Source organism: Mobula birostris, chromosome 2 (assembly GCF_030028105.1).
Source record: "Mobula birostris isolate sMobBir1 chromosome 2, sMobBir1.hap1, whole genome shotgun sequence".
NCBI classification, from domain to species: domain Eukaryota; kingdom Metazoa; phylum Chordata; class Chondrichthyes; order Myliobatiformes; family Myliobatidae; genus Mobula; species Mobula birostris.
The window spans coordinates 15,386,067-15,510,771 of NC_092371.1; the positions used below are offsets into that span (position 1 = coordinate 15,386,067).

Genomic DNA, 124,705 nt, shown 5'->3' on the forward strand with positions numbered 1-124,705 from the left:
TCCTGAACCGGGTGCTGTGGGTTATAATGCTCCTGCACTTCCTAGATGGTGGGGGTTTTTGATGATGAATGCTGCTTCTTGTGACAGCACTCCATGTAAATGTGCTTAATGGTGGAATGGAAAAGTACAGCTGACTGTACATTTTTCCACAGATGCTGCCTGGCCTGCTGAGTTTCTCCAGCATTTTGTGTGTGTTGCTTGGATTTCCAGCATCGGCACATTTTCTCTTCTTTGGAATGGTGGAGTGAGTTTTTTTTTTTGTTATGGACTGCAGAATCCACCAGTTTTCCATTCCTGGACATTGGAGTTTGCATACCAAACAGGATACTCTCCACTGTGTATCTAAAGAAGTTTGTAAAAGTTTTAGCTGACATACCAAATCTATGCAAACTTCCAAGAGAGTAGGGATTCTGTCAAGCCTTCTTTGTGATGAGGGTAGGGAAGGCGTTTGTTAAGGTTCCAAGTGGTAGAATGATTGAAATTAAGGAACATGGCTCCACAGTGATCTAGTAGTTTGGATTCAAAGTTGGCTTATCCATGGAAGACAGAGAGTAGTGATGGAGGAGTGTTATTCTGGCTGGAGGTCCATTCCCAGTGATGTTCCACAAGGATCAGTGCCAGGACCTCTTTCATTTGGGATATACAGTACAGTATATAAATTACTTGGATGAAAATGGAGATAGGATGATGAGTAAGTCTGTGGTTGAAACAACATTTTGCAGAGTAATGGACAGTGCAAATTGGTTGTCAAAGGATACAGTGGAATATAGACCAGTTACACATGGAGCTTAATCCAGGTAAGTATGAGGAGTTGCACTTTCAGAGGCCAGGTGTAAAGGGAAAGTACACCGTTAATGGCAGGACTATTAACAGTGTTGATGTACAGTGAGATCTTGAGGTCCAAGTCCATAGCTTCTCGAAAGTGGCTACACAAGTGGATAGGGTGGGAAAAAGGTCTACAGAGTACTGAGTATAAAAGTCATTGATTGGGGTACTGAGTATAAAAGTCAGGATGTCATGTATAAAAGTTTGGTTAAATCACACTTAGAGAACTGTTTATTTCTGGTTCTCCTCATTATAGGAAGGATGTAGAGGATTTGGAGAGAGTCCAGAAATAGTTCTCCAGGATTAGAGGACAAACTTGGGTTGTTTTCTCTGCTGCGGCAGAGGTTGAAGGTATATCTGGTAGACGTTTATAAGATTACGAGGGGCAAAGATAAGGTAGACAGCAAGAATCTTACCTTAAGAGTAGAAAGGTCTAGAGAACGTGCATTTAAAGTGAGAGGGGGAAGAGTTTCAAGGAGATGTATGGTAAAGTTTTTTACCCAGAGAGTGATGGATGTCTGGGACAGGCTGCCAGGAGTAGTGGTGGAGGGAGATAGATGATGGTGTTTAATGGATATTTAGACAGACACAAGAACAGGCAGGAAATAGAGATATGGATCTGCAGTTCAAATTAGCTTCATGGTTGGGCTGAAGGGCCTGTTCCCATGCTGCCCTGTGTCACTGTCCAGGAGTGGTAGTTTCTCCAGTAGCCACAATAGCTCCTCTTTCTTCTTCAGGGAGTAACAGGATGATCCAGAACAAAGGACATCCTAGAGTGAAGGACTGTGTCAAAGAGAGATGTTCCAGAGTGACAGAGACAGACTATGGTGGAGTGATATCACAATCAGGATCAGATTCAAAATCAGAATCAGAAGCAGGTTTATTGTCATTGACACACATCGTAAAATTTGTCGGTCTGAGCAGGACAGTGCGATACATAGAGATCATTCAGAATTACAACTAAAAATACTTTTAAAGTAAATAGTGCAAAAAAAGAGAGCAAAATAGCAAGCTTGAGGCTATTTCAAAATCTGACGTTGGGGGGAAGAAGCTGTTCCTAAATTGTTAGATGTGAGTTCCTGTATCTCCTCCCTAATGAAAAGAGGGCCTGCTCTGGATGGTGAGGGTCCTTAATGATAGATGCTGCCTTCTTAGGCATCACCTTTTGAAGTCCTCAGTGGTGGGGAGGCAGGTACCCATGATGGAGCTGGCTGAGTTTAGAACACTCTGCAGCTTTATCTGGGCAACGGAGCCTCCATATGCAGGCAGCGATGCAAACAGTCAGTATGCTCTCCACGGGACATTTGTAGAAATTTGACTGAGTCTTAGGTGATACATCAAATCTGCTGAAACTCCAAATGAGGTCTAGCCACTGGCATACCTTCTTCATAATTGCATGAGTACACTGGGCCCAGATCAGACCCTCAGAAATGCTGACACCCAGGAATTTGAAGCTATTCACCTTTCCAGGGCTGACCTCTCAATGTGTGTTCCCTCGACTTCCCCTTCCTGAAGTCCACAATCAGTTCTTTGGTCTCACTGATGTTGAGTGCAAGATAAAAAGGTTCTGACAGTCTGGAGTTTCAGAGGGTGATGAGACATGATGGGCGACAGGTCAGCAATGGGTCAAGAGTCTCAGTGGCCAGATGGGGTACGGGTAGGCCATTTCTCCCGATTAATGGGCCCATTGCTCCTCAGTCACTGTTACTGACCCTGGCTCGCTCCAGTGGAGCAATCACCTGCCCAGGCTGATGGCTGATGACAGCTGCACCCAGAATCAATCTGTACACTTTGACTCTGTGGACCTCGGGCGAGGATCGAAGGGGCTCCACTCTAATGCCTACACTCCATCTCTATCCCCTTCCAGAACAATCACTGACACTGGATTGGAGGACATCGATGTGAATGCCTTTATCCACAGTCCCCAGCTTCAGTACATGTGAGTACTGCCATCCTGGGGCAGGGAGGGGGAGGAGGGAGGATGGGAATTAGAGAGTGGAAGACAATGGGAGAGGGATAGAGAGCAATGAAGTGGGAAAGAGAGAGGGGGGAAGAGAGAGTGGGGTGGGGGAAGAGAGAGGTAGGTGGGGGGAGAGAGGAGGGGAGGGGAAGAGAGGAGGGAGGGGAGAGAGAGGTGGGGAGGGGAGAGAGAGGTGGGGAGGGGAGAGAGAGGTGGGTGAGGGGAGAGAGAGGTGGGGAGGGAGGAGGGGTGGCAATGGGGAGGGAGAGAGATAAAAATCAGTGGCAGAGGGAGTGAGTAGGGGGTAGTAGAGAAAATCAGTGTGGAGAGGATGATCCAAGATGGTGACTGGAACTAGCAGTGTGTGTGGATTTGATGTCCATTCCCGGAGAGGTGAAGAGTGTCTCCTTGCCCTCCCCACAGCTGGCTCCACCGATGCTGGGCAGCCAGTGCTAATGCCCCCTGGGGCAAACTCCAGCTCCTCGAGTTTCCAGTATTTATTTAGCTGATCCATATTTAATCCTGCTTAGTCGTTAGCTGCTAATTGAAAATCAATAAAGCTTTCAGCTGCCGTCATTAACAGTCCCGGACTGCTCACTGAGACCTACTGACCCCTCCCTCCTCCCGCACAGGCACCAACTCCTCTGACCATCCTCACAGGGAACAGACCCACTGCACTTGGGCTTGGTCTGTGTCAGAACTCTCCTCCTGCTCTGTCCCATGTCCCTCGATCCCCGCTGCTGAATCCCTATCATACAGCACCACCAGCCCCCTGCTCTCCCTTCCCTGTAGCTGCTGTTCGATCATAAGCAATTAGAGTGGAATTAGGGCCATTCAGCCGATCAGGTCTGCTCTGCATTAAATCATGGTTGGTTTATTATCCCTTTCAACTCCCTTCACCTGCATCCTCCCCGTAACCTTTGATGTCATGACTAATCAAGAATCTATCAACCTCAGCTGTAAATATACTCAATGACTTGGCCATTTGTGGCACAGAGTCACCACTCTCTGGCTACCGAAGTTTCTCCTCATCTCTGTTCCAAACCGATGTCCCACTCTTCCAAGGCTGAGCCCTCCTCAGAGAAGGTGGATCCCAAATACCTCAGCCTCTTGGACATGAGGTCACTCCAGAATAGGGCGCCAAAGTCTGAAGGGAGAGTTGGTGTGGAGGGGTGGGATGAGGGTTTTTACACAGTTCAAAGTAATTCCAATTCTTTAATTACACCCTTCCCCCCAGAAATCTGTCATCGAATGCACTCACCTCCCTGTCCTGGAAACACTTCCAGTCTCTCAACCTCACTGAGCTGTGAGTATCACTGGCATCCTGATGGATTGTATCCACCACCCCTCTCAACGTCTCTCCCCCTCGCAAGTCAATCCACCTCCTACTCCCCTCCCCTTCCCATCCCTCTCCATTTCTTTCCCCCCACCATTCCTCTCCCCTCGCCCACTCCCTCTTCCTCTCCCACTCCTCATCTCTTCCTTCTCCCCTGCCCCACTCCTATCCCCTCCATTCCATCTGTCTCCTCCCCTTCTCATCTACATCCTTCCCTCTATCCCTCTGCACCCCTCCCCATCCCAGCCCTCAACCCATTCACCTCTCACTTCCTCTCCTCCACTCCCTCATCCCTCTTCACCTATTCTCTCGACCCTCCCACTCTCCACCTTCCCTCACACACTGCCCATCCCCCACTCCCTATCCCTCCCTCCTGTCTTCCTCTCCCACTCTCCTCCTCCACTCATCCACCCTGCCTCACCCCTCCCTCCTCTCAATCCCACCCCCCCCTCCCCTACCCCTCCCATCCTACCACCCCTCCATCCCACTCCCCCTCTCAACATATCCCTCCCGCCCTCCCTTCCCACTCCCAACAACCTCTCCTCCCTCCCCACCCTCCCACACTTCCATCCACCCCTCACCCCTCCCCTCATCGACCTCCCTTTCCTCTTCTCCCCCTTTCTCCCTCTCACTCTTCCCCTCTGTTTCTTTCCTCCATTTCCTCATTCCCCTCCCCCTCCTTTTCCTTCGTCTCCCCCTCCCTCTCCCCACTCCCTCCCATTCCTCCCTCCCTGTTCCCCACTCCTTTTCCTCACCCCGCTATTTCCCTCTCCTGTCCCTTTCCCTTTACCCTCACCCTCACTCTCACTCCCTCTGCCCCCACTCTCACCCTTTCCCCTCCTCCCTCGCCTTCCCATCATTCCCTCCTTTCACCAGGTATCTCTCCCTTTCCACCACCCCCCCTCCGACTCCACTCTTCTTCCTTTCCTCCCCGCTCCACTGTCCCCCCCACTCACCCTCCCCTTCGCTCTGTTTCCTCCTTCCTCTCCCTTCCCTCCCTTTCTCCCTCCCCACTCCCCCTCCTTCTCCACATCTCCTCTCCCTCCCCCATCCCCCTCCGATTCATCCCTCCATTCCCTGCAACCTTCCTCACTCCCTTCCCCTCCTCTCCCTTTTCAACCTCTCCCTCTCACTCCTTTTCCTCCCTCCCTCTCTCACGCTCCCCAACCATGCCTTTCCCATTCCCTCCCTTTCCTCCCACACCCACACTTCCCTCTCCCCCTTCCTCCCTCTCCCCCTTCCTCCCTCTCCCCCTTCCTCCCTCTCCCCCTTCCTCCCTCTCCCCCTTCCTCCCTCTCCCCCTCCCCCTTTCCCTCCCTCTCACACCCTCCTCTCTCAATCACCCCACTATCCTCCCTATCCTCCCACACTTCCCTTGCTCCCCCTCCCTCCTTTTCTCTCTCCTTCCTGCCCTTTCCTCCCTCTCCCCCTTCCTCCCTTTCACCCTCCCCCTTTCCCTCCCTCTCACACCCTCCTCTCCCAATCACTCCACTATCCTCCGTCTCCCCACTCTCCTTCCCTTGCGCCCCGCTCTCCCTCCCTTTCCATCATTCCCCTCCTTTCACCCAGTATCACTCCCCCTCCAACTCCACTCTCCTTCCCCTCCCTCTCTCCTTGTCCCCCCCACTCACCCATCCCTCTCCCCATCTCCTCTCCCTCTCCATGCCTCCTCCCTGCCTCCCTGCATCCCTCCCTTCCCCCACACCTCCCTCCTCCCCTCCCTCTCCTCCTCCCCTCCCTCTCCTCCTCCCCTCCCTCTCCTCCTCCCCTTCTCCGACTCCTCTACTTCTCCCTCACCTCCTCTTCCTCCCCCTCCCTTTCCAACCTCCTCTCCTGTTCCCCCATCCCCTCCCTCTTCCCCTTTCACTTCTTCCTCTTTCATCCCTCCACTCCCTTTACCCATCCCCCTCCTTCCTCTCCCGCTCCCCTACCCTTAATCTCTCTTTTCCCCCACTCCTTTTTCTGCTCTTCCTCGCCCACCCTTTCCCTCTCCCTTTCCTCTCCACTTCCCTTCCACCCTCACACCCCCTCCCTTTTCCCACTCCTCCATACCCCTCTCCCCTTGCCTCTCCCTTCCCCCTCCCCTTCCACCCCCTCCATTCATCCCTCACCATTACCCTTCCTCCCCCTCCCTCTCTCTTTCCTCCCCCTCCCTCTCTCTTTCCTCCCCCTCCCTCTCTCTTTCCTCCCCCTCCCTCTCTCTTTCCTCCCCCTCCCTCTCTCTTTCCTCCCCCTCCCTCTCTCTTTCCTCCCCCTCCCTCTCTCTTTCCTCCCCCTCCCTCTCTCTTTCCTCCCCCTCCCTCTCTCTTTCCTCCCCCTCCCTCTCCCCTCCTGCCCTTTTCCTTTCACTCTCTCCCCCCCTCTATTTCCCTTTCATCCCACTCTCCCTCCCTTTCCCATCATTCCCCTCCTTTCACCAGGTATCACTCCCTTTCCACCACTCCCCCTCCCCTTCATCCCTCTCCACCTCCTCCTTTCCCTCACTCCCCTCCCCTTTCCTCCCTCTCCCCTCCCCTTTCCTCCCTCTCCTCTCCACCTCCACACTCCTCTCACTCTTCTCCCTCCTCACCCACTCCTCCCTCCTGTCCCTGTACATTTCCTCCTCCCTCTCTCTCCCCTTTCCCCCTCCCCTCCCCTCCCCTCCCCTCCCCTCCTTCCTCTCCTCTCCCACTTTCCCCTCTGTTACTCCCCATCCCTTCTTCCCTCCACTCCCTGCCCCTTTCCTCCCTCCATTCCCCCTCCCCTTCACTTCCCTCCATTCCCCCTCCCCTTCACTTCCCTCCATTCCCCTCCCCTTCACTTCCCTCCATTCCCCCTCCCCTTCACTTCCCTCCATTCCCCCTCCCCTTCACTTCCCTCCATTCCCCCTCCCTCTTCCCTTTTCACCCCTCCCCCTCCTCTTCCCCTCCCTCTTCCCTTTTCACCCCTCCCCCTCCTCTTCATCTCCCCCTGCCTTTCAACCCTCCCCTCACCATCTTTACATCCGCCCCTCCCTCCCCTTTCCATCCCGCTTCCTCTCCTCCCCTTCCTCTTCCTTTCCAACCCCTCCCTTCCACCCTCTCATTTCCCTCTCCCATCCTCTCTCTTTCCTCCCTCCCCCTTCACCCGTCCTCTCCCTCTCCCTCCTTGGCCTCTCCCCTCTCCCTCTCTTTCCTCCCCATCTGCTCCCTCTCCCTTTCCTCTCCCTCTCTGCACTCCCCTCCTTTCCCTCTCTCCCCTCCCCCTGCCCTCCCCTCCCCTCCCCTCCCCTCCCCTCCCCTCCCCTCCCCTCCCTGTACCTTGCCTCCCTTTCCATCACTTCCTCTCCCACTCCTCTTCCCTCGCTTCCCCCATCCTCGCTTCCCCCACCCTCCCTTTCCCTATCACCCTCCCTTTCCCTATCACCCTCCCATTCCTTCTCCCCCACTCCCTTTCTCACTCCTTGCCCTCCCTTTCCCTCTCCCTTTCTACCCTCCCCCTCCCTTTTCTCCACTCCTTCTCCCTTCCCCTCTCCCCCTCTCTTCCTTTCCCCGTTCCCTCCTTTTCCACCCCTCCCCTCCCACTCCACGCCCCTTCCTTTCTCTCATTCTCCCTCCCTGTCTCCCACTCCCCTCCCTTTCCACTCTCTCCTACCCCTTTTCTCCCTGCCCTGCCCCTTTCCTCCCTCTCCTCCTACCCCCCTCCCCCTCCTTACTGCCCTTCCCCTCCCCATCTCCATCTCCCCCTCATCCCTCTTCCTCTCCCTACACATCCCCTGTCCTCCTCCCGCTCCCCTTCCCCTCACTGACTCCCTCTTACTCACTTACCACTCCACTGACTACCCCCGCACTCACTAATCCCCCACTGAACCCCCTCATTCACTTGCTGCCCACTGACCTCCCTCAACACTTACCACCTCCACTGACCCCACCCTTCATTCTCCTTCCCTTTCACTCCCCCGCCCACTCACTAACCCCCATTCACTCCCTCCATCCCACGCCACTCACCCCCACTCCCCTCCAACTCCCCTACCCCTACCCTCACCCTCCACTCACGGTCTCTCTTGTCTCCACAGGGCGCTGCTGAGAAACCCCCTGCGATGCTCTTGCGCGATTGGCTGGCTGCGTCTGTGGCAGGAGCGCGGGCTTGCGGCGCTGGCCAATCAGAGCCTGAGTTGCCGGGGGAACGACAGCAGTGTGAGATTGGAGTCGCTGCTGCTTGTCGACTGCGGTAAGCGGCGCCGGGACCGCCGGGCCGGGGGGTGGGATGGAAGCGGTGATGGTGACGGGCCCGCCCGGGGGAGTGTGTGGCCGGTGTAGCAGGAGGTGGAAGGGTAGATCGGGCGGCAAACCTCAGAGTGTGTGACATATGAACAGCAAGATCCCACAGACAGCTGCGGAGACACCAGGAAGACAATTTCGCTGATATTTTCCGATCCTCAGTATGCCCCCTCACTCTGTGACTGCGAGGGAAAGGGCGGAGGAGAGGGAAGGGTGGCGACGGGTGATATATGGGGAAAGCAGCGAGGGAAGAGAAGAGGAATCAAATGAAATCATGAAAATACTGAAAAATGCAATCAAATCACTAGAACGGGGTGACATAGGGTCGGAATGTGCTGAATCGTTGTGGGTAGAGCTAACGAACTGCGAGGGTAGAAAGACCCTGACAGTACAGGAACAGGCCATTCGGCCCACAGTGTTGTGTTGAACCAGCTAAAAAGCAAATCAAAAACACTTAAACCCTATAATCTCCTATCTACGCCATGGCCATATTCCTCCATCTTCCTTACATCCATGTGTCCATCCAAATGTCTCCGAAAAGCCTGTAATGTATTTCCCTCTGCCACCGTATCAGGCAACACATTCCATGCAACCATGACAACCATGAGCAAAAAACTTACCCTCACATCCCCTTTGAACCTACCCCCTCTCACCTTCAATGCATGCCTTCTGGTATTAGAAACTTCAAACCTGGGGAAACAGATACTCTATGTCCACTCTATTTGTGCCCCTCATAATCTTGGAAACCTCTATCAGATCTTCCCTCAGCCTCCGGCACTCCAGAGAAAGCTGCCCAAGATTATCCACCCTCTCTTGATATCATATTTCCTCTAAACCGGGCAGCATCCTTGTAAACCTCTTCTGCACCCTCTCCAAAGCCTCAACATCCTTCCTAGAGTGGGGCAACCAGAACTGTACTCCAGATGTGGCCGAACAAGAGTTTATATTACAAAGTTGCAACTTAACTATTTGACTTTTGAACTCAATGCCTCAACTAATAAAAGCAAGCATTCCATAATCCTATTGACCAGTGTAGCCACATTTCAAGGAGTTATGAACTTGCTCAGCAACACTGTTATGGATCTTGCCCAGTGTACTGTCTCGTTGCATTTGCCCTACCGAGGTGCAATGCCTCACGTTTATCTGGGTTATACTCCTCCTGCCATTTCTCAGCCTATATCTGCAACTGATCTATATTGCGATTTATTCTTCGTCAGTCCTCTACACTATCCACAACTCCACCACTCCGCAAATTTATTAACCCACCCATTTACATTTCATCCAGGTAACTTAAATTCATCACAAACAGCAGAGGTCCCACAACTGATCCTTGCAGAATTCCACTTATTACAGTCCTACAGCTCGAATAAGTACCTTCAACCACTACCCCATCTTCTATGCACAGGCCAGTTCTGGATCCAAAAGGCCAATTCAAGGTAGACCCCATGCACCTTAACCTTTTGGATTAGCCTCCCATGAAAGACTTTGTCAAATGCCTTTCTAAAATCCATGTAGACAGCATCCATTACCCTACCCTCATCAATCTCTTGTCAGCTTGTCAAAAACTTCAATCAAGTTGGTAAGGCACAACCTGCCATGTACAAAGCCATGCTGGTTCTCTAATTAGGTCATGGGTTTCCAAATGCTCATATATCCTATCCCTAAGAAATTTCTCCAGCAATTTCCCTTCAACTGATGTGAGACTCACCACCTATAGTTCTCAGGATTTTCCCCTGTTCCCTCCTTAAACAAAGGTACAACTTTAGCCACTCGCTAGACCTTGCCTGTGGCTAGTGAGGACATGAAGATAGTGATCAAGGGCCCAGTAATTTCGTCTCTTGATTCCTCAATAACCTGGGGTCAATCCCATCAGGCCCTGGGGACTTTTCCACCTTAATATTCATTAGGAGGCCCAACACTTCCTCCTCCTTGACCTCTAAATGCCCTGATACACTCATCAATGATCTCTTGGTCCTCCATATCGCTTTCATTAGTAATTACTGAAGCAAAGTGCTCATTAAGTACCTCACTCATGTCCTCTGCATCCAAGCAAATGTTCTCCCCTTTATCCTTGAGTGATCCCACCCCCTCCCTAGTTATCCTCTTGTTCTTGATGTATGTTAGACTGAATGCCTTGGGATTCCCCTTGATTTTATTTGCCAAGGACTTTTAATGGCCCCTCCTGTCTTTCCTAATTCCCTTCTTTAGTTCTTTTCTGGCTTCTTTATGCTCCTCACATGCTTCATTTGATACTAACTTCCAAATCTTTACATACTTTTCCTTTCTCTTCTCAACTAAATTCATCACCTCTCTCAACATCCATGCCAGATTTCCTTCTAACAGGAGCATACCTTTCCTGCACTCTTTGCAATTGATCTTTAAACACCCTCCACATGTCTGATGTGGATTTGCCAGAGAAAAGATGTTCCCCATTAATGCTTCTTAGCTCCTGGCTAATGCCCTCGTAATTTGCCCTACTCCAATATAAAACTCTCCAACAAGGGCCATACGTAACTTTATCTACAGCTATCCTGAAAGTTCAGAAATTGTGGTCACTGTTTCCTAACTGTTCATCCACTGAAAGGTTGGTCACCTGACCAGACTTATTAACCATCACTACATCCAGTACAACCCTTCCTCTCATTGGACATCTACATATTGATTCCTGGATATACTTAACAAATTCTGCCTCATCTAAACCCTTTACTCTAAGTAGATCCCAGTTTATATTAGGGAAGTTGAAATCAGCCAAGACAACAACCCTATTATTTTTACACATTTCCTTAATCTGATAACATATCTGTTCCTCAATGTCCCGGTGGCAATCAGAGGGTCTGTAGTACAATCAGTGTGATTACACCCTTCCTGTTCCTGAGTTCCACCCAAATGGACTCGGTGTCTGACCCCTCCATTGTGTCTCCCCTGAGAGCAGCTGTGATATTGTCCCTGATCAGTAGTGCAACTCCCATCCCAGCCCTTTCTTTAATTTCTTTCACTAAAATTTTGAAAACTTGGTACATTAATCATATATTCATGACCCTCTCTCAAGAAAGTTTCAATCATGGCTACAACACCGTATTTCCATCTACTGCTCTAAGTTCATCACTCTTACCTATAATACTCCTAGCATTAAAATATACACACTTGAAACTGTCCAACCGATCATACCTGTTGTTTTTGATTTTGCCTTTCAAAAATTTCCCTGACATCTACTTTCTGGTCCAATCCTACCCTTACTGACCTGGGATTCCGGTTCCCAGCCCCCTGCAAAACTAGCTTAAAATCTCCTGAGTAGCACCAGCAAACTTACTGGCCAGGATACTGGTTCCCCTCCACCTCAGGTCCTGTCCCCTGCAGCATTCATTCATCCATACTATCATCCCATTCCGACCTACACTAGCCTGTGGCACAGGGAGTAATCCAGACTTTACAACCTCTGAGGTCCCTCTCTTCAGCTTCTTTCCTAACTATCCACTCACTACATAGGACCTCTCCCCCACCCCCCACCCCCATTTCTGGTTATGCCATTGGTGCCATAAGTTATATACAGACCCCTAAACAGTAGCAAGAATGTGGTCTACAAATTGCAACAGGAGACAGAAAATGCATACCAAAAGAGCAATAGTCCAATAGTCATGGGGGGATTTCAATATGCAGGTAGATTGGGAAAATCAAATTGGTGCTGGATCCCAAGAGGGGGAATTTTAGAATGTCTACAAAGTGGTTTTTTAGAGTAGCTCATGGTTCAGCCCACTAGGGAGATCAGCTATCCTGGACTGGGTGTTGTGCAATGCATCTGAATTGATTAGAGAGCTTAAGGTGATCACTGAGGGGTCAGTGATCATAATATGATAGAATTCACCCTGCAATTTGAGAAGGAGAAGCTAAAGTCAGATATATCAGTATTACAGTGAAGTCAAGGGAATTACAGAGGCATGAGAGAGGAGCTGCCCAAAACTGATTGGAAAAGTACACTAGCAGGGATGATGACAGAGCAGCAATGGCTGGAATTTCTGGGAGCAATTCAGGAGGCACAGGATATATACATCCTAAAGAGGAAGAAGTAGTCTAAAGGCAAGGTGACACAACTGTGGCTAACAAGAGAAGTCAAAACCAACATGAAAACCAAATAATAGAGCAAAGGAGCTGTAGTGTATCAAGCTTCAAATTCCTTGGTGTCCACATTTCCATTGATCTCACCTGGTCCCTGAACTCCTCCATCCTGATCAAAAAGGCGCAACAGCGCCTTTATTTCCTGCGGAGCATCAAGAAAACTCACCTCTGTCCCAGGATACTGACGGACTTTTACTGCTGTACCATTGTACTCACCAACTGCATCTCAGTGTGGTATGGCAATTGTCCCGTATCGGACCGCAAAGCACTCCAGCAGGTGGTGAAAACTGCCCAGCGGATTATCGGCACCCAATTGCACACCATTCAGAACATCTACTATAAATGCTGCCTGGGCAGGGTGAAAAGCATTATCAAGGATGTGTCTCACCCTAACCATGGACCTTTTACTCTTCTCCCATCCGGTAGGCACTACAGGAGCCTCCATTCCCGCACCAGCAGGCACAGGAAGAGCTTCTTCCCTGAGGCTGTGACCCTGCTGAACCTCACATCACAGTGCTAAGCAGTATTGCACCCATATTGTACTGTCTCACTACTTTTATATTTGTGTGCTGTAGCACTTACTTTTTATTTGCAGTTATTTTGTAAATAATACTATTCTTTTGCACTTCCAGTCAGATGCTAATTGCATTTCATTGGCTTTGTATCTGTACTCGGCACAATGACAATAAAGTTGAATCTAATCTAAAAATTAGTAGGAAATTAGAGGATTGGGAAGCTTTTAAAAACTAAGAGTCATCAAGAAGGAAAAGATGGAATATTAAGGTAAGCTAGCCAGTGATTTTAAAGAGGACACCAAATGTTTCTTCAGATACATAAATTGTAAAAGAGAGGCAAGAGTGGATATCGAACCACTGGAAAACTATGCTGAAGAGGTAGTAATGGGGGACAAGGAAATGATGGATGGACTGAATAAGTATTTTGCATCGGTCTTCACCATGAAAGACACAAGCAATATTCCAGAATTTTGAGAGTATCAGGGGGCAGAAGTGAGTGAAATTACCATTACTAGGGAGAAGATGCTCAGGAAACTGAAAGGTCCGAAGGAAGATACGTCACCTGGACCAGATGGCGTACACCTCTTTTCAAAAAGGTGGCTGAAGAGATTGTGGAAGCATTAGTAACGATCTTTCAAGAATCAATTGATCCTGCCATGGTTCTGGAGAAATGGAAAATTGCAAATGTCCCTTCACTTTTCAAGAAGCAAGGAAACCATAGGCCAGTGACCTCAGTGGTTGGGAAGATGATGGAGTTGATTGTTAAGGATGTGGTTTCAGGGTACTTGGAGACCCTTGTTAAAATAGGCCATAGTCAGCATGGTTTCCTTTCCTTCTGTTGGAATTATTTGAAGAAGTAACAAGCAGGATAGACAAAGGAGAATCAGTGGATGTTGTGCACAGGGATTTTCAGAAGACCTTCGACAAGGCGCCACACAGGAGGAAGTAGAGGGGCTGCAGAAGGACTTAGACAGATGGCCTATTCTCCTAATCTGTCTAAGTCCTTCTGTAGCCCCTCTACTTCATCAAGACTACCTGCCCCTCCACTTGTCTTTATATCATCATCAAACCTTGCCACAAAGTCATCAATTCCATCAGCCGAGTCGTTGACCTATAACAAAAAAAAGTGGTCCCAACACAGATGCCCGTTGAACACCACCAGTCAGTGGCACCCAAACAGAAAAGGTTCCCTTTATTCCCACTATTTACCTTCTGTCAATCAGAAAAATGCTTTCTCTATGCTAGTAACTTCCCGTAATACCATAGGCTCTTAACTTGTTGAGCAGCCTCATGTGGCACCTTCTCAAAGGCCTTCTGAAAATCCCAATAGAAGATGGAATTCAGTGGCAGATGGAATACAGTGTAAGGAAGTGTATGGTCATGCACTTTGTTAGAAGAAACAAAAGGGTAGACTATTTTCTAAAATGGACAGAAAATTCTGAGCCGCAAGAGGACTTGGGAGTGTTTGTGCAGGATTCCCTAAAGGTTAATTTGCAGGTTGAGTCCACGCTGGAGGAAGGCAAATGTCATGTTCACATTCATTTCAAGAGGACTAGAATTTAAAAGCAAGGATGTAATGTTGAGGCTTTATAAAGCTCTGTTTCAAAGGAAGGTCATGAAAATGATTCTGGAATTGAAAATGCAAACACAAGGAAATCTGCAGACGCTGGAATTTCAAGCAACACACATAAAAATTGCTGGTGAACGCAGCAGGCCAGGCAGCATCTCTAGGAAGAGGTACAGTTGACATTTCGGGTCAGGACGAAGGGTCTTGGCCCGAAACATCGACTGTATCTCTTCCTAGAGTTGCTGCCTGGCCTGCTGCATTCACCAGCAACTTTTATGTGTGTTGCTGGAATTGAAGAGCTTGTTATATCAAAAGCATTTGGGCTCTGGGCTTCTACCCACGGGAAATCAGAAGAATGAGGGCTGGGGGATGACCTCATTGAAACCTATGGAATGTTGAAAGGCAATGACAGAGTGGATGTGGAGAGAATGTTTCCTATGATAGAGGAGTTTAAGACCAGAGAACACAGCCTTAGCATAGAGGGCAGTCCTTTTATAATAGAGATGAGGAGGGATTTCTTTAGCCAGAGATTGGTGAATCTGTGGAATTTGTTACCACAGCTGGCTGTGGAGGTCATCATTAGGTATATTTAAAGCAAAGTTTGATAATTCTTGATTAGAAGGCAGGAGAAAGGGGCTAAGAGAGAAAATGGAGCAGCCAAATTCTGCTCCTATATCATGGTCTATGGGAAAAAATGGGAGGAAGGTGAGAGAGGAGAAGTAATGGAGGGGAATGGGAGGGGATAGGGAAAGGTAGGGGAGTGGAAGGGGGAAAGTAGAGAGGTGGGAAAGGGAAGGGGAGGAGATGGGGTGTAAAGATGGAGGGGTGTGGAGGGGAGGAGGAGAGGGAATGGGGAGGTGAAGAGATGGGAGAAGTGAAGGTAGAGGGGAGGAGAACGGTGAGAGAGAGGGGAGAAGGGAAGGGGAGGGGTGGAGATGAGGGAGAGGGAAGGAGAAAGGGGGAGGAGGAGGTGGGGAAAGTGAAGTTGAAGGGGGAGAGGAGGGTAGGAGAGGAGAAAGGCTAGCGAGAGGGGTGACGGGAGGGGAAGAAAAGGAGGAGGGAGATGGATGGTGAAGGGGAGGAGAGGGACGGTGAAGGGGAGGGAGAGGGGAGGAGGAGGGGAGAGTGGGGAGAAGGGGAAGTGAAAATGGAGGGGAGGAGAGTAGAAGGGTGAGAGAGGGAGAGAGGGATAGAGAAGAGAGGGAAGGAGAAAGGCAAGCGAGAGGGAAGGTGAAGGGGAGGGAGAGGGGAGAAGAAGGGGAGAGAGAGAGAAGGGGGAGGAGAATGGGGAGGAAGAGGGGTGAAGGAGGGAGATAAGTGGAGAAGTGGAGGGAGAGGGATAAAGGGGAAGAGAGTGAGGGATGGGAAGAGAAGGGAGACAGAAGAAAATTTGAGGAGAACGGAGGGGGTGGGGAGGAGAAGGAGGAGAGAGGGAAGAAGGGGAGGGAGGAGGAGGCGAAATGGAGGGAGGGGAGGAGAAGGGGAAGTAAAAGAGTGTGGAAGGGGAAGGGAGGAGGAGCGGGGTGGGGCATGGGGACAAGAGTGGAGGGGACAACAGTTTGGATCCAGGAGGAATTGTTACGGCAGACATGATGAATGTAATTGCGGGGTGACTGCGGTGTGTATGGTGATAGTACTGTTTGGCTGAGTGGTCTTCTCCCTCCCCCACTGACCTCTGGCACCATCCTGGTGGTGACCTTTCCCCTGCAGATGTGGCGGAGGCTGTAATCAACGCAGAGAACCTGACAGTGAGGGAAGGAGAGAACCTCACCCTCCTGTGTCGTGCCTCGGGTCTGCCCCCTCCCTCTGTCCACTGGCTACTGGAGAGGGTCAGGTCCCGCTACTCCCTGCAGGTGAGAACAATGAGGTTCAGATTTTGAGGACTGGGTGTTGTGGTGGGGTCATTGTTGTGGAGGCGTTTTGCATTAGCTGTTAGGGGGCAGAATTTTGACTTGGCACACATTCTGGAGGTTGGGTTAGGGCCAGTTTTGGGGTGTATCATTGGTTGGTTGAGATATTGGGTATGGTTGTTTGGATGTTGGGAAGGGGGACTGATATCAGTTGTTGACATACTGGATTGGGGTGTTGACGTGTTGGGTTGGTTTGCAAATGAGCTGGGGTGTTCCATAGGGATGTCGGGGTGTTGGGTTAGGGTGTTAATGTGTTAGGTTGAGGTGTTGGGTTGTGATTTTAGGTTGTAGCGGTGGAATTGGGGTGTTGAGTTGCCGTGTTACATTGGGCTTTTGGGGTGTTAAACAGGGCTGTTGGGTTGGGGAATTGGTGTGTTGTGATAGGATCATTGGTGGTGTCAGAGTGAAGATTGGGGCACCCAGGCTCTGTGGTGGGGGGACTGGTGTGCGGGAGTGTTGATGGGGAACAGACATCTGGGCGTGGCGGGGCAGTTGCTGTGGCAGGAACAGGCTCCATCCCCTTCCGGGGTCCTGACTGAACAAGGTACCCCTGCTCTGACCCCAGGTGGATGCTGCTCGGCCGCAGGAAGCAGCGCTTATCCTGATCAACGTCGACCCCGAGGAGAATGGCAACACCCTCAGCTGCTGGGCAGAGAACATGGTGGGGGCCACAGAGGTCTCCCTCACTCTCTCAGTGTTGTGTAAGGGAACACTCCTCCCCCATTCTCTCTGCCCCCAATCCCCAACACTGCCCACCCCCTCCATTCCCCCATCCCTTCCCCATGCCTCCCCCAACTCTGCCCCAATCCCTCCTGTCTCTCCAATCTCCCCATTCTGCCCTACTCCAGTTCCTCCCTCCATTCCCCCATTTCCCCTCATCTGTCTCCTGCCTTGTTCTCTATCACCCTTTCTCTCTTATCCTGAGGGCGATGAAGGTCACCTCCAACTGTCCTGACCTTTGACCCCGATGGAGTACAGAGACCTTTGAGCCCCTCGGAATGCGTTGAAATCTGATAGCCCTCAAGCTTTTCTGACCCCTTACCCCTCAGACTGCACCGACCTTTGAACCTTGCACCACATTGACCTATAACCCCTGAGAACATGCTGTTCTCTGCTATCCCTTGGTTTCTGTCAATCTGTCAGCCCCCTCAAATGGTGCTATCTATCTATCCCTTGGGCAGCACTGACCCCTGACCCCTCGTGTGCTTGTACCCCACTGATTCCCCCTTGGACCTCACAGTCATATGACCACCACCCCCCCTTGGATGGTGCTGACCCATCAGACCATGCTGCCCTCTGACCTTTCCTTGGAGCACACTAACGCCTGACTCTCTGGTAAGGTGCTGACTTCCAGCCCTGGGACTGTGTTAACCTCTGACAGCCCTGAGACAGCGCTGGTCTCTGACCCCTGAAGCTGTGCTGACCTCTGACCCTGCCCCCACAGATAAGCCGGAGATCCTGAGCCTGTCAGACGCCGTCAACCACCACAACTGGTGCTTCCCGTTTGTGATGCGCGGCAACCCCCGGCCCCGCACCCGATGGTTCCACGGCCCCTTCGAGCTGCCCAACAGCCTCATCAGCTGGACCACCATCTACGAGGAGGCCCCCAACGAGGTGCACGGCTGCCTGGAGCTGGCCAGTCCCACCCACTGCAACAATGGCAACTACACGCTGATCATCGAGAACCCCCTGGGCAGCGCCCACGCTTCCGCCCAGGGACACTTCATGGACGGGCCGCTCGACATCTGCCTCAGCGAGCCCACCACCCCCGGTGAGGAGCAGGGAGGGGGGAGGGAATTGGGGAGGGGGGAGGTTGGAAGTGGCAGCAAGCCCCAGGGAAGCATGGAGTGGTGGGAAGGGGGAAAGGAGGAAAAGATGAGGGGAGGAGGGAAAGGTGAGAGGAGGGAAGGGGAAGGCAAGAAAGGAGAAGGGGTTGGACAGGGAGTGGGAGGGAGGGGCAGGGAAAGGGAGAGGGGAGGAGAAGATGAAGGAGAGGAGTGTAGCAGGGGGGAGTGAGAGAATGAGGTAGGGTAGATGAGAGGGAGGGGGTAGGAGGACAGATGAGGGTGGCTATGTCAGAGAAGTAGGGAGGTTGGGGAGGGAGAGAGGAGAGAGAACGGGTTGGGAGGGTGAAGGAGTGTAGTGAGCAAGGGAGGGGTGAGTGCTTGTCACACCCTGGACATTGGGGCTTGACTGGGGGCAGGTCAAGTGGCTTTGCCCCATTCGCTGACATTATTGCCCCAGTCCGAAGCTGTAACATGATGTCTGTATCTTTTACCCTGTACAGCAGCAAGGGAGACCACCACCTCAAGGAACGTGACGGCCCGGGAGGAGGAGCCTACCCTCGGAGTGAGTATTCTTGTTCGGGGTCTGGGTTCTCTGGGAGCACCTCAATGTCATTAAACAGTCGGGTTTCCCTGGTTCGCACCAGTTCTAAGTCAGCCATGCGGCCTCGATCATTGCTTACCCTTCCCCCCAAACACGTGGCCTCACTGCAGAGAGGGGAGGGGAGCCTGCAGTTGGTGGTGCTCTGTTGGTCTGTCTGAGTGGAAGGGGCGCTGGGCTGGAGAAGGGTTGGGTGAGTTACTGGAGTGCTTTGTGTAGACGGTGCACACTGCGGCCGCTGTTTGTCGGTGGTGGAGGGAGGGGGTGTTCAGCAGGAATGGGTGGACTACTAATCAGATGGGAGTTATTGGAACTGCACTCCTCCAGGCTAGTGGGATGTGTTCTGTCACATTCCTGACCATCAGGTTTCAAAGTCATCTACGTCACTGACAATAAACCCAATTAGCTTCATTTTCACTGATGTATATGATGTGAAATTTGTTGTTTTGCAGCAACAGTACAGTCAGAGACATAAAATCATGATAAATTACAAAATAAGTAAACAGAACATATGTCAGGTTTATTTTCACTGACATGATATTTATTGTGTTGTGGCAGCAGTACACTGTTGTATAAAATTGCTATACATTACAATAAGAATATATAAAATATACATTTGCAAAAAGAAAGCAGAGCAGTGAGGTGATGTTCATGGGTTCATGGGCCTTTCAGAAATCTGATGCGGAGGGGGAGAAGATGTTCCTGAAACGGTTGAGTGTGTGCGTCCAGACTCCTGTACCTTCTCCCTGATGGTAGCAATGAGAAGAGAGTATGTCCGAAATGGTGAGGGTTATTCATGATGGATGCCACCTTCTTGAGGCCTTTTGAAGATGCCTTCTATAGCGGAGAGGCCAGTGCCCGTGATGGAGCTGGCTGAGTTTGCAACTATCTGCAGCTTTTTCCAGACCTGTGTAGTGACCCCCGCCAACCATACAGTGATACAACCAGCCAGAATGCTCTCCACTGTACATCCATAGAAATGAGCTCAGAATATATTAAAAATGGATAAGTAGTACACAAAGAGAACTAAATGGTGAGGTAACACACATCAAAGTTGCTGGTGAACGCAGCAGGCCAAGCAGCATCTGTAGGAAGAGGTGCAGTCGACATTTCAGGCCGAGACCCTTCATCAGGACTAAAATGGTGAGGTAGTGTTCATGGATTCATGGACCACCCTGACGTCGTAGGAGACCGAGAAGTGATCTTACAGAGGTGTAGAACATTATGGGGAGCATAGGCAGAGTGAATGGTCACAGCTTTTTCCCCAGGTTGGTGAATAAAAAAAACTAAAGGGCATTAGGGTGAGAGGGGAAACAGGAACCGGAGGGGCAATGTATTCACCCAAAGGGAGGTGAATATGTAGAGCAAGCTGCCAGAGGAAGTGGTTGAGGCAAGCACAATAACAACATTTAAAATGGTGTTCAATTCCTGCTGCCTTCTATAAGGAGTTTGTACATTCTCCCCATCACTATGTGGGTTTCCTCTGGACGTTCCAGTTTCCTCCCACATTCCAAAGACTTATGGGTTAGTTTGGCAATTTGTGAGCATGCTGTGTTGGTGCTTCCCTACCTCAGATAATCAGCTCAATCAGTTTTATTGCTGGTTTGATAAGGACAACCAACATCTATCTCTTCTCACTTCCTCTGATCCTGATATGCTGAGCCCCTACCCGGCCTCCTGCCCCTATCTTCTTTATGATCAGTCCTCCCCTCTCCCTTTCACAGCCACTCCAATATCGCCCATTCTAGTCTGGTGATCAAAAAAGTTACCAGAGGTAGGGATGTGACCTCAGGAAAGCCATTTCATGGGCAAAGTGACAATTCTGGACCAAACTTGAATTAATGAAGGATGCTCGACAGTTGTGGCGGGGTTTAATACTATCATCTCTTATAAGGTTATATCAAACGACATAGGTGACAGCAAGGCTTCGCCTCTCAGATTAGCTCAATGTCTTCCATGCTCACCTTGTCTTTTAAATCATGGAGAAACCATCACTAACTCTCCCAACCATTGAACACATCTACATGAAATGCTTCCATAGGAAAGCATCATCCATCATCAAGGACTCCCACAACCTAGGGCATGCTCATCACTGCTGCCATCAGGAAGAAGGTACAGGAGCCTCAGGACTCACACCACCAGGTTCAGGAACAGCTACTGCCCCTCAACCATCAGGCTCTTGAACCAAAGGAGGTAACTTCACTCAACTTCACTTGCCCCTACATTGAAATGTTGCCACAACCAATGGACTCACTTACAAGGAATCTTTATCTTATGTTCTCGATATTTATTGCTTATTCATTCATTATTATCATTTCTTCTTCTGTATTTGCTCAGTTTGTTGTCTTCTACCCTCTGGTTGAATACACTAGTTAGGCTGTCTTTCATTGATTCTGTTATGGTTGTTATTCTATAGATTTATTGAGTAGACCTACAAGAAAATGAATGCCAGGGTTGTATATGGTGACATATATGTATTTTGATAATAAATTTACTTTCAACTTTGAACCCAGTCCCTGCATCCCACCCTATACTTTCTGTGAAGCCAGATGACCTCCACAAACCATTTGGAAAACAGAACATTAAGAAAGCTGCAGACTCTGATGCTGTCTCACCTGATATGCTGAAGCACCGTGTGGATCAGCTAGCCAGTCTTCACTGAGATATTTAACACCTCTCCACAATTATGCAGGGTTCCAGACTGCTTTAAAGTTGCTACAATCATTCCAGTTCCCAAGAAAGACAAGATCAATATACGTAATGATTATAGGTCGGTTGGTCTGACTTCAGTAGTTATAAAATCTTTGAACGTCTGATATTAGCCTACCCTAAGTCCATTACTGATCCTCTTCTTGACCTGCTGTAGTTTGCTTATGGAGCAAATTGTTCAGTTAAGGATACAGTTAACTTGAGCCTTTATTACATTCTTAAATATTTGGACTTCCCCAAAGGGCGACAGAGTAGTGGGAGACAGAGTCGGTAGGTTTTGGCTCAACGGCACTTAGGCAATAAGGAGTCGAGGCCAGGTAGGTTATCTGTTTAAAATAAAGACAGAAAGTATGTGTGTGAAGCAGTTTTCTGTGCTCAGTGTCAGATGTGGGAGGTCCTGGAGACTCACGGCCTCCCAGGCAACCACATCTGCACCAGGTGTTGAGCTGCAGCTCCTTAGAGACTGTGTTAGGGAACTGGAGCTGCAGCTGGATGACCTTCGTCTGGTCAGGGAGAGGGAGGAGTGAGAGAGAGGAGCTATAAGCACGTAGTCACCCCTGGACCACAGGAGGCAGAGAAGTGGGTAACAGTCAGGAGAGAGAAGGGCAGGAAGCAGGTGCTAGAGAGTACCCCAGTGGCTGTCCCCCTTAACAATAAGTATTCCTGCTTAAGTACTGTTGGGGGGGGGACGGCCTGCCTCGGGGAAGCAACAGAGGCCGTGCCTCTGGCACAGAGTCTGGCCCTGTGGCTCAGAAGGGCAGGGAAAGGAAGAGGATGGCAGCAGTGATAGAGGGCTCGATGGTTAGGGGGTCAGACAGGCGATTCTGTGGATGCAGGAAAAAAAAACGCAGATTGTAGTTTGCCTCCCAGGTGCCAGGGTCCAAGATGTTTCTGATTGCGTCACAGCCAGAGGTCGTGGTACATAGTGGCATCTCGGGATTACTGCCTATTCCATGTAGCAGTGAGTATAGGAACAGAATGAGGTGGAGGATAAATGCATGGCTGAAGGATTGGAGTGAGGGCAGGGATTCACATTTCTGGATCATTGGGACATCTTCAGGGGCTGGTGTGACCTACACAAAAAGGACAGGTTGCATTTGAATCTGAGGGGGACCAATATCCTGGCGGGAAGGTTTGCTAAGGCTACTGGGGAGAGTTTAAACTAGAATTGCTGGGGGGTGGGAACTGAAATGAAGTGACAGAGGAAAGGGAGGTTGGCTCACAAATAGAGAAAGCTTGGAGACGGTGTCAGAGGGAGGATAGGCAGGTGATAGAGAAGGGACGCGCTCAGACCGATAGTTTGAGATGTGTCTATTTTAATGCAAGAAGTATTATGAATAAAGTGGATGAGCTTAGAGTGTGGATCAACATTTGGAGCTATGATGTTGTGGCCATACAGAGACTTGGATGGCTCATGGGCAGGAATGGCTACTTCAAGTGCCAGGCTTTAGATGTTTCAGAAAGGATAGGGAGGGAGGCAAAAGGGGTGGGGCGTGGCACTGTTGATCAGAGATAGTGTCACAGCTGTAGGGAGGAAGTCATGGAGGGGTTGTCTACGGAGTCTCTGTGGGTGGAAGTTAGGAATAGGAAGGGGTCTATAACTCTACTGGGTGTTTTTTATCGACCACCCAATAGTAACAAGAACATTGATTAGCAGATAGGAAGACAGATTCTGGAAAGGAGTAATAATAACAGGGTTGTTGTGATGGGAGATTTTAATTTCCCAAATATTAATTGGCATCTCCCTAGAGTGAGGTGTTTAGATGGGGTAGAGTTTGTTAGGTGTGTTCAGGAAGGTTTCTTGACACAATGTGTAGATAAACGTACAAGAGGAGAGGATCTGGTATTGGGAAATGAACCTGGTCAGGTGTCAGGTCTCTCAGTGGGAGAGCATTTTGGAGATGGTGGTCACAATTCTATCTCCTTTACCATAGCATTGGGGAGGGATAGGAACAGACAACTTAGGGAAACATTTAATTGGAGTAAGGGGAAATATGAGGCTATCAGGCAGAAACTTGGAAGCATAAATTGGAAACAGATGCTCTCAGGGAAACGTACAGAAGAAATGTGGCAAATGTTCAGGGGATATTTGCATGGGATTCTGAGTAGGCAGGTTCCAATGTGACATGGAAAGGATGGTAGGGTACAAGATCTGTGGTGTACAAAGCCTGTTGTAAATGTAGTCAAGAAGAAAAGAAGAGCTTACAAAAGGTTCAAAAAAAAACTAGGTAATGATAGGAATTTAGAAGATTATAAGTCTAGCAGGAAGGAGCTTAAGAATGAAATTAGGAGAGCCAGAAAGGGCCATGAGAAGGCCTTGGCGGACAGGATTCAGGGAAACCCCAAGGCATTCTACAAGTATGTGAAGAGCAAGAGGATAAGACATTAGAGAATGTGACCAGTCAAGTGTGACAGTGCAAAAGTGTGTATGGAACCGGAAGAAATAGCAGAGGTACTTAATGAATACTTTGCTTCAGTATTCACTATGGAAAAGGGTCTTGGCGATTGTAGGGATGACTTGCAGTGGACTGAAAAGCTTGAGCATGTCAATATCAAGGAAGGGGAGGTGCTGGAGCTTTTGGAAAGCATCAAGTTGGATAAGTCAATGGGACCAGACGGGATGTACCCCAGGCTAATGTGTGAAATGAGGGAGGAGATTGCTGAGCCTCTGACAGTGATCGCTGCATCATCAATGAGGATGGGAGAGGTTCCGGAGGATTGGAGGGTTGTAGATGTTGTTCCTTTATTCAAGAAAGGGAGCAGAGATAGCCCAGGAAATTATAGGCCAGTGAGTCTTCCTTCAGTGGTTGGTAAGTTGATGGAGAAGATACTGAGAGGCAGGATTTATGATCATTTGGAGAGGCATAATATGATCAGGAATAGTCAGCATGTCTTTGTCAAAGGCAAGTCGTGCCTTAAAAGCCTGATTGAATTTTTTGAGGATGTGACTAAGCACGTTGATGAAGGTAGAGCCGTAGGTGTAGTGTATATGGATTTTAGCAAGGCAGTTGATAAGGTCCCCCATGCAAGGTTTATTGAGAAAGGAAGGAGGCATGGGATCCAAGGGGACATTGCTTTGTGAATCCAGAACTAGCTTGCCCACAGAAGGCAAAGAGTGGTTGCAGACGGGTCATATTCTGCATGGAGGCCGGTGACCAGTGGTGTGCCTCAGGGATCTGTTCTGGGACCCCCTTACTCTTTGTGATTTTTATAAATAACCTGGATGAGGAAGTGAAGGGATGGGTTAGTAAATTTGCTGATGACACAATGGTTGGGGGTGTTGTGGATAGTGTGGAGGGCTGTCAGAGGTTACAATGGGACATTGATAGGATGCAAAACTGGGCTGAGAAGTGGCAGATGGAGTTCAATCCAGATAAGTGTGAAGTGGTTCATTTTGGTAGGTCAAATATGATGGCAGAATATAGCATTAATTGTAAGACTCTTGGCAGTGTGGAGGATCAGAGGGATCTTGCGGTCCAAGTCCATAGGACACTCAAAGCTGCTATGCAGGTTGACTCTGTCAGGGGATTATGACTGTGGGATTGAGTTTGAGAGCCAAGAGGTAATGTTGCAGCTATATAGGACCCTGGTCAGACCCCACTTGGAGTATTTTGCTCAGTTCTGGTCGCCTCAGTACAGGAAGGACGTGGAAACCATAGAAAGTATGCAGAGGAGATTTTCAAGAATGTTGCCTGGAATTGGGAACATGCCTTATGAGAATAGGTTGAGTGAACTCGGCCTTTTCTCCTTGGAGTGATGGAGGATGAGAGGTGACCTGATAGAGGTGTACAAGATAATGAGAGGCATTGATTTTGTGGATAGTCAGAGGCTTTTCCCCAGGGCTGAAATGGCTAGCACGATAGGGCATAGTTTTAAGGTGTTTGGAAGCAGGTACAGAGATGTCAGGGGTAAGTTTTTTATGCAGAGAGTGTTGAGTGCATGGAATGGGCTGCCGATGGTGGTGGTGGAGGCGGAAACGATAGGGTCTTTTAAGAGACTCCTGGATGGCTACATGGAGCTTAGAAAAACAGAGGGCTATGGGTAAAGCCTAGGTAGTTCTAAAGTAGGGAAATGTTCGGCCCAGCTTTATGGGCCGAAGGGCCTGTATTGCACTGTATGTTTTCTATGTTTTTACCTATGTGAGGATCTTATTTGTGGATTTTATCTCTGTCTTCAACACGATTGTTCTGTAGTTGCTCCACAGCAAGCTTACCCAGCTAGCTTTACCCTATAGTCAGGGGATTATGAACTTCCTGTTGGAAGGAAGCAGTTTGTAAGGCTGGGCTCCTACTTGCCCAGTCCAATGTCTATAAGCACAAGATCTCCCCAGGTTCTTTCACTTTTTTGTTCTCACTTTATACAAATGACTGTACCTCCACAGACAAATCTATTAAAGTCCTTAAGTAGATGACACAACTAGTTGGTCTCATCTCTAAACACAAAATAATCTGCAGATGCTGGGGTCAAAGCAACACTCACAACACGCTGGAGGAATTTAGCAGGTCGGGCAGCATCTGACGAAGGGTTCCTGCCCGAAATGTCGACTGATCTTTTCCACGGATGCTGCCCAACTTGCTGATTTCCTCCAGCGTGTTGTGAGTGGTCTCACCTCTAATAATGATGTGACCTGCTATCAGAGAGAGGTAGGCTGCTTTGCAGCATGGTGTGCTTGCGACAACTTGGAGCTTAATGCTATCAAGACTATAGAAATGAGGGGTCACTTCTGCTGAAATTCCCTACCTGCCCGTCCCCTTGGAAATTAATGGTCAGGCTGTGTCTGTGGTCATGCCATTCAAATTCCTGGGGACTACTCTTGCCAATACATGGAAATGGGACAAGCACGTTACGCTCATCATTAGGAAAGCCCAGCTAAGATTATTCTTCCTACTGCACATGAGGAAACTTTGTATCTCAGGGCGCATGCTGATGAGTTTTCACTCAGCGATCATTGAGAGTGTTGTGACCACCCCGCTATCACCAGTAAGGTTCCCTGCCGCCTCTTCCCTCTCCAAGACCAGGTTTCAGTGAGTGGTCCACTCAGCACAGAGACTCATTGGCTGTCAGCTACCAACGTTAAAAAAAACCTGTTCATCGCCAGAGCGAAGAAAAGAGCTAAAAAAAAACATGGCTGCTGACTCCAACCAGCCTAGCAGTCACCTAAAAAAAATTGCCATCAGGGAGACGCTGCGAGTCCACCACCACCAGGACTACACGGCATCACCGAAGCTTCTTTCCTGTAGCTATCCAGCTTCTCAACAAAACTCACTTGAGTCTAATTCCCAAAATGTCTCTGCACATCATCCATTAAACAGTCTTTTCCTGTTCTCCTTGTTCTGTTGATAATTATTTATTCTGTTCATATGTTCACATGTTCAAGTTTGATGATTGACCTCTGCACTAATTGTTGATTTCTTACACCCTTTTGCTCTATTGTCTTATAAATTGTTGCTGCTATTGTGTTGTCTGTTGTGATAATGTTCTGTGTTTTATGATGTTTGGCACCGAACCACAATCAATTCTGGCATGTTTCGCATACTGGCAATAAAATGATTGTGTTTCTGATTCTGATGTGATAAAACCAATTTTTAACCTTTGAGGTTCTTAGACAAATTCATGGGTGTGAAAGGTTTAGCCAAACACTGGCAAGTGGGAACATTCAGATGGGCACCGTGGTTGGCATTGGACAGCCTGTTTCCATGCCGTGTGACCTCCTAACGTTAGGAGAGGATTCAGCCCGTTGTCCCACCTCTTGCCCCTGCCAGCCTCAGGGAGTGAGGGAGAGGGGTGGATTGGGTGGAAGAGTCCTCACCCTCTGTATCTATATGTCCTACCCACAGGTGTGGATGCCAGTGGGACTGGCTGTCCTGGCCTCGCTCTTCCTGATGCTGGTGCTGACCGCGATTCACCGAGTCCGCGCCGACAGCAAGCTGCATCACAACCGTAAGCACACAGCCGGAGACCCCACCCTGCGGGGGGAGGGAGGGGAACAAGCAAGGAGAGAATGCAGATGAAAAGGGAAGGGTGCATATGGAGAGGGAGGGAGTGGGAGGGAAGGGGTGGAGGGAAGGAGGGATGGTAGGAGGGTAGCGAATGGAAGAGCGGGGGGGAGGCTGAGAGCAGATGTGAGAGGGAAGGGAGAGGAGGAGGGAGGCAATGGAGGAGGAGGGGAGGGGTGCAAGAGGAGTGGATGCAGAAGGAACTAGGAGAGGTAGAGTGGTGTGGGAAAGGGAGTGACGGGGAAGTAGGAGGTGAGGGAGATGTAGGGGAAGGATGAGCTGAGAAAGGTGACAGAAAGTGAGGATGGATGAAGGGAGATATGGTGGGGATTAGAATAGTGGAGTTAGGGGAGAGAACATTTGAGGGAGGAAGGAGAATGGGGGAGGCAAGGGGGGTGTGTGAGTGAGAAAGATGGAGGGTGGGAGTGGAGGAGGTGGGTGTTCCCCAGGGAAGGGTCAGTAGACGGGCTCAGACCCTCCCTCACTCCCTTCCATTGTCCCTTCTCAGGGGAGGCAAAGATGCTGGGAGCAGAGGAGGAGGCCGGGGTTTCGCTGCACTTCCTGAACTTGGGCATCAGTGCCAGCCCACTGCCCCACGACCAACAGGAGGCAAAGGGCCATACCATCCAGAACCCACAGTACTTCTGGGAGTCCCGCTCCTTCCTGAAGGATCACGACCCTGGTGAGGGAGCGCCACGCTGCCGGGGGGACAAAGAGGGATCTCCGCACTGTGGGTGCAGCGAATGAGGGAGTGCTGCACTGCAGGAGAGGTAGTGAGGGAGCTCCATGTCATGGGAGGGATAGTGAGGGTGCTCTGCGTTGTAGGAGGGGTGGTGAGAAAGGATCAGCCGCTGTGGGATGGGTGGTCAGAAGGGATTGGTGCACTGTGAGGAGGGAGCGCCACGTTGCGGGATGGGTGGCGAGGAGAATGCTGAATGAAAGGATGGGCGCGAGGAGGGGGTGCTGCGCCATAGGAGGGGTGGAGCGCCATGCTGCGGGAGCCACAGCGAGGAGCGGTAAGTGTTCGGGCAGGATTTCTCGTTACATTCTCTGGGTATGTTGGCCTGACACCAGATGGGACGCCTCTCCTGTTCCAGCCGTGCACCACATCATCCGGAGGGACATCAGTCTGAAGTGGGAGCTTGGGGAAGGAGCCTTCGGCAAGGTGTTTCTGGCAGAGTGGGAGAAACACAGGGACGGGGAGGAACCGATGCTGGTGGCGGTCAAGGTAAGGATCAGCTCATTCAGAGGAGAGGTTGGGAGAGGGCAGGAAGGGTGGGTGAGAGGGAGGGAGTGAACATGGAAAGAGGGTGAGAGAAAGGGGCAGGGGTTTGGAAAATGAGAGGGAGGGACAGAGGGAGCATTTGAGGGTGGGAAGGGAAGATGTATGAGAGGAAAGGAGAGTGAGAGAGGATCGTGTATGAGGAAGAGTGAAGCAGTGAGAGTGAGTGAATGAGGCAGGGAGATAGATGGTGAGAGGGGACAGTGAGGGAGAGACAGAGGAATGGAGTAAGTTGTTCTCAGGGAAGGAAAGGTGAAGCAAATACAGATGTGTAGAGAATGGACAAGTTGTAGATTGTGAAGAAAACGGGTCAGGGAGAAGTGTGTATCTGTGTGTGTGTGACTTTGTGCATATCTGTACGTTTGAGTGTGTGTGTTTTTGTCTCTGTATTGAATGTCACTATCTCTGTCTGTGCCCTCCTGTCTATCTGACTCTCTCACCACCTCTCTCGCTGTCTCTCTTATTCTCCCTCAGCATCTCTCTCGCTCTTTTTCACTATCTCTCTGTCTCTATCCCTGTGTGTGTGTGTGTGTGTGTGTGTGTGTGTGTCTTTCTCTCTGTGTCTCTCCATCTCTCTATCTCCCTCACTGTTTCTCTGTCTATCTGTGTGTGTCTCTCCTTCTCTCCTTTTGTGTGTGTGTGTTTCTCTCTGTTTCACCCTGTGTGTGTGTCTCTCTCTGTCACTTTCTCTTGCCATCTCTCTGCATCTCTCTTTCACTGTCTCAGTCTCCCTCTCTTTTGCCGTATCTCTCTTGCGCCATCAATCTCCCTCCCTCTCTCACAACATTTCTCTGTCTCTGTCTCTCTCGCCTCTGTGCGTCTCTCTCTAGTGGTTAATGTGACACTATTACGGCTCAGGGCGTTGGAGTTCAGAGTTCAGTTCCAGCGTCCTCTGGAAGCAAGTTTGTGAAGTTCCTTCCCGTGTGCGTGTGGGCTTCCTCCAGGTGCTCCTGTTTCCTCCCACAGTCCAGAGATGGACTGGTTAGTAGGTTAATTGGTCGTTGTAGGTTGTTCTTTGATTAGGCTCATTGGACTGGAGGGGCCTGTTCTGCATTGTATCTCTAAATAAAAAAAGAGCGAGGGGTGTTGATAGTGTGGATGGTGGAAAATGCTTCCCCACAGAGTGAACTGCCAGCACGAGTTTAGATTGAACAGTTGGAGGTCAGAGGGGTCCAAGGGATTGTCCTCTCCCGGGGAGGGGGGTGGAGTGGGGGTTATCTGGAATACCCAGCCCAAGGCAGTGGTAGAGGTGGAGACTCACATCATTGAGGAGTTATTGGTATTTATTTATTAATGTCACCCGTACAGTGTCTCAGTCTTCCCCTATTTTGCCGTCTCTCTCTCTCTCCCTTTCTCTCTCTCCCTGTTACCTTCTCGCCATCCCTCTCACCATGTCTCACCCTGACACTCTCACTGTGTCCCGCCCTCTCTCTTGCTGTGTCTCACCCTCCCTCTCAGCATGTCTCACCTCTCTCTCTCTCCCTGTCACTTTCTCGCTATCCCTCTCGCCATGTCTCACCCTCCTTCTCTCACCATGTCTCGCTCTCTCTCGCTGTGTCTCGCCCTCTCTCTCTCGCCATGTCTCATCCTCTCTCTCAGTGTCTCACCCTCCCTCTCTCACCGTGTCTCACCCTCTCTCTCTCGCTGTGTCTCACCCTCCCTCTCACCATGTCTCACCTTCTCTCTCTCACCGTGTCTTGCCCTCTCACTGTCGTCGTGTCTCACTCTCTCTCTCACCAGGTCTCACCCTCTCTCTCGCTGTGTCTTGGCCCATCTCTCTATCACCATGTCTCACCTGCTCTCTCTCTCTCTCTTTCTCTCTCTCTCTCTCTCTCTCTCTCTCTCTCTCTCTCTCTCTCCCTCACCACGCCTCACCCTCTCTCTCACTGTCTCTCTCTCTCTCACCAAGTCTCGTCCTCTCTCTCTCACCCTCTCTCTCTCTCTCTCTCTCACTGTGTCTCACTCTCTCTCTCCCTCACCATGTCTTGTCCCCTCTCTCACCATGTCTTGCACTCTCTCTCTCACTGTGTCTTGCCCTCACTCTCACTGTTTGCCTGCGTGTGCCGTGTCACGGTGTTTGGTGAACGGAGTGTTGGGCTGCCCTGTACCATATCCCAGTGCCCGGGATGACGGACTGCCCTGTGCCTGCAGGCTCTGAAGGAGGCGACGGAGAGCGCACGGACAGACTTCCAGCGAGAGGCCGAGCTACTGACCTTCCTGCAGCACCAGCACATCGTCACCTTCCACGGGGTGTGCACGCAGGGCGAGCCCCTCCTCATGGTCTTTGAGTACATGAAGCACGGAGATCTCAACCGCTTCCTGCGGTAAGTACACCCATCTCCGGACAGGGGATGGTGGCTGGGGCACTGGGCACCTGGGCACTATCCCCTCATTCCACCCCCCCACACCTCAGGGTCAGGGGTAGACTGAGATGGTAGAGAACTGAGATGGATAGATACAGACAGGCAAAAGATAGGCAGACATTCAGGGACAGACTGGCAGATACATGTGAGACAGACAGGTCAGACAGACGTACCGACAGAGACAGGCTGACAAATCGAGAGAGACTGATGGCCCACCCCCGATTACCTTGGGGAGGTGCTGGGGGATGAGGAGGGGCATGATTAGCTGCCTCCTTGATCCGCCACAGTCCATGTGGCTGAGGTCTGTTCCAGGATTCGGAGTCGTGCGAAGGCTTGGTGATACTCACAAAGCAAAGGTGCCCTGGAGAGGAACCTGTGGACAGGGGCGTTCCCTGATCTTGCTTAGATAGGAGAAGGTGCAGGTTGGCGAGGAGCTCTCAGAGTAGTCCAGCTGAGCAACCACAGTGCATTCTGTAGACGGTGTACTCTGTGGCCACTGTTGTGGAGGGAGGGGATGCTCAGTGGTGGTGGGTGGGCTGCTCTGTCCTGGACGGTGTGAGAGTTTTTGCAGCCGTACTTTCCCCAGGAAAGTGGGGAGTGTCCCATCACACCCTCCCCCCGCCCCCCCCCAGCCCTGCTTTGCCGATAGGGCCAAGGACCTTGGGGTGGCAGCATGAGTCACCCACCACAGGATCCCCAGATGGGAGGTCGAGAAGGGGGACGGGTCGGAAGGGAGAGGGGCTTTGGGAGGGGACAGGACACATACAAGTGTGAGAGATCAGGAGAGCAGAGGTGTTTAAAGAGGGGCACCATGATAACGTAGTGGTTCGTGCGACGCTATTACAGCTCGGGGTATCGGAGTTCAGCTTTCAGTTCCAGCGTCCTCTGGAAGCAAGTTTGTGAAGTTCCTTCCCATGTGCGTGTGGGTTTCCTCCAGGTGCTCCTGTTTCCTCCCACAGTCCAGAGATGGACCAGTTAGTAGGTTAATTGGTCATTGTAGGTTGTTCTTTGATTAGGCTTGGGTTGCTGGGCAGCACGGCTTGTTGGACTGGAGGGTCCTGTTCTGCATTGTATCTCTAAATAAAGAAAGAGTGAGGGGTGTTGATAGTGTGGATGGTGGAAAATGCTTCCCCACAGAGCGAACTGCCAGCATGAGTTTAGATTGAACAGTTGGAGGTCAGAGGGGTCCAGGGGGTTGTCCTCTCCTGGGGAGGGGGGCGGAGTGGGGATTATCTGGAATACACTGCCCAAGGCGGTGGTAGAGGTGGAGACTCACATCATTTAAGAGTTAATGGTATTAATTTATTATTGTCACCTGTACAGTGTCTTGCATGCTGTTCATACAGGTCAAATCATTACACAGTGCATTGAGGCAGCACAAGGAAAACAATTACAATGCAGAATCGAGTGTACCGAAAAAGTGCAATGCAGGTAAACCATAAAGTGCAAGATCATAACAGGTAAATTGTGTGGCCAAGAGGTCCAATCAATAGTCTTACAACAGTGGGATGGAAGCTGTCCTTAATCCTGTGGTACGTGCTTTCAGGCTTTTGTCCATTGAGAGGGCTGAAGAAAGAACATACAGAGTGGGTGGGGTCTTTGAGTAGACTGGCTACTTTACTGACACAGTGAGGTGTAGACAGAGTCGATGGAGGGGAGGCTGGTTCTGATGTGCTGAGCTGTGTCCACAACTCTTTGGGATGTCCGAGGCAGAGAAGAGTACAGACTGAGTTGTAGTCGATGGGATCAGTAGAAGTGGGTAGTGATGACAGACATGGACTCTAAAGAACAAAGGGCCTGTTTCTGTGACCCTCTGGGACCATAAACACTGGGATAAATCCCGAAATACAGAACATGGGAAGAGTGTTTCAATTGGGACAGCACGTCTGGGTAACTCAGCTGACTAACAGCCTGTCCCCTCGAGCCTGTGGTTAGGGTGAGACGGTGAGACAGAGTGGACTGGACAGGACAGTTCCCTCCTGTCCAGCCGTCAGGGATATCAACTGGGAGAGGATTCAGATTGGGGAGCAAGTCTCCACAGCAATAAACACGAAGTTCGAGGGGCCCCCCCAGGGACGGCAGCTGCAGAAACTCTAGGCCTAATGCCAGGCTCCGCATGAGACAAGACGTCCAACTGGCAGGCTTCCATGATACAGCGCCCACAGCAACAAACAAACAAACATGCACAAAACAGCAACCACATAAGGAAACATCAAACACAACAGCAACAGGTTCCAATGTTAACAATGAAAGCTTTGTTACTTAAATCTTCACTTTCCCTGTTGTATGAGGAACATCCACCCGTGCTGGAGAGTCACAGCTGGCAGCGTGCTGTCCCCAGGCAGAGGGCAGAGGGTAGAGGGGATATTCTGGAGGGAGGGGTGTGGGGGCCAGATGCGGTTGCAGAGACAGGGAGGGGTTTAGTTGCTAGATGGGTTTACGGTGTTTACAGAGATAGAGAGAGGATGGGTAGATTGGGGAGCAATTATGGGCATAAAGAAGGGGTTATGAAGGGGCAGCATTATGGGGAGGAGCTCACATAGAGCTGATGAGCTTCTCTGGGAGGGGGTGGAGGATGGAAAGGGGTTGCTAGGTTTGGATGTGCAGTTGCAATGGTGAAGGATTATGAGGATGGAGAAAGGGTATCATAGTTGGGATAAGGAAGGGGGCTACATTTTGTTTAATTTATTTAGAGATACAGTGCGGAACAGGCCAACAACCTGTGCTGCCCAGCAACCCACCGATTTAACACTAGCCTAATCGCGGGACAATTTACAACAACCAATTAACCAACTAACCGGTACGCCTTTGGAGTGTGGGAGAAAACCGAACCCGGAGGAAACCCACGTGGCCTTGGGGAGAAGGTACAGACGATGCCGGAATTGAACTCTGAACTGTGAAGCCCCAGGCTGCAGTAGCCACAGTGCTACCATGGCCCTCATGATGGTGGACTGGTTATGGGAGGAGTTTGACTGCAAACTCTGGGGAATATGGGCAGTAAGGGACGGGTTGGGCCCCAACCTCACCTGCCTCTCCTACCCTGTGTAGATGCCAGGGTCCCGACGCCCCGATGCTGGTGGGTGGCAGCGAGCAGACACTGGGACCGTTGAAAATGCCCCAGCTCCTGCACATCGCCCAGCAAATCGCTGCGGGCATGGTCTACCTCGCCTCGCTACACTTTGTCCACCGCGACCTCGCCACCCGCAACTGCCTAGTCGGGGAGGGCATGGTGGTGAAGATTGGGGATTTCGGCATGTCCCGGGATATCTACAGCACGGACTACTACAGGGTGAGTGTTCCCGGAACGTCCGCTCAATTCCCACAGGAACAGCTCCCTTTGACAGAGACACACAAGCCTGAAACCAGAACCCCATTCCTCTCTCCACCGCTGCTGTCTGACCAGCTGAGTATTCCAACACTTCCTCCTTTATATTTCAGATTTGTGATTCTATTTCTGGCATCTGCTGTTGTTTTTTTACACAGGTCTCCCTACACCGTCCCACCACACACCCCTGGGGTCATATACAGAATGAAGCCCCCTCCACGCGGTCCCATCACACACTCCTGGGGTCAGACACAGAATGCAGCCCCCTCCACACCGTCCCATCACACACCCCTGGGGTCAGACACAGAGTGAAGCCCCCTCCACACGCTCCCATCACACACTCCTTGGGGTCAGTCACAGAGTGAAACTCCCTCCACACCGTCCCACCACACGCTCGCAGAAGGTGTCTGAAATGTCCCATCCTGAGGACTCAGCTCCTCAGCACTGATCTAGGTCCTGAACTGGTGACTGATGGATGGGGTGTGGTGGTGTACAAGCTCCCTGTGGTCAGTAGAACTGAGAAACCCTCCCATCCTAGCCCCGGCTGTTCGTGGGATCCTCCTTTACACCGGAGTGGGCAATGAGGGGAGTGGGAGAGTGAGGAGGGAGTTGTGGGAGGTGTGCTGGGTGAGTTAGGAGTGAGGCTGTGTGGGAAGTGGGAGGAGGCCTGCTCTCTGACCCTTGACTCTCTCATGCCCAGGTCGGAGGTCGCACCATGCTGCCTATCCGCTGGATGCCCCCTGAGAGCATCATGTACCGCAAGTTCACGGCGGAGAGCGACATCTGGAGCTTCGGTGTGGTGCTGTGGGAGATCTTCACCTACGGCAAGCAGCCCTGGTACCAGCTGTCCAACACTGAGGTGGGTCCACGCCATGGCCCGCTGGGGCCAGCAGGAGGGGCAGGAATACAGGATACAGAAAATCTGTTACAGGACACAAGGTGATGGGAGCAGGTGGCAGATGGAGTTCAAAAGTGTGATGTGATTCGCTTTAGAAAGACAAATTTGAAGGCAGAATACAGGGTGATTGGCTGGATTCCTGGCAGTGTGGGGAACAGAGGGATCTTGGGGTTCACATCTGTAGATCACTCAAAGTCACCGTGCAAGTTGAAAGGATGGTTGGGAACCTGTATGTGTGTTGGCCTTCATTAATCATGGGATTGAGTTCAAAAGGTAACGTTGCTGCTGTACAAAACCCTCGTTAGACCACATTTGGAGAATTGTGTTCAGTTCTGGTCGCCTCATTATAGGAAGGATGTGGAAGCTTTCGGGAGGTTGCAGAGGAGATTTGCCAGGCTGCTGCCTGGACTGGAGGGCATAGCTTATGAGGAAAGTTTGAGCGAGCTAGGACTTTTCTCCTTGATGTGTAGGAAAGTGAGAGGTGACTTGACAAAGATGTGCAAGATGTTGGGAATAGATCGAGTGGACACTCAGAGACTTTTTCCCAGGGCAGGAATGGCTAATATGAGGGGGCATCATTTTAAGGTATTTGGAGGAAAGTACAAGAGACACGTCAGAGGTAGATTGTTTGCACAGAGTGGTGAGTGTGGAACGACCTGCCAGGGATGGTAGAACAGGCAAATACATTAGGGGCATTGAAGAGACTCTTAGGCACATTAATAAAGGAAAAATGGATGGCCATGAGGGAGGGAGGGAGGGTTAGATTGATCTTGGAGTAGGTTAAAAGGTCGGCACTGTGCTGAACTGAAGGGCCTCTGCTGTTCTATGTTTTACGTTCAGACCATCAAACACAGGACACAGACCAGCACAGGAACACAATGTTGTGCCAAATAGATTTGTAATCAAATGCCCAACTAAACTAACCCTTTCTGCCTACACAATGCCCATATTCTTCCATTCTCTGCCTATCAGTGTGATTGAGAGCTTCCTGATGTTTCTGTCGTATCCACCTCCATGTCCCACATACCCACCATTCTGTGTGAAAAACATCTCCTTTGAACTTAAATGCATGCCCTCTGCTCTTAGACATATCAATTCCGGGAATACTCTACCTATGTCTCTCATAACCTTATAAACCTCCGACAGGTCTTTCTTCAGCCAGAGAACACATTAATCCAATCGCTCATTAATCCAGGCAACATCCTGGTGAAACTCTTCTGCATCCTGTCCAAAGCCTCGATGTCCTTCCTAGAATGGGGCAACCAGAAGTGAACACAGTACTCCAGTTGCAGCCCAGCTAGAGTTTAGTAAAGGTTTAACATCATTTCCTGACTTCTGAACTCAGTGCCATACGCCCTCTTTACCACCCTGTCACCCTGTGTAGCCACTTTCAGAGAGCTATGGACTTGGACCCCAATATCCCTTGGCTTAACAATTTGTCTTCTCCTCTCCCTGCTTCCACCCCTCTCACTTCACTCCTACCTCTCCTCTCACTTCACTCCTACCTCCCCTCCCTCTCACTTCCCCCTCACTCCTCTCACATTCCCTCTCCTTCTCCTCAAACTCCCACCTCTTCCTACCCCGCCTCATCTCCCCCTTTCCCCTCCCCTTCACCCTCCTTCCCCCTTCCCTTCTTCACCCCCTCCTCCCTCTCCCCTCGTCCCACACCTCCTGCCATCCCCTCTCCCTCCTGCCTCCCTGCCCCTCACCCTTGTCCCTCCTCTCCCCTCCCATCCTGCCCCCTTCCATCCCCGTCCTCCATCCCCTCACCTTCTCCTCTTCTTCACCTCCCCTTCTGCTCTCTGCCTCCAACCCTCTTCCACCTCATCTTCCCCTCCCCCTCCCCCCTCCCCCTCACCTTCCCCTTCACCTTCGCCTTCCCTTCCCCTCTCCCTCCTGCCTCCCTCTCCCTCCTCCCCCTCCCCTCATCCCCCTCCTTCCCCTCCCCTCTCTCCCTCATCTCCCTCTCCCTCCTACCTCATCCCCCTCTCCCCTTCCTCATCTGCCTCTCCCTCCACTCTCTCCCTCTCCCCTCCCTCATCTCCCTCTCCCTCCTCCCTCCCTCCCTCCCTTCCACTGCGTTGCTGCCCACTGTTCCTGCAGGCGGGGGTAGTTGCTGAGGCAGCAGGCAGCCAATCAGAGTGTAACCTGACCCGGTTTGGTGATGGGGAACGACTCCATTAACCGTTCCTCTCTGCTGTGCTCAGCACAGTTTCAGCTCCCTGCCTTTAATCGGATTTGCAATCTGTGGATTTAATGTGGCCAGGGGTTTGATCCACTCTCTGCTGATGCAGGATCTTTGGATTCTCGGCACCGTCCCGGACAGTGCACACCCCTTCCCTCCCCCAGAGGTACACAGAGGCTGCGGTGTGCTCTCTACAAACTCGCCTGGGTTACTCTAACAACCCCTCCCCAACCCGACACCACCCCCAAAGGGGGTCACCAGAGCACCACCACCCACGGGTACTCCCACAATCCCGGAGTCCAAATCCTGGAACTGCGCCCCCCCCCCCCCGCCCCACTCTCCTGATTACAGAGCCATCCATCTTGTTTTCGCTGTGTAGAGCCGGGTCTCCCCTCACACACCTTGGAGGTAAGGGCCCTTCCCTGTCCCTTTACAGTGTGGGATGGGGTTTCTGCACCTTCCACCCCACACCTCTCACTGAGTGACCACCCAATCCCCATCCTCCCCTCACTCTGCTACCCTTTTACTTTCAACCCCTGCCCCCTGGAGTAGGGTGCGAAGGGATGGAGAAAGAGGCAGAGCACAGAGGGGGAGGCGGGGTAAAGAGAGTGGAGCAGGAGAGAGAGGAGGTGGCAAAGAGGAGTGTGAGAGTGATGTGGAGAAAAAGAGAATGGGAGGGGTGGGAGAAAGAAGTTCAGAGAGAAAGGGAAGATGGGGTGGGGGGGAGCTGCGTAAGGGGAAGAACTCTCTCCACATCCCTCATAGCTGTTCCTATCTCAGCTACTTCTCTCACTGCCAGCTGATGAGAGACTGCAGCCATCGCCGGGAAATGGGGCTCGAGAACTGAGCGGGTCAGGCAGCATCTGTGCAGGTTGATATTCCAGGCGGTGGCCCTGAACCAGGATCCGATCTGCAATGTCCCTCAGCCGCCACAGACCCACTGCCTGACCGGCCAAGTCCTTAGCACCAATGGTTTACTTTGTGCCTCAGGGAATCCTATCTGCCATCACAGATTCCCCAGAACCTGCCGGGGAATTTATTTTTATTTAGAGGTGCAGCACAGTAACAGGCCCTTACACACGTGTGACCAGTTATCCTAAAAGCCCGTCGATATGTCTTTGGAGCGTGGAGGAAACTGGAGCACCTGGAGGAAACTGACACGGTCACAGAGAGAACGTACAAACTCCTTACAGTCAGTGGCGGAATTGAACGCGGGTTACTGGTGCTGTAATAACATTACGCAAGCTGCTAGGCTGCTGAGCTGCTAGAGGAAGCTCCTCTGCATAAACATGAGATTCTGCAGATGCTGGAAATCCAGAGCAGCCCACACAGAATGCTGGAGGAACCCAGTAGGCCAGGCAGTGTCTGCGGAGAGGAGAAAACTGCCTCGGGGTGAAATTGTTGCAGCTGGAAGAAGCCCTCACGGTCACGGAGAAACTACTCACATACAGTGGCGAGAATTGAACCAGGGTGACTGGGGCTGGAAAATGCTGTGCTGCTGTGAGTGTATGATAACAGTATGCCATCTGTGAGAGGTTTGGAGGGTGGGGAGAGGAGGGTCGGGGAGAGTTGTTGTTGAGGCCTCCGTGGATCAGGATCGACCATGGATGTTGCCTCCTATCTTTTACGCAAGCCAGGGCAGTGCGATATGGAGAGCAAACTGTTGCCCCTACAGCAGGCTCCCCCTCTCCACGCAGCTGATGAATCCAAAGGAACAGCAGAGACCAGTGCAGTGTGGCACCAGAAGTTTTCAGTCAGCATTGAACTCAACATAGGACTGTCAAAGGGATTCCAGCTCCGGATATTTCCCCGGGGTTAGCTACTAAACCTTACCCATGAGTGGGTATAGCCACAAGGCAGTGGAGGTTTGAAATCAGAGTTTAATCTTCTCCTAGATGAGCTGCCAACCACGGCTGACTGAAGTGACTGGTTTTAAGGCGCCAGTGACCTACCCCTGTCAGTAGAAAAGATTCCAGTGGACTTAGTAGCTAAACCACACATGAAGCCCAGGAGACAGACTTGAGGCCATTTGAGACACATGCTATTGGGAACATTTAATAAGTAGTGGGATCCTATCCCCACCACACACCCCTCCCAGCCATGACAACCCTTAGGAACCTGGGGAGAGTGGAACCCTTTTAGTTGCCAGCATTAATCCCCAATCCCACCAATGCTAGCAGGCCATTGATGGGATGTTGGGATGTCGGGACGTTAGGGCGGGGAGGGATGGGCTGAGGAGAGCGGATTCCCAGTTTAACCCTCAGCGTTGTACTCCACAGGCCATCGAGTGCATCACGCAGGGTCGGGTGCTGGAGTGCCCACGTGGCTGCCCCCGGGAGGTGTATGCCATCATGCGGGGCTGCTGGACCAGAGACCCACAGCAGAGGCTGTCCATCAAGGAGATCCACGACCGTCTGCAGCAGCTGGTCAGATCGCCGCCGCTTTACCTCGACGTATTGCAGTGAGGTCCACGGTTGTGTGGACGCTCTGCGCGACTGAGGGGAGGAGGGGTCTGTCTCCCCTCACAAGAGGACTCTGTTGTTGCAGACTGCATGCGGATCTGGACTGTAGATAAGGACGGTTAATATATGCACCCTGAATATCTCCCCATGAATATCATTGACTCCATAATATCCAAGCCTGTGTCTTCAAGTGGTGCCTGGTACACAGCTGACACTGACTGTAGGTGGGCAGTGGGACCACCCAGAGGCCCTGTGACTGAGCCGAGTGTTATTTCTTGTTTCTGTTGCATGCACTGAGTGTATTAAAGGTTCTCCCTGCTGCCTGGAGAATTGTGCCTTCCTGTCTCCCAACATCACTCTTCACTGTTGTTATCAAATACATGAGTGGATCTGGTTTGGCAACACATGAGGCATGCAAAACGTCAGCCCCGCTGGTGATCTGAATTACCAGTCAACTGGCCAGCTAAAGTTTCACCCCATTGGCCATCTGAATTACCAATCAATTGGCCAGCTAAAGCTTCACCCCATTGGCCATCTGAATTACCAATCAACTGGCCAGCTAAAGCTTCACCCATTGGCTGTCTGAATTACCAATCAGCTGGCCAGCTAAAGCTTCACCCCATTGGCCATCTGAATCGCCAATCAACTGGCCATCTAAAGCTTCAATCAACTGGTCTTCTGAACTACCAGTAATTGGCCACCTAAGCTTCACCCCATTGGTCATCTGAACTACCAATCAATCAGCAGGAACTTCACCTCATTGGTCAAATGAACTACCAACTGATTGCCTTCAGCTCATTTGGCCATATTTCTAACCCCAATCCATGACTATCTACAGTTCCAGCTCGTTGGCTGTTTGAGTCACCAGCCCATTGTCCATCTCCTGTGCCAACATACTGGCTAATCCGTTGCCTTTCTGAAATGGCAGCCTAGCAGAGCCACCAGTCCCTTGGGTGGGTGGGCATCTGTCAACCAATGTCCCAAGTATCGGGGTAACCACACTGGGGTTCATGGTCAGCTGGTGTGGGGAGTCTCCAGACCAGCATTGCCTTTGGGCATCACAGTGTGCTGGCGGGACTTGGAGGGCCTTGCAGCCCCATAGGAAGTGTTGTCCCGGGGCGATCCACATTCCCAGAGAGGGACTGAGGCAGGTTTACGGATGGTGAGGCAGTGAAGTGGTTCACACAGCCTCCCACGCCTCCCGATCAATTCCTCGCACTCTGAGGCTCGCATTAGCTCCCCCGATAAGTGGAGCCGAGGGGCTCCTCTGGGGCTGTTGTAATGGACAGGCAGGTGCAGTCATTAGCATACATTACAGCCTCTTCCCCAGGGCCCAGCCAGCTTTCATTCCGACTCCTGCTCACTGCCCAGACGTAAAAGCTTTGCCGGGTTCGGGAAATGTTGGCGGAAAGTTTGCCTGAGCCTGGACCTCTGCCAGTCTCAGCCGGACTGTTAGCAGAGCCTTCCAGTGAAAGGGTTGGCAGAGGAGGGTATACGCTGCCACTGTCACTGTCTCCAGGTTTCAGGACCCGGGGGTTCTGAACTCCAGTGCCAATAAGATTACAGATTTGTTTTATTATTCCTATTCTTATTTTATTTAGTTATCTGGTTACAGGCCCTTCTGGCCCAACAAACCTGCGCAGCCTAATTATACCCAAGTAACCTACTAACCCGTACATCTTTGAATGTGGGAGGAAACCAGAGCACCCGGAGGAAACCCACGCTGTCATAGGGAGAACGTACAAACTCCTTACAGACGTCAGCAGAATTGAACCCCGATTGGTGATGCTGTAAAGCATTACAGTAACTGCTATGCTATTGTGTAACGAAGGTTGGTGGCGTTGGTGCTGCTGGAAGTGGCTTTGTAGGGAATGATCAGTCTCTGAGCCCCACCCCCTGGGAACGATGGTGGAGGAGGGGTAGGGGGATGTTTTGTTTGGAGCAGGGAGGACATCACCCAGCACCTCACCACCGTCTTCCACAAGACCATAAGACGTCGAGGCAGAATTAGGCCATTTGGCCCATCGTTCCATCGTGACTGATTTATTTTCCCTCTCAACCCTTCTCTTCTGCTTGGTCTCTACAGTTATCTGAGGCAATGAATTCCACAGATTCACCATCCTCTGGCTAAAGAAATCCCTCCTCATCTGGGTTTTAAAGGGACACCCTTCTATTCTGAGGCTGTGCTCTCTGGTCCTAGACTCTCCCACTATTGGAAACATCTTCTCCACATCCACTCTATCCAGGCCTTTCACTATTTGGTAGGTTTTAATGAGGTTCCTCCCCCACTAATTCTTCTATACTTCAGCGAGTACTGTCCCAGAGCATCAAATGCTCTTCATATATTATTTAATTTCTGGGATGATTCTTGTGAACCTCTTCTGGACCCTCTTAAATGTCGGAATATCCTTTCTTACATAAGGGGCCCAAGACTGCTCATAGTCTGAGCGCTGGAGAGCCTGAGGGGTACTGACAAAGTGTGGGGGGTGGGGGAAACGAGCATTTCCTCACATTCCTCACAATCCTCACATACAGCAGGGAGGAGGGTAGGGATGCAGCAGGAGTGGGGAGCCCAGGTGTGGGCAGAGGGAGGGGGAGAAGATGTGAGGGTGAATAAGGAGGCAGCTGTCCAAGATAGAGAGCCAAGCTCACAGGAAGATCAATAACATAGAAAGCTGGGAGCAGTGTTCGTTGTTTACACTGTTTGTAAGTGGGTATCAGAGTAGAACATCAGTCAAAGCTAAACATTCCCTTGCCAATTCAAATAACCCCTGGCCATTAGCATGTTGTCTGGATAGTGAAATACACAGTGCTCTACTTGTCTCTCTCTCTCTCATAATGTCTCTCCCTATATCTCACTGAATCTCTCTCTCTCTCTCTCTCGCTCTCGCCCTTTCTCTCTCCACCTCTCTTCTCTAATGTTTCTCTGTCAGTCCTGATTACTCAATCTTTATCTCCCTCTCTCTCCATCATTCCTCTCTTTCTCTCTCCCCTGCAGTTTTTCTTTCACTGTTCTCCTCTTTATCCCTCCCTCTTTCTCACTATTTCTGTATCTCTATATCCAACCTTGTTTCTCTCTGTATCTCTACATCTCTACCTCTCTGTAGCTCTCTCTCTCGCTATCTGTGGCCATCTCTCTCATTTTATCTCTCTCCCTCCTTCCAGCATTCAACCTCTCCATCTGCTGTCCATCCCCACTACACACACACAAACACATACACACACACACACACACACACACACACCACACACACACACACAAACATACACACACACACACACACACACACACACACCACACATACACAAGATAATCCACAGATGCTAGGGTCAAAGCAACACAACACACACACACACACACACACACACACACACACACCACACACACACACACAAACATACACACACACACACACACACCACACATACACAAGATAATCCACAGATGCTAGGGTCAAAGCAACACAACACACACACACACACACACACACAATCAATCACACAGAGCTACTTTCTTTCCCATTCTTCCTGAACTCTATTCTCTTTCTTTTTGAATGAACTCAGTGACTGAGCCTTGGCATTGCTGGGTGGAGAGAATGGCTGTGTGTGTGGTGGTGGGGGGAGGGGATGAATGGATGACTGTTCGTGTGACAGAGGTACAGCAATACAGCATAGAAACAGACCTTTCAGCCCCACAGGTCCTTGCTGACTCCAGCATCCTTCCTTCTAGTCCCAGTTACCCACGTTCGATCCATCACCCTCCAAATGCCTCCGTCCATAGCTGTTCAAGTGCCTCTTCAACGTTGCAGTTGTACTCACCTCGACCACCTCCTCTGGCAGCTCGTTCCAGATCCTCACTACCCTTTGTGCAAAGAAGTTGCCTCTCAGATCACTTTTAAATCTCTTCCCTCTTAGCTTGTATCTATGCCTCCTCATTTGGGATTCCTGACCCTGGAGAAAACCTGACCACCCACCTTATCCATTCCCCTCACGATTTCATAAATGTCTACAAGGTTACCCCTCGTTTACTTGTGCCCCAGGGAGCAACTCAGGTCCTCTAGTCCAGGCAGCACCCTTGTAAATCTCTCCCGCACTTACTCAGACTTCACACAGTCTTTCCAGTAACAGGACTGTGCAATACTCACAAACCGTACAGTACTTCAAAGCTGTACAATACTCCCAAACTGTACAATACCTGTATTTCAAAACTGTACAGTACTCCAAAGCAGCACAATACTCCAGGTGCAGTCCAACTGCAAGAGTGTGAGAGAGGGTATTATATATGTAATGTGATTGTGTATGAGAAAGTGTGGGTGTGTAACTGTGTGTGAGAGAGTGAGACTGTGTGACAGTGAGAGTGTGTGAAAGTAAGAGAGAGTGAGAGGGTGTAACGGTATGACTGTAAGAGAGTGTGACAGTGGGTGTGAGAATGTGTGATAGTGTGAGAGTGGGTGTGTGACAGTGTGAGAGAATGAGAGTGCATGACAGTGGAGAGTATGTGACAGTGTGAGGGGTGAGTGTGTGAATGACGTTTTTATCATTAATTGAGCTTTCATTTAACTATTTAATACCAGTTACCCAACCTCCAGTATCATCCTGCTTTCTCTGCCCTGTCTCTCTCCCTCTCCATCACTCTCTCTATCTCTCTCCATCTCTCCCTTTCTCTGCCACACACACTCTCTACTCACGCTCTGCCTCTCTCTCTCTCTCTCTGCCTATCTCTCCCCCCCTCTGTCTCTCCCTCTCTCTGACCCCCCTTCCATCTCTCTCTCTCTTTCTCCCTCTGTCTCACTTTGCTTATCTTTCTCTCTCTCTTTCACTCTGTTTACCTCTCTCTGATTATCTCTCTGTGTTTATTTCTTTCTCTCTCTATCTATCTCTCCCCAATTCTCTGCCTATCTCTCAGTCTTTCCCTCTCTGTCTGCCTATCCCTCTGTCTACCTCTCTGTCTATCTCTCTGCCTATCACTCTCTCTGTGTCAGTCTTTCCCTATCTCCTTCTCTCTCTGCCTGTTTCTTTCTTTCTGCCTCTCTCTCCCAGTTTCTGCCTCTCCCTCTCACTCTCCCACAACCCTCCCTCCCCTCCCTCTGTCTCTCTCTCTCTCTGCCATCTCCCCTTCTCTCTCCCCCTGCCTTTTTCTCTCTGACTAACTGTTTTTCTTGCTCTCTTCCTAACTTTTCCTCTCTCTGCCTTTTCCTCTCTGTTCCCTCTCTCCCTCTTCTCCCTGTCTCTCTCTGCCTGTCTCTCTCTTTGCTTCTCTCTCTATCTCTGTCTATCACTTTCTATCTCTCTGTCCCCCTCTTTCTATCCCTCTCTACCTATTTCTCCCTTTCCCTTTCTCTGCCTTTCTCTCTCTGCCTATTTCTCTGTTCCCCCTCTCTGTCTGTCTCCCTCTCTCTTTGCTTTTCTCTTTCTTTGCCTATCTCTCTCTCTCTCTGCCTATCCACATCTCTCTTTCTACCTATCTCTCCCTGTGTCTACCTCTCCTTCTCTTTATCTCCCTTTACCCTCTCTCTCTCTGTCCATCTCTTCCCCTCCGCCTATCTCTGTCGTCCATCTCTCTCTCTCTTCATTCTCTCCCTTTGCCTATCTCTCTCTCTTTCTCTGTCTATATCTCTCTCTCTTTATCTCTGCTCATCTCTCTCTCTGCCTCTTCCTCTTTTCTGGTTCCTCTCTCTCCCTTGGCCTCTTTCTCTCTGTCTTGGTCTCTCTCTCTCTTTCTGCTATCTCTCTCTGGTCTATCCCTCTCTGCTTCTCTCTCTCTCTCTCTCTGTCTCTGCCTATCTCTCCCCTCTCCCTTTCTCTCTTTCTTGCTCCCCCTCCCTCCCTCTCTGCCTACCTCCCTCCGATCACACAAACCAACGAAAGGAGGATTTGTAAGCCACGAATCTGTGTGGAACAGGTGGTCACGGTGACACACAACGTTGTTGGTGGGGGAGGGGGTGGGGTGGGGGTCGGGTGTATCCACAACCTCAGCACCCCTGTGTTGTCATTAGAGCGAACACTGGGCACAGACAAGGCCCACATTGACTGCCCAAGGGTGGGGTGAGCTGCCTCCTTTGGACTGCTATGGACTGTGAGGACAGTGTGGTTGGGGTGAGTGAGATTTCTGGGATTTGGACCCAGCGATGGTGAAGGAGCAGGTGAAACAACTGCAGGGCAGGAGAACATGGTGAACAGAGGAAATTCAGCAGATGCTTTAAAATCTTCCACAACAAACACAAAATGCAGGAGGTACACAGCATGTTACCTATTTTAATTTCAATCTCCCTTCCCATTTCAACATAGAAATATGGAAAACCTACAGCACAATACAGGCCCTTCAGCCCACAAAGTTATGCCGAACATGTCCCTACCTTAGAAATTACTAGGCTTACCTGCAGCCTTCTAGTTTTCTAAGCTCCATGTACCTATCCAAAAGTCTCTTAAAAGACCCTATCATATCCACCTCCACCACCGTTGCCGGCAGCCCATTCCACGCACTCACCACTCTCTTCATAAAAAACTTACCCCTGACATCGCCTCTGTACCTACTCCCCAGCTCCTTAAAGCTGTGCCCTCTTATGGCAACCATTTCAGACCTGGGAAAAAGCCTCTGACTATCCACACGATCAATGCCTCTCATTATCTTATACACCTCTATCAGGTCACCTCTCATCCTCTGTCGCTCCACGGAGAGAAGGCCAAATTCACTCAACCTATTCTCATAAGGCATGCTCCCCAAACTAGGCAACATCCTTGTAAATCTCCTCTGCACCCTTTCTATGGTTTCCACATCCTTCCAGTAGTGAGGCGACCAGAACTGAGCACAGTACTCCAAGTGGGGTCTGACCAGGGTCCTATATAGCTGCAACATTACCTCTCGGCTCCTAAACTCAATCCCATGGTTGATGAAGGCCAATACACCATATGCCTGCTTAACCACAGAGTCAACCTGCGCAGCTGCTTTGGGTGTCTATGGACTCAGACCCCAAGATCCCTCTGATCCTCCACACTGCCAAGATTCTTACCATTAATAGAATATTCTGCCATCATATTTGACCTACCAAAATGAATCGCTTTGCACTTAAACACGAGGAAATCTGCAGATGCTGGAAATTCAAGCAACACACACAAAATGCTGGTGGAATGCAGCAGACCAGGCAGCATCTATAGGAAGAGGTACAGTTGACGTTTTGGGCCAAGACCCTTTGCCAGGACTCCCGGCCTGTTGTGTTCCACCAGCATTTTGTGTGTATCACTTCACACTTATCTGGGTTGAACTCCATCTGCCACTTCTCAGCCCAGTTTTGCATCCTATCAATGTCCCACTGTAACCTCTGACAGCCCTCCACACTATCCACAACACCTCCAACCTTTGTGTCATCAGCAAACTTACTAACCCATCCCTCCACTTCCTCATCCAGGTCATTTATAAAAATCACGAAGAGTAAAGGTCCCAGAACAGATCCCTGAGGCACTCCACTCGTGACCAACCTCCATGCAGAATATGACCGTCTACAACCACTCTTTGCCTTCTGTGGGCAAACCAGTTCCGGATCCACAAAGCAATGTCCCCTTGGATCCCATGCCTCCTTACTTTCTCAATAAGCCTTGCATGGGGTACCTTATCAAATGCCTTGCTGAAATCCATATACACTACATCTACTGCTCTTCCTTCATCATTGTGTTTAGTCACATAGCCCATAGCCTCCTCTGCGGCAACGATGAGGCCACTCTCAGGTTGGAGGAGCAATACCTCATTTTCTGTGTGGGTAGCCTCCAACCTGATGACATGAACATCGAATTCTCTAACTTCTGGTAATTTCTCCCCCCTCCTCCTTCTGTCTTTTTTTCATTCCCCGTTCTGGCTCCCCTTCTCGACTCCTCATCTACACATCCTCCTCTTTTTCCCATGGCCCATTCTCCTCTCCTATCAGTTTCCTTCTCCTCCAGTCCTTTACCTCTTATCCCCTCCCAGCTTCTCACTTCAACCCCATCGGTAATGGTCTTACCTATTACATGCCAGCTTGTCCTCCACCCCTCCCTCACCCTCTTATTCGGGCCTCTGCCCTTTCCTTTCCAAGTCTGATGGAGGGTCTCAGCCCAAAGCACAACTGTTCATTCCTCCCCACAGATTCTGCCTGGCCTGTTGAGTTCCTAGACACAAGAGGTTCCGCAGGTGCTGGAAATCCAGAGCAACACATAAAAAATGCCGGAGGAACTTCATCAGGACTGGAAAGGTAGAGGTCTGAAGCCAGGAAGTGAGCTTGGAGGGGGAAACGACAGATGGTTTTTGTCCCCTGGACCTCCTATCCTGGTCACGGATGGGAGAAGAGCCTGCTTTGAGAGGAGCACAGTACAACTACGGTTCGCTAGTGGTGGAGGGAGAGGGTGTTTAGGAGGAATGATTGGGGCGCCGAGCGAGCAGCTGCCCGGTATCGGACCATGTGCAGTTTCTTGAGACGGTGGAGCCGCACTTCCGAAGGTGAGAGTCCTGTAGGTGTTAGAAAGGCCCTGCCTTTTGGAGAAGGTTGCTTCTGCAACCCCGCGTCACTTACCGGCCATGGTCTGGGTCAAGCGCTTTGAGGACACAAGGTACTTCACCCGGGCGGTCGTGAACGCTGTGCGATCGTAGGTGAATGAGATGTGTCCCATTGTCCCGACTCTCCTCACCCATTGACCTCTCACCCATTCCGTCCCACCGTTCCTCACACAGCCCATTTCATCCGACATCCCCTCTCCACTGCGGTCAGGATGCTGCCTGGGCCCCGAGTGGTAATGGGACCACGGACAACCAGGACGTGCCCCGAAAGCGGCTGCTTGACTCGTCGCATAATTCGGGTTACAGCAGTCGGGCAGCGTCAGGGTAGGGGTTGCGGTCGGGCTGAGATACCCAGGGAGGGGGCACCCTGATATTCTCTACCCAGCCCATTGTCACAGGGCCGCAGGCTGGGCGGTGAGCTCGGCGCTGGGTGACAGGTCCCATCCCCGCTCCATCTCCCCCTCTGCAGAATTCCTTGGGCTCCTGTTTAATGATTTGAAAGGGCTGCTCCTAGAGTTCTAGCCGCACTTCAGCCTCAGGCTCCTGATGCGTGGGCACCAAGTGCAGAAGCAAGGTGTTTGGAGGCGGGTTGGAGGGTGGGGGTCAGTAGGTAGAGCTCTTGGTTCAGCTCGGTGGGTGGAAGAGTACCCAGGAGGCCCGCTGTGAAGCCTCGTGTGCACCCCTTGTCCGATTCTGACCGTAAGTCACACTAGATCTCACACGTGCCACACAGACCTGACACACACGACATATGCGCCACACACGTCCCTCACACAAATTACACATTGCTGTCACACTCAGGCCTCGGGGACACACACACACACACACACACACACACCTGGCAGCGCAACAGATGTTTGTCAGCACTGGAAACGTGGTCTACATCGCCACCCAGTGGTCACTGTTGCAATAACTAAATATTAAGTACTGTACCTTCCACGGTGAGTCCATCACCACCGTCTCTCCCGCATCCGTGACCTTTCCTCAGTACTGATCGTCCCAGTGTGATGCTCTGTCACTGCCACCTCTCCAAAGTGTGAATATTATAAGTACCGCCCTTCCATTGCGCGCCGCTCCCTGAGTGCCGTTCCTTTCGCAATGTGACGCTCCCTCAGTACTGCACTTCCCACAGTGTACGCTCCCTCAGTACCGACTCCCTACAGTGTGGTCCTCCCTCAATACTGCTCCTTCGGAGTGCGACGTTCTCTCAGTATTGTCCTGCCCACAGTGTGACTCTCCCTCAGTACCGCTGCCTTCCACAGTGCAACGCTCCCTCACTAAGGTCCTTCCCATACGGTGAAGTTCCCTCGGTACTGGCTCTTCCACAATGTGACACTCACCCAGTACTGTCCCTCCAACAGTGCGATCTCTCTCCCTCCCTCAGTATCGCTCCCCCCCCCCCACCCCCACAGTATGATGCTTCCTCAATACCGCCGCTCCCACAGTACCGGGGGCACACCCTCAGTCTGGAGCGGGTGTGTCCCCTGGATTAGGTCCGAACATGCAACGACATCAGGCTGGCTGGAGGAGGAGGTTTATTGGTTGTGTGTGGAGCTTCCAACGAGCGGACAGGGGTAACGGAGGCTGCGGAGAGTCCAGAGGCTGCGGGTATGGGCTGTTCCCGAGCCTGGGCTACAGTGTGCTGGCAGTCTCCGCGCCGGCCGCCTTCCCGTTCAGGTGGCAGTAGCCTGGGTGGGTCCCCCGGCTGCGCTCGGCGATGGCGGGAGACTGAGTGAGTGGCGTGCGGGGCCCCGAGGAGCAGGGCGAGGAGCTGGCTCCTGACAGGAAGCGAGGTGTCCCGCAGCCGCCCGAGTCCCGCAACTGTGCCGAGCCTCTGTGGAAGAACGAGACCTCCCGGAAGTTAGGCCGCATGGCGTCTGTCATCCGCTCCAAGATCTGCAAAAAAGTCGGCCGCGACCGCGGGCTCTGCTGCCAACATAGTTGCATCAGTTCGTGCCTGAGGACGGAAAGAGGGAGTCAGTTCTACCACTGGACCATCTCATCACACACACCCGGGATCAAATAGAGAGGGGAGATCCGGACACCTAGTCCCATCACATACTCCCGGCATCTGACACAGAGCGAAACTCCCTCCACTCCGTCCCATCACGCACTCCTGGGGTCAGATAGAGTGAAGGCCATTCGGCCCGTCCTGTCTGTGCTGGTTCTGATTACAAATTAAACCAAACCGGTTTGCCTGCACACGGTCGGTATCCATCCATTCCCTGCCGGTTCTTATGCCTACTTAAAAATTTCTTAAGTACCCCTGTTGCACCTCCGTCCACCACCGCCCCTAGCAGTGTGTTCAGGCACTCACCACTCAATGTGGAAAAAAAAAACTTGCCTAGCTTTCCCTTAAATCTCCCACGCCGGAGGAGGAATAGGTTAGGGTGGAGATGTGGTGGAGAAGGAAAGGGGGTTTCAGGAAGGATATGGATTGGGGGGATTGCTGTGGGAGGGAGTGCGGAAGAGGGAAGGATGAGGCAACAGGAAGAGGGGAGAGGGTGAGTATGAGAGAGAATCAGGAAGGGGGTAAGTTATAGGGGAAGGAAGGGATAATGAGGTTGGGGGAGTCTGGAGTAATACAGTAATTGGGTAGGCGGGGATAAGTGGGAGTGAAGGGAGTAGAGACGGAGCAGAGGGAGTATTTAAGGTGCATGGGAATGAGGGTTAGAGGGGACTATGGAGGGTGTACTAGGGGTGGTAGGGTGGAGCCGGGGTACTTACAGTCTCTCGGGGCATTTAGTGGGCTTCCCCAACGTGCCCCCATTCAGTACGAAGCGTAGGACCTGCTCGTTGGACATGCCCTGGTACGGCTGTTCCGCCAGAGTGGCGATCTCCCACAGCACAACTCCGAACGACCTGTAGGAGCAGAGACGTTCACCCATCGTTCCTGGCCACCTCCTCCCATCCCACCCACCCACAGTCCTTCCCGTTGCAAATGTCCCTTCTCACTTTAAGGGGGGGCGAGGAGAGGCAAAAGAAGGGAAATTATAGCCCTGACTTCAGTGGTTGGGAAGATATTGGAGTCCATTATTGAGGATGTGGTTTCGGGATACTTCGAGGATAAAGTAGGCCAACGTCAGCATGGTTTCTTTAAGGGGGCATCTTCCCTGTCAAATCTGTTGGAATTTTTTGAGGAAATAAGAGGCAGGAGAGACAAAGAATACTCAGTGGACGTTGTTTACTTGGATTTTCAGAAGGGATTTGACAATGTTCCGGAATTGAGGCTGCTTAACAAGATAAGGGCCCATGGTATTACAGGAAAGGTACTAGCGTGGACCAGCAGGAGGCAAAGAGTCGGAATAAAGGAGGTCTATTCTGGTAGGCTGCTGGTGTTCCAGAGAGGCGGTATTGGGGCCACTTCTTTACAACTAGTATATCAACGATCTGGATGTTGGAATTGATGGCTTTATGGTCAAGTTTGCAGACGATACAGATAGTCTGCAGATAGGCAGATAGTGTTGCGGAAGCAGGGAGTCTGCAGAAAGACTTGGACAGATTGGGAGAGTGGGCAAAGAAGTGGCAGAAGGAATATAGTGCAGGGAAATGTATGGTCAAACTCCTTGGTAGAAGTAGTAAAGGTGCAGTCTATTTTCTAAACAGATTTTTTTTTTGAAAATTCAAAGATATGAGGTGCAAAGTGATATCGGAGTCCCTAAAGGTTAATTTGCAGTCTGAGTCGGTGGTAAGGAAGGCAAATGAGATGTTAACATTCATTTCGAGAGGACTCAAATATAAGAGAAAAGATTCGATGCTGAGACTTTATAAAGCATTGGTCAGTCCGCACTTGGGAGAATTGTGAGCAGTTTTCGGCCCCTCATCTAAGCCTTGGGGAGGAGGTTCACAAGAATAATACTGGGAATTAAAGGGTTAACGAACGAGGAGCGTTTGATGACTCTGGGCCTGTACTCGCCGGAGTTTAGAAGAACGAGGGGTGATCTCATTGAAACCTATCGAATATCGAAAGGCCTCGACAGGGTGAATATGGGGAGGATGTTTCCAGTAGTGGCCGAGTCTAGGACCACAGCGCACAGCCTCAGAATAGAGGGGCGTCGGTGAAATGGCGGCGCGCTCGGGCACAACAGCTTCTCTATGGCTGACCGAAGGTGTTATTGCCTTAAAACGTATTTGTTACGATCGTTTGGCCCTGTTGGACATTCGTAATGTGCAAATGCTTCAAGTCCGATTCGCAGTTTTATTGGCGAACATCTGGGCAGCAGCGTGGCCTGGCTCGTAGAGATGGCTGGGCCTCAGATCGTGGGGTCGCCTGTCTGCAGCCGCTCAGGAAAGAGGCGATCAAGTTTGGGCGCTGAAGACGATTGCTGGACGCGGTGTAGTGCAGCGTCCGTGCTAGAGCCGGTGCTGCTCTCCACTGCACTGTGTGTGTGTGTGTGAGAGAGAGAGAGAGAGAGAGACACAGACAGACAGACAGAGACAGAGACAGAGAGAGACTGTATTCTGCATGTGATATGTGTGCCTTGTGCTGTAAATGACTGCGCCTAGCTCCGGATTAACGCTGTTTCGTCTGGCTGTATTCATGGGTATTCCTGTATGGTTAAATTCCATTAGAACTTGAACTTCAACAAACTTGAACGTCCATTTAGAACAAAGATGAGGAGGAATTTCTTTAGACAAAGGGGTGGTGAATCTGTGGAATTGATAGCCACAGATAGCCGTGGAGGCCACGTTATTGGGTGTATTTAACACGTGTGTTGATAGATTCTTGGTTAGTCAGAGCATCAGAGATTACGGGAGAAAGACAGGAGAATGGGGTTGAGAGGGACTACATCAGCTACAATGGCATGGCAGAGCAGACGCAATGGGCCGAGTAGCCTAATAGTGCTCCTATGTCTTGTTCCTAAACCCAGCCTCACGTCACATCCCCGCTTCCAGCTATTCTGACCCTCCCAACGCTCGATCCCTCTACCCTGACCCTCCGCCCGTGCCGATATGTGAATGGGAAGGGGTGGGATCCCTTTGGGAGTGCAGTCGCTGGGAGTGAATGGGAATAGTTGGGGTCCCGCTGGGAGCGTGAACGGAAAGAGTGAATGGAAACGGTTGGGTGCATTGGGAGTGCGGACGGTGGGAGCGGATGGAGGGGCGTTGGGTCCAATTAGAGTTGGATGTAGGTGGGAAGGGATCGTTTCCACTGGCAGTGTGACGGTGAGAGTGAATAGAAAGAGATTGGGTTCATTCGGAACGCGGATGTTGGCAGTGAGTGGGAAGGGGTAACGGGAAATGGTCCGGTCCGAACTGAGGATTCCAGATTCCGGTACTACTTGTATTACCACCTCTCTACCATTCCTCCCCTGGTTCCCGCCCCGCGCCGTCACACCCACAGGGGCAGCGTCTCACCAGACGTCGGTGTGTGGGCTGAAGATCCCGTCTTTGAGGGATTCCGGGGCCATCCAGCGTACGGGGAGCAGCCCCTTACCCCCTTTCCGGTAATAATCCGTCTCGTAAATGTCCCGCGTCATCCCGAAATCTGCAAGGGAGATGCGTTAGTGAGGGAGCTGCCGGTCTCGGGCTGGAGGTGGGGTTGGATCTCACCCTTACCCAGGGCATGTGGGTCAGAAAACCTCCAGATGGGGGCGCACAACCCCCTTCACCCGGCGATGCCAAGGGATCTCAGTGTAGATAGGTCACACTCTACACCCCTTCCCCGCCTCTGTGACCACTCTCCAGCCCCTCCACCACTGGAATCCTCCAGCCCCTCCCTATCTCTGTTGACCCCCCCCCCCACACTCTCTGGGCAGGTCAAACAATAGCAGGCCGGGGATCTGGATGGCGAGATGATGCCAATTGTGATTGGTTGGAGTCAATGTATGGGCCGCCTGCAACTATTATAATGGAAGGCAGTACCCGTCCCCACCTCCGATCTTGACGGTAAGGTCCTCGGACACCATGCAGTTGCGAGCCGCCAGGTCCCGGTGCACGAACTTATTGGCGTTGAGGTAGGCCATCCCGTCGGCGATCTCACCCGCCATCTGCATCATGTCCTTCAGCGTGGGCGGCGAGAAACTCTGGTCGTTCTGTCGGGGGAAGAAGGAAGCAGCGTCAGGGTGTGGGGCGGGGTGGGGGATTCGGTCTGCTGCCTGGGCCCGACCCCCGAAACCCACATTCTCGCTTCCTCGCCTCTGGTGCGGAGGGAGGGAGTCTGGACACTTTCCGCACTCTTGGGACGTTACGGAGGGGGGCGAGAGGAGGGAGGGAGGAATGGTCGGCAGAGGTAAGGGAAGACGGAACAGTGACGGTGGGGAATGGAAACCTCACCCTCAGTAACAGGATCCTACTGCCATCCGACCACCTGGAGTTACCGCCGAGGTCTGGAGCTCTGATTGTGCGCAGTGCTGATATTCCCGAGACCGGGTTTTGTCCCGAGAGCGCATAAGAACAGTCTGCATCGGCAAGGAGTTACCGCCACCCTCCCCTCCCCGTTTCGAGTGGTGACTGAGGGAGGGACGCCCTAACTGCTTCTCCCGAGCTCCGAGGTTGCGCGGTCTCATTGCATGGAGTTGGACTGCTGGATACAGTTGTGGAACCGGCCGCTGGCCACGACTAGCAGGATGGATGCCAACTCCCAGAGCGCGGAGGGCTGGCGGGGCCGGGAGTTGGGCGCTTGGTGTCAGCTGGGACTCTGGGTGTCGGGCGGTACAGGTACCTCTGTGCTCCGCCGCAGCGAACGGAGGTGGCTCTTGAGATCCCCCCGGGTCATGAGCTCCATGATGACGAGGGTGGGCTGTCCCCTCGACACCACCCCCAGCAGACGCACCTGCGCATGAAAAGCACGGACTGAGATACCGTCATCCTTACCCTCGCCCACCCCGACTCCCCTACATCCTAACACCCCTACACTACCTCAAATCGACATCAACACCACAACTTTCCTACACCTGAACTTCACAACAACCCATGCGGCTACACATCAACACCCAGACACTGCTACACCCCAACAGTCCTAAACGCCGACACACCTAAATCCCTACACCCATTTCCCCAATACCCCTGCACCGCCACAGCACGACACCCTACACCCCAATGCACCAACAACCAACCCCACGATACCACAAGTAACCCTTAGCAACACACTAGAGGGACTGGAACTATAGATACCCACGCCTCTCCCACGCACACTCACACAGACAAGCATTCACACACTTCACTTTATACAGACGCACCCTCATATATGCACACACACACACACACACACACGTATATGCGTTCCCCCCCCCGTCCCGTCCCCCCCCCCCACACACAGACAAGCTCACACAGGGTTCGACGAGTCCCCCTATGCTCACTAGTCTGTGCTGACACTAATCCCCGCGCCCGCCTCCTCACACGGAGTCTGAGTGCTGAGGGGCGCGTGGATAGGACCCCTCCCCGCCACCCCGTGAGCCCGGCCGGCCGGACACGGACAAGCAGTGTTACCACGTGGTAGCAGTCGAAGGCCTTCATCACGGACGCCTCCTTGAGGAACTCGATGCGCTCCCGCCTGCTTGCCGACTCGTTGACCGTCTTCAGCGCCACGCGGGTCTCGGCCTGGCCCGTCGTCGCCAGCCGGGCGATCCCCTCGTACACCATGCCGAAGGATCCCTGGCCCAACTCCTTAATAATGGTAATGGTCTCCCGCGGGACTTCCCACTCGTCCGCCACGTACACTGCCAAGAGTTAAGGGAAGGGCACCCGTTACACAGGGGACAGGGTGAGGGAGACCGGAGCACACCCGGAGAACAAGTACAGGGTGAAGAGGGAGGTCAGGTTACGCCAGCGTGAGGGACAAAGAGAGAGAGGAGGCTGGGGTCAAGATACGCAGGGTGAGGGAAAGAGGGAAGAGGGAGGGCGCACAGGTTACATATGAGGGAGGGTGTGGGACAGGTTTCACCAGGGAGGAGCGAGAGAGACGTTTTGAAGTGGGAGGGGTGGGAGTGAACTTGGAGGCAGACAGCCCAGCTCTTGTGCGGGGCACCGGGGTTTCTGCTCCACACCTGCCCCTCTTGTAAATCTTTCTCCCGTCTCCCTACTCCCCTCCTCTTCCCCGACTCCCCACACCCACCCCGATCCCCACTGTACCATCTCATTCCCGCCTCTCCCCACCCCCATTCTGCTCCCCACCCTTGAGAAACGATAGCCCCTCCCGCACTATTGACGGTGAGTTGACCCCCTTTTCCCCTAGGGCTGGGGGTGAATTTCCATCCGTCCATCCAGCATCGGACGCCAGCGGAGGGGGTGCTTCCTCTCCGGCCCTCTGCCCATCCTTCCCTCCCCATCCCATCAAGAATCTCTGCCTCTCCATCCGCTCTGGAACCACCGAGCCAGTCCTGGGGATTAACCCTTCAGCCCCGAACTGCGCAGAGGGTTTGGCTGGGGTCACCGGTCACCGTACTACCCCGCCGGCCGGTTCTCGACCGAGCTGCGCTCTCACTCACTGTCGGCCGCGTTGAAATACTCAGGGTTCACTGACATATATAGGGTGCCGTTGAGGAATCCGTTAATCCTGTGGAAGGGAAGAAAAAGAGACAGGGAATGCTTTAAACCACAGGAGTGAGGAGGGTGTGATTAATACTATCCACCACGGAAAGACAGGGTAGACCTGTCCACCAAAGAGAGCTCAGTTACAGAGCACGGAGGTCCCCCCTAACTGACCGCAACCGCCCCTCCCACAGCGCAGAGATCCCTCCTCAATCCCCCATAGCGCAGAGATCCCTCCTCGCCCCCCCTACAGCGCAGAGATCCCTCCTCACTCCCCCCTCAGAAAGTGGAGTCCCTCCCTTAGCGCCCCTCCCACAGCTCAGAGATTCTTCCATACCGCAGCACAAGGCGGAGATCCATCATCACCGCCCCTCCTACAGCATAGAAATCCCTCCTCTGCCCCTCATACACCTCCTACAGCGCGGATACAGTGGTGCTAGCAACTTGGTGCACTCTGTAGAATTTTCTATGTTTCTGCACAAAAATGTGATCAGATCTTCACCTAAGTCCTACAACTAGATAAAGAGAACCCAATTAAATAACACAAAACATTATACTTGTTCATTTATTTATTGAGAAAAAAAATCCAATATTACATGTATTTGTTGGAAAAAGTCTGTGAGCCTCTGGAATAATGCCTTCTACAAAAGCTATTTGGTGTCAGGTGTCCAATCAATGAGATGAGATTGGAGGGGTGGGTTGCGGAGGGGCCCTGCCCGATAAAAAAAAAGAGTCAGGTTACTGGCAGAGCCTGCTCTTCTCGAGAAAGATTTGTTTATGTACCATGTCTCGATCAAAAAAACTTTCAAAAGACCTTAGAGGAAGAATTTTAGAGATACATGAAGCTGGTAAAAGCGACAAGACCATTTCTAAAGACCTGCGTGTTCATCAGTACACAGTAGGAGAAATTGTCTACAAATAGAGAAAACCCAGTACTGTTGCTCCTCTCCCTAGGAGTGGGCATCCTACAAAGATCACACCAAGAGCACGACGTGCAGTGCTGGAGGAGATGAAAAAGAACCCAAGGGTAACAGCAAAAGACCAGTAGAAATCTCGAGAACTTGCTAATGTCTTTGTTCATGTGTCCACTATAAGAGAAACACTGAACAAGAATGGTGCTTATGGAAGGACACCACGGAGGAAACCACTGCTCTCCAACAAAAAACATCATTGTACGTCTCAAGCTTGCAAAAGGCCCCCTGTGTGTTCTACAACGCTTCTGGGGAAATGTTCTGCGGACATACGAGACAAAAGTTGAACTTTTTGACAGAACTGCACATTGCTAAGTTTGGAGGGAAAAGGGCACTGCACACCAACACCAAAAACTCATCTCAACTGTGAAGAATTGTGGAAGGAGCTATGGTTCGGGGCTGCTTTGCTGCCTTAGAGCCTGGACAGCTTGCTGTCATTGAGGAAACAACGAATTCAAAATTGTATCAAGACATTTCACAAGAGAATGTCAGGGAAGCAGTTCGTCACCTGAAGCTTAATAAAAAAAAACACTGATCCCAAAGAGAAGCGTGAATCAACAAGAGAAATGTTTAAAAAGAAGAAAATTCGTGCTTTGGAATGGCAGAGTCAAACTCCTGACCCTAATCCTATGGAAATGTTGTGGAAGGACCTGAATTCATCCAAGCCAACGTGCAGCACTGATCAACAGTTACTGGAAACGTTTATTTGAAGTTGTTGCTGTACAAAGGGTCACACCAGTTACTGAAAGCAAAGGTTCACGTACTTTTCCCAACAATATCATGTAATATTGGATCATTGTTCTCAACAAATAAATAAATGAACAAGTATAATGTTTTTGTGTTATTTATTTAATTGTGTTCTCTTTATGTAGTTTTAGAAGTTACATGGACTTGATCACATTTTAGCTTATATTTAGTCCATAAGACCATAAGACAAAGGAGCAGAAGTCGGCCATTCCGCCCATCGGGTCTGCTCCGCCGTTTTATCATGAGCTGATCCATTCTCCCATTTAGTCCCACTCCCCTGCCTTCTCACCATTTATGCAGAAACAGAGAAAATTTCTACAGGACGAACAAACTTTCTAGCACCACTCTATCTCTCCGCACTGGCCCCCACAACACGAAGATCCCTTCTCACCGCACCTCCCACAGGACGGAAACCTCTCCCTTCTCATCGCCCCTCCAACTGCGCAGAGATACGTCCTCATCGGCCTTCCCGCATAGGGCTCCCTGCGCAGTGGCACTACCACAGCGTGACTTTCCCTCAAAGAGTCAGTTTAGGCTGAAGAGGGAGGCGGGTAGGGAAAGTGAAGGTCCCAGTAGGTGATGTAGATCACGGTTTCGGAAGGAGGTGTGCGGTGAGGGTAGGGGTCCTCCTGCTTGGGTTTAGAGGTTCCCAGCTGTGGGTGGGGCTGTGCTAGGAGGGGGCGGGTTCCCACTTTGGGTACAGTTCCCGGTTGTGGGTGGGGATGCTGGTTGTGGGTGTGGGTGTGCCGGGAGTGTGGGCTCCCTGTTGTGAGTGGGGGTGTGCTGGGAGGGTCGGATTCCTAGCTCTGTGTAAAGGTCCTGGTTGTGGATGTGAATGTGCTGAGAGGATAGGGGTCCCGGCTCTAGGTGGGGACGCAGAGTGTGTGTGGGGTTGCGGCGGGAGAGTGGAGTTCCCGTGTTTGGGAGGGCGGGGCTCCTGATTGTGCGGATCATGGCTGTGGGTGGGAATTGAATCACGGTTGTTGATGGGGGTCCTGATTGCAGGTGGAGGTGTGGGTCATGGTTGTGGATGGGAGTGTGTTAGGAAGGTGGGTGACCCCGCTGGGGCTAGAACGGTCCTGTTCACCTCTTCTTGTTGTAGATGTAAACGACGAGGGCCAGAAGGAGGACGGCGATCAGTACGGCCACAGGCATCAGGGTCAGTACCGTCAAGAAATCCTCGTACTTCTGCTCAACTGGGGAGGAGCAGAGGGTCAGACACCTTCAACTCACCCACCCTTACTTTCCCCTCCCCTTCCATTCACCCCACTATCACCCTCCCCCTCCAACTCACCCCATCCTCACTATCACGCCCCCACCTCCAACAACCTTTCCCCTCCTCCAACTCAATCCCACCCTCAACCCCCCTTCAATTCATCCCCACTCTCATCTTCCCCTACTCTCCAACTCACCCCACCTTCACCATCACCCCCTCCTACTCAATCCCACCCTCACCTTCACCCTCCCCTTCAACTCACCCCACTATCACACTCCCCCCTCCAATTCACCCCCATCCTCACCATCACCCTCCCCCTCCTACTCATTTCAAACCTCGCCATCACCCTCCCTCACTTTCTACCTGTCCTTCAACTCAACCAGCCTCACCATCATCCACCCACTCGCCCCACCACCCTCACTATCACGATCCCTCTCTCGGGCCCTCACTGACACTCTCCCTCAGTACAACACTCTTCCTCTGAGACTCCCTTTCTCACCCCCCAGTACTGTCCCCCAGTTCCTGTCCTACCGTCCCCTTGACAACACACAGTCGACCCAGCGTAACTCTCTCGCTTTCTGTCCTGCCCCCTTCTGCCAGTATTTTATTTTCTTCAGAAATACAGCACGGAAGTGCGCCGCCCAGCAGCCCACTAGCCTAATCACAGAACAACTTACAATGACCAAATTAACCTACTAACCGGTCGTCTCTGGACTATGGGAGGAAATTGAAGCACAAGGTGGAAACCTTCACGGTACCAGGAAGGACGTACAAACTCCTTACAGACGGCGCCGGAAATTAACTCCAAACTCTGACGGCCCGACCTGTAATAGTGTCAAGCTGACCGCCATGCTACCATGGCGTTTTCCCTCTATCTCACTCTCTTCCCATCCATGCATATCTCCCCTCCCTCCTCTCAGTCTCTGGTCTCTTTGTGTCTTCTTCCTGTATCACAACCCTACCCCACCATTTCACAACCCCCCCCATCTGGGATTCTCCGCCCCCAGCACTGTATCACACCTACTCTCCCCAATCAGTATCGTGTCGCCCCCTAACTGCACTTCACCCACTGTATCACGCCTCCTTTCTCCCTCCCCAACTGTATTACACCTACAACACCCCCTTCTCCCCGCCTAATCCCATCACACCCCTCTCCTTCCCCTGCACCGTATAACACCCTGTCACCCTCCCCACTATACTACACCCCTCCCCTCCCTCCCCAACAATAGCACATCTCTCTTCACCCTCCCCCACCGTATCACATCCCTCTCCTCCCTCCCACAAACCCCTCGCCCACTCCCTCCAGCGCATCACACCCACACTCCACCTTCTGGACCGTATCCTAGTACCACCGGGGGCACTCAACCCCTTGTCCCATCCTATCACAAACCCTCCCCCTGCATTATATCACTCCCTTTCCCTCTCTCACCACTGCATCACACACCCCTCCTCCCGTCCCACCGTGTCACCCCACCCTCGCTGCATCACACGTTTCCTCCCCATCGCACCACCGCCCCCTCGCCCACCCCCCACCCTATTACACTTCTCTCCCATTACCGCTACTGTCTCACACCGCTCTCCTCCCTCCCCACCCTATCACAATCCTTCTCTTCCTCCCCCATCTGTTTATACCCCTCCGTCCACCATATCTCATCCCCTCCCGCACCGCGGGACGAAGCAGCCGGTGCCCGGACCGGCGCGGTACTCACGGGGCAGGGCGGGGATGTAGAAGGTGATGGGCTCGGTCCATGAGCCGTTGCCGGCCAGCGAGGTGGTGTGCACTGTGGCCGTGTGATTCCCCGGCTGTAACCGGCTGATCCGCGCCCCTCCGTACCGCTGGTACACATGGCGGGGCACGCACTGGTGGAACTCCTGTGGAAGTGGGGGGTGGCAGACGGCAGTCAGCAACAACAGCCGGTGGGGGAGAGGGACACCAGAAGTCAGAGACGGAGTGACAGAGGTAGGGAGTTGTGTAGTGATCGGAGAGACGGAGAGGGGTGTAGGTGCTGATGGGGGTTATTAACACAGAGAAGGGTGTAAGGGGAGGGAAGATGACACAGAGACGGGGAGGGGTGTAGGTGCGGAGGGGGTTATTAACACGGAGAAGGGTGTAAGGGGAGGGAATATGACACAGAGACGGGGAAGGGTGTAGGAAGCGGAGCGGGGGGGGGCGGGTTACAGAGGCCAGGAGAGGTGTAGGTGTTGGAGGGTTTACAGGGAATAGGAGGGGTTGGGTGTGGGTACCGGAGGGTGATTATGGGGGTAGGACTGGAGCCGCGGTCCTCACCTCGTTGTCCCGGCTGTATTTGATCTCGTACTTGAGGATGAGCCCGTTGGGGTCCGATGGTTCGGGCCACCGCAGTAACACCGTGTCCGCGCTCACCAGCTCCCACGTCACGTTCCCCACGATGTCGTCGGCTTGAGCTGCGCCAGAGAGCGGCAGCAGGCGTTACGAGGGTTGGGGTAACCGTGCGCACTACCCAGCCACGGGGCAGGAAGTGAACGGGGCAGAAACCTTTAGAGGCTGGCTTGGGCATGTTGGGGAAGTTCGGATAGGGTGGTCATTGGGGTTGGGGTTGAGGTGGTAGGGAAGGGCGCTGCATGTTTTACATTGGCGGGTGGTTTGGGTGAGGTGGGGTGAATAGATGTCTTGTGGGTGGGTGCAGTGAGGTGGGCGGTTAGAGAGTACGGGTGGGTAGATGGCTTGAAATTGGTGCTCTGTGTTTCGGTGGTCATCATGTGGGTGGGTTTGTGGAGTGAGGGTGGCGTGTTGGGTGTTTCGGGTGGATAGGTGAGAGGAATTAAAGTATCTGTATTATCAAATTACTGTACATACATATCAACCTATACAACCCCGAGATTTGTTTTCTTGCGGACATACACAGTAAATCCAAGAAACACAGTAGAGTTAATGAACGACCTCACCAAACAGGACGGACAGACTACCAATATGCAAAAGACAACAAACAGTGCAAAGATAGATAGATGGATGGACTAACAATAAATATCAACAGCATGAGAAGAAGAGTCCTCGAAAGTTAGTCGACAGGTTATGAGAACAGTGCCGTGTTAGCTGTGAGTGAGGTTGGATGAAGTTATCTCCTCTGGTTCAAGGGCCTGTTAGCTGAGGAACCCTGAAGTTCTTGCACCTCCTTCCTAACGGCAGCAGCGAGAAGGGAGCGTGGCCTGGGATGGTGAGGGCCTCTGATAATGCATGCTACCTTTCTGCAAGAGTGCTCCGTGTAGATGTGCTCAATGGTGGGGAGAGCTTTACGAGAAATGGACTGGGTCGTATCCGCTACATTTTTTTCTGTTCAAGGGCATTGAGTGAGTATTTGGAATGAGGGCTGGGTATTGTCTGTTTCGGGTGTATGTGGTGTGAGTGGCGTATTGGGTGTCTCCGGTGAATGAGTGTATGCTGGGGTAAGTGGGTAAGGTGTCGGGTGTAGTGGGAGGGTGTGGAGTTGGCAGGTAAGACAGTCCTCACTCACTCTTCTGCAAGTAAATTTGGGCGGTGGTCAGTCTGAGGGATGGGTTAGTTGGGGGGCACGGTAGCTGGGTGAGGTGAGTGGGAGATCAGAATGGGGGTGGATTACTCGTAGGGCGCAGTAGTCAGTGTGCACATGGGTGTCAGCGTGGGGGCAGGTGTTCAGAGTCGGGGTAGGTTGATCAGGGTGCTGGTGGATTGTTCGTAGGGCGTGATTAGTGTGGGGAGGGCTGATCGGGGTGGAGTGCACTCACTCAACTTTGGGCATGCTGAAGGTTGGGGTGGGTGGTCATGGTGAATGGGTGTGCATTCAGGTGGGGGAGGGGTCACTCACCCTTGGGCATGGTGCGAGCGAAGGCGAAGGTGGCAGCGCTACAGCCCACCTTATGGGCGGCGTGGTTGCACACGTGGATGTTGATACGGTACTCGGTGAAGTGCCGCAGGTTCGAAATGACGATCCGCTCCCTGTTGAACACCTTGTCCTCGAAGTACGGGAAGTCGGTTCGCGATTTCCCCTCGGCCCCCGAACCGTTGCCCGCCGTTAGGTTTAAGCCGGCTTCTGACAGCGAGACATTGACTGTGGACATCGTCCCGTTCCACAAGCTCTGGGCATCTCTTCGTCGCCGCAGCGGCCTGAAGAAAGCAAAGCAAGGTAGCCGGTCACTCTCGGGTCCGCTCAGGGGGAGGTGGGTGTCCTGTGCACAGGTAGGGCAGGGGCAGGTGCAATTAATACCTTACACTACTGGCACGTATGTTCAAACAACACCCAGACAGAAATCATATGTAATTATAGTCATAGAACACAGAAACAGGCCCTTCGGTCCATCTAGCCCATGCACACCTGGTCTTCATTCTGCTACTTGACCATAGGCCTCCTTACCCCTCGCATCTATGTACCTTTCCAAACTTCTCTTAAACGTTACAATTGAACTTGTATGCCCCAATTCTGTTTGCAGCTCGTTTCACACTCTCCCTCTGAATGAAGAAGTTCCCCCTCAGGTTCCCTTTAAATGTTTCATTTCCCCCTAAACCTATGACCCCTAGTTTCGTGTCACCTAGCCTGAAGGAGGGAAGTCTTCATCCATTCACCCTATCTATACCTATCAATTTTGAAGACCACTATAGGATCTCCTCTCATGTTTCTGTGCCCCAGGGAATAAAGTCCTTTCCCTCTAATTCAAGTCCTCAAGACCCAGAAATATCCTTGCAAATTTCCTCTGTACTCTTTCAAACTTATTGATATCTCCTCTGAAGGTAGGCGACCAGAACTTCATACAATACTCAACATTTGACTTCACCAACATTTTGCACAAATTCAACATAACATTACAATTCCTGTACTAAATACATTGATTTATGAAGTCAATCTGCCAAAAGCTCTCTAAGCGTGAGACCATTTTCAATGCTTTGTATTCCCAGATCCATCTATTCTACCGCACTTCTTACTGTCCTACTGCTTATTGTAGAAGTTCTACCCTGGTTTGTCCTCTCAAAGTGCAACACCTCCCATTTGTCTGCATTAAGTTATATCTGTCATTTTTCAGTCTACTTTCCCTGTTGGTTAAGATCCCGCTGCAAGTTTTGATAGCTTTCCTCGCTGTCGATTACGCTCCTAAACTTGCTGTCGTCCACAAATTTGCTGATTCTTTCTATATTATCATATAAATTATTAATATAGGTGATAGACAGCAGCATACCCAGCACCAATACCTGCGGCACACCACTAGTCACACACCTCCAGTCAGACAGGCAACTATCAACCACCACTCTCTGGTTTCTCGTGCGAAGCCAATTCCGAGTGATAATCTTCTGGACCAACTCCCATGCGGGACTTTGTCAAAAGCCTTGCTAAAGTCCATGTAGTCAACTTCAACAACCTTCTTGGTAACTTCCTCAAAAGATTCTGTGAGATTGGCCCAGGTAGGATCCTTGATGGTAGGTGGAACCCTCCTGCCCAATATCTCATATTCCAACGAGGTGTTTGCGTCCAAACTGAAGTGACTACCCTCCCTCAGTGAATTACACATCTCTCCCCCAACACGCTGTTCTTTAGTGTGGAAATGATCCTGCTTTTATCGGCAGAAGTTATTGTAGCTCACTCGAGCCTGAAGTTCAAAGCTCGAAGTAAGTTTATTACCAACGTACACATAGGTTACCATATACAACCCCGAGAATCATTTTCCTGTGTGTGAGATACACTATTAGCTGTGAGTTGCAAGTGTAAAGTCGGTCACCCCTTTGATACTGACTGATCCAGCGTTGTTAATTGTTCCCTGCAAATCCCATGTGGGAATAAGGATGGGAAGGAGGGGATGGTTCCTCCCCACTAATGTAGCCAAAAGCTTTACAAAGACAGTCTGCAGGTTCCTGTGACTGGAGTGGGCTGCCACAGCCAATATCGGGGCGCTGGGCCGAGTGGCCTGTTCTTGTACTGTGCGTTCTGTGGCTCCAGTGTCCCACTGATTCGAGAGGAGTGCGAGATGGTAACGCAACGCCTTACAGCGCCAGCGATCGGGGTTCAATTCCCGATTAACTGCTCGTGAGGAGTTTGTACGTTCCCTCCGTGACCGCGTGGCTTTCCTCCGGATGCGAGTTAGCGTTAGTGAGTTGTGGGCGTGCTACGGGGGAACCGGGATCATGGCGACAGACTGTGTTGATCGTCACGCAAACGACACATATCATTGTATGTTTCGATGTGCAGGCGACAAGTAAAAATAACCCAATGATAAAAGGAATCTATGGGCCACAGCAGTTCCAAGCGAAGATGGAAACTTCGGCATGGGCTGGGAGCTCCAACTCCATACGGAGGGCACGAAAAATCAGTGTAGGGGGTGGCGGAAGCAGTTCACAAACTGCCGGTCCATCCTCCCCTGCCCCACCTGGAGCACAGCCTGGGTGACCCTCACCGACCACATCCTGGATCGCGAGGGATTCTCCCTTACCTGGGCTTCATGCCTTGCACTGTCTTGGGTTTTCTGTAAGATGAAGGGAGTCCAGTTAGTAACCGGTTCCTCAACACACCCGGTGACCGACAATGCCTCCCCGAGGGCGGTGGATCACCCCGCTTCCCAACCACATCCCCACCCAGTGAGTCTGATAATACAGCCTTTCCTCACCCAGTGCCGACAAAAAAAAACATTCACTCCCTCACCCCCACCCATACACCCCCTGTCATTTCTATTCAGGATTCAAGGGTCAGTTGGTAACAGTCCCTCTGTACCGTTCCATCACTTATCCCCGGGGTCAGGCACAGAGAGAATCTCCCTTCACACCATGACATCACATTCTCCCTGGGTCACACACAGGATGTCATCACCTACTCCCGGGGGTCAAACTAAAGAGTGAAGCTCCGTCTACACTGTCCCATCACATATTCCTGGGAAAAAGACATGGGGGGCGGGGGAAGACACAGAGGGAGAAGACACAGAGTGAAAGTTCCTCATCATTGTCTCATCACCTACTCCCGGTATCAGACACTGAGTGAGGTCCCCTCTACTACATTATCCCATCACACACTCCCAGGATTATCACAGAATGACGCTTCCTTCACACCGTCCCGTTACGCACTCCCAGAAGACTCCTAGTTAAGATTCAGAGGGCGGTTAGTGTAGCTACTCTCAGTTCGAACCCGACGGTGTCGTGAAAGGCCGCTTGTGAATGCGGCTGTGTATGTACGTCTGCTGGGGCTGGGCGCCTAGCAGTGGCCAGCTGGACGTGGGCCTGTTACCTGAGGACGAAGATGGAGTTATAGAGGAAGTTCTCGAACTTCTTGCGGAAGGAGGTTTCCTCGGCCTCCTGCTCCAACTGCTCCTGTGTTTTCGGACACTGGCAGCAATGTTCGCCGCTCTCTGGCCTGGAATCATTGGAGCCGTCGTGGTCGTAGTCATCGGGGGCGCTGGCCACCACGCTGGTCGGCAGCTTCATCCCTGCGGTGAACGTGGACGATCAGCGTTCAATGCCAAGGGTCACTGGAGAGGGTCAGGGATTGCCAAAGAATGGGGAGTGATGGGGAGTTTGTTGCAAGGCTGCGAAGAAGGTAAAGGAGAGGGTGCGGAGAGAGGGTTAGGATGAGGAGGAGGAGTGTGGATAGAGAGGGGAATGAGAAGGGATTGTGGTGTGGATGGAGGGAGGAGTGGTGGGTAAGGGGGTGTGTGAATAGGGGTTGGAAGAGGAAGAGAGTGGGGATGTTGGGGTGGTGATGGGGAAGAGGAGGAAAAGGCAGATGGGAGTGTACGGAGGAGGAAAATGCAGAGGGGAAGGGAGTGGAGAGGCTGGGAGAGGGGGTGAAAGGGTGGATAGTGTTCGGCCGATGCGAGGGTTATAGGTAGGAGAGGGAGGGAAGTTTGGGGATGGATGAGGGCAGGGTTGTGAGTGGGAGGTGAAGTGGACTGAAGGGAAGGGGTGTGACGGGGTAGGAAAGAGTAGGGGTGCATGGAAGTTGAATGGAAGGGAGGGGTGTTGCAGTGGGGGGATAGGAAGCGTGGGCGTGGACTGGAGGGGGAAGAATGGAGGGAGAGTGTAAGAGACAGAGGAGAGAAGGGTAAGGGTGTGAGAGGGAGAGGGAGTGGAGGAAGGGGATAAGGTGTGGGGGGAGGATGGGAAGGGTGGAGATGGAGAGAGAAGTGAGGGATGAGGATGGGCGGACGGGGAGGGGAGGGTGGGGGTTTACCCTTGTGGCAGTAGTCATTAGTGAAGAGCTCCCCGTCCTCGGGCTGTTGCTGCCACACCACCAGGTAGTAGGTAAGGTTCCCATTCCGCTGGATCGGCGGCTTCCACTTCACGATCAGCTGTGAGGATGAATTCGACATGGAGACCACGTCCTGCGGCACGGTGGGAGCTGCCAACACACGGAGAGGCATCAGCGGCGTCCACTCATGCCGCCGATGTGGCCCTTTCACCACCCCCCCCCCACACACACACACCACGCTCATCCCGTCCTGACCCACACTTCCCATCCACACCAACACCACCCGCAATCCACTCCCCTGATCATCCCCACTTCACTCCCACCCACGCTCTCCCCTTCCTCTCACATCCACCACTCTCACCCGACCTAACCGTTCCACCCCTATCCACACCCGCACCGTCCCCTCCCACACCCGCCCACACCCTCACCTGCTCTCCCACACAAACATCACCACCCTCTTCCTGCCAATCCACACACCGACCTCCTACCCAGCTATTTCTCCCCTTCTCCACCCAACCCATCCCCTCACTCACATGACTTTCACCACCAACCTCCTCCATACGTAGGTGCACCACCATCTCCTATCCAATAATCCTCCCTTCCGCACCCTCTCCCCCATTTCCCACCAAACTACCACCTCACCTACTTCCCTTCCCTCCTACACCCACTCAATCAACCTTCATCCATCCACTCCGTCCCGACCCATCCACACTGCAAATCCTATCCGACCAACCCACCTTTCCCCCATCCTTTTCCCCCCATTCCTACCCAACCCCGGCACCTACCCCTACGCCCTCTCTCCCCATTCCCATGCCCCACTGAACCACCATCATCGCCCCACCCTGCTGCCATTGGATACCTGGTGCTCTCTAAACACATTAGAAGTCTCCCGTCCCGTCTATGGGATACACCCCCACCCATTCTGGAACCTCTCGCTCCCAATTCCCCAGGCCCAGGTGTATTACCGGCCGCCTTTGTGCGGATGTAGACCAGCTGGCTCTTGGCGCCATGGCTGTGGCTGGTCTCAGAAACGGTGAGCGTGATGGCGCGGACGAAGATGGCGTACTGAGTCCAGGGCTTCAGGTTATGTAGCATCACCTCGGGATAGTGCTCCTTGTTGAGAGGGTGGTCCACGTCCACCATGGACCAACTGTTGGGCACGCAAGCGTCCTGCCCAAAGTACTCAGTCACGTTCTGGTAAGGGCTGCAACACCGAGAGAGCAGAGGGTGGGTCCGCAGCGGGGGTACAGTGGGGCCGCAGCGGAGGTACAGAGGGTGGGTCCGCAGCGGGGGTACGGTGGGGCCGCATCGTTCACGCGGAGAGGACCTTCCTTCCCCAGTGGGTCCAGATGCTCCTTCTGTCCCACCATATCTACCTATATCTACTTCCGTGGAGCCGTGGACTTGTACTTAGGGAAGGGGAACTGGGGAGAACACGCACCAGTCCATATCAAAGGGATAGCGGAGGAAAGGGTGAGCAGCTTCATGTTCCTGCGTGTCAACATCTGGGAGGATCTATCCTGGGCCCAGCATGTTGATGTAATCATGAAGAAGGCACATCCGCGGCTATACCTCATTAGGGGATTTGGTATGTCATCAAAGGCTCCGGAAAATTACTACAGCTGCTTTGTGGAGAGTATTCTGACCGCTTCTAGTACCGCCTGGTATGGAGCCTTTTCTGCACAGCATCGGAAAATGCTGCTGAGGGTTGTAGACTCAACCAGCTTTACCATGGAAACGATCCGTCTTACCATCAAGGTCATCTTCAATAGGCAGTGCCCATGAAGGCAACATCCATCATTAAGGACTCTCGCCACTCAGACATGCCCTCCTCTCATTGCTACCATCAAGGAGGTGGTGCAGAAGACCCACACTCAAAGTTTTAGCAACAGTTTCTTCCCCTCTGCAATCAGATTTCTGAATGGTTCATGAACCCAGGAACACTACCTCGCTATCCTTCTTTCACATTATTTATTTATATATATTTTTCATATAACATATATATATGTATGTATTTATTTCTTATCTGTTTATTTATTTTCATTGTAACATTAGTACACTGCTATGCCCGCGCTGCACTGCACTGCTGCCGCAAGAAGTTTCATGACTTTTGTCAATGACAATAAATCTGATTCTAATTCATTCCTAAGTCAACACTCCACGTGAGCATATACAATTCTAATAAGCACAGAGCACTAATCATAAATGAAAGCACAACCCAGAAAAATGAAGAAATTGTCACTACAGAAGAAAAAGTTAGCCAGTGGAAGATAATGAGCCTCCATGGAAGACATCCCTATGATCTGATGTCGACAAAGAAGCGTTGAACCACTGGTTCAGATTTGGAGATCTCTTCCTAGAATCAGAAGGGCTCCTTGTGGTAATACAGGAACAGGTGATTAACACAAAAATATCAAAAAATATTTATATAATAAAAGACAAAAATTCAAAACGATAAATGCAGAAAATGCAAAGAGAAACCAGAAACTAGCTAACAAATTGCAGCATCGTGCAGCAGTTTAACTCAATCTGATTCCTTAGATAGGGACAATCAAGCGGCAAACGTTCACCAAAATCTTGCTTTAAAACACAAACTCATAAAAGACGCCTTACTTACTACTAATATATACGTGGTCCAGCTTTAGCGTCAGATCCTATTACGACTATTACAGATAGGACACTCCTTAATAACCGTCCGGATATAATATTACAGGATAAACAAGCAATAGCAACTTACTTAATAGGTATAACCATTCCAAACACACATAACATACAGAAATCAATAAGCGAAAAACACCAGGAATATGCTGAACTAAAAGAGGAAATTGAACAACTATAGAACGTGAACAGTGTATAAATTTTCCTAATAGTAATACGTATCATCTCAAAGGCACTACACAAAGGCATTAAACAATTAGGCCTATACAGCAACGTTTTCATTAATCTCCAGAAAGTCACAATACTAAACACCACAAGAATAGTCTGAAAGCTCCCAGCAATTGAAAAATGAATGTGCTGGGCTACGGCCGTACCTCAGGTTTTACCAGTTTGAGTTGAGGGGAAAAATTTAAAAATATAATAATAATAATAATAACAGCAACAATAATAATTTAATAAAATTATTATTATTACTATTATAAACAACATCTCAGGGTTGTATATGCTTATATATATATAGATAGATAGATAGATATACAGATATATATATGTGTATGTGTGTGTGTGTGTGTGTGTGTGCGTGTGTATTGGTAATCCATTTACTTTGAACTTAGTACTTTTGTAATACCATTTATGTCCGGAGGGAATTCGGGATTTTCGGTCCACAGCTCTCTGGAAGTGACATCAGCTGGATAAGATGGTAAAGGCGGCGTATTAGCATTGGTCAGTGAATTAAGTATAAAAGTTGGGAAGTCACGATTCAGCTGTGTAGAACTTTAGTCAGCGCACTTGGTTTACTGCATGTAGTTCTCATCGCCCCATTACTGGATTTGGGGAAAGTGCGGAAGATGTTTACCAGGATGCTTCCTGAATTAGAAGGCATCAGCTACGAGAACAGGTAAGGCAAACTTCGATTATTTTTGCTGGGGTGTTGGAGGCTGAGGGGAGATCTGATAGAAGCTCGTACAGTTATGAGGGGTATAGATAGAGTAGATGGTCAAACCGCCAGACTCTTTACCCTAGGATGAAATGTCAAAGCTAAAGATACCTTTTCCACTTATTACCCCCAGCTTCTCGCTTCACTGCCGTCTTCACCCACCTACCTTTCACCTCACTTAGCTTCATCTTTCACTTTCTATTTTGTCCCCCTTCTCCTCCGCCACCTCTTTATTCTAACTTCTTCACTCTTCCCGATGAAGGGCTTTGGCCCGAAACATCAACTCTCCATTCCCCTCCACAGATGCTGCCTGACCTGCTGAGTTCCTCCAGCATTTTGTGACTATGACTCAAAAACTAGAGGGCATAGCTTTAAACTGAGAGAGAGAGAGAATGTTTAAAGCAGATTTATGGGGCAGTTTTACACAAAGTGGTGGGTGCTTGTAATGGATTGCCAGAGGAGATCGTGGAAACAGATAAGACAGCAGGACGCTTAGAAGAACCCGTGAGCGGGCAGGGAGTGGAGGGATACATGATGCATGCACGTAGATGGCATTAGTTTAATTGGGCATCATGGTCAGCACAGACACACGGTCCGAAGAACCTGTGGCGTGCTGTACTGCTTTCCGTTATACGATCAAGGCCTGCCCCTCCCCGTCCCCCCGCACTCACGCGTCCTTGTAATAGACGATGAAGCTGATGAGGTCCTGGAAGTTATGGGGCTGGTACCGTTCCCAGGTCAGCTGGATGCGGTCGGTGTAGGTGGTGTTGGAGATGAACTTCAGCACGTGGCTCTTACCTGCGCAAAAAGACAGCCAGCTCAGCCGGGTGGACACCACACAGCTACCCGCCCCAAGAAGTGGGCGATTTACAGAGGGAGCTTCACCCTGTGTCTGACTCCAGGAGTGTGTGGTGGGGCAGTATAGAGGAGCCTTCACTCAAGTGTCAGACGGCGGTGGAGTTGGGGGTGGTAATGGGATGGTGTACAGGAAGCTTTACCTTGTGTCTGAACCCGGGGGTGTGTGATCGGACAGTGTGGAGAGAGCTCATTCTGTGTCTGACCCCGGGCTGTGTGTGATGGGACAGTGTAGAGGAATATTCACTCTGTGTCTAAGCCCGGGGAGGGGTGATGCGATAACGTGGAGGAAGTTTCACTCTGTGTCTGACCCCGGGAATGTTTGACGGGTGGTGTGGTCATTTGAAAGCGACAGGGGAGAGTGACGAAGGAGTGGCGTGTGGGGTAAGTTGAGGAGTGGTAAGAATTGGGGGCGAAAGGTGCTACGTAGTCGGGTCGTCCCGAGGAAGGGGGAGTGAAAGGGTGGAGGTTTCCGAGACGCTCGCATTTGGCGGACTCACAGGAGACTCGGTCTCCGTTGGTGCGCGGGTTGATCTCTGCCTTGTTCTGGCGGCCCTTGGTGCCAGTCACCTCCTCCATGCGGTAGATTTCCGACAAGCAGAGCTTGGGGTTGAAGGCGAAGTAAACTCGTCCAACCGGAATGGAGAGACGGTGGTGATTCCAGTTCCACAGCTGTCGTAGGTTCTGGTTGTCCAGCACGTATAGCGTGTAGTTCCTGAGAGGGCGGGGGCACAGACACTCTCCCTAATCAACACCAATCCCTGCACCATCGATTGCATCTTATCCCACCACCACCCACTCCCCGATTATCACCCCACCGCCACCTCCTCTGCGCTGTACACCCCTACACGGCCTAACCTCCTCCCCTCGCGGTAGCACGGCCCCTTCCACAGAGTATCCACTACCTCCCACCCGTTCCCCTCCTTCCACCGACTCCCTCTCGGCCAGAATCTGTGACCTTAACAGTGGGAATAGGTCCCTAGGGTTACGCCTCTATATGCTCACCCTACATACATGCGCACACAAGGCACCTGTGTACCTCGCAGAGTATACACAGTGTTCAAACACGTACGCCCGTACGCTGCCACCTCACACTCCCTCCCTGTGATATATCACGCATGTGCACGTACACTCCCCAGCTACTCACAGACCAAACGCACACACATATATATATACCCATACTATAATCGGTTTACTAATTTATTTGCTTCTATGTTATCACGTATCGCATTGTACTGCTGCCGCTAAGTTAATGCATTTCACAACATATGCCAATGATATTAAACCTGATTTTGATTCTCATTCTAATTCGGTGTTGGGACAGCTGCTTTTCACGTTAAATTTCAATGATTTGGATGACGGAATTGATGTTTTTGTGGCAAAGTTTGAAGATACTAGGATAGGTGGAGGAGCAGGTAGGGTTGAGGAAGCAGAGAGAGTGCGGAGGTACAGTATTTAGACATACAGTATTCGGAGAATGGGCAAAGGAATGGCAGATGGAATATAGCGTGGGGCAGTGTATGGTCATGCACTTAAGTAGAAGGAGTAAAGGCGTAGCCTATTTTCTGAACGGATTTTTGAAACTTCAAAAAGCCGAGGTGCAAGGGGATTTGGGAGACCTCGGGGAGAATTCCCTAAAGGTTGATTTGCAGTTTGGGTCGGCAGTAAGGGAGGCAAGGGCAATGTTCACATTCATTTCGTGAGGACTAGAATACAAGAGCAAGGATGTAATGCTGAGCCTTTATAAGATTCATGAGCAGTTTTGGACCCCTTATATAAAAATAGATGTACTGGCATTGGAAAGAGTCCACAGGAAGTTCACGAGAATGACTCCATGAGTAAAATGGCTGGTGTTTGAGGAGTATTTGATGGCTCTGGGCCAGTACTCGCCGGAGGTTAGGAGAATGGGGGTGGGGGATTTCATTTAAACCTATGGAATATTGAAAGGCCTAGATGGAGTTGATGTAGGGAGGAGGTTTTCTACAGCGGGTGCGTCTATGAACAGATCTAATTCTGCTTCTATATCTTAAGATGAGGTCGCACTTAGAGTACTGTATAAAGTTTTGTTCACCCTGTTACAGGAAAGACCTTGTCGAGCTGGAGAGAGCGCAGAAGAGATTTTCGAGGATGCTGCTTCGATTAGAGTTATAGGGAGGGGTTCGCCACGTTAGATCGCTATTCCTTGGAGCACAGATAAATTACAGGTGACCTTATAGAAGTTTATAAAATCATGATTTGTATGGATCAGATGGATGTTCATTGTCTTTCCTCCAGAGTTAGTGAATACAAAACGAGAGGGCACGGATAAAGGACAGAGCGGAGAGATTTAAAAGAGACTTCATTATGCAGAGGTAGTGAGTATCTGGGATAAGCTTCCAGAGGAAGGGTCAGTGTGGTTACAATTGCAACATTTAAGGGGTATTTGGATAGGTATGGATAGGGTGGGTTTTGGAGGGTTATGGACTAAATATGGGCAACTGGGACTAGCAGGAAGACGCTGTGATCGGCATGGACCAGTTGGGTTAAAAGGCACGCTCTAATACTGACACATACCTTCATTACGCATGTACTCATACGTGCACTCGATACGCAGAGATTCACCACACTGCAAAGACGTCGGCTTGCTAACGCTCTCTCTCTCTCTTCCCCCACTGCCCCCACCCCGACACACACACACGCCACAGCATGACATAGCCTCTGAGGGAGTAGGAAAGGAAGAGGGGTTGACCCTTGACCTCAGTATCCTCCAACCCTCTGGACGACCTACCCATCGACCATCGAATCCCCGCGGATCAGCTTGAGGTTGGCGAAGAAGGAGAGTGAGACCAGTGCGAAGGAGTGTTTGATCTTCAGGAAGCCGGTGATGGTTTCGATGAGACCCAGGCTAGCCTCCAGCTTCACTGCAAGGTCGTCTACGGGGAGGCAACATTTAGTCAGGGGGAGGCGCAGGGTTGCGGGGGGGGGGGCGTTGTCGTTCCAGCCTCATTCCCTCAGGACTTCCGTTCCCAACCCTAGGCTCACACCGACCATATCAGTCACCGCCTCAGGAACACCCCGTGCGGACCGGAGTTATACTGCAGGACCCCGCTGTCTCCTTTCGCCACCATCCTCCACCTCACAGACAGTAGAACGCCCACCTGCTCCAGGACAGGAAGTAGGGAATCGGGACTGCGGACCCTTGGGATTCCACACTCCACTAATCGGGGGGAGTGTTAGGGGGTGGCTGTTGTTAATGACCACCGTGAGGGAGCACAATCTGCGAGGGATCTCCCCTCAACTCCTGCACTGTGAATTAGCACACCCCGAGGAGGGTGGGGGGAGTCTCCCTCCACCTCCCACACCGTGAGGGAGCACTCCCCACCCCCACCACCCCCTAGGTGAGGAATCCTCGGCACTCACTGCCTCCGCGGATGTTGATGATGAGGTTGCCCTCGACGACCGTGCACTCGGATAGCTGCTGGGCGGCAGCCAGAGAGTCGATGGTCTTGGTGCCAACGTGGCAATGCTTCGGGCAGTGTCCCAGGCACTTGCTGCAACCCAGGCTGCGGAGAGAAGGGTGCGTTAGACAGACAGAGAGAGGGGACGGGGGAGGAGAGGGGCAGAAACGAAGGTGGAGACGGAAAAGAGCAGGTGAAGAGGAGGAGGTGAGAGAAAGAGAGGAGACGGGAGGGGAGAGGGAGACAGAGAGCGGGGAAGGAGGTAGTAGGGAGGGCTAGAGAAGGAGGGACGGAAGGCGAGGAAGAGAGAAAAGGAGCGTGTGGGTGAGAGGGTATGGAGTAGAAGGGAGGCTGAGATGAGGTGGAGTAAAGAGGAGGGAGGTATAACACGAGTGAGGAAGAGAGAGCGGGAAGGAGGAGAGAGCAGTAACAGAGTGGGAGGGGATGTCGGATGAAGAGAGGTGAGAGAGAACATAGCAGATGAGGAAATGGAGGCTGTGGCAGGGAGGGGAAGGGATACAGTGAAAGTGGTGAGATTAGAGAGATACGGAGAGTGAGGGTGTCAGAGAGAGATATGTAGTGTCACTGTAGAAGGGAAAGTAGCTAGAGAGGGTGATACCCTGGATCTAGAGCGGCGACAGACATGCACAGGTGGTAGATTGCGCAGATGCCGAAAGCCTGGAGCAACACTCACAAACTTCGGCGGGTAGCAGCTATGGAGGGAAATGAACAGTCGGCGTTTCAAGCTGTGATCCATAGATCCTGCCAGACCTGCTTCGTTCCTGCAGCGTAGCTTGTGTGTCGCAGCGAAAGGCACGGCGGTCGGATCCAGGAATATTTACCGTAAACATCACTACACTGAATATATCGAACCAAGCCCTGGAATGCTCACAGAGCGAAGTTCCCTCTGTACATGAGCAGGTAGACATGAATCTTGTGGGAGCCGATGCCCTGCCTGGACCACCGCCGCGGGCTCGGCATGAGGACGGGCTCCGCGAACGAACGGGCACCGTTAGCAACTGGATGCTGCACGCCGGCCGGTTTCGGGAGTCGTTCTACCGGTCTGGGTTGCTTGCGGTAGGAAGCAGAAGGTCTCCTGGAGTTGGTGGCGGGATGTGGGCCAGCCTAACATCCGTCTATGGCTTCTGCCCCCTTCATTTCCAATTCCTGATATAAGGTCTCGGCCATTGATGCTGCCTGACCTGCTGAGATCCTCAAGTGTGTGCGTGTGTGTGTGTGTGTGTGTGTGTGTGTGTGTGTGTGTGTGTGTGTGCGACTGTGTATCTGTGTGTATATTTGTGTGCTTGTGAATTAGTGCGTGAGTATGTGTGAATACGTGTGAGAGTGAGTGCGTGTGCGCGCGCGTGTGTGCCGCTCCAGATTTCCAGCATCTTCAGGACTCCCTGTATCTCCGTTTTGCATTTGCTCGCATCCTTCCCTATTTCTCCATTGACTCTCACCCCTCGTTGCAGCCAACCCCTTCTCCACCACCGTCCTTCCCCTCCCTACCATTCCCCCTCTCCTCCTAGACTCCCGGCTCTCTCGGACCCCTCCCGACCCAGACGGGATTCAACAATTCCTACCTGCTGTTGTCGCGCGTATATCCGGAGGGGCACTCGGGCAGACATTCCCCCTGGAAGACCACGAAGGGAAGCCAGTCTTTGGAGTGCTCGGAGGTCTTGTGCAGACTGGCGCAGTACTCCTGGGTGACGCAGCGCCAGCCCGCGTGCTTGTACGTCCTGACGGGGCAGTGCGGCAGGCAGGCACCCTGGTAGTGGTAGTTTCGGCACACCAAGCACATTCGGTTGTCCCCGGGACGACGGCAGCCGCCCAAGCACTCCCTATGACAGCATTCGCCGCTTGCGGTACAGCTGCGGTCCCTGCACTTACTGGGGCACACTGTGGGAAGGAAGACAGGTTAGCCCAGACACCGGCGAGTCCAGCCTGAGAAGCCGAACATCTACCTCCAGGAATGTTTCATATAATAGAACATAGAACATAGAATCGTACATCACAGGAACAGGACATTTGACCCACAATGTGGTGGCGAAACACTTCAATTAGTAATCAAATAGCCAACTAAACTAATCTCTCCTGCCTACACATGTCGATATCCTTGCATTTTCCTCACATTCATGTGCCTATTTAAACGTTTCTTAAAAGTCCCGATCGTTTCTGCCTTCGCCGCCACCCCAGCCACCATCTCCCTTTCTACCTATGTCATAATACAGGACGAAAACAGACCATTCGGCCCAACTCGTCCCTACTGATGAAGATGAGCATCTAAGCTAGTCCCGTTCGCCCGCGTTTAGACCCATATCCCCCTGAACCTTACCAGTCCAGGTCTATATCCTACTGTTAGATACACCTAGTGGAGTAAAACGTTCGGCCTAGCTGTAGTATCACGGACGGTCACATGGCAAGGACACAGGCACTTTGGCCCCGAACATTAGTTTACACGAATCTAATTTTATTCTGCCCCACATTCCCATCGACTCCGCCCCCCACCCAGATTCTTCACGTCACCCACAGTCGAGGTTACGGGGAGAAGGCAGGATAATAAATGCCACGATCGAATAGCGGAGCGGACTCGATGGGCTGAATGACCTAATTCTGCACCTATACCTTACGGTCTTATCTACAGCGAAACATACTGAGAAACGCGTCGTTTTACGTCAACGGCCAACGCAGTTCGAGGATAATCCACGTGTGGGATCGGTCGTTGGGATCTGGGAGGGAACGGGAACAACTGGGTCAAACACGGGAGTCATACAGACAAACAGACAACGCTGGAGGTCGGGATCAAACCCGCAGCGCCATTGATCCTGTCTTTTTTTAAATGATTCACTGTCATTGGTAGTCGCCCCTATTTCCCCCTCGAAACAGCTAGGAGTTGGGAGAGCTGGTCAGTTGGGAATATTGTCCAGAGAATGAGAATCGCTCCTCTCATCTTATCGTAACTTGTACGATTGTCAACCCTCCCATCAGAGGTGTGAAAGCGCAGCAGTTACCGCCCACAGCCGTAGTTTCCCATCTTCCTATCCCAGCCACTCGCCGGCGCATCTCCTCTGCCATCTCCAACACCCCCCTCCCCCCACAAACACACACACATCCTGCAAAGCAGTCACCACCTCTATGCAGAACGTGGCACACGGCTCCAGCTACGGCCCGAAGTGCGCTGTGCCCATCTCCCCGTATCCTGAGCTCCGCTCGATCGAGGCGCATCCTACCCTCCCCATAACGCCGGAAAATCCATGACCCGTCCCCACAATAATCTGTCATTCCCGGAATCACTCTAGTGAACCTCTGGACCCTCTCAGATGCCAGCACATTATTTTCTTAGATAAGGGGCCCAAAACTGCCGCAATTCTGCAAGTGCATTCTGACCCAGGCCTTATAAAGCCTCACCATTACCTCCTTGGTTCAGTATTCTAGTCCCCTGAAAATTAATGTTAACATTGCATTTGCCTTCCTGACTACCAAATGAACCTGCGAGTTTACCTTTAGATATTCCTATACGAGGACTCCCAAGACCCTTTGCGCCTCTGATTTCTGAATTTGCTCCCCATTTAGAAAATAGATTACGCCTATAAATGTTAGGTAATGCAATAGATGTGAGGTGATGCATTTTGGAAGGACAAACCAGAAGGCTGAGCACAGGGTTAATGGTCGGTTACTTAAGAGTGTGGATGAACAGAGGGACCTTGGGGTTCAAATCCATACATCCCTCTGGTCGCTGCACAGGTTGATAGGATAGTTAAGAAGACCTATGGGATGCTAGGTTTCAGTAATAGGGAGATTGAGTTCAAGAGTAGAGAGGCCATGTTGCAACTCTATAAATCTCTGGTGAGACCACACTTAGAGTATTGTGTTCAGTTCTGGTCACCTCATTATAGGAAGGATGTGGAAACTATGGAGAGGGTGCAGAGGAGATTTACCAGGATGGATTGGAAAACAAGTCTTATGAGGCAAGGTTAGCAGAGCTGGGACTTTTCTCTTTGGAGCATAGAAGGATGAGAGGGGACTTGATAGACGTCTACAAGATTATGAGAGGCATAGATAGGGTGGATAGCCAGTACCTGTTTCCCAGGGCACGAATGGCAAACACCAGAGAGCATATGTACAAACGGAGGGAAGTTTAGGGGAGACATCGGGGTAAGTTTTTTACACAGAGGGTTGTAGGTGCCTGGAATGACTTGTCAGGGATAGTGGTAGAGGCTAAAACATTAGGTGTATTTAAGAGCCTATTGGACAGGCACGTGGATGAAAGAAAAATAGAGGGTTACGGGGTAGTGTGGATTTAGTACGTTTTTTTAAAGGAATATATGGGTCGGCACAACATCGAGAGCCGAAGGACCTGTACTGTTCTGTAGTATTCTAGTGTCAAGTATCTAGTGACTTTATTCCTCTACCAAAGTGCAAGAGTATACACTTTCCTATGCTGTATTCCGTCTGAAACTTCTATGCATCCTGATCTAAGTGTTTCGGCAACTCCCCGCTTCCTCAACATTGCCTGCCGCTCCACCTATCTTTGTATTGATCTGAGCCGTACTTTCCCTGCATTGTAATACTATTCTTCGCTGTTTTCATTTTAATGCTCAATGTACTCTAGGTAGTATATAGTCAAAAGTTTTTCATTGTACGGAATATAGAACAGTACAGTGCAGGAGCAAGCCCTCCGGAACACGATGCCAGTACCAACAATGATGCCAAATTAAACCTACCCTATATATATGCACACTGTTCATATCCACACATTCATGCCTGCCTATGTGTCTATCTAACTGCTTCTTAAACGCCTCTACATCCCTCTTTCACCATCACCCCAGGCAGCGTATTCCGAGAACCCACCACTCACCGTGTAAAACTACTTGTTCCATACAACCAGGGAAAAGACTGTGACTATCTGCCCTGTCTGTGTGTCTCGTGATTTCATATACTTCAATCAGGTTCTATCTTCGATGCTCCAGAGAAAATAATTTAAATTTTTGTCTAATCTATCCTTGTAAATCATCCACTCTAATTCAGATAACGTTCTGGTAAACTTCTGGTCCCGTAACCCAGGGGTCGATGGATCAAAACTATCTCTGCTACAACTTCACGGGCTGCTTGCAGAGACCGGGGTTCTCTCCCGTCGCTGTCTTGTGAGGAGTCTGCACGTTCACTGGTGACAGCGTGAGTTTCCTCCACGTGCTCCGGTTTCCTCCCATATTTCAAATATGGACAAGTTAGTAAGTTGTGGGCATGTTATATTGGCGTCGAAAACGTGGCGACATTTGTGGGCTGCCCCCAGCTCACCCTCGGACGATGTTGGCCGTTGTCGCAAAAGTGGCCCAGAAATTATTTTAATACATAGGACATAGAACATAGAACGGGACAGCACAGGAGCAGGCCCTTCAGTTCACAATGTTGTGTCAAACTATTTAAATTAGTAATTAAATGACCAACTAAACTAATCATTTCTGCCTACACAAAGTCAATATTCTTTCATTTCCCTCACATTCAATGCCAATCTAAACGTCTCTTAAAGATCCTAAATGTACCTGCCTCTACCGCCACCATAACCGGCATATCCAAGGCACCCACCACTCGCTGGGCCCTGTCCCTCCACCCTCTTCTTTTTCTCCTCTTGTCAAGATAGACAGGACGCCACTGTCCCGAAGCCGTTAGCGCGACATTGTTACAACTCGGGGCTTCAGAGTTCAATTCCGGCGACGTTTTGCAGAAGTAACAGGGGATCATATAGCTACGGATACAGACAGGCGATTCTGTGGACGCGAAAAGAAACACGGGTGGTATTTTGCCTCCCAGGTGCCAGAGTCTGTGATGTTTCTGAACGCGTCCACAATATCCTGAAAAGACGGGGGGTGGTGAGCAGCCAGAAGTTGTGGTACATATTGGTACCAACGACATAGGTAGAAAAGGGAGGTTGTCCTGAAAACAGAATACAGGAGGGTGAAAGCAGGACCTCAAGGGTAGTAATCCGGGATTGTTGCCTGTGACATGCGACAGTGAGGATGGGAATAGAATGAGGTGACAGATAAATGCGTGGCTGAACAATTGGAGCGGGGGAGGGCAGGGATTCATATTTCTGGATAATTGGTCCTTCTTCTGAGGCAGGTGTGACCCATACAAAATGGACGGATTGCATTTCAATCCGGGGGGGGGGGGGGCAATATTCTTGCAGGCAGGTTTGCCAGAGCTGTTAGGAGTGGTTTAAACTAATATAGCTGGGGGTGGAAACCAGTATGATAGAGCAGAGGATGAACGAGCAGGTTCACAAGTAGATGATGGTGTAATATAAATGTAAGGAACGACAAGTCAATGATTGGGTACAAATGCAAACAGAGCAAACAGTTAAATTGCACCACAGAGGCAAAATTCAAAAGGTTGAAGAATGCAGTACTGAAGGTATTGCATTTAAATGCACGTAGCATTCACAGTAAGTTGGATGAACTCGTGGCACAATTAGACATTGGTTGATATGACATTGTGGGCATCACTGAGTCGTGGCTGAAAGAAGTTCATAGTTGGGAGCTTAATATCAAATTATATATTTTGCATCGAAAGGACAGGCAGGAAGGCATAGGCGGTGGTGTGGCTCTGTTGGTAAGAGATGGAATTGGTGTGGCTCTGTTGGTAAGAGATAGAATTACATCTTTAGAAAGAGGTGGCATAGGATCAGGATCGGAATCTTTGTGGGTGGAGTTAAGAAATAGCAAGGGTAAAAAAAAACATTATAGGAATCATATATAGACCTCCAAATAGTAGCCAAGATGTGGGGTTAAGATTGAAAAAGGAGCTGGAAAGGGCATGTAATAAGGGTAATGTCACATTTGTAATGGGGGAATTTCAATATGCAAGGGGTTGGGAAAATTAGGTTGGTGTCGGATCGCAAGAGAGGGACTTTGTTGAATGTCTACGAGCTGGCATTTTAGAGCAACTTGTGCTTGAGCCTACTGGGGAAAAACTATCTTAGACTGGTTTGCGTAAAATCCAGATTTTATTCGGGAGCTTAAGGTAAAGGAACACTTAGGAGATAGTGATCATAATATGAATGAATTCATCCTGCATTTTCAGAGGGAGAAACATAACTCACACGTATCAGTATTGCAGTGGAATACTGTAAAGGGAATTACAGAGGCATGAGAGAGGACATCACTCAGGTGGATTGGAGGGGTTACTGGCGGGGATAACGGCAGAGCAGAGGGGGCTGAAGTTTCTGGGATAGTTCACAAGGGCACATAAGGTAGAAAAAAGTGGATAATTGAAATTGGATAAGAAGTTGGATGATTGGGAAGGTTTTAAAATCCAACAAAAGGCAAATGTAATGATGGCATTCATTTCGAGCGGAATATTATATAAAAACAAGGAGATAATGTTGAGGCTTTATCAGACACTAGCCAGGCCGCACTTGGAGTATTGTCAAGAGTTTTGGTTCCGATATCTCAGAAAGAATGTGTTGTCATTGAAGAGAGTCCAGAGGAGGTTCACGAGGATGATTACGGAAATGAAAGGGTTAACATTTGAGGAGCGTTTGGTAGCTTTGGGCTTGTGCTCACTTGGAATTTAGAAGAATGCAGGGGATCTGACTGAAACCTACCTAACGTTGAAAAGACTAGATAGGGTGGATGTGATGAGGATGTTTCCTGTGGTGGGGGTGTCCAGCTTCTCTGGAATGCTCTGTCACAGGCAGCTGTGGAGGATAATGCTATGGGCATAGTTAAAGCGAAAATTGATAGTTTCCTGATTAGTCAGGGCATCAACTGTTATGGCAAGAAGGCGGGTGTATTGGGTTGAGTGAAATCCAGGATCAGCAATGATAAAATGACAGACCGGACTCGATGGGCTGAATAGTCTACTTCTGCTCCTGTCGTATGATGGACTCTCTGTACGTTTTCCCTGTGGAATGCGTGGGTTTTTCCCGGGCGCTCCAGTTTCCTCCCACATTCCAAAGACGTCCTGTGGGTCGGGTTAATTGGTCAGTGTAGATTGTCCCCTGATAAGGTTAAGGTTAATCGGGGACGTGGCGATGGTGAGGCAGCATGGCTCGAAGGGCCGGAAGGGCCCTACTCCGCGCTGCATCGCTAAAATAAATAAATAAATAAATAGATAGATAGATAGATAGATAAATAAATAAATAATGATTACTATCATTTTTTCGTCGATATATACAGTGAAATGCGTCCTTGGCGTCAACGACCATCAGGGTACATGTGACAAATAAAACTAATCTTTAACTGTTTTAAACACCCCAGTGAACCTCTCTCGGACCGTGTTCAAGCCTTCCTGTAATGCATCGACCAGCTCTGCCCACATGGATGGAAACTGCCTACCTGGGTGTCCGTGGCGATAGCAAACGGACACTAATACCTTTCTGGCAGTGGGTGGACGTCCAGCAGCGGTAATCCGTCTGGCTTTTGAAGCTGGTCTGCGCGCAGGGGTTGCCGCCGTCCATGGCTCCCGGACACACATCGCCACACTCTTCCACCTGCTTGTTGCCGAAGACGAAGCTGGTCTCGCCGGAGTTGAGGATGAGCGACCAGTCGATGGTGGAGAGGTGGCAGAGTTCCTGGTTCTTCTCGATGCGCACGTCACCCCGCAGCACATTGGTCAGGCCGAACAGGCCGATCTCCCGCAGGTGCGGCATCTCGAAGATCACCATGGCGTAGTTGAAAAAGAGATTGGTGCCCTTAATAACGGCCAAGTTGGGGAAGAGCTCACGGAGGCTCTCGAGGCCGTAGACGCGGAAGATGAGCAGGTAGTCGGTGATCATGGTCAGGCGGGGGAAGGAGAAGCCCCGGAAGTCCTCGGCCTTGGTGTTGAATAGCAGGAGAATCTCGAGATCCCCCTCGATCACGGTACAGTTTTCCAGCTTCTGTAGCTGACTGACTTCGTGACGAACATCCACGCTGCCGCAGACTGCACCGGGAAGAGAGAGAAGGTGGACCGTTACCGGGGCTCGGTGGACTGAAAGAGGGACAGGGAGAGGGGCTGGGTTAGGGAGTAGAGTGTGGAGAGTGGGAGGGGACCGTTGACTGATTCAGGGGAAGGGGAAGGAAGAAGGACAAGGCGGACGGAGAGGGACCGGGAGAAGGAGTGGAATGTGTAGGATTGAAGGGGCCCTTATCCGGGCTCAGAGGAGAGAGAGCAATTGTGGGGGGGGGGGGGGGGGGGCAGAACTAGATAGTAGAAGGGTACAATTACCAGTTTCCGGAGGTTGGAGAAAAAGGGACTGGGAGATGAGGGGACAGGAGGTAAGGGGAGAAAGGAGGGTTGGAAGGAGAGAGGGGGGAGTGAAGGGGTTGAGTACCGGAGTTCCGGAGGCTGGAGAGAAGGGTGGGGAAGAGGGGATGAAGGGTGTGGAGAGGGGGAGGAGAAAATAGTGAGTTGGTGTGGGAGCGAATGAGAGATGAGGCACGAGGGATAGAGGGAAGGAGAGTGGAAAAGTGGAGGGCAGTTTGGGGAGAGGGGGAGATGTCCGTTACCCGGGCTTTGGAGATTGGGGGTGGGAGAATGCGAGAGGGTGGTCGATTAAGGGAAGCGATCAAAGGGTGAAGCGAAAAGGAGACAAAAATATCAAGAGGAGGAATAAAAAGAATGGAAGGAAAGGGATAAATGGAGGTCGCGAGGATCCTGTTACTGGAGCTTCGGACGCGGGGTAGTGGGGGAGATGGGAGGAGCAGAGGAGAGTGAGGGAAGGGGATATGAGGTGAAAAGAATGTGTGAAGAGAAGATTAGATAGGAAGGGAAAGAGAAGATAGGGGGCCGTGAATGGGGAGTGGAGATGAGGGACAGAAGAGAGAAGTGGAAAGGGGAAGGGGCAGAGGGAGAAGGAAAGGAATGGGAAACAGTGAGGACAGTTTCCTGGGATTTTGCAGTCTGCGGCGGAGGGGGTGGAGGAGAGGGAGCAGAAAGTAAGGAGAGTAAGGGGAAAGGGAGGACGGGAAGGGGAAGAGGGAGCAAGGACATCAAGTAAGGATTGCAAAGAGAGAAATGGTTAAAGATAGAGAGAAGGGGAAGTTGAAGGTGAGAGCGCAATTTCAAGAGTTGGATAGGGAAGAAAGAAGAAGGATAGAAGGAGATAATGAAGAAGAATAGAGCTGGGGAAGATAAAGGAGAGGCAGAGAAAGGGCGAATTTAGGAGAATCAGAGTAGAGAGGGAAGGAGAAGAGGATGAGAGGGAAAGAGGGGAGAAGGAGACAGAGAAGAGAAAGACTTTCCCATCACTGAACCTCTGGTCCTGATTAGGGTCACCCGCCAGTGAAGAACCTCCCCCTCGAAAGTGAGAAACCCAACAGTTATATCTCTGAACAGCAAGATTTTATCGTCAGCCACGACGTTGGCTGTGGGCTCGGTCCCAGGCTCTCTGGGGACTGGGCATCACTCACAGCCTCCCGCCAGCGGGGCCCCGAGTTAACCTAGAGTCGGGCGCTGGCACCTTGCACAGCTTTGATCACATGCAGCTCACACAGTAATGGACATAGTCATACAGCACGGAAAGAGGCTCTTCGGCCCATCTCATCCATGCAGATTCCCAACTAGGCCCATTTTCCGCGTTTGGCCCATGGCCCCTTAAACCTTTCCTATCCACGCACCTGTCAGAGTGAGTTTTCAGCGTCGTCATCACGCCCACCTCTACAATTACCCGAATACTTGTCCAAATGTGTTTTAAGAGGCCTTATCGCACTGTATCTACCTCCCCTTCCGGCAGCCTCGTTCCATATTCCCACCACTTTGGGTTAAATAGCTGTCCTCACATATTCAGTGCCCCCTGGCACAAATGAATGTGCGGCTGGCTTCTGGACCACTCTGTGCTGCTCCTGATGTGGAACCGACACACTCCTGCAACCTAGTACGGAGGGGTGGGTTGGGGGGAGGTGAGAGAGGGTGTTCGAGCTCAGGCTGAGCCCGCAAATGCTGAGTATGAGGCTTGAACTAACCGCTGGCCCGCAGGCGTTTGAACATTTAAGAATACAGTGGGTAGTGATCAATTTCAACCTAATCAATGGGGAAAAAGTGATCAATTTCACACCAGCCGATCAGAAGAATGATCGATTTCATCTCTAAGTGGGAAGTGGTGACCAGTTTAATGTCGATTTACAGTCACTTTCTCACCTAATCAATAAATCCGGTATTCATGATTAAACTCGCCGCTAATCATGACAGAATCAGTGACTAGTTCCGCCGCTAATCGACCAGCAGTTCACGATCATTTTCAGCGCTCAAAGGTTCAATGATCAATATTCCCCTAACCCATTTGGTGATGTTGGCGACAAACCAGTAAACGAGGTGACACACTGATGGAATAAGGATTACACAAAGCAGACAGGTCTCCACAGCTACACTGAGGAGCAGCAAAATACGTCAGAGCTAAGTAAACATGTTTTGAAACAGACTTTCATTGCCAAAATATTTTCCTTCTCGGTAAAGGTTTATTCAAGGAGAGTGAGTGAGCCAAATGTTTATCCTGTCCGGACTTCCCATTGTTCTGTGCCTCGTGTAAGTGTTGCGGGTGATAGGATCACAACGGGCCAACTCTCTTGAGTCACTGTGATAACTCCCACCAGCAGAGAGGCGTTTATCAAACAATCCTTGTAACCTGCTCGGTCACTGCGAGATGGTAACTAGTTTCAGCCCAATGCATCAGGAATCAAAGATCTATCCTCCATCGACAGGTAACGATCCAGACTCCTCCCCCACCAACTGATTAGAAATTGGTGATTATTTTCACCCCTAATCAATAGGACAGTAGCGATCGATTTCATCCCTAATCAATGAAGTAGTGATCAATTTCACCCCTTGTTAATGGGAACGTAGTGATCAATTTTGCCTTTAATCAATGAGGTTCTGCTTAATTTCACTCCCCTCTCATCAATGGGAAAGCAGTGATAAATATTACTCCTAATTAATGCGAACTCATCAACTTCACCATGATCAATCGGAAAGCAATGATCAATTTTACCTTCAATCAATGATCAATTTCACCTGACCGATTTCATCCCTAATTAAGTGAGAGGTGGTGATCAGTTCACTGTCAATTAGTATCAGTTTCCTATCCAATCAACAAATCCGGAATTAGTGATCAAATTTATTCCGAATCGTGTCAGAGTCAGAGATTAATTCCACCCCTAATCGGTCAGCAGTTACTTGATCAGTTTCAGCGCTACTTGATTTGAGGTCAGTGATCAATATCATCCTAGATCATTGGGAGTTAGGGATTAACTTCAATCGATCAGCAGACAGTGATCAATAACTGGGACGTACGGGTGAATTCCAGCCCTCGTCTGGGAGTTACGAGTTGGGTTAGCGCCCCTTAAGAATTATCTCTCTGTTTGAGGCGTCTCTTCTTAAACCTGCCCCAGCACTCCCGGGGGGGGGGGGGGACACGACCCGTCTTGCGTACATAGAACCCTCCGCGACCCGTACACACCCCTCCGTGTCAGGCTAAGGTCTTGGGCTGCCATAGTACACCCCACGTTACCCACTCTGGTTCCCTCACCCCACCCCGAGCGAGAAGAGGGAAAGTGCAGGGACCTACTCTCTGCCGAGCTGGGACTGGCCAAGATGGTAGTATAGATCATTATCCAGAGCGGTGTTCCGTCCACTCTTAGCACCATAGTACACGGACTGGTCCAGCGGCGCACTTAATTCACCCAGGCCTGCGAGCCCGCCCGTTTCCGACGGACGATGCGAGACCTTTCCTCTGTCTTTGGGGTTTTCCCGGCTCCTCGCTGCTGTTTCCTCAATTCCTGGGGGTAAATCCCGCGACCCTGCCCCTCAATCCCACTCCAGTTCCGGCCGACCTCGTCATTTTTCCAGGGATGGGCGGGAATCATGAAACACTTCCCCCACATACACACACCTGTCGGCACCGACAGAGAACTTGGACCCTGAGACACGCAGACCCGCCCAGGTCGGCTCCCATTGGTCAGAACTTCGAGCCACAGGTCTGGGGATAGGCTTTCCTCAACTGTCAATCATGCCAACCTTGCCTCCCGCACTCTCCCCACCCCCACCCTTGCCCCGTCATTCCTCCTCTACCCCACCCCCCATCACCCACGAGTAGCCCAGGTTGTTGGTGTAAACACTGTTCTGTTTAGTGTACATAGAGGGGCAGGACTCATGGATGGGGATTGGCGGACAAGGTAGTTCAGGTCAGGTGGGACATTTACGTTTTGTACCAAATCCAACGGGGGGGGCATGGGAGGGTTGGGGTGCGGAGTGGGGGAGAGCAGAAAGGAGAGAGAGAGAGGGAGGTGGGACGGAGAGGGAGGACGGCAGATGCAGTGACAGAGAGAGATGCAGTAAGACGGCAGGCCCAGGCAGAATGAGAGGGGGTAAGAGAAAAAGAAATGGCAGAGTGAGGTCGAACTCGGGTCGCGGTGTCCCTGAGGCAGCAGTGAAAAGACAGTGACTAGAGAGACGTGTAGGAGGAAGCCCTGGCTTTCATTGCAGACCCAGAAAGAGAGGGAAGGGGAAAACAGATGAGACCTCAGGCAACCAGCTACACTTAGGAGATCAGAAGCCTACTGACGCCCGTGTGACCTGTGAAAGGGGCTGTCACCCATTAAGATCAGAAGCGTTTAAGTCGAGCTTCTGTGGAGAGCTGTGTGGTGAAGGAGGTCCGATGAGGAGGGAGCGCCGCACTGTAGAAGAGGTAGTGAGGAGGGAGCTCTGAAATGTGGGAGGGCCGAAGAGGCGGGAATGCCGCGCTGTAAAAGGAGTACCACTGAGGGAGCGCCGCGTTGTGGGCGGGGCTGTGTTGAGGAGCACCGTGTTGTGGGAGGGGCGTTGCTGAGCGACGGTACCGGATGTGCCCTCTGTAAAAGATCCGTGGTCAGAGCAGTGAGACGAGACAGAATCCCTGGGGGCTTATTGTGACAGCCGGTAAAAACTGGCGGATCACAGATCACACCCTGCATCATAGAACCATCCACTCAAGTTAACAGGGAAACAGGCCATTCGGCCCATGTCCTCGCTGATCAGTGGGCAAATATCCCTACTAAGCAATCATCTCCCAGAATCTGATACCAAAACCTTCTATGTCAATCCTTCTATACAAAATTGCACTTTCACGAGAGATTCTGCAGATGCTGGAAATTTACCGGAAGTTAAAGACATCGATGTTCATGCCTGTTCGGCGCTGTCCACCTTCAACTCGGGTACTCCAGGTTCTCAGACGATTTGGACAGGCTTAACCCCAGGGTAGAAATACTACACGTAGGTATAAGGTGAGAGGAGGACAGATCTTAAAATAACTGAGGGATAACTTCTCAGAGATTGAGGTGCGCGCAGTATATGGAACGAGCTGACAGACGAAATGATTGTGGCGAGTACAATTACAAAAGACACTTGGACATTTACATGGATAGGAGAGATGCGGTGTTGCTCTGTGAACTGGTTTATTATTGTCACATGTACCGAGATACAGTGAAAAGCTTGTCTGGCACACTGTTCATACAAATCAGATCATTACGCGGTGCATTGAGGTAGAACATGGTAAAACAATAACAGAATGCAGAATTAGGTGTAGCAGCTACGGAAAATGCGCAGTGCAGATAAACGATAACGTGCACGATCATAACGAGGGAGTTTATAAGGCCATGAGTTCCCCTTATCGTGGAAAAGGTGTATTGAATAGCCTTATGATAGCGTGTAGAAGCTGTCCTTGATCCTCAATGATATACTATTAAACTAAAGCCTTTTGCCTACCTTTCCTTCATGTCCTTCCTGTTTAAGAGCCTCTTAAACTGCTCCATCCTATCTACCTCCACCACCATCTCAAGCAGCGCGTTCCAGATACCCACTAATCTCTGTGCAAATGAAATCACCCCGCCCCCAACATCTCCTTTAAACTCACCCCCTCTCACATTAGAGCATGCTCTCAGGTATTTGAATTTATGCACGGGGGGTGGGGGGGTGGAATAGGAACTGTCGGTCCAACCCTATCTGTGGCTTACATTTCTACAAACACAGGGTGCCGAATTCCAGGTGCTGCCAAGGAGATTTCCCATGACTACTGGCACAATATCAGCAGACTTCGCTAATTGCGCCGTGAGAGGTTGGCTGCAGCATGCAAGGTGTCCCGGGGAGTTCCAGGGTTTACGCCCAACGAGGCAGAACATAACAGGAACCAGGCTCCCCCCTCCATAGACTCTGTCTATACTTCTCGCTGTCTCAGTAAAACAAACAGCATAATCAAAGACCCCACCCACCCCGGTAACTCTCTCTTCTCCCCTCTCCCATCGCTCAGAAGATATAAAAGCCTGGAAGTATATGCCACCAGACTCGAGGACAACTTCTATACTAAAGTCAAAATAAATTAATTTATTATCAAAGTACATAAATGTCACCATATACAGCCCTGAGATTCATTTGCTTGCGGGCATTCTCATTAAATCCATAATAGAACAATAGCCATAATTGAAAGATCGCACCAACTCGAGCGTTCAAACAGTGCGCAAAAGGCAGCAAACTGTGTAAATACAAAAAGAAGGAAATAATAAATTAATAAACAAACAAACAAACAAACAAATAAGCAACAACTATTCCACTGCTATCAGATTCTTGAAGGGACCTCTTATACGCTAAAGTGGGTTATTGGCCTCACAATCTATCTCGTTATGATCTTGCACTTTATCTTTTAGTTGCGCTACACGTTTTCGGTAGCTTCTTTTTATTCTGTACTGTTGTTGTTTTACCTTATTTTAGCTCAATGCACCGTGTAATGATTTGATCTATATGAACAGTATGCAAGACAAACTTTTCATTGTATCTTGGTACAGGTGCTAATAATAAACTAGTAGCAATGCCAATACCAGAGATATTACAGTACTGTATTTCCAAGTCGGGATGTTTGGAGAGTAACCTGTAGGTGGCGGTGTTTCCTCTCTCCTGTTCTCCCCGTTGGGAGAGCTGATGCGTTCGGAAGGTCTGTCAGCCTGGATAAGTAACTTTAGAACAGGGGTTCCCAACCCGGGTCCACGGGTCCCTCGGTTAATAATAAAGTTCCATGGCAAAAGAAAGGCTGGGAACCCCTGTTTGGGACAGTTCAAACTTGCAGCCATTGTACACTGGTGATGCATTATTTTGCGCAATTCAAGTCGTCATTGCACCTGGAAGAGCACAAAATATCACGAGCTGTTACCAGGAATAGAGGGCTTGAGTTATAAGAAAAGGCTGAATACTTTCCCTGGAGCGAAGCAGGCTGAGGGGTGACCTGAAAGAGGTTTACTAAACTAGGGGACATGGGTTCAGTGTGTGAAGGAAAAATATTTGAAGAGGATCTGAATGGGTATTTTCCCACACAGACCATGGAGGCAGTGAATTACATTTACTACTGTGTGTAAAACCTTCAATTCTCGGGGGTGAGGGAGGAACACTCATTCACTCTTTCAAGATTCCCGGAAATCCTTCACTGTGTCCATGGCATGCTCCCTCGGGCACGAACATCATCCCGGAAGAGGGGCAGGCAGTTGGCTGTGGCAGAGCCCTCGACAGCCCGCCGTCTGGATCCGCGAATGACCATCTTTGCCAGGCCCAGGGGCGAGCCCACCAGTAGATCCTTCTAGCGACCGTACTGGGTGACCACATATCAGGAGCGCGGAGCTGAAGCGCAACCAAAACCCGAGGAGAAGCCTCTTCAGACACTCAAACGCTTATGTATGGAATGACCTGTCTGGGTGACAGGCAAACAAAAGCTTTTCACTGTATTTCGTACATATGACAATGATAAATCAATTAGCCTTACAATTACGACACCACCCCCTCTCCCAGTCAGGTTCAAATACTGTTATTACCCAACAGATTCATTTTCAAAGCTCATGTTCTTAATATTTATTTGCACGTTGTTGTTTGTCAGTCTTTGTTTATGTATAACTTTTTTTGTAAAAATCTACTTTATAAATATCTGCAGATTAATAAAATTTCAAGATAGTGTATGATATCATACAGTATAGGTACTTCGATTAATAAATTTACTTTGCGATTTGATCACTTGGACTTTGACATTAAAAAGACAGTTGGACGGGTAGAGAGATAGAAGTTTGGATAAATATAAGAGAGCGGATAGTGCTCCATCACACGGGCTCGCCGACCTGGTAGCTTCTCTCTCCTCGGACGCTGCCTGACCTGCTGACTGTTTGCAGTAATTTCAGTGTTTGCTTTAGATTTCTGCAGCAATTTTCCCTAAGCAAGTGGTGCTGCTGGAGCTGACAGTCGCATGGGAAGATAGCTTGGAGGAGGCCTTTGAAAGGAAGCTCTCCAAGTACGCAGGACTGGTCAGCAACTGTCAGCAGGCTGGATGGAGAGCGAGGTGTCTCCCAGTGGAGGTTGGTTGTAGGGGATTCATAGCCCGTTCTTTAGTTAGAGCCTTCAGCATTTTGGGCATCGAGAGAGAGAGGAAGAGGAGAGCCATCCGCAGTACCACCGATGTGACAGAGAGGGCCTCAAGTTGGCTGTGGCTCAAAAGAAGGGAGCCATGGAGTCATAAGTAGCTAGCCATCTGGACACAAGCTGGGGTCTGATCAGCCCCAGTTGGGTCACCTGGAGGAGGTTGTATGATGTTGAAAGACCCGAAACACCCGATGATTCCAGGAACATCACTGAAGATGTGTCCAGAAGCATCCATAGATGTATGTACACAGCCCCATGGCACCTCTGCTCCGCCTAGACATCAGACCATAAGATAGCGGTGCAGAATTGGGCCATTCGGCCCATCGAGTCTGCTCGGTTCTTCCATTATGGCTAACTTTATTATCCCTTTCATTCCATTCTCCTGCCTTCTCCCCGTAAACTTTGACGTTCTGGCTAATTAAGAACCTGTCAGCCTCCGAGTTAAATACACCCAGCAGCCTGGCCTCCACAGCCGTCCGTAGAAATGAATTCAACAGGTTCACCGCGCTCTGGCTAAAGAAATTCCTCTTCCTCTCTGTTTTAAGGGACTATGCCCTCTGGTCCAGGACTCCCCCACTAATGAAACATTTTGCTCCACGTCCACTCTATCGAGGCCTCAATATTCCTTGGGTTTCAATGACATCGGCCTGAGAGTTGGGAGGAAGGTTCTGAGGTGTTAAACAGCCCCAGCCCCTGGGTGTATGTGTCTGGTCACTTTACAAACTTGCCCATGGACACTAACGTGGTCCCGGGACCGCCCTCTACTGGACAGGCCGCAGCGCCCACCCTCAGCACAAGAATGGCGAGATATTCCCAACATTGACAGTCACAAGATCAACTCCCGGGGCAGGAACCGAGTGCAAACTAACCGGTGATGCACCGGGACAGAGGCTGAAGCCGCAGCCCCGAGAAGGGAAGATTCGGGGAGCGAATTTTGCCACATCCAGCCCAGGGCTCCGAAGACGTGGCCACCAGTAGTGGTGTGGTCAGGGCTGAGAGGCTGAAATGAATGAGAGAACAATTGTTGAGAGGTTTTGAGGCCGGGGCGGTATTACAGAGACGGGGAAGGATGTAAAGGGGTTACAGAGACAGGGAGCGGTGTGGGAACCGGAGGATGTTAAAGAGACGAGTGAAAGGTGTAGGAACTGGAGGGGGTTAAAGACAGGGAGTGATGTAGACGTGTAGAGATGGGGATAGAGGAATCGGGGTGGGTTAGCGAGACGAGGAAGATTGTAGGAGCCGGAGGAGTTACAGAGACCGGTGTATGGACTGGAGTGGGTTACAGAGACTGGGTGTAGAGACTGGAGTTGGTCAGAGAGACCCAGAGTGATGTAGGATGTGGAGAATGTTAGAGAGACGGGGAGGGGAGTCTGGGCCACAAGAGGTTTAGAGAGACGGAAAGGCATTTAGGAGCCGAAGGGCTTTAAAAATTCTGTGAGAGTTTTAGGAAGCAGGGAATTTACAGAAAGAAGGATTGGGTTGTGCGGGTCGGAGACAGTCCTGTAGGTAGGGGGATAGTAGCCACAGCGCTGTCGATGAGATGCTGGGGTAGGAGAGAAAGAGAGTACTTGCGGCGAACAGAGGCGAAGGACAGGGAATGAGTTTCGGAGCAGAGGAGCTGTCCGGGGGTGTGGTTGGGGCGGAGTTGGAGCAGGGAGGGCGGGGGGAAATGGGGGTGGGGTGCTCAACTTGGCTCTAAGTTCGCTGCCACACGGGACCGGCGTCAGTCTCCCCGAGCACGAGCTGCGAAGCGGGACGGGTGCGGCAGCAAGCGGCAGCGGCGGCAGACGCGGTGAATCTGCGGTGCTTCACATGGAGACCGTGTCGAGACAAAGAGAATTGGGTCAGGAATCGGTGCAGCTGCGGGCGCTGAACGAGCGCCTGGAGTGTTACCTGCAGAGGGTGGCGGTACTGGAGAAAGAGAATTCCACTCTGCGGGACCACATCCAGGCGCTGAAGCCCGGCCCGGATGGAGGGAGGCGCAAAGAGCTCGAGGCGGAGCTGGAGGCCTTGAGGCAGGAACTTGCCGAGGGATTGAGAGAGACCGACCGCGCGGCTCTGCAGCGGGACGCGCTGCTGGAGGAGGTACGCCTGGTGGCTGAGAGATGCTGCGGGGAGGCGCGCCTCCGCACTTCGGCCGAGAAGGAGCTTGCCGAGAGGAGAAGGTGGCTGGAAGAGGAGCAGCGGGGTCGGAAGGGACTGGAGGGGAAAGTCCGGATGTTTCAGGACGAGCTGGGGCACCTGGAGGAAGTCCAGCGTGAGGAGAGGAATGTCCTATTCCAAGAAAAGGCCAGAAATTCGCTGCGTTTCCCCACAACTCCCGTGCCAGCGCTCTCCCCTCCGGACCTCCGGCTTTGCCTGGGCGAGGTCGACCTGAAGTGGACGGAGGCGAGGGACTTGTACCGCGACGAGTTGACCCGGCTAGAGCGCGTGGTGTCAGAGGCCGGCCTGAGGCAGGAGGCGGCCCGGGAGGAGACAAGGCTGAACCGGCACCGGCTGCAGGGTCTGCGCGGGGAGCTGGAGACACTGAGGGAGAAGAGGCGGCAGCTGGAGGAGAGGCTGAGGCAGCAAAACAGAGCGAGCGAACAGGACACGCAGAGACTCCAGGTTCGGACTTCACCTGTGGCGCGAGGAGCGTGGCGGGGCAAGGGAGCGCGAAACGGCGACGGGTCAGTTAGCGGCGCTGGAGGGTTCACTCCAGTTCCCGAGACCGGAGGCGGGGTGTGGGGGGTAGGAGGGAGATTTCCCAGCGGCGAACGACACCCGAGAGGATGACGGGTCCCGCTTTAACATCACAGCGGCGGGCGCTCCCTCGGGAGTGGAGCGTCGGCTGGAGTGGTTTGCGAGTCCTGGGGGGAGGGGTGTGCCGAAGGGAGGAGGAAATAGGGGTTGTCGAGAGACAGGGAGAGGGTGTTGAGGGTGTGGTAGGTTTGGGAGACGTGGGGTGGAACGAAAGGGGAAGAGGCTGTGGAAGGAGAGGGACGGGATGGGGAAAGGAAGGGGAGGGGAAGGACGGGATGGGGAGAGGATGTGGTGGAAAGGAGGAGAGACGACTGGGAAGGGATTGGGGACCGGAGGGGAAAAAGTGGGGGGATGGATGAGTGAAAGATGAGGGAGGGACGAGAAGGGGAAATGAAGAATCGGGAGGGTGCGTAGGGGAGCTGAAGAGACGGGAGAGAGAGGAGTAGGGACGAGGAATGCAGAGGGTGGGGGCTGGTGGAATCACATCGGAATCCTGTCCCCCACTGTAGAACATTCCCCTTCGCCGCCCCCACTCTGCTGCTGAGGCCAGGCTGCCTGCCATGGATGCCATCTACCAGCACTCACACCTGTTTCACGAGTGTGGGGGGGGGGGCGGTAGTCTGCTGACATTCCTGCTGAGTCACCCTGCGAGTGGGCTGTGCCACCGTCACAAGTTCAGTTGCACGGACCCGCAAATAGCGGCGCGTGACCCAATGGGGACTTTCAGGAATTCACCTCCCCCACTCCACGTTGGCCCAGTAGCCGCTTCCCACCGGGGCAGGGACCGAGGCGTTGGCCGGCTGCGTGGAGATAGACGGGTGTTTAGAAAAGGGAGGCGCCTTGATCCAGTTTTACGGGGTGTTGGTGTGCCGCGCCTGGGGTTCTGCGCACAGCGTTGGTCTTATTTAAGAAAAAAATGTATGGTATTCCGGGACAGTCCGGAACAGATTCCTGGGATCCTGTTAGGCGCGGCTCCAGAAATTAAGAAATTAACTTCCTCGGAGTTTTGAATGAGAGGCGACCTTACAACAAGTCTAAAATTCTGTTGCTTGTCATAGAATATGAAACTGTGCAACCCACGATGTCTGCCCGATTGAACGAATCCTATCTGCCAGTACATATCCCTCCACTCCCTGCATTCCGTGGTCTGCCTCTTAAACGCAATTACCAGATCTGTTTTCACCACCCCCAGACATCCAACACTACGTGTGAAAAACAAAAAAATTTGCGCCGCACGTTTCCCCGCCTCGAAGCTAGTATTTGACATTTCTACCCTGGGGAAAAAAAATCTGAGCATTTACCTTTAGTTTCACATACTTCCTCGGTCTCTGACGTTCTAGAGAAAACAGACCAAAAATGTTCGGGGGTGGGGTTAGCTGCCATCTATGAACAGGTATAAAGAGTCGGTGCTTCGAGCTGAAGGGTTTCGGCCCGAAACGTCGACCCTCTATCTTTTCCCATAGATGCTGCCTGGCCTGTTGAGTTCGTCCAGCATTTTGTGTGTGTTACTCTGGATTCCAGCATCTGCAGAATCTCTTGTGGCCAAGACTGCTCAGCCTCTCCTTAGCGTTTAATACTCACTAATCTAGAAAGCATCCCGGGAAACCTCCTCTGCACCGTAGCCCAGACCTCCTCAAACTTCCTGCAATGGGACGACCAGATATGTAGATATGTAGAACTATTCGCCGTACTCCAAGTACAGTCCAAGACCGAGGCAGATGTCACTTTGTTTCCTCGTTGGGGTAGGCGGTGGTGATAAAATTAAGGGAAGTTATTAACACTGGGGGGACGTTAGATTTTATTGCAGAGGGCGTGGAGTCCAGTTCCCTATATCGGAGTACAATGAGGCTGGGTCGTTGGGGTGCTTCGGGAAAAATTTGATAACTTCAAAAAGCAGGCATTAAACGCCCAAACTCAACGAGGGACAGCACGAAAACAGGCCCACCTCGCCCATGGCGACCAAGATCACCTACCTAAGCTTGTCGTATAGGCTCATTAACCATCCACACGACCTTCCCTTATCTCTGACCTCATCGCCCCTTCCAGGCAACAGTCGGAGAACTGGAACGGGAAAGGGAGACCTTGGCGGTCAAGATGGAGCAGATTGTGGAGGAGCAGAGGCAACTGATGCAAATGAAACTGGCGCTGAGTCTGGAGGTGGCCACCTACAGGTAAACGCATTCTGACCCCTCACCCACCCAACCAGCCTCTCTCTCCTCGCGGGATGAGGGATATTTAACCGTTCCTCCATCAGCATCTGGACTTTACCGCACAGATGTTAGTCAGTCATGCTCTGCCATTCTCACCCGTGGTATGAGGGGTCATTCTTACCCGGGAGAGGGGCTAGAGAAATGTAGAGACTTCATTTACTCAGATCGAGTCCCACCCATCTGTAGGTTTCACCCAAAGGACGCCTCATCTCACGGCGCGACGTTTCCTCCCATCTGCCCTTTCTCTTGAAGCGCTCCCTCCATTTCTCCCAATTCCTCTGATCCCTCACTGTTGGAGCTCCCTTTCCATGTGATGGAGGGGGGAAGGGAGAAGGTTGATCCACGCGCACAGCCTCTCGCTCGGCAACAGTCCTCTGTGCTTCCATCTGGGACGGTAAAGGGTTAAGGTGTGCGGGGATTTGAAAGCCGGGGGCCGGGATGAGGATGATGTAATGCCTCAGGCTGAAGAATGGGAGTGAGATCACTGGGAGCGAATGGGAGGGTTCGGAATGGAGAGCGGAGGGAGGGGCCTCGCGGAAACCTTTTCAAAATCGAATCCTTTCACAGCGATGGGACGTGGGAATGTTTGTTGGAACGTCTCTCATCTCCCGAAAAAAAACTTTCCGAATACATTAACAGACAGATCTCTCTCTCTCTCTCTCTCTCTCTCACACACACATACACACACATACATACACACACACACACACACACACACACACACACACATACACACACATACATACACACACACACATACGCACACATTGATAGATATAGACAGTAAGACACACGCATATAGACAGGCTTAGACACACACACGGATAGACAAAGGCAAACACGTGCACAGACACCCACTGGTAGATGCGCAGACAAACACATACAAAAAGAGAAGCACTGGCAAACGAACAGACACCAGACATGTGCACCACACACTCACGGGGAGGCACACAGATATATACAGAAACCCATACATACACAGACACACACACACACACACACACACACACACACACACACACACACACAGAGTTCGGGCCAGCGCACAGCTGTGGGTCAGTCCCGGCCCCGCTGCTGACCTCTGCCCCCCCACGTGGGAGACACGCCGGTCATTAACACCACAATGGGCCGGCGCTACAAGGGATTTCTTCTGCCGCCTGCGAGCGAGCCATTCAGCGGGGATTAACCTCTAAATGACTCACTCTCATACCATCTCTCTCCTCGTTCTCCCTCACACTCAATTCATCTGGCAGCCGACACATACGGGCTGACCCTTAATCTACACACCCGCCTGTCCCTCCGAAATCTCCTCCTCTCCTCTCAGTCTCCCACTTCCTCTCGCTCTCCTCCTCCCCTACCCCACACTCGCTTTCTGTACTCTGCCTCTCTGTCTGACTCTCTCACTGCCTCCGCTCCTCTCGCTTTTTCTCTGCTGGTCCTTCCCAATCTCTGCAACCTTCTCCCTGCTTCTCCCTCCCCCCCCTCTCTCTCTCTCTCTCTCTCTCTCTCTCTCTCTCTCTTTCTCTCTTCCCCCCCCACCACCACCCGGAAACTCAGTAAACTACGGCCAGCCATGCGCCAGTTTCAGATCCTCCAACACCCATGGACGCAATGACAGCCATCCTACACCTTGCCCTCCACCCCACCAACACCTTGCTCATCCCCTCTCGCCGCTCGGACGTAAATGTGACTTCAGTTCACCAGACGATACTAAACTGCACACCCCACCCCCACCCCCAACCGCATTCAGCTCCTCTGGAGACTGCGGGGTCATCCATGCCTAGATTCCCAGTGCCGTGGGATGGGCGACCCGAGGGACACATTCCTCGACCATATATGAGCGGAAGATTCCAGAACTCAGGGTCGGGGTAACCAAGGGAGAGAAAGGTCGGGGACCCGAGTAAGGCCTGCCTTTCCTTCACAGAGCGCTGCTGGACGCAGAAGCCCAAAGGATACACGCGTCAGCCGGGGCGCGGGGTCTCCCGGCGTCAATGCGAGGTAAGGCGGCGGAGGGGAGGGGAGTGGAAGCGGGTGGGGAACATGGATCGATACCGCAGAAGTACGAGCCGTTCGGTCTCAGTGTAATCTTGGCCGGCCCCACCGTCAACAAAAGCCCCCGATCGTAACCTTTCCCCGCACAGCCCCCGGAACATTCCACCGATCTGTGCTTGTCGTTGTATTTATTCGTAACCGTTATTCAGCCTGGATTCAGGCCCTTCGGCCCAACTTGACCATACTGATCAAGCTAGCCCTTCTTGCGCTCGTTTGTCCCGTATCCCTCGAAACGTTTCCTATCGATGGGCAGTATTTTAAATTTTGTTTTTTGTACTTGTCTCCCCCACATTCTCTGGCAGCTCCTTCCATATACGGACCTCCCTCTGGGTGGTAAAACCTACCCTTCAGATACCATTTTCACTTTTCCCCTCTCACCTTAAGCCTATACCCATTTGGTTTTGACCCCCTTTCCCTTCTAAAATGTCCACATTCACTCGATCTATTCCCCTCATGATTTTCCACACCTCTCTGTTGGCACTCCTCAATCTCCTACACTCCCAGCCTACCCACACTTTCTCTATTCCTCAGAACTTCGAGTCCTGCCAACATTCCCGTAAAACTCTGCACTCTTCTCAGCTTAATCATATGTTTCCTATCACAGAGCGACCAAAACCGAACACAATAATCACACTGCGTAACTTCTTCTACAGCTGCGAGATAACGTCCAAACATGTACCCTGGCTGATGAAAGCCAAACCTTTCTTACGCCCTCTCTACCAGTGCCTCCGCTTCCGGGGAACTTACGCATTCTTATTCTCAGTTCCCTCCCCATGGTACCCCACCGTACACCGTGTCCTATAGTGTACGACAAGAAGATCAAATAATCCACCGGCCGTCCTCTTACTCGTGGGTGGAGAGGGCAAGGGGCACGTTCCTTTGGAAAAGGGTTTGTCTAATGGCGAGAGTCCTCAGCGGACATCACTCACCTCTGCTTATCATTCTCAGATGCGCAGTTGGGATTCCCCGGCGGGAAGGGCCTTTCGACCGAGAAACATTCGGCCCCGGTCAGGCTGGAAGCTGGAAACGCCTGGAGAACTGCTCACCCGGGAGCGGTGACCGTGACGTCCGGGTGGAAAGAACGAAATGCCCTCGCGGACGCAGCACCGACGCGCACGAAGCCCTCGGCGGACATAGCCGACGGAGGGGCCGTGAATGGGACAGTGGCGACCTGGCCGGGAGAATTCCCCGCGGAGAGAGATCTACTGGACGGAGAGAGCGCACAGGACGTTCCTTTGGGCAGTGGTGCGAGAGACGAAGCCGACAAATATCCCACGGATGATCGGAGCACGGAGACTCCGGACCAGGAGGACACCGAGGCAAAGTTGTTCGTCAAGCCTGCGGCGCAGCCGCCCTTAACGGACTTGCTGAACGGGGACATTGCCGAGCCCGGGGCGGACGGAGGGAGACCACACGTCCCTCCACCATTATTTACCTGCCCTGAGTCGGCAGCCGAGGACTCTGGCCATCCGAACATTGGGGCTGGCCAATTCAACGGGGAACTGAGGGACCCTGTGGAGGGGGATTCTGATTCCGATTCACTGCGCGAAGCCCCGGGCTCAGCTGCGTGCCAAAACGATGTGACTGAACGCCCCGTCGAAGTCGCATTGTCTCGGCAAGGAACATCCGAAGCGAGACCAGGGAAGGAAACACGGAGTGATTCGGGCGAGGGTCGGTGGTCCGAGGAGGCGGCCGCATTCATTGAGGCGGAGGGGATCTCGGTCGAAGATCAATGTTCTACGGCGGCGAAAGCTGCTTGGGAGGATTCGGCGAGAGAGGCAAGACCAGAGAAATTGGAGACCAGACGACTGAGTGTGGATGTGGGGCAGATAAGGGAACAAGACGATGAGGAGATGACGGCGGAGAGTCTACTGCCCGGTGGCGAGGATGCGCCGAAGACGCACGAAACTAACGACCCAGTCGACAGAGGAAGTGGCGATGGGGCGGTGGAGGAAGAAGCACTGGGAGAGAGTGAAGCCGGCTACCCCGAAGGATCCGGAGCAGAGGAAGTACAACTCAGCGAAAGCTTCCAGGAGCCGGAGGTCGAGGTGACCAGGATCGAGGAAAGTCAAACGGACAAGAAAGTCTGCGCCATCCCAGTCCGCAAGGACCTGAGTTCAGGGGAAGAACTGTCGGCTGTCATGGAAGAGGCTGTGCTGATGGAACCTCCGGCTGCCGAGGATGGGGCTTCTGAAGGATGGAGCCCGGAGATGCCTGGGGAATCTATTCGGCAGCATCCGGCCGAAGGAAGCCCCGAGGTGAAGGAAGAGAAGGTCTTCGGGAAGAAGGAGGAAGACCACCGGGAGCCGCTGACGGAGGGGATGAAGGCGGAACCCCAGTCGGAAGCAGTGGACGCGCCGCTTAGACGGGAGGAGATGGCGGAGGTGAAAGTCGATTCGGAAGGAAGATTCAGTTTTGAGACAGTCCCCACCCGTGAAGAGCCAGAGGTGGAAGAGAGGGCCCCAACATCTGTAAGTGCGGAGGAGCCGGCGGACTACCCGCAGGAAGATCGGGATGGCAAGCCTCAGAAGAACCCAGAGGAATTACTCACCGCCGTGACTCCGGTAAAGAAGGAGTTTGAAGCCGCCCCGGAACCGGGGACCGAGCGGATGGAGGCGGAACTCCGGTCTGAAGAGATGGACACGCCTCTCCGGTGGGAGGAACCAGCAGAGGAAAGAAAAGACTCGGACGAAAAGCCCAGTCCCGAGAGAGTTTGTTCCCGTGAGGAGCAAGCAGTAGAAAAGAGGATCCCTACGCTAATGGGCGCGGACGACCCGACGCAACACCCTCAGGGAGATCGGGACGATGAGCCTCGGGAAAACGCAGACGAATCACTAAGCCTTGGGCCTCGGGCGGAGGAAGAGAAGAAGGTGGAAACTGCTCCGGAACGATCGACCGAGGGGATGGAGACGGAATCTTGGCCGGAAGCAAAGGACGTGCCCCTCCGACGGGATGAAACGGCGGAGAAGAGGGTCGACTCGGAAGGAAGGGCCAGTCCCGTCAGAGTCACCACCGGTGAGGAACAAGAGATAGAAGAACAGGTCCCAACACCAGCATGTGCCGGGGAGCCGGCGGACTACCCTCAGGGAGACCAGGACGACGAGTCCCAGGAGGACCCACTGCGTCTTAGGCCTCGGGCAGAGGAAGAGGTAGTACGGGCGGAGGAAGAGGTAGTAGAACTGCGTCCAGAGGCAATAGATGCACCTCTCCAGTGGGAGGAGACGGCGGAGGCGCGGCTCGATACGGAAGGAAGGGCTAGTCCTGAGAGAGTCACTACCTATGAAGAGCCAAAGGTTGAAGTGAGTGTCCCAACACCAGTTTGTGCGGATGAGACAGCGGACCACACGGAGGGGGACCGAGACGTCAAGCCTCGGGAGAACGCAGTCGAATCACCACGCCTTGCGTCTCTGGTGGTGGAAGAGGAGGAGGCGGAACCCGCTCCGGAACTATGGACGGAGCGGTTGGAGACGGAACCTCGGCCGGAGGCAAAGGACGCACCCTTCGAGTGGGAGCAAACGGCGGAGATGAGGGTCGATTCGGAAGGAAAGGCCAGTCCCGAAAGAGTCACCGCCAGTGAAGAGGTAGAGGTTGAAGTGAGTGTCCCTACACCAGTATGTGCGGAGGAGCCAGCGGAGCACCCGCAGGGAGACAGGGACGACGAGCCCCAGGATGGCTCAGAGGAATTACTCACCCCCGAGTCTGCGGCAAATGAGGAGAGTCTAGCCGCTCCGGAACGGTGGACCGTGGGGTTGGAAGCGGAATCCATCCCTGAGGAAGTGGGTGTGCCCCTCCCAGCGCAGGAGCGAATGGAAGGAAGGGTCATTCCCGACAGAGTCAGCCTGGATGAGGAGCAAGCGGTGGAAAAGAGGGTACTAACGTCAGTATGTGCGGATGAGCCAGCGGAGGAGCGATTGGAAGTGAAGGCCACTCCAGAAAGAGTCACCCCAGATGAAGAGCAAGCGGTAGAGCAGAGGACATTAACGTCAGTATGTGCCGAGGAACCAACGAAAGCGCGATTGGAAGGAAAGGCGGTTCCCGACACAGTCACCGCCGATGAAGAGCAAACGGTAGAACAGAGGATATTAACGTCCGTAAGTGCCGAGGAACCAACGGAGGAGAGATTGGAAGGAAGGGCCGTTCCCGACACAGTCCCCCCCGATGAAGAGCAAGCGGTAGAACAGAGGACACTAACGTCAGTATGTGCCGAGGAACCAATGGAAGAGCGATTGGAAGGAAGGGCCGTTCCGGACACAGCCACCCCCGATGAAGAGCAAGCGGTAGAACAGAGGACATTAACGTCAGTATGTGCCGAGGAACCAACGGAAGAGCGTTTGGAACGAAGGGCCGTTCCCGACACGGTCACCCCCGATGAAGAGCAAGCGGTAGAACAGAGGACATTAACGTCAGTATGTGCCGAGGAACCAACGGAAGAGCGATTGGAAGGAACGGCCGTTCCCGACACAGTCACTCCCGATGAAGAGCAAGCGGTACAACAGAGGACATTAACATCAGTATGTGCCGGGGAGCCAACGGAAGAGCGAGTGAAAGGAAGGGCCGTTCCCGACACAGTCACCCCAGATGAAGAGCAAGCGGTAGAACAGAGGACATTAACGTCAGTATGTGCCGAGGAACCAACGGGAGAGCGATTCGAAGGAAGGGCCGTCCCCGACACAGTCACCCCAGATGAAGAGCAAGCGGTAGAACAGAGGACATTAACGTCAGTATGTGCCGAGGAACCAACGGAAGAGCGTTTGGAAGGAAGTGCCGTTCCCGACACAGTCACCCCCGATGAAGAGCAAGCGGTAGAACAGAGCACATTAACGTCAGTATGTGGCGAGGAACCAACGGAGGAGCTAAGAAGGGCTATTCCCGACACAGTCACCCCCGAAGAAGAGCAAGCGGTAGAACAGAGCACATTAACGTCAGTACGTGCCGAGGAACCAACGGAGGAGCGATTGGAAGGAAAGGCCGTTCCCGATACTTTCACCCCCGATGAAGACCAAGCGGTACAACAGAGGACATTGACGTCAGTATGTGCCGAGGAACCAACGGAAGAGCGATTGGAAGGAAAGGCCGTTCCCGACACAGTCACCCCCGATGAAGAGCAAGCGGTAGAACAGAGGACATTGACGTCAGTATGTGTCGAGGAACCAACGGAAGAGCGATTGGAAGGAAAGGCCGTTCCCGACACAGTCACCCCCGATGAAGAGCAAGCGGTAGAACAGAGGATATTGACGTCAGTATGTGCCGAAGAACCAACGGAGGAGCTAATGGAAAGAAGGGCTATTCCCGACACATTCACCCCCGATGAAGAGCAAGCGGTAGAACAGAGGATATTAACGTCCGTATGTGCCAAGGAACCAACGGAAGAGCGATTGGAAGGAACGGCCGTTCCCGACACAGTCACTCCCGATGAAGAGCAAGCGGTACAACAGAGGACATTAACGTCAGTATGTGCCGGGGAGCCAACGGAAGAGCGAGTGAAAGGAAGGGCCGTTCCCGACACAGTCACCCCAGATGAAGAGCAAGCGGTAGAACAGAGGACATTAATGTCAGTATGTGCCGAGGAACCAACGGGAGAGCGATTCGAAGGAAGGGCCGTCCCCGACACAGTCACCCCCGATGAAGAGCAAGCGGTAGAACAGAGGATATTAACGTCCGTATGTGCCGAGGAACCAACGGAAGAGCGATTGGAAGGAACGGCCGTTCCCGACACAGTCACTCCCGATGAAGAGCAAGCGGTACAACAGAGGACATTAACGTCAGTATGTGCCGAGGAACCAACGGAAGAGCGAGTGAAAGGAAGGGCCGTTCCCGACACAGTCACCCCAGATGAAGAGCAAGCGGTAGAACAGAGGACATTAACGTCAGTATGTGCCGAGGAACCAACGGAGGAGCGATTGGAAGGAAAGGCCGTTCCCGATACTTTCACCCCCGATGAAGACCAAGCGGTACAACAGAGGACATTGACGTCAGTATGTGTCGACGAACCAACGGAAGAGCGATTGGAAGGAAAGGCCGTTCCCGACACAGTCACCCCCGATGAAGAGCAAGCGGTAGAACAGAGGACATTGACGTCAGTATGTGCCGAAGAACCAACGGAGGAGCTAATGGAAAGAAGGGCTATTCCCGACACATTCACCCCCGAAGAAGAGCAAGCGGTAGAACAGAGCACATTAACGTCAGTATGTGGCGAGGAACCAACGGAGGAGCTAAGAAGGGCTATTCCCGACACAGTCACCCCCGAAGAAGAGCAAGCGGTAGAACAGAGCACATTAACGTCAGTATGTGCCGCGGAACCAACGGAGGAGCGATTGGAAGGAAAGGCCGTTCCCGATACTTTCACCCCCGATGAAGACCAAGCGGTACAACAGAGGACATTGACGTCAGTATGTGCCGAGGAACCAACGGAAGAGCGATTGGAAGGAAAGGCCGCTCCCGACACAGTCAGCCCCGATGAAGAGCAAGCGGTAGAACAGAGGACATTGACGTCAGTATGTGTCGAGGAACCAACGGAAGAGCGATTGGAAGGAAAGGCCGTTCCCGACACAGTCACCCCCGATGAAGAGCAAGCGGTAGAACAGAGGACATTGACGTCAGTATGTGCCGAAGAACCAACGGAGGAGCTAATGGAAAGAAGGGCTATTCCCGACACATTCACCCCCGAAGAAGAGCAAGCGGTAGAACAGAGCACATTAACGTCAGTATGTGGCGAGGAACCAACGGAGGAGCTAAGAAGGGCTATTCCCGACACAGTCACCCCCGAAGAAGAGCAAGCGGTAGAACAGAGCACATTAACGTCAGTATGTGCCGAGGAACCAACGGAGGAGCGATTGGAAGGAAAGGCCGTTCCCGATACTTTCACCCCCGATGAAGACCAAGCGGTACAACAGAGGACATTGACGTCAGTATGTGCCGAGGAACCAACGGAAGAGCGATTGGAAGGAAAGGCCGCTCCCGACACAGTCAGCCCCGATGAAGAGCAAGCGGTAGAACAGAGGACATTGACGTCAGTATGTGTCGAGGAACCAACGGAAGAGCGATTGGAAGGAAAGGCCGTTCCCGACACAGTCACCCCCGATGAAGAGCAAGCGGTAGAACAGAGGACATTGACGTCAGTATGTGCCGAAGAACCAAAGGAGGAGCTAATGGAAAGAAGGGCTATTCCCGACACAGTCACCCCCGAAGAAGAGCAGGCGGTAGAACAGAGCACATTAACGTCAGTATGTGCCGAGGAACCAACGGACAAGCGATTGGAAAGAAGGGCCGTTCCCGACACAGTCACCCCAGATGAAGAGCAAGCGGTAGAACAGAGGACATTGACGTCAGTATGTGCCGAGGAACCAACGGAGGAGCGATTGGAAGGAAAGGCCGTTCCCGACACAGTCACCCCCGATGAAGAGCAAGCGGTAGAACAGAGGACATTGACGTCAGTATGTGCCGAAGAACCAACGGAGGAGCTAATAGAAAGAAGGGCTATTCCCGACACATTCACCCCCGAAGAAGAGCAAGCGGTAGAACAGAGCACATTAACGTCAGTATGTGGCGAGGAACCAACGGAGGAGCTAATGGAAAGAAGGGCTATTCCCGACACAGTCACCCCCGAAGAAGAGCAAGCGGTAGAACAGAGCACATTGACGTCAGTATGTGCCGAGGAACCAACGGAAGAGCGATTGGAAGGAACGACCGTTCCCGACACAGTCACCTCAGATGAAGAGCAAGCGGTAGAACAGAGGACATTAACGTCAGTATGTGCCGAGGAACCAACGGAGGAGCGATTGGAAGGAAAGGCCGTTCCCGACACAGTCACCTCAGATGAAGAGCAAGCGGTAGAACAGAGGACACTGACGTCAGTATGTGCCGAGGAACCAACGGAGGAGCGATTGGAAGGAAAGGCCGTTCCCGACACAGTCACCCCCGATGAAGAGCAAGCGGTAGAACAGAGGACATTAACGTCAGTATGTGCCGAAGAACCAACGGAGGAGCTAATGGAAAGAAGGGCTATTCCCGACACAGTCACCCCCGAAGAAGAGCAAGCGGTAGAACAGAGCACATTAACGTCAGTATGTGCCGAGGAACCAACGGACGAGCGATTGGAAAGAAGGGCCGTTCCCGACACGGTCACCCCCGAAGAAAAGCAAGCGGAAGAACAGAGGACATTAACGTCAGTATGTGCCGAGGAACCAACGGAAGAGCGATTGGAAGGAAGGGCCGTTCCCGACACAGTCACCCCCGAAGAAGACCAAGCAGTAGAACGGAGGACATTAACGTCAGTATGTGCCGAGGAACCAACGGAAGAGCGATTGGAAGGAAGGGCCGTTCCCGACAGAGTCACCGCCGATGAGGAGAAAGCGGTGGAAAAGAGGGCACTAACGCCAGTATGTGCGGATGAGCCAGCGGACCACCAGCAGGAAGACTGGGAAAGCGAGCCCCAGGGGAACCCTGAGGAATCACCAGGTCTTGGGCCTCTGGCGAGGAAGGAGTTAGAGGAACCTCGACCGGAAGCAATGGACGTACACTTCCAGTGGGAGGAGAAGGCGGAGGCGTGTGTCGATTCGGAAGGAAGGGCCAGTCCCGAAAGAGTCACCGCCCATGAAGAGCTAAAAGTCGCAGTGAATGTCCCTACACCAGATTGTGTGGAGGAACCAGCAGACCACCCGCAGGGAGATCGGGACGGCGAGCCCCAGGAGAAGCCAGAGGTATCACTAGGTCTTGAGCCTCGGGGAGAGGATCAAGAGGTGGAAGCCGTCCCGGGTCCGTCGACAGAGGGGAAGGAGATACCCCGATCGGAAGTAGTGGACGCGCCCCTCCATTGGGAGGAGACGGCGGAAGTGAAGGTCGATTCGGAAGAAAGGGCCAGCTATGAGAGGCACACTACCAGTGAAGAGCCAGAGGTAGACGAGAAGATCCAAACACCAGTAGGTGGGGAGGAGACGGCGGTCTTCCCGCCGGGAGACCGAGACAGCGAGCCTCGGGAGGGCCCAAAGGAATTACTCACCCCCGAGTCTACGGCAGATGATGAGATTCTAGCCGCTCCGGTACCGTGGACCGTGGGGATGGAAGCTAAATCTCGGCCGGAGGAAGTGGGTGTGCCCCTCCCAGCGGAGGAGCGGATGGAAGGAAGGGCCATTCCCGGCAGAGACACTGCAGATGAGGAGCAAGCGGTGGAACAGACGGCACTAACGCCAACATGTGCGGTGGAGCCAGAGAACCATCCGCAGGGATACCGGGACGGCGAACCCCGGGAAAGCCCAGAGGATTTAGTCATCCCTGAGTTTCCGGCAAAGGAAGAAGAGGTGCCCGTGGCCCCTGGGCTGAATTTCAGTGAGGAAGCGGGGACCGTCCCCGGAGATGATGGAGAACGGAAGGAGTGGGCGGGCGAGTTTGAGGATGAGGCGGCACAAGTCCCGGAGCCTAGATTAATTCAGGAGTACGCAGGCCATGTACAGGAGGAAGGTGCGGAGTTGAAGACTGCGGCAGTAGGGGAAGAAGAAAGTATCGGGACAGAAGATACCGGCTTCAGTGAGGCGAACCCAGAGACCGGAGACCAGGAGACGATGATACGAGAGGATAAGACAGATCTGGAGGTGGCAGAGGGGAAATTGGAGAGGAGCTGGGCGGACCAGGCGGAGATCCCAGGAGAAGTGTCTGAGCCGGAGACAGAGGAGAGAGGCGCGGAGATCGAGGAGGAACCGGCCATCCAACTGAGAGCTTCGGTCTCTGCCGATGAAGACTCCCCACAAGTGAAGTCAGTAAGTCTTGCGGAGATGGAGCTGGCTGAAGATGAAGTTACATTCCGCGTGGAGGAGGTAGGCGCGGGGGAGGAAGTGCCTCTCTCCTCGGCTGAACTAACTGAGCCCAGAGAAGAGATGTCCGCCACCGTTTCGGCCCTCCCTGATGGGGCGGAAGAAAAGGGCATTTCAAACTCGCCAGCTGCCCCGTCCTTGGGCGAGAAGCCGACGGCCCAGGAAGACCAGGCGTTGAGAGACTCCCCGGAGGGAGCTGAAGACCTGGCGCTGTCCCCACCCAGCCTGTCAAATATTCTCCCGGAAACCCCGGGCTCGGAGGACCAGTCACTGACCGAATGGCAAGAAGATGTAGTTCAGGCATGCGCGCTCCCATCCCAAGGAACTGATGTGCAAGAGGTCTCTATCCCTTGGGAAGAACGGCCCGATGGATGCCAACTGATAGAAGGGTTCCCCAAGGAAAGCCCTAGCGCCGGTGCGGTGGTAGAATCCCGGGGGCAGGCGAGTGACGTCACCCCTGACGTGGATGCGGAGGGTTCCCCAATAGGACGTCTGACCCTGGAGGACAGTATGAGCACCGATGGCCTGGAGACTGAGGAAGCAAGGAGTGTGGAAAACGTGCACAATTTCCAAGACGCGGCAATCCCCGACTGTCCTGGAGACCCGACGATAAGGATCCAACAAGCGAAGGGGGAGAAACCGGCTACAGCCGCAGAGCAAGATGCGTCAACTGGTTTTCAAACTCCAGGCATCCTCTTGCCCGACCAAACCGAGATTCAGGTAGCTGCGAACCCAGAATTTCAACGACTGGACGGCGATAGACTTGAGGTGGCCGACCAAGAGAGGCCACAGGAAAAGAAAGAAGGGGAGGACCAACATGCCCCGAGTTTGGAGTTAGCAGCAGAGAGCGCGGGCCTAGAGAAGGATGGCGGATGTCCGCTGGAGGAGCAAGAGAAGGTAACGCTTCGTGTTGAGGCCGACGAAAGTGACAGCGGACAGAATGAACCTCAGGGGCCACGGGTCGATTTGGAGGAAAACTCGCTCAAAGTTGGAGCGCGGGCCAGGACTGGCAGCGATAGTCTAGATTCACATGAAGTCGCTGCGGGCTCGGGGGAAGGAAGGATACCCGTGAAAGGGGAGGGACAACCCACCGAACCCCAGCCATTGAAGGAAGTGTGGGAGCCTGCATCCTGCCCTGAGACTCTCAGCCACCCTGAGGACCTGGAAGAGGAGGCGTTAGCCGGTGAGGAGCCCTTGGTCAACCGAACAGGGAAAGGCAAGGACGAGGGTGACGGCGGCAGTGTTGACCTGCTCCTCATCCCACAGGAAGCGAGCCCATCCCGGGACCTGTTCCTCGCCCCGCAATCAACGAGCTCAGCGCAGGACACCTGGGTGGCGGAGGACCGTGAACCGCGGCCGGACACTCCTCTGGTTACCAAAGACCGGAACCTAAACGGGTTGCATGATTACAGCGAGGTCCCAGCCAAGAGCGACGGCAGGGCGGCGGAAATGATCGCGACCGCCTATCACTATTGGTCTTCCGAGGACGAATAATCACCACTTAACATATGGAGCCAACAGAACCCGAACAAAGTACCATCGGCGAACCCGCATCAGAGTATATACCTCGACTTGGAAGCCGCAGACTCTAGACCCAGTCTCCGCTGAGGCTATCCCGGGTGATTAATTGGAACTTTAAAACTAGGCTCCAGCTGGTAAGGGGTTAAACGGGCTGACTGTGGGAAAGCGGTCCGGCTACCAGACACATCCCGCCTGGAGACTATTAGCGTTTTTTTTTAAAAAAAAATAAACGTGAGTGTGTTTAGCTGTGGGAGAATAAATAAAGGCGAACTGAGGTTTAAGAGATTTGCGTGTGCATTTTGATGTCAGGGGCAGGGGAGGGAGGGAAAGCGAAGCACGGGCTGGGAGGGGGGTGGGGTGTTTGCGAGGTGGCGAGGCCGGTCTTTGGGAGAGAGTGCAGAGGCAATTTCACCAGGTGTTGCCTGGATCAGAGGACAGGCTGGGCTTGTTTACCCTGGACTGAAGGAGACTGAGGAGCGGCCTTTTATAAAAGAGTACTGGACATTGATGGGATGGACTGCTTTCCCCATGGTTGGGGTATCAAACACAAGAGGGACAGGTTTAAGGTGAGGGGGAAGAGTTCGAAAAGAGATCTCAGGTCTGCGTATTTTTAAGACATGGAGTAGTTGATATTTCAAACACCAGAGATTCTGCAGATGCTGGAAATGCAGAGCAACACACACACACACACACAAAAATGGAGGAACTCAGCAGGTCAGACAACATCTATGGAGAGGAATAAATAGTCAACAGTGCAGGCCGAGACCCTTCAAAATTTCAAAGTAAATTTATCATCAAATTACATATATATTACCATGTATAAGCCTGAGATTCATTTTCTTGCGGGTATTCACAGTAACTACAAAACGAAAACACAACAGAGGCAATGAAAAATAAAACAGTAAGTCATAGGAACAGAATCGGGCCATTCGGCCAATTGGGTCTGCTCCGACATTCCATTATCCCTCACCACCCATTCTCCTGCCTTCTCCCCCGTAACCTTTGACGCCTGATTTATCAAGAACCTATTAAACTCCGCTTTAAATATACCCAAATGACTTGGCCAGCACTGCCGTCTGTGACAATAAATTCCACAGATTCAGGAGCCTCTGGCTAAAGAAAAGGTTCCTCATCTCTGTTCTAAATGGATATCTCTCTATTCTGAGGCGGTGCCCTCTGGTCCTAGACTCCCCCATCATAGGAAACATCCTCTCCACATCCACTCTATCTAGGCCTTTCAATATCCAATCGGTTTCAATGAGCTCCGGTGAATACGGGCCCAGAACCATCAAACGCTCTTCATACGTTAAGCTGTCATTCCCGAAAGCATTCTCGTGAACCTCTTTTGGGCCGTCTCCAACGCCAACACATCTTTTCTTAGACAAGGCACCAAAAATGCTCACTATACACCTTGTGGTCTGACCAATGCCTTTTAAAGCCTCAGCATCACATCCTTGCTTTTGTATTCTGGTCCTTACGAAATGAATACTAATATTTAATTTGCCTACCATACCGCCGACTCAACTTGCAAGTTATTTACACTATATTCCATCTGTCATCAGTTCCGTCATCCGAATCGTTGACATATAACGTGAAAAGAAGCGGACCAAACACCAGCCCCTGCGACACTCTATTAATCACCGACAATCAACCAGTAAAGGCCCCTTTATTCCCATTCTTTGCCTCCTGCCAGTCAGCCAATCTCCTATGCATGCTAGCATCTTTCCTGCAATACCCTGGGCTCTGATCGTGTTGAGCAGGATCATGTGTGACATTTTGTCAAAGGCCTTCTGAAAATCCAAATAGATAACATATGCTGTCTATTATGCCTACTAGTTCCTTAAATAATTCCAATTATGACCCATAGTATTTTGTCATGTGCCTCCAAGTACCCGAAAACTCATCCTTAATAATAGACTGCAACATATCCCCAACCACTGAAGTCAGACTAACAGGCCTAAAATTTCCTTTCTTCTCCCTCACTCCCTTATTGAGTGACACTTGCAATTTCCAGCCCACACGGACCATTCCAGAATCTAGTGATTATTGAAAGATCATTACCAATGCCTCCACAATCTCTTCAGCTACCTCTTTCATAGTGTTGTCGGTTATGTCCGAACCTCAGGTTTTGTCAGCTTGTAAAATGTTATAAAAATAATAACAGAAGACATGACCCTCCATGGAAGACTTCACCAAAATCTGAGCAGACGAGATGTCAACAAGGGAGCGTCGAACGCCTGGCTCAGAGTTGGGGACGATTTCCCAGAAACAGAGGAGTTCCCTGTGGCAATACAAAACCAGGTGGTTAACACAAAAGAAAAAAAAATATATCAAAAGCATAGAATACAAATCAACAAATTCAAGACGATAAAAGCAGGAAATGCCAAGAGAAGCCAGAAACAATCCAACACATTACAGGATTCGGCAGCAGTTTAACTCAATCTGATTACTTGCACAGGCACTATCAAGTTGGAAATGTCATTCACTCAAGCCTTATTTTAAAATACAAACTCGTAAAAGACACCATACCTTACTATAAATACAAGCCTGATCTAGATTTAGAATCAGTTCCTACAAATTATATTACGACCTATCCATTATTACAGATAAGGCAAACCATAATACTGTCTGATATAATATTACAGGATAAACAAGCAAGAACAACTTAATAGATATAGTCATTCCAGACACACACAGCACACGGAAAACAATACGTGAAAAACACCAGAAATACGCTGAATTAAAAGAGGAAACTGAAAGACTTTGGAACATGAACAGGGTATACATTGTCCCAATAGTAATATCTACAGCTGGGATAATCCGAAAGGCACTGCACATTAGCATTAAACAATCAGGGATGCACAGTAATATCTGCCTAATCTTCAGAGAGCCACAACACTAAACGTCACTAGAAGAGCCGAAATTTCATAGCAATTGACAAATAAGCGTGCTTGGATATGGCCGTACCTCAGGTTTTACCAGCCTGAGCTGGCAAAAAATAAATAATAATACATAAGATGTAACTATCGAGAATAAAAGTTGTGGAGTTCTTCAAAGTGTGTCCATAGATTGTGAAACCAATTCAATGTTGGGGTGAGTGAAGTTAAGGTCTCTGGTTCAAGAGCCTGATGTTTGAGGAGTAATTACTGTTCCTGAACCTGGCGGTGACAGTCCTGAGGCTTTTGTACTTTCTTCCTGATGGGATCAGCGAGAAGACAGCCTGGCCTGGATGGTGGGGGTCCTTGATGATGGATGCCGCTTTCATTAGGAGTCATCAGTCATGTTGAAGATTCTTGGCTCGAAACGGTTTATTCCTCCCCATAGGTGCTGCCTGGGCTGCTGAGATACTCGAGCAATAGTGCTTGATAGCTGGAACTCGCTGCCACGGGGGGTGGTGGAATCAGATACAATCACTGCGTTTAAGAGACATTTAGACAGTTAGAATGCGGTCCGAATGCGCGAAAATGCGATTAGTATAGATGGGCAAAAAGGTCAGCATGGACGTGGTGGGCCGAAGGGCCTGCATCTGTGCTGTAGGCGAACAGTGACTGCTCTGTGCAAGGAGGGGGGGTAATGGTGGGGTGCCTCGGGAGTGGGGGTTCAGATGAACAGTAGTGAGGTGGGTCAACACCCTGTGGGAGGAGGGGTGAGAAAAGTAAAGGATACTCCCAGAATCGTCTGTATCGATGGAGGAGGAGGGGAGGCGGTAATGGGGGCGGCGGTGAGAAGGCAGACGGAAATGGTGAGGAGGTGGGAGAAAGGTGGGGGGGGGATCCGGAGGAGAGGTGGGGAGAAGATAGATAGGGGAAGAAAGGTAGAGATGGAGAAACCCGGAGGGTAGCTGGGGGAGAGGGGGCAGAGGGAAGAAGAGGGGGAGAGTGGAGAGGAGGGCGGAGTGCGCAGAGACGGTATCACAATTGAATGCTTAAAGTTTACACCGACCCCAATGACCCATTGTTGTGAACAACTGGTCAGCCGGCGTCTCCGCTGGCGCAGAACAGCCTCGCCCGGTGTCAGTGACCACCGCCTGCTGTCGATATATCACATCCTATGTCGATAACAGATCTGCATCCACGTTCGGTAGCCACTGCGTGTCCATAATCCACACCCAGTTTCGAAAATCCACACTCGCTATCGAAAATCTACAGTAAGAGTCAATAATTTACATCCAGAGTCGATTGCACACCCGCTATCGGATACACACACCCAGTCGATATCCTCCACACAGTGTGGACAACACTCACCTAGTGTCGTTATCCTATACCCAATCTGCATCCACGCCTGGAGTGGTACCTGTTTACTGCGTTCAGTGTCTCCACTCTAGAGCCAGTGTCTGCGAACACAGCACCTCCCATCTCACCTGGCCCCCAGACATTGCCAATAAACCGCATCTTCTATCCCAGTGCAATCGTCAGTGTTCGCGCCGAAAGTAGGGGCTGTAAACTCTCCAGTGTCTGATCAGTAGCCGGTTTCTATAAACCACATCTTGTCTAGTGCCCAGTGTCCATCAACCCAGCTCGGACACAGTTCGGAGCATCACAGGAGCCAATCTCCTCTCCATGGACTCTGCCTACACTTCTCGCTGCCTCGGTAAAGATGCCAGCATAATCGAAGTCTCCACACACCCCGGACGTTCTCTCTTCTTCCCTCTCCCATCAGGCAGGAGATACAAAAGCTTGAAATCACGTACCTCTAGACTCGAGGACAACTTATTTCTAACTGTTATCAGGCGCTCCAACGGGCTGCTTGTACAATAAAACAGACATTTGGCCTCACAATCTACGCCCCAGGGAATAACGATCCAGCGTGGCCAACTTCTCTCCCTAACTCAAACCATCTAGACCAGGAGACATCCTCGTAAATCTCTCCTGGACCCTCCCCGATTGACAATGTCTTCCCTGCAACAGGGTGACCAAAGCAGTAAACCATACTCCAAGTGCAGTCTCTCCAATTTTCAGTTTTATTGCAACATATTCAGTTCTAGGGAGAGAACCTGGAGCCCGGATAGATGCGTGGTTATCTCATGGAAATTTATGCAACCATGGGGAGTATTGATAAGGTGGATGGTCACAGTCTTTCCCCAGGGTCGGGTAGTCCAAAACGAGAGGGCACTGGTAAAAAATAAGAGTGGAGAGATACGAGAAACCTTTACACAGAGGGCGGTGAGTACATGGAATGAACTGCCAGAGGAAGTGGTCGAGGCGGATACAGTGGCAACATTTCAGAGGCACTTGGATCAGTAGAAAGTGGAGAGAGACTTGGAGGGTCATGGACCAAACGCACGCAACTGGGACGAACAGAGAGGATGCCATGGTCAGCACGAACCAGCTGGGTTGAACGGCCTGTTTCTATGCTGTGAAACGCTATGACACCTGATACGGGTATATAAGGTTAGGAGGTGCGCAGACAGGGTGAAGCACAGTCTTTTCTTCAGGGAGGAGGTACTAAAACCAACAGGACATAGATTTAAGATGAGAGGCGAGAAACTTAAAAGGGACATCCGGGGCAGCTTCTTGACACAAAGGGTGGTGTGTATTTGGAATGAGCTGCCAGAAATGAGTTATCGAGGCAGGTACATCAGGAACATTTAGAAGCCATCTAGATAAATACATGGATAGAAGGGATTGAGAGGGCTACGGGCCAAACGTGGGCAGACGGGACAAGCTTACTGAGTTGGGAGAATTGGGCTTGATTATATACTGTATGAATCTATAAACATTCCCTACATTCTACCCTATCAATAATCCTCAATCTTATATAACTCAGTCCTGTCCCCTTTTAACTTCCTTCGTTTCAGAGAGGACAGACCCAGGCTCTCCTCATACCGCAAAAGCTCTATTCCAGGCAATATCGTGGTGAATCTCTCCTGCACCCCTTCCAGCATCACCGCCTCCAACCGGGAGCGCGATATCCAGAACTGTACACAGTACTCAGTCTAATCAGTGTTTTGTAAAGTCGAAACGTCATGTCCCCACTTTTATATTCTATTGCCCAACCGCATGAGAGCAAGCGTGCCGCGTGTCTTCATAATCACGTTATCTGCCTGTGCTGTCATCTTCCAGGTCCAGTGTCGGTGAACCGCGGATAATGGCCACCGATGATGTCTAGTGTTAATTGCACAGGACAAAAACTGTGCAGAGGGATGCGTCACAGCTCTGGACTCACCAGTGCGTGGTTCAGCCGTGAAAAGCACAGAACAGAATTAGGCTGTTTAGGCCATCGACTCTGCTCCGCCATTTGATCATAGCTGGTTTATTTTCTGTCTCAACCCCATTCTCCTAATTTCTCCCCATAAAGAACCAGGGCACTAACCCAAGCGTAGAACAGCTAATCCTGCAGAAATAGGCCCTGCGGCCCACAATGTTGTGCCGAACTAATTAAGCTAATGAAACCCAATCCTGCACATGCTCCGTATCCCACCCTTTCCTGTCTGCTCATGTGCCTGAGCATAAGACCATAAGACAGAGAAGCAGAATTAAGCTTCTCCACCTTTTAATCAAGGCTAATTTATTTCGCTGTCAACCCCATTTCCCTGCCTTTTCCCTATAACCCCTATCTATTTTTGCCTCCACAGCCGTCTGTGGCAACGAATTCCACAAATTCACCGCCCTCTTGCTATATAAATTCCTCTTCATTTCTGTTTTAAAGGGACATCCTTTATTCTGAGGTTGTGCCCTCGCCTGGAATCTTCCACTATTGGGCACGTCCATTCTAGCTAGGCCTTCCGACATTGGAAAGGTTTCAATGAGGTCACCCGTCATTCTTCTAAAACCCAGCAAGGACGGGCCCAGAGCCATCAAACGGTTCAATTCCACTGTTTCAACACAGAGTTGAACGAAGATGATTGACGAGGTTAGGACAGTGGATGTTCTCTACATGACAAGGTCTCCCCTGGTCAGATTAGAGGATCGTCCATTTAGAACAGAGGTTGGGAATTTCTTTAGCCAACGGATATGAACCTTCGGAATTCACTGCCTCAGGTGCCTGTGGAGGCCAGGTCACTTGGTATCTTTAAAGTGGAGATTGATAAATTCTTGATTAGTCAGAGCGTCAAAAGTTACCGGGATATCAGGAGAATGGTGATTAGAGGGATAATAGATCAGCCATGATGGAATGGCGGAGCAGACTCGATAGACCAGATGGCCTAATGATCTTATGGTAGGCAAATCCAGAAGATTAAGGTGCACGGGACCTGTGTAGTTTGGATTCAGCGTTGACTTGCCCACGGAAGACAGGGGGGTGTTAATCCGGCTGGAGGTCTGTGACCAGTGGTGTTCCACAGGAATCAAGTGTTGGCAGCTCTTTTGTTTATGGCAGATACTGCATACTACAAACGATAAAAATATGTAGATGGATGAGTCAGTAGGAGTGCAGACAACTCTAGGACTGGTGAAGGCGTGAACAGTGCAGATGGCTGTCAAAGGATAGAGTGGGATATCGATCAGTTGCAGATATGGGCGGAGAAACGACAGATAAAGTCTAACCCGGTCAAATATGATATGTTGCACGTTGGAAGGTTAAATGCAAAGGGGCAGTACACCTCCACGACATGACTTTGTTACATCCACCGAGCAGGAGGTATAGGAACACGAAGAAGCATGTTTGAGGAACAGCTCCCCGCTCCACCATGAGCACATGATCACTATTTTGCCCTCTTTTTGCATTATCTATCTTTAAAAATATTTCTTATTGTAACTTAGAGAAATTTTTGACTTGCTCTGCACCGCTGCCGCAAAATAATAAATTTCACGACCCGTCAGTGACTATAAATCTGATTCTGATTCCAACAATGTTCATATTACCTGTTATAAATACTATATATTATAAACATTCCCAATCATTCACACAGACCCCAGTCAGATGTCCCAGCGCCAATGGTCACAGACCCCGGCCAGGGAATGGGATGCTCGGGTGAACTGAACTGTCCAGCTAGGGTATAGCGGTGGAGACACGGGTAACAGGAGGCGGAGATGGAGGGGCGCGGGTGTTGGGATGGAAAAACAATCTGTCTGGTTATCAAGCTGCCCCCACTTCGCCGTGCGAGACTCTGGGAGCAGCCGGTTCTTCAGCATTACTCTCATTCCAGAGATTAGGATATGAATGGGCACGCTATTTCAGGAACATTCCGTGCGTGGCTGTCCTGGCCTGATAGCTCTTTGTCACAGCTGTCGTCACCAGCACCACGCGCCGCAGCGGAGAAGGCCGATAAACAGGGATTCAGGGAGACGTGCTGGTCAGTGGCCTGGGCGGGGAGGGTATCCAGGAATGTCTCTGGTGGCCTGTACTCCTGAACCACGGCAGCAGCGCACAGTCTCCCAGCACCGAGCTTCATCTCTGCTGAATCATTCACCCCGCTGTCGCATCACCGGCCCCAGGTAGTGTCATCTGCCCCTGCAACCACCCCGACGCCTCCTAACTCCCAGACAGGAGGGTCACCTACTGAGTGTACCAGTCAAAACGGCGTGGGCGGGGGGTACAGAGAGTGCGAGATGGGGGCGGAGGGGTTTGCAGAGACGGGGAAGGGTGTAGAGGTTGGAGGGGTTACAGAGACGGGGAGGAGTGTAGGGTCCTGAGGGATTTACAGATACGTGTGGGGGGGGGGGGGTAGGGTCGTGAGAGGGTTACAGAGAAGGAATGGTTGAAGCCCTCCAGGAATGCACAAAGTTTTCACTGATACAGTGACATGATGGAGCACAACCTTTTCACTGGTACACCGAGCCCCTCCCCCGGCTGTCATGGAACTTTCTGAAACTGGATAATGACGATGCCCTCCGTGAGCTCCACCTGTTTGGAACAAATGGCGAGGAGCAGTTGTTGCGCGGAATTCCGTCTTCGAGTTGGACCCCTTTGCGGGCTCCGGAGTGAGGGAGGGGACGATCTACTCTGCCCATTTAAGGTCAGGTATAACTGACACTGGTCAGTAGATCAACTTCAACAATTCTCCCAAAATAACAGCGACTGGCCGGCATGTCACCACTCACCCGCTCCTCCCCTCTATCTGCCGACAACTGTTTTTCCACTCTCTCTCTCTCTCCACGCTGCCTTCCCTCTCTTTCTGCATGTTCCTGTCGATGGGTCTATCTGAATGATCCTCCTTCGTCCCATTTTCTCTCTTTCCCCCTGTCCATTTCTTTCCACCCTGTCCATTTCTCTCTCCGTCTATTCATCTCTTTCCCTTACCCCGCCTCTCCACCTGTCCATTTTCCCTCTCCCCATTTCTCTCTCCCATTTCCCCACTCGCTCTAACCATCTCTTTCATTCCACCCTCCACCTGTCCACCTCCTCCCCCATTCCCCCTCCCTCTGTCCATCTGTCTCCCATTCCCACCGTCCCTTCTGACCAACACTGTCCCCATTCTCTCCCTCTATCCATCTCTCTCCCATTCCCCTTCTCTTCCTATCCATTTCTCTCTCCCATTGCCCCTCTCCCTTTAGCCATCTGTCTGCCATTCTCCCTCTCTCCCTGTCCATTTCTCACTCCCATTTGCCCTCTGTGTATTTCTCTCTTCCATTCCTCTTCTTTCCTTCTGTTCATATCTCTCTCTCACTGCCCACTAACCACTTCTCTTTCTCCCTCTCCTTCCATCTTCCTTCCCCTTCCTGTCTTTAGCTCTGCGTCCCTCGATATGTCCTCTTTCCTTCTGACCATCTGTTAACCCCACCCCACCATTTTCTCCATACCTTCCCCTCCCCTCTCCCTCTCTGCACAGTCCAGCGCCCCCTGTGCCTTCAATTTTAACCCTTTCCATCTCTCCCCCACTATAACGGGGATACATCGTATTTAATTTCTTCAGCGCGATCTTGTTACAGCAGCCTGATGTATTGATGGCAGGTGCCAGGTGTAGCCGTTGTGAGGTATGTCGGATCCAGAGTCCTACCGCGCCCCCCCCCCACCATATCTGGTCAGGAAGGATGGGGCTGATTAATGAGCAGGGGTTCCAGCATGTGCCCTTCCCCACTGCTAAAACACAGCACCCACATTCACCCGGGAATGTGAAATGCGCGACACAGCCTGCTCCCGTCCTGAAATCCCCACCCGCAGGAGCCGGCGGACCAACCCCGGCCTCTTGTACAGCGACTTCCCTTCAACCAGTTGGTCCCCCGCTCAACCCTAATCACTACTTCAGATTAGCAAAACTATAATCGCTCCGATCATTTTGCACTACAATTGGGTTTCTTACATTTCGTTTTAAACATGTTTTCTTATAAAACGTCTGTATAATTACTGTTTTTCTTGTTAATGCTGCTTATTCGATGCTCTGTGCCTGGGATGACAGCGCGGGTAAATTTTTCCACTGCGCCTGTGCAGACATGGATTTGTGCAGATTACAGTAAACTGAAAATCTGAAATCTACCCACGGATGATCTCTATCTCTCTCTCTCTCTTCCTCTCTCTCTCTCTCACTTACTCACTCACACAGATCCAATCGATCCGTCACGCTGCTGGGATCAATCCTGAGCTGCCGCACCAGACAAGTCCCAAAACTGATCTCACTGCTCCACGACCCTCACATCCCCGTGCCAGTTCCCACACTAACCCCACTGGCACTCTCTCCACATCCCCATGTCAATCCCCACACTAACCCACTGCCCCACTCTCCCCACAGCCCCATGCTAATTCCCATATTAACCCCACTGTCCCACTCTCTCCACAAACCCCATGTCAATCCCCACACTAATCCCACTGCCCCTGGTGAGACCACACCTGGAATACTGTGTGCAGTTTTGGTCTCCAAATTTGAGGAAGGACATTCTAGCTATTGAGGGAGTGTAGCGTAGGTTCACGAGGTTAATTCCCGGGATGGAGGGATTGTCATATGTTGAAAGATTGGAGCGACTGGGGTTGTATACACTGGAATTTAGAAGGATGAGATCGATCTGATCGAAACATATAAGATTATTAAGGGATTGGACACGCTAGAGGCAGGAAACATGTTCCCGATTTTGGGGGAGTCCAGAACCAAAGGCCACAGTTTAAGAATAAAGGGTAGACAATTTAGAACGGAGTTGAGGAAAAACTTTTTCACAGAGGGTTGTGGTTCTGTGGAATGCTCTGCCTCAGAAGGGAGTGGACGCCAATTCTCTGGATTATTTCAAAAAAGAGTCAGATAGAGCTCTTAAAGATAGCGGAGTGAAGGGATACGGGGAGAAGGCAGAAAAAGGGCACTGATTGTGGGTGATCAGCCATGATCACAGTGAATGCTGGCGCTGGTTCGAAGGGCTGAATGGCCTACTCCTGCACCTACTGTCTATTGTCTATTGCCCCACTCTCTCCACTCAGCCCCGTGTCAATCCCCACACTAATCCCATTCCCACACTCTCTCCCCACAGCCCCGTGTCAATCCCCACACTAATCCCATTCCCACACTCTCTCCCCTCAGCCCCGTGTCAATCCCCACACTAATCCCATTCCCACACTCTCTCCCCTCAGCCCTGTGTCAATCCCCACACTAACCCCACTGCCCCATCTCTTCCCAAACCCCAATTCAGTATCCACACTAATACTACTGCCCCACTCTCTCCCCACATCCGTCAGTCCCCACACTAATCCCACTACCAGACTCAGTCCCCACAACCCCGTTTCAATTCCCACACTAATCCCGCTGCTACGCTCTCTCCCCATAGCCAGTCAATCCCCACACTAATCCCATTGGCCCACTCTCTCCCCACAGCCCCGTGTCAATCCCCACACTAATCCCACTGCCCCATCTCTTCCCAAGCCCCGATTCAGTATCAATACTAATACTACTGCCCCACTCTCTCCCCACATCCGTCAGTCCCCACACTAATCCCACTACCAGACTCTCTCCCCACAGCCCCGTGTCAATCCCTACACTAATCCCATTGGCCCACTCTCTCCCAACAGCCCCGTGTCAATCCCCACACTAATCCCACTGCCCTGCTGTCTCCCCACAGCCCTGAGTCAGTCCCATCCTAATGTTAATGCCCCGCTCTCTCCATAGCCCTATTTACCAGCCCCACGGTACCCTGTACGCCGAAGTTGAAGTAAAATGTATTATCAGACTACATCTATGAAATCGCATACAACCCTGAGATTCTTTTTCTGAATAACCACTCAGATTGGGCCTGGTAGCTGGACTGTAACCTGAGCAGGCACAGCTCAGTCAGCCCGGAAACACCGGGACAGGAGAGCATTGTATAGAGCGGCTTCCTTCCAGGAACTGACCCACTCTGTCTGAGAGGGAGCAGGGTCTACCAATTCTGCAGCTGCAACGCACAGGGATAGAATGCATTAACCCAAGCAGTTACTGAACGTGAACACTCTCTCACAAACACCCAGAGTGAAGCTCCCTCCACACTGCCCCTCACACACTCCCGGGGTCAGACACAAAGTGAAGCTCCCACTACACCGTCCCAGCACATTCTTGGGGTCAGACACACAGGGTGAATCTCCCTCCAGACCATCCTATCACATTCTTGGGGTCAGACACAGGGTGAAGCTCCCTCTACACCGTCCCATCACACACTCCCGGGGTCTGACACAGAGTGAATCTCCCTCCACACTGTCCCATCACACACTCCCGGGGTCTGACACAGAGTGAAACTCCCTCCACACTGTCCCATCACACACTCTTGGGGTCAGACACAGGGTGAAGCTCCCTCCACACCGTCCTATCACGTCTTGGGGTCAGACACAGAGTGAAGTTCCCTCTACACCGTCCTATCACACACTATTGAGAACATGAGCTGTACAGCCCTTGAAAGTGAGTGTACAAGCCGTGGAACCAGTCGTGTTGGGGTGAGTGAAGTTATCCCTCTGGTTTAGGAACGTGATGATTGAGGGGTAATAACTGTTCCTGAACCTGGTGGTGTGGGTCCTGAGGCTCCTGTACCTCCTTCCTGATGGCCATACCGAGAAAGGTGGAGACGATGGAGGCTGCTTTCCTGTGACAGCGT

General features: G+C 51.6%; 3 protein-coding genes across 3 annotated transcripts; 2 read left to right on the top strand and 1 right to left on the bottom strand.

Annotated features, from left to right (window-relative positions):
• Positions 1–781: 781 nt before the first annotated feature.
• LOC140207374 (high affinity nerve growth factor receptor-like) lies at positions 782–40,362 on the top strand. Its single transcript, XM_072275919.1, has 15 exons — positions 782–797; positions 2,524–2,764; positions 4,023–4,091; positions 8,155–8,309; positions 16,265–16,407; positions 17,030–17,158; positions 17,857–18,235; positions 18,752–18,813; positions 27,396–27,498; positions 28,063–28,209; positions 28,652–28,782; positions 30,988–31,160; positions 34,248–34,488; positions 35,225–35,383; positions 39,887–40,362. The coding sequence occupies exons 1-15, from the start codon at positions 782–784 to the stop codon at positions 40,070–40,072; spliced, it is 2,334 nt and encodes a 777-aa protein (XP_072132020.1). The 3' UTR covers positions 40,073–40,362.
• Positions 40,363–53,947: 13,585 nt separating this feature from the next.
• On the bottom strand, positions 53,948–85,007 carry LOC140207894 (insulin receptor-related protein-like). Its single transcript, XM_072276439.1, has 19 exons — positions 84,434–85,007; positions 77,644–77,959; positions 76,023–76,165; positions 75,391–75,535; positions 73,124–73,338; positions 72,440–72,566; positions 69,139–69,377; positions 68,156–68,323; positions 67,214–67,412; positions 63,821–64,119; positions 62,269–62,423; positions 61,714–61,871; positions 61,571–61,583; positions 59,871–59,968; positions 57,023–57,090; positions 56,025–56,254; positions 55,258–55,368; positions 54,469–54,628; positions 53,948–54,081 (listed from the first exon to the last, which is right to left on the bottom strand). The coding sequence occupies exons 1-19, from the start codon at positions 84,834–84,836 to the stop codon at positions 53,948–53,950; spliced, it is 3,381 nt and encodes a 1,126-aa protein (XP_072132540.1). The 5' UTR covers positions 84,837–85,007.
• A 10,154-nt stretch (positions 85,008–95,161) lies between these two features.
• LOC140212744 (uncharacterized) lies at positions 95,162–112,069 on the top strand. Its single transcript, XM_072283901.1, has 4 exons — positions 95,162–96,064; positions 98,246–98,370; positions 100,334–100,407; positions 101,410–112,069. Exons 1-4 carry the CDS (start codon positions 95,270–95,272, stop codon positions 111,759–111,761), a joined length of 11,346 nt encoding a protein of 3,781 aa, XP_072140002.1. The 5' UTR covers positions 95,162–95,269; the 3' UTR covers positions 111,762–112,069.
• The last annotated feature ends 12,636 nt before the right edge of the window (positions 112,070–124,705 follow it).

Excerpts from the sequence above, each read along its gene's own strand:
- LOC140207374 (XM_072275919.1), top strand. Across the intron at positions 18,236-18,751 it reads CAGCGAGCCCACCACCCCCG|CAGCAAGGGAGACCACCACC; the intron begins GTGAGGAGCAGG and ends TACCCTGTACAG. Across the intron at positions 35,384-39,886 it reads ACCAGCTGTCCAACACTGAG|GCCATCGAGTGCATCACGCA; the intron begins GTGGGTCCACGC and ends TGTACTCCACAG.
- LOC140207894 (XM_072276439.1), bottom strand. The coding sequence starts at position 84,836 with ATGATCACCGACTACCTGCTCATCTTCCGCGTCTACGGCCTCGAGAGC. Across the intron at positions 55,369-56,024 it reads CCTTCGACTGCTACCACGTG|GTGCGTCTGCTGGGGGTGGT; the intron begins GTAACACTGCTT and ends TTTCATGCGCAG. Across the intron at positions 54,082-54,468 it reads CCTTACCGTCAAGATCGGAG|ATTTCGGGATGACGCGGGAC; the intron begins GTGGGGACGGGT and ends TCTCCCTTGCAG.
- LOC140212744 (XM_072283901.1), top strand. The coding sequence starts at position 95,270 with ATGGAGACCGTGTCGAGACAAAGAGAATTGGGTCAGGAATCGGTGCAG. Across the intron at positions 96,065-98,245 it reads AGGACACGCAGAGACTCCAG|GCAACAGTCGGAGAACTGGA; the intron begins GTTCGGACTTCA and ends CGCCCCTTCCAG. Across the intron at positions 100,408-101,409 it reads TCTCCCGGCGTCAATGCGAG|ATGCGCAGTTGGGATTCCCC; the intron begins GTAAGGCGGCGG and ends TATCATTCTCAG.